This window comes from Uloborus diversus, chromosome 3 (genome assembly GCF_026930045.1).
Source record: "Uloborus diversus isolate 005 chromosome 3, Udiv.v.3.1, whole genome shotgun sequence".
NCBI classification, from domain to species: domain Eukaryota; kingdom Metazoa; phylum Arthropoda; class Arachnida; order Araneae; family Uloboridae; genus Uloborus; species Uloborus diversus.
This window is the reverse complement of record NC_072733.1, coordinates 141,354,569-141,498,747: the sequence shown is the minus strand read 5'-3', so window position 1 is coordinate 141,498,747 and position 144,179 is coordinate 141,354,569. Positions and strand designations below refer to the sequence as shown.

Genomic DNA, 144,179 nt, shown 5'->3' with positions numbered 1-144,179 from the left:
ATGCGCTGATAGTGAGAGCAAATTAATCCTTTTCAATTATTTTAAAGCATGGGATTTCAAAGTAATCTTACTGCTAAAATCCTAACTATTGGAAAATTTGATATTCAAGTTTAATTTCTAACGCTGTATGCATCTTAGGTTAGAATCTTAGGTACAACGCTAAATTTTCATAAAAAGGAATTAGTATTTCAATCTATGTTTTGAGGTTTAACCCCTTCCCATTAGGGGGAGGGGATTGAAAAACAAATAATAAATAAATAGATAAAAAAAAATCTAGGAGTCGGTGTCTGCCATTTTCCGTCCGACTCCGCAGCCCTGGTTAAATGAACCTTTTGAAAGCAATTTGTCAAAAATCGCTTTTGCAAAATGCGATTAATAACAGAATTTTTTTTTAATACTAAGCACTTTTCATAGTGCCCCTCAAAAGGACAAAATAACTATTCTGGGTCAGAAAGGACAATTTAAGTATCCATGTAGTTTTCATTTCGAGAAAAAGGCTTCAAAAACGAAGAAAAGTACGGCTCAAGTCACGTAGAAAATGTTTTATCATTATCTAGCTTTTAATGATAAATTTGAGTGTTGAAACAAGCATATTTTTCTTAATGGGAAAGTTTGTTTTGAAATGACTTGAGCGCACTTTTTTTCGTTAGTGAAGTCTTTTTCTTGGAATAATTGAAAACTACAGGAATACTTTGTCCTTTCTGATATAATTGTCCTTTCTGCTTAGTATTCTTTAAAAAATTCTGTTATATTGAAGATTTTCATTTTTAAACGAAGTCTTTATTTAGCTTTAAGTTGTATCTTACAATTAAACAAATCATTAATGAAATTTCGAAGTCTCCAAGTGGTCTAGTTGCTGAGAAGCAACAGAATGGTTCACAACATACAAGTTTTGTGATAAAGATCCTAATATGTCATTTTTACTTAAACTCGTTATCGATTATTGGCATAGATGAGGATAAAAACCCCAAAAAAGCAATGACAATGAATAAATTTCATTCCTGCTCCAGAGAAGCTTTGATTGAAAATTGACATTATGATTACTATTAATAACACTGTTGCAAGGCAACAAAATTTGTAAGAATGGGTTTTATATTCAACATTTAATGGGTATTACATGAAAATTGATTGTTTTTCATCCTAACCGAAAAAATAATTTTATTTTAGAATTTTAATTTTTCAGCGTTAAATTGTACCTTAAAATTAAGCAAATCATTAAGTGAAATCCCAAAATCTCCAAGTCGTTTAGTTGCTGAGATATAAGCGAAAGCAGACCTCAGATTTTTCTGTGACAACCAGGCCAAGTATAAAAGTGCTTAAGAAAAATAGGGGTTATTTATCCAATTTTTAATTTAAATACGCTGGAATTGGTTACTTGAAATTTGATGATGTTGCAAGAAAAATAAAAGTTTTAACGTACTGTTTTGTGTATTTCATGAAAATAATTGAACTCAGCTAGCATGACCAGTTTTAGTTTTTAGTATGGCCCTGGCCCATAACTCAGAGGCATGCATGGAGGGAGGCCATTTTTTCCAATTTTTCCCGAAAAAAAAACGGTAAAAAACTGTTTTTTTTTTAAACCACTTCAAAATTTCCGGAAATTTTACATTTCTAGACAGGTTCCAAAATTTCTGTGTATGCCTCAGCCATTACTAAACTAGAGTGACCATAACTGCTCAAACCAGTGCATTTCAATTTATGTCAGAAAAATGTATGAACCGTTGTTGAAAATTAATGTAAATTTCACAGCTATAAGACTGTAATTTCTAAGCTCTAACACTCTGATAATCAGTTTTTCCCCAAGAACCAGAACTGCAGCATCACAGTTCAAAAACAATCTAAATTTAAAAAAAACCCTAAACCATGCCCATAGTTAGTCATTTAATGTAACGCAATTCTCCTGATTTTTTCATTTTTATTTTGTCTATTATAAGTTAATAATGACCTCTCCGAAAGTGGAAGCTGGAACTGCTTTGGTGTGTGGGAGAGAGAGAGTGTTTTGTTTGAAAAAAGTTACTATATGTTTGAAAAAAAAAAAAAAAGAATGGCATTTGTGAACCCATGCATTCCACCAATTTTTGCCCTTGCGCTAAAATATAAATAAAATTATTGAGGTACAATGTAAGTGCGGCTTACTAAACGCTTGTGTTTATGAATTAATACGAGTTGTAAACTTCTGTCTGCACATTCTACAAAAAGTACAATACATTTTTTTTAAGATCATTTTTTTCTTTTTACTGAAATTTTCAAAAAAGTCAAACACAAATGAGGGACTTTTGCAGGTGTGTCCATCTCTAAATGCACAAGTATTCTCTGCTACATTCAAAAGTGAATATTTTGATCCGATCGTCTAATAACACTGAATTTATATTGAGAACTTAGAAGCATATGAGACCCATAAACGTGGTTTTTGAGATGATAATATATTTTAAAGTTAGTTAGCAAAGTCGTCAAATACGACCTCTCCCCCCCCCCCCTCCGGGTGAATTTTGTTTAAATGCACATCTGATAATGTGCATAATTATCAATTATTACATCTGTTATTCAATAAAATTTAGAAAAAATAGCTTCCAAGTTCCTGATTAATCATTCAATGAACGCTAAAAGTAGATATTTTACAAAAGCAATTATTTGCTTTTTTGTGATAAAATATTATTTATTGGTTTTGATAAAGTAGATTGTCATTTAAATTAGCATTTGATTTTTTAGTTTAAACAAATAATTAATCAAGTCATTATAATTAATTTTTCAGTCGAAAATAAACTATAAATGTTTATTATTTTCCTTAAAATTAATTAAATATTTTATTACTAAGGAGTTTTTTTTTAATTAATTGGAGGCGACGGTTTTCCCTGGAACTGGATGCTTGAGCTGAATGTTATTTCCAGTCTACTACCTTGACGGTTGCTCTCAATGAACTTGCCCCTAATTTGCATAGGCACGTGCAACCAGTTTCACCACGTGGAAATTCTTAGGAGGACCCCCCCCCCCCCCGGAATACCGAATGGTGGCTCAGTTGCTCTCTTCTCTACCACGTTGAACTTTTCAATGGCAACCACTGGCCTGAACCCCGAATGGTGCTAAAAATTGCGCCAAGCTAGGGCGCCAGATTGTTAAGCTTAGAAATTTACTCTTGAAAACAGCCTTGAATGTCTGAGCACCTAAACCCCTCCCTTCAGACCTTACGTAGAGTTGGAAGACACCGGATTGGTCAATCGTGTTTCCGGTCAGTGGGGCGGAAGCCTCCCGTGGAGAAATTTTTGAACCAAATGGGAAAACACCTATATTTCAACCCTCAATTTAAAAATCTTGGGCCCCTTTCAAACTCGGGCCCTGGTCAACAGGTGTCCCTTCTCCCCCCTGTGCACGTCCCTGGAGGAGAGAGAGGATAAGTGACAGAAAGGCAAATAATTGGATTCCATCAATAGAAAATGGCTGCCTCCGGTCCTGTTTACTTATCAAAAAAATAACATTCAAGAAAACCAACTTCGGTTAAACGAAGTTTCGTTTAAAAGAGTTTCGGCTAATCGAAGTTCTACTCTACCGTGGAATCTCGAGCTTTTACAGTTAATTGAAACGGAACATTTAATGTCTAATTCCTAACTCGTTTGCTCAAATGCTCCACATCTGCCACGGTATCCGTTTATAAAAAGCAGAAAAAAAAGGGCATCTGTTATCGACGTGTGTTGAATTATTCGAAACATTTACCAAAAGTTACCGCACCACGCGTTAGTATCACGCACTTCCTGCGAGCAGTGAAAGAGCAAAACTGGAAACTGGCTGATGGCAAAGCAAGATATCTCCGCAATGGGCTGCTGTCACCCCGACATGCCACGCTTTCTATTAATGCATGTGAAGCTCCCGTTACGCATGAAATTGCAGCGCATGCCCGCCTTAAGTTCTGTGTTACTTAATAAATCTTTCAAAAGCTCCGAACTTCGAGGCCCCCGTTTCTAGTTGCGCTTGGGGAGCTGAGCTCACATTGCGTTACAGTAGCTTGTTGTTGTACAGATTTTGAATTTGGGAGAGAAAAAAAATGCGTTAGTCACCAGCGTGAAGAATTTTCTAATGTTTAATGGTTTTGGCATTCCTGCAATTCTGAGAATTTAAATGCATAAAAAAAGGTGTGTCGATTTTTTTTTTTAAATTCAAGACTTCGAGTTGATAAAAAAAACTGGTCGTCGTCGATGAAATAAAAATAAATAAAAAAACAGACGTAATGACGACAACTGTCCGTCAAAACTTCCTTTTCCAGAAAAAGAAAAATCCAGTCTAATTGAAATACGCTTTAAAATCTGCCAAAACCACCGTAGCTAAGTGTTTAAAGTTTTAATAATTTTCGTCTGTAAAAATAATTAAAAATAGGGATTCTTCGATAGGCGCATGCATGTAATTTTCTTTTTTTTTCAAAAAATGCTATTTTTATGTAACTAAATTCGCTGTGAATAAAAATCTGTCAATTAAATACCTTTTTTCAGTACTGTTATCCACTAACAAGAAAGATAACTAATACTGTTAAGAATTGACTTATTTTATTTACCTTTTTTTTGTAAGTGTTGTCTAGTGAATCTTGCAGGCGACACTGGGACCGAGGAGGTTAACAGCCTGGGGAACTCTACGAAGCTATGACTCCGTTACCACTTTATTTGTATTAATTTATATGTAAGCTTCACTACTTGTACTCAGGGGCGTCCAGATGGAAGGCCACGGGAGGTCACTGTGACCTCCCATAAATTTCCTTATTCGGAAAATTTTGTCTGACCATTCGGCAAAATTATCATCATTCGGTGAAATTTGCAGTTCCATTCGACAAAATTATCATTTCGGCAAAATTTGGAGTTCCATTCGGCAAATCGAGAATTTCCTCCCTCCCAAAAATTAAAGCTCGGGGAGCCCCTGTTTGTACTTGCATATCTATATATAAGCTAAATTGATTGTAATAAAATTTTTTTAAGCGATTGAAATTTATTAGTTAACGTTAGTTTCTTCTTAGGACTTGTTTTATAATGCTTTTATTCTTTAATCAGGTTTCTCATTACATAGAATTTTCTTACAAACACGCAAAATGGCATCATTTGTGGACACGTACTTTGACAATTGGAAGCAATAATGCAAATATTGCCTCGATCTCTTTGCATTTTTTAAATGCAAAGAAATCGAGGCAATATTTACCATTAAACGCATCATCACACTTGAAATGTTTGACATAATTAGTGCGTTTCAAGCATCACTACTTTAAGATACCGTGTAATCCCGTTACAACGAATACCAATACGATATATCCGTTTCACCGAAATAAATTTTCAGTCCCGATTTAATTTCCGTTACATTGCTTGAATTCTATTACAAAAAAATTCCCGTTACAACGAGCAAAACCATCGGTCCCTTTAATTTCGCTGTAACGGGATTTCACTGTATACAGTGAAATCCCGTTACAACAAGTACCACTACAACAAAATATCCATTTCAACGAAATACATTTTCAGTCCCGATTTAATTTCCATTACATTGCTTGAATTGTATTACAGTCGAACTCGCTTATAACTAGCTCTGATTTAACGAGAACCCGGATTTAGTGAGGAAATTAGGAATACTTGGTTGGTACAATGTTAAGTCTTTGGGAGCATAATTCGCTTTTAACGAACAAATCCCGCTTAAGCGAGCAATATTTTTATGAATCGCAAAAATTCTATTGACTTCCAGGTCAGCTTATCCTTTATTGGTAAATTTCTTTTAACATTCCAAAGTCAACCAAATTTAGTAATAAATCATAAATCCTGAGAACAAGCGATGACAGCACTTTTTTAATCTGTGGAGTAAATATACATGTAAAAATTAAATATCTGTGTATATGTGTGTTCCTCAAAAAAATATGACAAAAGAAAGAGACATCCATACCGTTCAAAGCAAAGTAACCGACATATTGGGACTGAACAGTGATTAAAAAGAAGAAAAAAGCAATTTTGATGAATTTTTATAGTCTTTTTTCACGAATTCGCATTTTACGAGCACAAGATTATAACGAGAAAATATCGCGGTCCCTTTGAGCTCGTTATAAGCTAGTTCGACACAACGAAACTGCGTTACAACGAAAAAAAAATTGGGGTCCCTTAAAGTTCGTTGTAACGGGATTTCTCTGTAAAATAAAAGGTCCACTTTTAGGATGATTTAAGCAAGAAAAATAAAAGAAGAAAATGGAAAGTCTATAAATTTTATTATCTTGGAAACGTATTTCCTTTCTCTGATCACTTTCTCTAATAGCACGTGAGTCAAAGAGGTGTGTCTACAGCCAAACCTGACATAGCACGTGGGCGGAACAAGAATGGTTTTGACCCGGAATTGTATTTTGTTAGACGCACAATAACCCAGCTTAGGAGTTTAGGCGGGTGGCAGGAAGTCCATATAACTGCGCCCTTTTACAACCCCTCCCACCTGGACTATGAAATTGGCTGACATATGTGGCGGGAAAATCGTTGGTACGTCAGAAATAGACATTCTGTGCTTAAATGATTCACAGTAGTTCAAGAGCAATCCGATGTTCTACTGACCTCATCACGAGGGAGGAGGAATCGTTTCAAATCACCTAATCAATATAGAAACGGAATTTTCACATTCAAATAGATTTCATATTCCTATTGAGTCTGTAAGCAGAAGCTTTTTCTTTTCTCTCGTCGTATTTTACAGTTAAATAATAATAATAATTAAAAAAAAACAGCACAGAGATCCTTACGTTCAGTTAGTTTAATTTTTTAATGTGTGCTCCTATGTTTTTTTTTTTTTTTTTTTTTTCGCATTTTCCCTGAGACAGTTGTTTTGTAGTGCATTGTCTAAGTATTTAAGTATTTTAAATTAGTGAACAAACAATCAACATGTTTTTAAACTTAAAACATTTATTTTATGTCAATTTAATCTTACAATGAGGGACTTTGTGATTTTTTTGTGATTCAGTGACAATTGTTTTTCAGTGCATTGTTTAAATATTTTAAATCCGTTAACAAAGAATCAAGATGCTTCTGAACTGAAAATATTTATTTTATGTCAAATTAATCTTACAACAACAGATTCAGTGACTTTTTTCTGTTAGTTGCTTTTTATACGAGGATGGAGCCGTTTTCCATGCTTAAAAAAATTAGTCTTTACAGAAAATTCCCAGCCGAAGTAAATCAACTGATCTTCAGCGATTCGATGTTAAATTAAATATATAATGGCATCGAAAAGTATCCTATTATCAAGATTCATCCCCTGCTCCCTTGAGACTCGAGATCGTTGAAGTATTTTTCTTACATGGCAATGTAGAAGCAATCAGCTCTCAGAGTTGGGATTTGAAATGCAAATAACTCTCTAGTATGTGACTAAGTCTATCTGTGCGTTTGCAGAGCGAAAGTCATCTCCGATAACTTATATCGGGCTTCAGTAAACAGTGCTTAGTAAAATCGTGTTATACGATTTGCTTAGGCTGTCGATCTCATGTTTATTTCATGAAAGATGTTACACAACCACTTCTTTAATGGTTTCCAAAATAAACGAAAAGCGTTGGGAATACGTTCGAAAGAGAGGACAGTGAGGATACGTTCCTACAGCACGCAAATAAAATATTTTCAAACGTATGTAGCTAAGTGCTCGCTTATCAAGTTATAAGTATTGGTGGTGTGTTTTATGTACAGTATACATATATGAGTTATGATCTCTTTCAGTTGTATTTTACACTGCACTTTTTTGATCAAAGTGAATAACCAACGTAAGTAAAGTACAAATTCTCAAGAAAATGCAGCATTATACTATACAGTGCTGGCCAAATTATCAGACTAAAGAGATTTTTTTTTTGTACACTATTCGTACTAAAATAATATTTATTTTACCGTTAAAGTACAGTACATACTGTACACTGATTATTACGTTATTTTAGCATAATTTAATGTTTGCAGGTGGCAGCACTGTCTGCTTTGTTTATGTTCTTTGTTTATCTACCTACCAGGAACATAACCTCAATGAGCTTAAACAGTTCACTAGTTCTTTTTATTAGTGTGTTCTGTTATATTTAAAGTTAGTTTTAGGTAATTAGTGAGTATGTGTCTGTGAGTATATATAATAGCGAGTATAAACTATTTTTTACCTCCTTTTTTAAAACGTTAAGAAATGGTGTAAACCTTGTGAAAAGTATGCCAAAAAGACTTAAAATGCTCATCAAGAACAAGGGAATGCATACTAAATATTAGATAGTTATTTCACTGTTCGTTAATGTGTCTATAGTTATGTAATCAATAAGAATTTGTTTTTAAAACAGTCTTAGTCTAATAATTTGGCCAGCGCTGTATGCTGTATTTTCTTGAGAATTTGTGCTTTATTTACGTTGGTTTTTGACTTTAATCATCGTTCAGTACAAACCTTATTTGGTCATTTTTCCTTTAACTGCACTAATAGTTGACACTTAGACAGAAAAAAAAATAATTAAAAAGAGAAATTATAAAACTGTACAAAGACTAAATTATAAAACAGTGTCTAAATTTGCAATGCTTACCTTACAGCTTATTCTTAACTAATCTTTTGGCACCCGTGTTTCTTTTGTTAGTTGATTCGTCACTTACTTGTGAATTGTATATCGAGGTTATACTATAATATATTTTACTGCTTGTCTGAGGTTTAAATGTCTCGTTGTTGTTTTGAGTTGACGATATGTAAATAACTCTTTGTGATAGAAACTGGTTTATGTTTTAAAGAAATAAAGGGTTACCTTCTCCTGTAAATGTTGTATAAACGGAGATGACTATTTTTCTAAAATTCAGCACAATTGATGCCTTCAGTACTTACAACGCATTGAGACCCATTTTACATAGTTTGTGTTAATAACATTAATAGCCGCCTATACAGCACACTACATGTTCAGTGCATAAACGGGATAACTCACCTACCATTATTTTTGGCAACATTATTTCATTGAAATTCAGGGTATAGGGGCTATTATTAATGCATATGAGAAAACATGTGGTTAACAACACAATACCGCGCTTTCAATTGCCTCCAAAGATAAACCTAAAAACGAATATACTAACCCAATAGTGCCTAACCTACGGCCCGTGGACCTCATCCGGTCCGTGAAGCTGATCCGTGTGGCTCGCTGTTTTGTTTAGTGTTAAAAATCAAAAAGCACGATTAAGGACAATGTTACAAATTTGGCTGGAAATATTCAGAAATTGGTTTCTGAAAAATAAATGCATTTAGCAAAAGAAATTAGTAATGATAACAACAGTTATAGGTTCTAAATTTTCTTTCCTTCTCCATATTTTCCCATGTTATTTCCACAAAAAAAAATAATAATAATAATAAGTAAATAAATAAATAAATATATTTTAAAATTTTATAAGTGCTCTGACCCGGAAAATCATATTAAAATGAGGTGTGGCCCGTGAATAGAAAAAGGTTGGACACCACTGCACTAACTGAAAACAGTATAGTATATATTTTCAACTTTTGTGCTAATTGAAAATACTCATTATTTGTATCATTGACAACTGTTACTAATGTTAATGAGATATTTGCCAAAAATATGTTTTATTGTTGTTTTGCAAACCCTGCTGTACACGCATGTATTTAAGCATGAACTTGTTAGAAACTGGTGTCAGAGTATTATAAAAACATCAACTTGACATCTTTTTCATTTTTGAGGTAGACTGTGCATCGCCGGGCACGCAGCAAGTGATAGTAATAAAATTGGTGTTGGAAAAAGCTCGCAACTAAAATTTTAACTTAAAAAACGTTGTTGTTTCACTTTTCAAATTATTATGAATTAGTAACTATTCTAAAATTATACATGCAAATGTTTTTATACGAGAAAAATATTTATGTTTTTAATATCCTACGAATCTTTTCTCGTTATTTTTATATTTATTTATTTATTTTTAAGGGAACTCTAACACTTTTGCTCCCGGACAGCAAAAGTTATCCATTTTCATATTCATTAGCTAAAACTGAGCATGGAAAAAATATCTCCATTTACACGCAACTGTTTGCGGTGAATCCAGATGTTTAGCGTTTTCATTCGAACTCGAAAACAGTCTTTCCTGAAGTACTTAGTGGAAACCTAGATAGTCTGGTCTCTTGTGAGAACACCTGTCTCTTTTTAATTAAGCGGGCCACTCTCCAAGCCGAAATCCAGCCGACTGAGCCTCGAATTGTCACACGTGATAGAGTCGTTACCCGTCAGTGACAGTATATTGCCGAGTTCCATGAAATGGGTTATGCAAAGAGTAATGACTACAAATAAAACTGTGCTGCACAATTGATATACAGTGGCTCCCAAAAGTGTTCGTACACCTACGACTTTCAATGGAATAGGTCCCATGCATTGGTTAAAACTAATATTTTGGAATAGGTATTTAATTACAAGATCTATGATCTATTTTTAACAAAACTACACGAAAATTTTTAATAAAACATTAAAACTTAATTTTTAAAAAATCAAAAACCAAAAAGTGATGGAAATTTTATCTCACAAAAGTCTTCGTACAGTTTGAAAAAATGTCAAAAAATTAGTAAATAATCTAAGTTTTTAAAAAATTATTATTTAGTAGAATATCATACAGTATCAACAACAGCTTTTAAACGTCTGGGAATAGATCTAATTGTTTTTTCTTTCTTTTTTTATGCAATTTCTGAGTAAGTGTTCAGCCGCTCTTCGAGTCTTTGTTTCGTTTTTAGTTTCTATGGTGTATTTTCGTAATCTAGCTGCCAGATATCTCCAAATATGTTCCATTAAGTTTAAATCTGGCGATTGAAGAGATATTTCTAAGTTTAAGGACAATTTTTGAGGCACCAAACGCAAACGTGTACTTCTTATCGTTAAATTGATAAAAAAACAAAGTTGTTTCCGATTTCCAAATTTTGAGCTAAACGTCAAATATTAATTCAAACTACGCAGTTCGTAGTTCTAAGCAGCCATTTCCACGATATTGAATTCGATATATATCAATTCTTGATAAAACTAAATAATAATTGTGACCTGACAAGAATAACAATTAATGCTAGATAATTTAATTATATGACATTACGAATTATTATCAAAAGAAGATGAGACTTCTATGCTTTGCTTGGCTAGCACTTATTGTTTTGCATTTATAGTTGAGTTATTTCTCTCAAATTCCCGAATCGATTAATTTAAAATTTTTCTGTTTCGATGTATCTAATTTCTGAGTTATGATTTAATTATGCATGCTATGCAAATCATCAACAAAATTCTCACGGATATATGATGGTAGTTTTCTTTTCAATTTGATTTACCATTATTTCTTTTTACTTATCGAATTCTGTAATCTTTCTACCATTTTATTCCACTCATGATAAAAATTAAAAATGGTGGAATGGTATAAACATGCGGAATCTCGCCAAGAATACTTTGCTCGCACAATATTAAAACTATAACCCTAAACAAATTTGGCAAAACCTTTCAGCTGAGAATAAAAGCAATAAAGTAAATTCTTTCTCGGTTAAATATCTTTCATTTCGTTCTACGATAATTTTGCATACTGTCCATTCCAACTAAATGCTGCTGTAAAATATGGTTAGTTAAATTAATTTAAGATTGAAAAAAAAAAATCGATACTCTTAAAAAATCACACAAAACAATAAAATTTTTTACATGGTATAACGTTATCCAAGTTTGTTAATCCAGAGTTTTCTTGCTTACGCTTTCACCATTTAACACTTTTTTGAAGGAAATAAGGAAAATTAACATTATTTTGAGAAGCTCGAAAATACTACTAAGGGACGAAATAATTTCTGTAGCTGAGAGCAATCTAAGACACATTGATTGCATTAATAAATACTGAGAACAAACTGCCTGTGTTTACGTCAACAGACACACATGGAACGCAATGTGGCAATGTTATAGTTTTTTCAGCAGTTTTGTAAATCACCGCAAGGTAGCGTATTCGAGCGCTGGAGTTGCGAATAAACAAAAGAAAAAATTGTTCAAAAGAGTAATTTTAGGATTTATATCTCAGAATAAAAGATAATCTAAACTAATTTAAAATAAAATTCTAGATGGAAACGTTTTTTTAAGATTTGAACGGCAGACAAAAAATTCCCTTTTAAAACAATTATTAGAATTTAATTGCTTACCCGTATGCAAAATGGCAACAGGAAAGAAATAAAAATTCCTGACAAACGCAATGTTTACGAGATTGGTCTTATTATTTTCCTTGGAAATTTTCGAATTCATTGATATCGCGTTCGACTCTCGACTCGCAGCGATTCTCGAGAAGATCTATCTTCAGATGGACAAAAAGACAGACGGACGCGAACAGATTTTAATAGCAGGGATTATTGAGAATGATAATTCATTTTTCTCATTTTAATAGGTACAAAAAATGTCTTAACTGATCGCCACATTCTAGCTTCTCACATATTTATACAAAATAGTACAATTTGTCCCTACAATTCTTTCATTTATCGCTAAATACGTGTTATACTTTCGTAGTCTTTTTTTTTTTTTTTTTTCAATTTGTAGCAATGAAACATTATGAGCGATTAAATTTCACTCCAGTTGTTTCGTAATTAATGCTATTTTATTTTCTGTAAAATGAAGAGCAAATAAAAGATCTATTTACGCTTAAAGCTTTTCCCTTATGCTCATTAAGTATTTATATTTTGAATGAAAAAATCCATGTACCTTTCAAAGATCCTTTCATGACTAAATTCTATATTTATTATATTTTTTCTTCTCCTGCGTTACGGGGACCAATTTTTTACCTAAACGAGGATACATAATTCATAAGAGAAAATAAGTACTTCCGTGTGACACTTTCTCTTATGTCTCTCTTTTATACGTTCAACGTTTTTCTCTTTGAGTTGCTTTGTACTTTTGGATTCGTTATTATACCTGTTTCCAGTGTTTCAATGCATGTAAATGAAAGAGTAAATAAAAGTTATATTGACACTTAAAGTTTTCCACGTGTAATCCATTTTAAGACTCATTACATATTATAAAACAAAAATACCCCAAAAAGTTTTATTTAAAAGATAATTTCGTAACTAAATTCTAAACTTATTTATTTCTCTCCTCGCTCTACGTTGAACTAACTTTTTCCTAAACGATGATGCATAGTTCAAATGAAAAAATGCGAAGCACCGTTTATACGTTTCTTTTTTACACTTTTTTCTTATTATACGTTTTTAAATTGATCCTTGCAGAGTATAATACACATCAACGTATACCTATTATATGTTTTTTCATTAAGACGCTTTTTTTTATAGTCCCTTCAAAAACGTCTAAGCGGTGCTTTACTTCCGTGTGACACTTTCTCTTCATTCTCTCTTTAAAACGACCAACGTTTTAACTTTCTTTTACAAAAAAAGGAAGTATTGTATTCGCAAAAAAATTTTCACAAAAAAATCGTCCTTAATTTCCATTTTATTCACCCCCGAATGAATAACTGAGTTTTTTTCCGACTCTACCTCACGTGGATAAGTGCCTAAGAACGTATAGACACGCGAAATATCCATTTTGACAATTCCCGAGTTAATTACGAGTTATCTCGTGACGTCTGTATGTACGTATGTAAGTATGTGCGTATGTATGTCGCTTAACTCAAGAACGGTACGTCCTAGAAAGTTGAAATTTGGTACGTAGACTCCTAGTGGGGTCTAGCTGAGCACCTTCCTTTTTGATTGCATTCGGCTGTGTTTAAAGGGGTATTTTGCCCCTTTTTGAGGGGAAATCATTGTTAATTTCGATGTAAACTCAAGTGGTGTTATAATTTGGTGGACACTTGGCGACAAATTTGGCGATTTTTGTTTCTTTTAATCGAATTTCAGTTTGGCCACTGTTGGTGATAGAGTAAACTATTGAATCACATTAAAATTGCCAGTAATGGAGAAATGACATTAAATTGAAGTAAAAGGAAGTCATGTGATGCACACATCAGTTCATTTTCTCTTGATATAGCTTTCTACTGTTGCATTCGGTAGATTTCACGTTTTCAGTGTGTCAAAGCATATTGTATTATGTCATAATACGCGGTTGATTGTGCTCTTTCATTTTTACCACCCAAGCTCCAGGAAAGCAAAATAAGAAGCAATGGACGCTCTGTTATCCTTTCAATGATGTAAAAGAAAGTGAACTTCTTAAACAAAAGCGAGCACGCGTGCTGAAATAAAACCATTTTTATTTTGGTTATCAGTAAGAGGTTTCATGACAACTCCAACTCTCTTGCTGGCATTAAAATATCTTTGTTCTTTCATCCTGTCGTGCCGGATGCTTTGAAACATTTATCATCTTTCGCTGCCCCTTCTTGTTTGCTTTATATTTCAGTTTACGGCTTTGTTTGGAAAACTTTAACCAAACATTAAACTTTGGGAAGGAAGGGAAGGAAATTTTTTTTTTTTGCATTGCATTTCTAAAATGCACTTTTGCAAAGATAAACAATTTTCATTCAAACACAGATTGCTTCTTAATATTCTACATAAATTGCTTTGAAAAGCAAACAGAAAAACACGTGGCTATCTGGAAAGGAAATGTTTTCTCCTTACGTCATAACGAGAAGAACCATTAAATTTTGAGATGTAAAACGAGAGGTTTTGTGAGTTAACTTCGATATTTTTTCATGAAAATTTTGGAAATGGTTATGACATCAAAATTAGTTTTTCCTCGTTGTTTATTCCATTATCATCTCAAAATTCCTTTACGACTACAGCATTGGAATAGTTAAAATAGTTAACTACACTTACAGTGAACGCTCTAAAATGCTTACAAGCGCATCTAAGAATAGATTCGCGCTCGTTATTGCGCCTTTGTTTTTAAATCTTCATTAGTATATTTTGGACACAAACATATTCTGCTATTAACATAAGGTCTTTATGGAGAAAATAAACAGATAAACAAAGTTGTGTCCAAAGCTAAGCGGCAATTTCTTTAGATTAGCATCTATTTTGTGACTTTTATACATATACTATACACTCACTGTCCAATGAATTAGAAACCCAAGATCAACATTTTATTGGACCACTTTTTGCACGGATAACTGCTCTGATTCGTTTGGGTATCTCGTTTACTAGCTTCTAGAGTGTATTTACATCCTGAGAATACCATGTATTGGCTATAATGTTTTCAGATCTTGTAAATTAGATGGAAGAGAAGAGTGCTGTCGGATGAATCTTTCCGCCATATCCCACACATTCTCTATAAGGTTAAGATCCGGGCTATGCAGTGGTTTGGGAAAGTGTTGGAAGTCAGACTGATGCTCAGCAAATCAATTTTCAAAAGTTTTGGATCGATGTATCGTTGCATTATCACCCATGAAGTATCCGTCACCATCAGGACAAAAATCCAACATTGTAGGTTGGTATTGATCTGCCAGTATATCTAGGTATAGCTCGGCTGTTTGCTTACCCTCTAGGAACACCAGGGCACCACTTCCATGCCAGCAGAACATGCTCCATGTCATGATACTCCCTCCAGGACCCTTGCACAGTGCATGCATTCATGCAAATCTCAAAGGTTTCTAATTCATTGGCAAATGAGTGTATGTATATATAGAGAAAGAGAGATAGATATAGATTGTCAGATATCAGATTATCTATGTGTTCCTTTTCATCGGTCAAAAAAATTATTTACAAAGAAACATTCTTCTCTATTGAGTCTATCTCTCTCTCTCTTGCTTCCTTCTCATTAGTAAGGAGTAGAGTAAAACTTTATAAATTAAGTCTAGCGGGATTAGGAAAACGTCATGAGAAAGCATACTCGAAAGTTAAAACTGGCGTAAATGTATTTTTCATAAAGTAAATATTAGTTGCTTCTGCTTCCTTTATGTAGAGATAATTTTAATGCACATTTTTATGTCTAACTTTTTGTCAAGCTGAAATGTTATTTGCAATCGTATTAAGACTAGAATGAATTCAGGATTTAAACTTGGATTGAAACACGTTTTTTCTTTCCTTCCGTTGATATAGTATTTGACGGCTTGACTTGGAAGGACCTGTATGATATCGTTTTAGGGACTTCTATTTTTACTTCCTTTTACAAGAAAGGAAGTATTGTATCCGCGAAAAAAATTTAACTCAGAAATCGGCATTGATTTTCATTTTGCTCGCCCTATATTGAGTATTTTTTTCAATAATAGTTTTTGAGTATGTGAGCCCGACTACACATGGATATATGTCTAAGAACGTATAGACACCCGAAGTATCCATTTTGACAATTCCCGAGTTAATTACAACGAGTTTTTTCTTGACGTCCGTATGTATGTGCGTATGTGTGTATGTACGTATGTGCGTACATATCTCGCATAGCTCAAAAATGGTATGTCCTAGAAAGTTGAAATTTGGTACGTAGACTCCTAGAGGGATCTAGTTGTGCAGCTACCTCCTCTTTTGGTTTTATTCGGATGTAACAAAGGGGGTCTTTTACACCTTTTTGGGGTAAAATCATTGTTTGTTTCAATGCAACCTCAAGTTCCCCTATAGCACCTCAAGTGGTGCTATAATTTGGCAAACACCTGGCAATATATCGCCAAGCTTTTAGTCGCCAAGTTTTGTCGCCAACTTGGCGACAAATTTTGCGGTTTGTTTTAAAATCTGGTTTCAGTTTGGCCATATTTAAAGTATTAACCATTGAATCCCATTAAAACTGCCAATATTGGGAAAATTTATCTGTATAAAACGTTTTCTTTGCTTCGGTTCGCAACAAACTTGGGGTGAAAATATTTAAAATGTTTTTTTGCTTACTCCGAGGCACTGTTATCATTAAATTGGAGTAAAAGAAAGTTATGTGATGCACACATCAGCTCGTTTTGCTTAAAGGTATGGGTTTTAATACTTCACTCTTGAGAAAGGGGTCTGTTGGTTTGCATAATTTCTGTCTATGACGTCCGTCGGTATGGAGGAAAAACTTGATTTCAGAATTTCTGTGCTCAAGGGCAAATTTATAATTAAAAAGGTTTTTTGAAAAAAAATGAATAAATAATGGGAATGCATAGCAGCAGACGATCGGAAAAGCTATTGTAGTTTTTGCTAGATGAGGGAAAAAAAGGAGAGTACAACTATTTTAATTTAGAAAGTCGACCTATAAAAAAACAAGCAGATCAAATTCTAACCAACACTAACGTTGCGTTCTAAAATTTCAGTGTCATTGTAGCTAAGATCCCCCCCCCCCCCAAAAAAAAAGAAAAAAGAAAAACCGATTTTTTTCGGTTCTGAAATTGCGCTTAGACAATATCCCTTTTTCTGCTTTTTTTTTTTTGTAAGAGAGAAAGAAGACATTTTCCCTCCTGTTTCATCTGTCATAATTTCCATCATCTAGGGTATTAAGAGAGCTTTCATAAGTGCTTCATCATCCGTGTTTTCCCCCGTTAGTCTGTTCTTTGATAAGAACGAAAAGAATTATTCTTTTTGTTTGTCTACAAATACATAGAATGATGAACGGTGTTTTAGACTGTTGTCCACTTTCTAGCATTTTATCTACCGATGTATATCTTTGTGTTTAATTATAACCGTGCTCGAACACCAGGCTAAAATAGGTTTATTTTAAACTCGATTCTTCAGAGACTTTATCAATGATTTTAATTATTTCTTTTTGGTTACCTTGAAAATTTTATAAATGTTTTGAAAGATGTTTCGGTTGCTACATGGTACAAAACCAAAGAATTCGCTGTTCTATCGCAAAATATTTTTTGTTGCATCTTATTTCAATTTATTATTGAATTTATTCATCAGTTAGTCAGAGTTTTGACTAATTTGAGAAAAAAAGGTACTTTATTGGTTATTTCTTATGAAGAAATTAGTTTTTGACATTAGGTCTTTGTTATTAGAAAATCTGAGGTGATATCAACGCTTCGATTCATTGAGATTGTTTTTTATGTCCCGAATCTCAAAATTATATCGCATAAAAAAAAATTGTCGTGTGGCCGAAATTCGTTTACACAATGAATTTGAAGTTCACAGCGTTATTCCCTATCATTTTGCTAAAAACTAGGGTTTATCATATGGAATTTCGTAATAATTTGAATATATGTATTTTCGACGTCAACCTTAATGTTTTGGTATGTTACAATCAATGTATACATATAGTGGCTAACCTATCGCGTACTAACAAGTCCGGGATTGTCACTTTTGTATGCTTGGCCATTCCACAGAAAAACAGACATTTTTTTTTCTGTACATGACAGCTCTATATTTCCTTATAAAAACCTGTAATAATTCAAAGGTTTTTTTTTTTTTTGCGTAAGAAATAACACTTGTATGTGTGATTTCTAAAAGATTTGTATTCATTATTTTTTTTTCTGTTACATTGAAAAAAAAAAAAAAAAAAAAAATTAGAGCTTCACGTGCAGGACAAAATACCTGATTTTTTGTGGCATGACCCGCTATGTTTCGTTTTCAAACTCACACTAAAATGTAATTAGTATGAAAACAAAGCATATATTTAAAAAAAAAATTCAACAATAGATTCTAAGATTTCGCTAGAATTACGAATTCTAAATCTGATCCAAAACTGTGGCCTGCACGTGACAGGTAAATTTCATTAAAATAACAATTGAAAAAGATATTAACCCTTACCCCCCTTTAAAATGGTTACCTGGACATAGATTTTACAGTCAAATTTTTTTTAAATTCACCCCCTCCAGCGGGGGGGGGGGGTGTCCCCGTTTGTGACCACCGCCCTCCTAGAGCAGAAATTGTTTTCTGAAGTGGTTATGTTTACCTCGTATGACAATTGGAGTAATTTCAAATATTTTAAGCTCTTAAGCATTTTTACTAATTATTTCAATAATTTTTGCCATTAAGAATATTTAGAACACAAAATCCAATATTTTTACTATAAAATTTCCGAGATAAAGATGAAGTAAAATTCAAGAAAGTTCATATAGATTATATAAAATTATCTAAATAAGCAACTTAAAATGTTAAAAATATTTTTGGCACATTGTTCTTGCTTTATGTGCATTCCTTTTGTGCTGTAAAATATTAAATGAAAAAATACGACTGTAAAATACCATTTACAGAAAAAATAATATCAAAGCTGAGAATAAAAAAAAGTATACAACTGTCTGGTAGGAAAAGTAGATCTCAAATATGTGTAGTCATGGGCCTTCAAATTCACCTGTTCTTGGTCAAGAACCCAAAAATAATAAACAAAAGCCCATCGTAAACTATTCTTTTGGACCAACTTTTTTGAAATGTATCAAATTACATCTTTCACCCACAACAGTGAGATCAATGCTCTAGAAGGGCGGTGTCCACATTTGGGGACACCTGGAAAGAAACTTTGTTTATGCATTCAAAAATGAACTCGAATCTTTTGCAAAATTAATGATTGATTAGCTCAGGATTCCTGAGGGAAAATGGTTGACTAATTTAGTTTATGGTGTAAATTTTAAAATCTTGAAAAAAATATTGTATTTGAGCTTGAAAATCGAGGTATTTTAAACAAGAAAATAAGCGAACAAAAAGAGTCATATTTAATAGTGCTGCCATCTTTGTGCATTAAAGAGAAATAAAAGCAACTAATGCAGCGATTTTTGGAGTTTTAAAGAAAAAACTTTTTTTTAAAGAAATTTTTAAAATTGGTGTCCTTTTTTGTGACCACCGCGCCGGAAAGGGTTAAAGAAACAATCTTTGCTTAACAAATCACACACGTAATGTACTTTTACTAGGTTAGCAACTTTGAGCTTGAACCTTAAGAATTTGCATGGAGGATGGACGAAAGGGAAAATTTAACATATATATACTAGCTGACCCAGCCACGCGTTTGCTGTGGGGAAGAAATTAGATTAAAATAAACGTTTACTCATTATTTTGATAGAATCAAATAAATATTTTTAATCGAGCCTAAAATAGTATCGCCGATTTTAAAACATATGAGATTGATAATGGGCGTGATTCAATGTAAAAACGATTCATAAATGTTAATGGAAAATTTCTGCCAGTAACATGTCTTGCCAAAACCAGGAACGTTTTCCGATAAAATTCAATAACCTTCCTAAAATTATCTCGGAAGGCTCCTGAAAAATTCAAAGATCTTCCCGTTTGAAGCTAATCGTATTTCTGGAACTTTAGTGTAAACTTAGGTAGGGATAAAAAAAAAGCTTAGCACCTTTCTGATTTATGAAGGAACTTCTGTAAGCAGTAATGCAAACATAGCCAAAGCTTAGCCAGAATTGCAAGCAAGTATCGAGAATTTTTACTCAGTAACGTTTCTAATTTTTTTTTTTTTTTTTTTTTTTTTTTTTTTTTTGTACAGTGTAGGCTGAAGAAAGTACTTATTGAATTCAGTAAGTACTAACTAAATTTTCTATGGAAAAAGCACTATACTTACGCTTAGTAAATTTTGTAAGTATGACTTCGGCCAAAAAAAAAAAAAAAAGAATAACTTGAAAGTGATAGTAAATACCGAAACTGATTGTAAAATAACTGAATGTAAAAACTAAGCATAAACCACCATACACTTTTAGATTCTGCACTACATTTAATTCACTTCAGCTTCCTCTATAGTTTGTAATCAATAACTTCTTCACAAAATACACTAACTAAATTAAAAACATATAAAAATTAAATTTTATCAATAAAGTAGATAACATTGACATCGAACTATTGTTTCTATTATTTGAAAACTGAAAACTATCTAAGCACTAAAATGTGCATAATGTCCTTACTTAACCAGTCTTTTGCTAATACGAAAAGTATGATAACTTTCCCACTTGTGAGTAGGCGATAGATGGTTGCCCATGAGAGAAACACTTATGTTTCAAGTCCAAACCGAAAGTAGACGTTGTTTGGTTTTGAGATCTATTTATGGTCTTTGCAAAAGCTAAGCGAATCAAAAATTGAAGCCATCCAAATGTGTTTGAAAATTATGAGGCTATTAATGGATTAAGTGGCAACACAAACATTTCTCATTCAAACTTTCCCGTCAAAATTGTTGACTTTTGATGAAGAAACGTATACGGTTACGTAATTTAGGTGGGTTTAAATCGCAAAAAAGAATAAATTGCTGAGCTAATTTTCAACCGGAAATCGTGTAACCACGTTCCTGGTGTATCCAGGGTATTTAAAAGTTCAGTTGGAATGTTTACAGCTTTGTTTTCATCGACAACTGTATAGCCTTGTTCAGCATCAATGGGGAGCCTTTTTTTTCCATCCGTCAGTAATGGCTCATTATTCGTAATAATAGTAGCTAAGACAGCGTCATTGCTCTGTTGTTATACGTTGCAAATCAGTGATAACTAAGTCGGTGACCCAACTATCAAGTGACGGTATATCATAATGACTAAGTGGCAAATTTGAAATTGAAATGCAAAAACCTTCAGTTAAAACTAAAGCTTCATATTCATCTCTGGTGTAAAATCTGGATTTGGACATTTATGTGTTTGTTAATCTTTATGAAATACGTCTTCAAACGTAAAAGTTATATAGTTTCTCCACAAAAATGATGATTGTGTTGGCTATTATGTCGTCAAAATTATTTTAAACAGCTGACGAATACTGTTTCTCCTTATGTCAAACTTGCATTAGAAAGTGTCAACTCCCAATGACTTTGTGCGACCAATAAATACAATTTGCGACATGCATCGTGATATGTATTTGACAGTCGAAAATTGACGATCCACAAATATTCCTGTCTGTTCGGGAATGTTTACCGAAAACAAATGCAAAAAAAAAAAAAAAAAAAAAAATCATTTTGTTTTGGATGGAGTTTTGATCTCAATATCTTGGCTTCAATTATGCCCGAGTATGATGAATGTCGTATTCTTTGTTTACGTGGCTTCCGCGATTTTCTGATCTTATTCAACACTGTAAAATCAATTAAGAAATGCCCTGAAAAATAATGGGCAGCGAATAGGCCCTATTTCTGCCAGTAACATATCTTTTAAAAAGTAGGAACGTTTTCCACTTAAAGACAAAAACCTTCCAAAAATTATCCTGAAATCATTCTGAAGAATTCCGAAACCTCTCCGAATCGAAACAATCATTTCACTGAAACCTTCAGAGATAACCTAAGTAACATAATGCCTGCAAAGCTACGAAATCCAGAGGCTCATTCACTCTCAGTCGGAGCTTAGACACTATAGACGAAACCTACTCTATTTGAAGCCTATACACTTAATAAATATACTCAGTTAATGTTTAAACTGGGAGTTAAAAATATTTTTCACAAGAGTTAGATGTCTGCATTCATGACGTTTGTAGCAATTCAGGAAACGTTTTGACGCAAATTCTTGATTTTCAAAAGACATTGTTGAGGGCCTATGAAATCCCGATACGTTCCACGGAAATAATCAGTGACATTTCGTATTTTTTTACAGTTCATGTAAATAAGCTTGGAACATTGCTATATAGTTTTATTTCTGAGAGTCCGGCCGAACACATTAGTTTTTTGACACAATGTAAAAAAAAGTGTTTTTGGTGGTTGAATGCTCTTCGCAGAACATATCTTCGGTAAAATATACTCGTTGGTCGTTTTCGAGATTTCAATTCGTACTGCAATATGCTGGACAGAAGTGTCTCTTTCGTATATGGAGACACTAAAATATGCCAGATAGCTTCGTTGCTGCTTATATAACTTACTCATCTCTCATCGTGTTATTTCGTCATTGTTGTCCCTATTTCGTACATCAAATGCGAAGGACCTTTAATACCGTATCGGCAAAAGTACTTCATGGATTTCTTGGAACTGCAAAACTCGACATTAATATGAGACTCATACGTGTTTTAAAGCAGTGGTGAGTATGGAACCATTCGCCGCTTATCAATTTCAACATGATTTGTAGAATTTGACATTTGCGTTGAAAAATGTGGCCACTATTCTCATCTTTTCTACGACGATACAATTGTCATCAATATTCGTAACATAGTATCATTAAATTTTAATTAACTTAAGAATAAATAATTTTGAGGAAGAATTAACTTACAACGCCATCTATTAGGAATTTATAGAACTAAACAATTAATACACATTATTAATGTGTAATAAACATTTTATTTTCAATTAAAAATTATAAAAACCATTCTATCTTTTAAGTTGGACCAAATTACAGATAGGTATGAAATTTGATAAAAATCGGTTCAGTGGTTTCGGAGTTTACCCCGAACAAACATCGTGACACGAGATTATATATATATATACTAGCTGACCCAGCCACGCGTTGCTGTGGCGAAGTAGTTGGATTAAATTATTTTTTTACTAAATATTTTTATAGAGTTTAATTAATATTTTTAGTAAAGCTTAAAATAGGCTAGCCAGTTTTAAAACAAATGAGATTGATAATGTACGTGTTAGGCTGAATTAAGTAATTATTGAATTTAGAAAGTACTAACTAAATTTTCAATGGTTAAAGCACTATACTTAGGCTTAGTAAATTTTGCAAGTATGACTTCGGCCAAAAATAAAAGCAAAACAAATTGAAAGTGATAGTATATGTCGAAACTGATTGTAATATATCAGAACGTAGAAATTAAGCATAAACCAACATACACTTTTAGAATGTGCACTAAATTTTATTTATCTCAATTTATCTATAGTTTTTATGATCAATAACTCAATAACTTTTAAACAAAATACATTAACAAAATTGAAAACATATAAAAAGAAAATTTTATAAATGAGATAGATAACATTGACTTCGATCTATTATTTCTATTTGAAAATTAAAAATTATTTAAGCACTAACTTGTGCACAATATTCTTGCTTCACCTGTCTTTTGCTTACACGAATAGGTATGATAACTTTCCGACTCGTGAGTAGGCAATAGATTCAGGGTGTCCTGAAAAAGATTGACTGTTTTCAAATATTTATAACAGGAACATGGTTAATGATAAAAAAAAAAAATGCAGACAATTCATGTGGTGGGCCGTAAGTTTCGTCTCCAAAGCTCCAAAGTTTAGTTCAAAAGTTTTTCAATAGATGGCGCTGCAGATAGTAAGCCTCTAAGTCAAAAAATAATTATTGGAATTCACCGATTTTTCCTCCAATTGCGACATTTAGTTGCAGCCGGCGGCAGGAATTTTGAAAATAATGTTGTGAAATTTTATTCATTAAAAACATTTTTCGAAAAAATGAATTTTTAAAAACAGTCAGTCTTTTTCAGGACACCCTGTAGTTGCCCATAAGAGAAACATGTATGTTTCAAATCCAAACCGAAAGTAGACATTGTTTGGTCTTGAGATCTATTTAAGGTCTTTTCAAAAGCTAAACAAATCGGAAATTAAATCCTTCCAAATGTGTTTAAAAATTTTGACGCTATTAATCGCTTACGTGGCAACACAAAAATTTCTCCTTTTAACTTTTCCGTCAAAATCGTTGAAATTTTGATGAAGAAACGTGTACCATTGCATAATCTAGGTGGATTTAAACTGTGAAAAAGAATACTTGGTAAACGAATTTTCAACCGAAAATCGTCTAGTGGCATTCCTTGTATATCCAGAGAATTTAAAAAATCAGTTGGAATGTTTAGGGCTTTGTTTTCATAGACAACTGTATAGCCTTGTTCAGCATCAACGGTCAGCACAATCTGATTATGATTTTTTTTTCAGCTGTCAGTAATGGCTCATTATTCACATTAATTTTCGCTAAGACAGCGTCATTGCACTGTTTTTTCTCGTTGCAAATCAGTGTCAACTAAGTAGGTGATCAATCGATCAGGTGATATCACACCATAATGACTAAACAAAAAATTTGAAATTGAAATATATAAATCTTCAATGAACACTAAAGCTTCATTATACATGTTCGGTGTTTAATCTAGATTTGGATATCGGTGTGTTTGTTTTCTCTATGGAGTACATCTTCAAGCATAATATTTATATAACTTGCCCACAGAAATGATGATTGTGTTGGATATTATGTCGCAAAATTAACTTAAACAAATGTCGAATACTGTTTCTCGTTATGCAAAACCTGCATTAGAAAATTCAACTTCCAGTGATTGCGTGCTACCAATAATTACAATTCGCGAAATGCATCGTGATATGTGTTAAACACTCGACAATTAACGGTCTGCTAATGTTCCCTCTGTTCGGGAATGTTTAACGAAAACAAATGCAAAAACAACATTCACTTTTTTTTGGATCCACAGTTTTGTTTTGGATGGAATTTTCGTCCCAATGTCTTGGCTTTAATTTTTAATTATGCCGGAGATGGATGAATGTTGTGTTCTTTGTTTGTGTGGCTTCCATGATTTTTTTTTATTTTATTCAACACTGTAAAAACAATTAAAAAACGTCCTGAAAAATAATGGGCAGCGAATACGCTCAATTTCTGCCAGTAACATATCTTAGAAAAAAAATAGGAGCGTATCCCACTAAAAGTCAGAAAGCGTCCTAGAATTATCCTGAAGTCTTTCTGAAGAATTCCGAAATCTCTCCGATTCGAGACAATCATTTCTCTGAAACCTTTAGAGAGAGCCGAACTAAGATTAAAAATAATAGCTTGGCACATTTTTGGACTCATCAAGAAAGTACCCCAAGCATTATCGCAACCATAGGCACTGCTAAGAAGGACTTTCAAGCACGCACAAAGAAATCTACTTGCTTGTTACTCTTGGAAAAATACGGAATCCAGAGATTCACTTCCTTCCAACCACAGCCAGGATTAGGAGTTATGTCAATCTGTAGGGACCACGACGATGGTAATAAAGTCAGTTCATCACTAAAATGCATTAATATTCCTGAAATTATCTTGGAATCTTTGAAGAATTCAGTACTATCTCAACCTAAAAGCCAGTCGTGTCGCTGGAATTTCAGAAAAGGATTAGGTGAGTTGAAAAGAAAGCTTGACACCTCTCTACTTCCCAACCAAGCTCGAACTATAATGCTGCAAGCATGGTGAAAGGTAAGACAGACTTGTAAGCAAGTATCATGGTCCTATTCGTCTGCGATTCCTGCAAAGCTACGGAATCCTAAAGCTCATTCTTTCTCATTGAGCATTTAGTCAAAGAAGACTGATCATAATCAAACTGAAGCCGATACACTTAATAAATACGCTCAGTTAACCTTTAAACTGGAAATTGAAATAGTTTTTGCAACAGTGAGAAGTCTGCATTCGTAACGTTTGCAGCAATTCAGGAAACGTTTTGAAACAGGTACTTGATTTCCAAATAAAATTGTTGAGGACCTGTGAAATCCCAACGTGTTCCACGGAAATAATTAATGACATTTCGGATTTGTTTACAAAGCATGTAAAATAGCGTGGAACATTGGTAAATAATTTTATATCTGAGAATTGGGCCAAACACATTAGGGTTCTGACAATGTAAAAAAAAAAAAAATCAGGGTCGTTTTTGGTGGTTCAAGTGCTCTCTGTATAAAATATCTTCGGTAAAATATAGGGTCTGGTGGGGGAAAGTGGTCAATGGGGTAAAGTGATCATACATCAAATAAATGGCTATAGCTTGGAAATAAATGTTTGAATGAATTTGAAAATTTTATTTTAGAGTAAGGCAGTTAGAAACTACATTTTGAATATAAAATTTTACAACTGGCAAAATTTTATTCGGTAAAAAAAATATTTCACGTGAACATGAAAAATTTTGATATTTAAACACCTATTTTAACATTCTTGGGAAATTTTGTTTGTTAGAATTAGGAACAGATTGACTATACAAGAAGCTTCCTACATGTCTCAAGAACTCTTACTCATTAGCAGTTAGCTGGATCTATTTTAGATAATTTTTTAGAACAATTTAAGCTAGATGGGGTAAAGTGGTCATAATATTAGGCTTAACGAATATTGTTCCTCTAATGTCACTTAATCTTTAGGTATAAGGCAGATACAAATTAAATATTAATTTTACTTAATATGTATTGTTTTTACAGTAAACGGGGTTAAATATACGAGCATATGCGTATATATACGCATATATGCTCATGTAGACATGTCCATAGACGTATTCACATAAATGCACCAATAAATACGTATATGGGTATCTGCAAGTATTTTTTATCTATACAGCTATACATTCTACTATACACGTATATGCTCGCTTATACTTGTATATATAAGAACACTTATATATACGCGTACGTACTCGAGTAGACACTTACATACAAGCATATGATATAAAAGTATACAGAGTGAGTTTACATTCCTGAGCAGATTATTAAAAGGTATTAGAGGAGAGAATAAGAAGTAAGAATCAACAAGGAACATATGGTCACAAATACAATGCTGACGCGCTACATGCACGCAAAGTGAGAAATTGATGGATGCAAAAAAAGTCACAAATTTATATATATATATATATATATATATATATATATATATATATATATATATATATATATATATATATATATATATATATATATATATTACACAAATACAATTTTACACAACATTTTAGGACTTAAGTAAGTTTTAAAGCGATTGATGAAATTTGCGGCCTTTAGCTGTAATACATGCGTTGCATTCACAGATCCCTCTCTGTTGCAATAACGAGACTTTTGAAACACTTTCATCAGCCGCTGCGCCTTTGTTGCGATGCGTGTATTAGAGCTGCTACAGACCGTAACTTTCAACAACTGCTCTAAATATTTCTTAAAAACTAAAATGTTAGGTAAAATCATCTTTGTGCAACAAATTTCTGCCTTGCTTTGCATCCATCAGTTTCTGTCTTTGTGTGCATATAGCGCGTCAGTGATTATAACTTTCTTATGATTCTTTGCTTCTTATCCTCCCCTCTCACACCCCTTTGATTTTTGCCCAAGAGCTTAGATTCACTCTGTAGGCCGACATGTATATAAGCGTATATTATCGTGTATACATACATGTACTGGTGTATACATGTAAATGTACGTATATACGTCTATACAGGTATATAATCGTGTTTACACGCATACATGCATATATACTCGTGCTTCCATATTATATATACGCGAGTAGACATGTACAAAGACGCACTGGATGTATCCACGAATTAACTCGTGTATACTCGTATATGTATGTATGTACACTTATATGCGTATATACGTCTACTATATACATATATACTCAAGTATGCACGTGTTTTCTCGAGATACAAGTATATACGTGCATATGATGTTCGTTTATACGCGTATATACTCGTATATACACGTGACACGTGCATATACGAGACACGTATATACATGTGACACGTATGTACTCATGTAGACACGTATACACTCCTGTAGGTAATCACGTATACATGCTTATATACTCGTATATACACTTATATACTTGAGTAGGAACGTGCATGCATGTATCTGATGTATACATGTATCTACTCATATAGGAACGTGTTTACTCGTGTATAACACGTGTATACACGCATGTACTCGTGAATATACTTGTAGCTATAAAAACAACTGAAATATACAAGTATTACGGTTCTTTATAATGGTTTTGCATCTATTTTTATCTATGACCACTTTACCCCATGCTATGACCACTTTCCCCCACCCCATGGGGTAAAGTGGTCATAAAAACATAGGGAAAAGAAAGTTCTATAAAACTACTAAAATCAATATTTTTCTTCCTAAAATTCAATGTACTGTGTTCTTTAATAATGCAATGTAAATTAACAACAAAAAAAGTTAAAGTGTTTAAAGAATTTGTTGCATTTATTATAAACCTAAGTTGGAAACCTACGATTTTATGACCACTTTACCCCACCAGACCCTACTCGTTTACCGTTTTCAAGATGTACTGCAAGATGCTGTACAGAAAGTTCTCTTTCGTATGGGGAAGCCAGATATCTTCGTCGCTGTTTTTATATCCACTCATCGCGTTTTTTCGACAATTTTGTCTCTATCTCTTACATCAAATTCAACCTAATAAAAATCTTTATTAACGTATTTGACGACGTATTTAAACGATATTACGGAACTACAAAACTCGACATTTATATGAGCCTCATACGGTTTTAAAAGCAGTGGTGAGTATGGAATTTCCCGCTGCTTATCAATTTCAACTTGATTTGTAGAATTCGACATTTAGACTGAAAAGTGTGGCCTATATACTCCTCCTTTCTGCAGCGATATTGTTGATAATCATCAATATCCGTAACATAGCATCATTTGTAAATTTTAATTGACTTAAGAATAAAATTTTTGAGGATGAATCAACTTACAGAGCCATCTAGTAAGAATTTACAGAACCAAACAATCAATACACATTGTTAATGTATAATAAACATTTCGTTTGCAATAAGAAATTATGAAAACTATCCTATCTTTTAGGTTGGACCAAATTACAGATACGTATGAAATTTGATAAAAATCGGTTCAGTAGTTTCGGAGTTTACCCCGAACAAACATCGTGACACGAGATTTATATATCTATATATCTATATATATATATATATATATACTTACAGGATAGTTTCGCACACAGCAGCGACAGAAAAATTATCAGTAGGTTGAAACAGCGTTTTCCTAGTGGGAGGTGTGTGTTCACCAGAAATACTTATGTTCATTGGCCACTCATATTCTCATATTATAGCAATTGAGGTTTTCTTCTAGAGTCTAGAGCTTTGTTGAGCCCAAGATCTATGCTATTAAGCCACTAATAAGTCCTGAACTGAAAACAAAAACTCAATGCGTTTCCACTGAAATGCGACGAACTTATTTGAAGAAATTTCTTATATATTTTATTATTATCTGCTATAAATGTCAACCTGTTTATTTTATAAATCAACTGAGTTAATTCAATTGAGTAATGATTCAATTTGAAAGAGACCAAGATCGACGCTAGTATGCTACTAACAATGTCTGAACTTAAGCCAGAATCCAACTCTTTATTACTGACATAGGATCAACTGATTTCGAGAAAGTCTTGATTTATTAATCAGCATTTTTTATATGTAATTAATATCAACATGTCTAATTTATAAATCAACTAAAGTAATTCATTTGAATCATAATTCACTGTATTTCATTTCTAACCGAATCCAGCGTGCCTGATCCACCAGCAATTATTTTCAAAATAACACTTAAATAGGAAATTTTGAACACCACATTTTAAAGGGATGTGTAGCATTAATCTAAAAGTTTCATGCGAAGAAATGAAATGAATTTGAGAGAATCTAAGTTTCTCCACCGGTTCCTTTTATTCTAATTGGCGAGCAAAGCTGTTAGCATTGATTTCCAATATCAATTATTCTGGAGCTGCCTGAATAAACCTGGGAAAAAAGACTTTTTGAGTATAACGGTTTCCTAAAGTGCAGTTCTTAAAACTATTTTTAAAGTCCATTACAGCAAAAGGTCTCTTGCTGGGATTTCCCGGAGGCAAACTTTTCTTGAACGCCTTCCGTTTTCATTCTAAAGCGAAGAAAATGTACTGCTCTTTTAAGATCCCGTATAAAATAGAAACTAGGTCTCATTAAATGAGCATGACCTTTAAGTAAGAACAGTTTTATTTGTTTTTGCTTCGAAAATTAAAAGAGCGCATTGACTAGAATGTGTGTTTGGTGAATTAGTAGCTTTACATTTAAAATCACTCGTTTATATTTCAATAGCAATCATGCGAGCTTTTGAATTAAATACAATCAATCATGCGAGTAATTTTCTTAATTTTCTGGAGGTGTAAAAGTACAAGTTGCTTCCAGCTTCCAGAGTCTTTATATAAGGACAGCCAAAATAATCGAATTGATCATTAACATCCAAATAGAAATACATGCGTTAATTATCTTTGAAGCACATAGATTTGTTTTTATGATTGTTAAAAAAAGTATATGTTTCTCAGAACAATCATAATCTGTTATCGAACAAGTCTACAAATATTTAACCAACATTATAGCTCAGCTAACGTCTTTCAGTTTTAACATGTACGACGCTTTTCAATTTTTAAGCATAAATACTTATGAAACTCAGTGATATTTTCTACCCTTGCATCTAATAACTCAAATATATTGCAAGGAAAGTAGTTTCCCACCAGTACTTATCATTTCTACACAATTCTAGCTAAAACAAACGAGGTAGCTCCCCCTCCCATCCCGTTGAGAGGTTGAGGTTTCCTTGTCCGATGCGTCACGTACCCCTCTAACAGCATCTCATTCAGGAATCCTTAGATATGTCTAATTACTGTTTGCAACAATTTATTGTTAAATTTATTTCTAACTACTGCTTTTGTGTGATTTTCACACAAGTATGTACAAATGTACGTATACACACAGTGGCGTAGCCAGAAAAAAAAATCAGAGGGGGATAGGGTAAGTTTTACTGCTTTTTCTATGGTCCAAAAAGGAAAATTTCTGAGTTTCGAGGGGCTACATTCTTAAGTTCCTCTCCCCTTTGACTACGATCCTGCATACTCACAAAAAAAAAAAAAAAAAAAAAAAAAAAAAAAAAAAACGGGAAAAATAATGAAAGAAAGCGGAGACATAAAGGAAAAAACATGACTGAGGTTTTCTCAACAATTTTGATAGGGAAATTATGAATACAGATGGATCGGTACAATAAACGGAATCTAAGGTGTTCTTTGTGTCTTTAGTCGATAAATGGACTCCAGGAAGTAACGTCCTCAAACCTAATGTCATCAGGTGTTTCAGATATTGAATTTCTTCCGGCAGAAAATCGGTATGCATTTGCTTCTGTCGTAACTAAGGCATTCACTTTAAACGATTTTTCATAGCGAATTGAGTCCTGAAATTTCAAGTCAATGAATTCTTTACTAACAATCTATTAAAAAGCACTTTCAAGGTTAAATGAGGGTTAATGATTTTCACCAGAACATTAGTGTTTTATTATTGATTGACAAATGGTCAATACTCTCATCACTTTTGTTTGAAATGAGAACAAAAAAAAAATCAAATTGTTTGATTATGAAACGTCATAGAGTCATTCCGCAGTATTTAGCTGTCCCTTCCGTATCGCTAAATTTCGAAACATTTATTTATTTATTTTTTTCATTGTAAAAGTATAAATGAGAGTTAAAATAACAAAAAACTTCATTATCTATATTTTTACTGTGAAAAAAATATAAATGTTTTGAGATTTAGAGTTTTGTACGAAACTTTTCCTAGTCAAATACTGCGGAATGACCCCTAAGTCAATCGCCTTTAGGCTGAGTGTTTAATGAGCCAAAATGTTGGTGTAAAGAAGCTGCTTCGGGTCAAGGTTAATTTACCTGTCACACATACATTTTATTTTTAAATATCTGTATTATCTATCCCAACGAAGAAATTGCACGGTAATCCTCTAATATGTCATTAAAAGACCGAATTTTAATGTTCTTTTTATTTCGTTACAATTTAAATTTGCTCTCTAGCTTTTGCGTTTTAAAAATACTGAAACAATGTACAATTTTTATATTAAAAAAAAAGTTTAGCAATAAATTTAACACAAAATAGTGTGTTTGAGGATAAAGTATAACACAAGTAAGAGCACTAAGACTCTTCAACATTAACAAGAGTCACATGACTAGTGGCTAGCATCTTACAGTTTTTAAATCCCCACTTTAATGAATAGTAAATCAATTTTATAGTGATGTAAACATACAATAAAATTGTTCAGGGAGAAAAGTAATCAGAAACTTCAAATCAAATTTGTCTGCAGAATTAAATAATGGCGATTTCAGCTCAGGAAAAGTTACGACTTATGAGTGTTTAATAACCTTCATAGCTCTTATTACCATGTAGGGCAAAGGTGAAATAGTTAAGATTACTTACCTTTTTCAAAACGAATAAATTGACATTTTTTTTTTGAAAATTTAGGTACATGAATAAAGAACAATGTATTTTATTAAAAAACTTGCATTGAAATATTATTTTTTATTTTTGGCAGTCAATTTGCACCTTCAAAAAAAAAAAAAAAAAAAAATAAATAAAAATTTTTGTTCTTAGTTTTCATGGGGCAAAGTGAAAAGTGAAATATTTTCTATATCATTGTTAAAAATATTTTTGATCAAATTAATGAGTACATAAAAGAATGAACGAATAAGAGAAACAACAAATAAACAATAAATTAACTAATTAGTATATGAGGAAAATGAAAGAGTGAATAAAATAATGAATGAAAAGAAAATAAGTGCATGAATGCATAGATAAATGACTTATTAAATGAAGTAATGTACGGGAATTAATTAATAAATGAATACGTAAGTGATTGTATAAATGATCGAATAAGTAAAGGCAATTAACTATTTCACTTTGCATCATCCACTTTGCCCCGCATGCACTTAACTAGTTGTACAAACCATTTAAAATAAAGAGCTTAATATTAAATAAATAAATACTGCACCAAATACTAGTATGCCTTATATGATATTTTAAATGTTAAAAACAAGAACTTAATCATTTTATAGTAATAAAAATAATTTTTTACTTACAACAAAATATTACAATATGAATATCAATTTTTGAAAATTGCCAATATTATCATATGCTTTAATCTTTAAAGGTAACCTTTTCTTGACAGGAATAGACTACATGTGCTACTACATAATTAAAATATTACCAGATAGGTAGCGCTGAAAAACAGTAAATATTTCACCATTTCACTTTGCCCCACACTCCTCTACTTTGATAAAGCTACCGTGTTTTCAGAAAAAGTTCCTTAATATTAAGCGAATTAAAGGCTAAATACAACAATTGAAGCCTGGTAAAAAAATGTATATATTCTTTAATGCTGTCCTAACTTTCTTTATGAATAATACAGGAAATTTATGTTTATAAATTAATATTTCAGTAAAAACAAACTTGGTAACGCGTTATAAATGCACTGGCTGTAATTTCAAAACAAAAACAATAAATGCTGTTCTTACTTACTTAAACCAAAGTTGACATGTTTGTATGTTAGAAAATGTGGTCTTGTACTGTAAGCAGTTTGATGAATGTGATAGCGTCATTTGGTAAACGGTAATGAAAACAAACTTCCGCTCCTTGGTAATGATAATAACCTACTGAGACAAATCTCAAAGGAAAATAAGTGATTTGTGCGGAACCCACAAATTACAGCACACAACGTTGTTAACACGCTATTTTATTTACTTTGCACGTTCACAGCAAATCACAAAAGAATTACAGAAATCGTTGAACTCAATTAAAATCTTTCGTTACCATAACAACGATATACTCCTGTTCAGTCATCGCAGACAATAAATTTAAATGCAGTGCAGACGATAAATTATTAATTTTGAAGGTTAAATTTAAGAGCAATAAATGAAATCTCTCAAGTATATGTGTCAATTTCCAAATGCAGTTAAAGTATGGAAATGACATACTTGCTTGTCTAAGTTCTTAAAGCTTTCGAATTCCTAAAACAAAGATTAAAATAATACTATCTAAAGCAAGTCTTGGTAATAGGATTATAGTTTAAAAGATTTTACTTGTTATCAAATATTGAAATTTTATTTTTTTTCACATTTAAGCTGTTGGATAATGCACTGCTGGAGCACCTGCATAGAATATTTATTTTTTGATGATTGCTTCGTGTATAATGGTAGAGCTTTTAAAGTATTACGATTCGTTAGTAGTTATTTTTTGCATGATATTTAGAATGAATAAATTATCTAAAAAGAAAGACAAACATTTCTGAAAAATTTATAAGTTTCATAAACTCAGGTACCCAGAGTAATCACCTGGCTACGGTCCTTGGTTGCGAAAACTTTAATTTATCAGAAATAACTTCATTTTTTCAAAGCATATAACTTCAAATTCCTTTTCCTTTAGCTCAAGCAGTAGCGTCGAAAATAGTCCGTGAATTAAAAGACAAAAACTCTTCATCTTTGTCGTGAAAAAATGTAGACCGTTAAACAAGTAACAAAAAAGTTAGGGCATAAATTAAACATATGTGCTAGAAAGTGTTTTTCCACGCTGTTTTTTCCTTGAAAAAGGAGCCTAAGCTATAAAAATATGCCCTTTTTTACCGTGCACGCTATTTCCAGTTAAAGTTCGTCAGTTAAAGAACGTTTTGTGATCTGACATAGAATTTTGCCTAGCTTAAGCTTGAACATATACGAAATAAAAATATTATGAAATTAATTTATTCTATAAATTAAAAAATGATTTTAGTAAAAATATAAATATCAACGATAAAAAAATAAGCACAGATTTAGCAGAAAATCTCAGCCACGTATTTTGGGGTTACACATCCGACAATTTGTGGGATTTGTCATTTTTATCAGCAAGTTCATTTCTGTGCATTCAAAGGGAAGATCCTTGCAACCACGAACCCGTCTCTACAATTTTTTTGCAAATTTTGTGGGTTTTTTAGTTTTGTGGTTTCTAGTTTTACTTTTTAGTACTACTATTTTTGTTTGTCAATTAGGTTTTTTTTTTCTTTTGTGTAGTTCCAAGATTCAGATTTTGCACATCACGCTGTTTGCAATGTTTATCTTTTAAGCAACAGCTTCTCTCTGTATTTTCTTTATGCGCAAAACAGATTGTGCTGAATTATTACGAAAACTAATTATATATATTTTTTTAATTCCATATTGTCCTTTTTACTATTTGTATGTTTACTGCATACCTTCCTTTTCTATGAAAATCACGTAGCAAATTATCCGTCCATTCAACAGCTTATGTATTATTCTGTTTAATCCCATTATACGAGTAAATAGATCATTCTCAAAAATATATAGGATGTGACAATAGTGAGCTAAATAATCGAATAAACAGAATAGAATAAATGTACAAAGTAAAGAGTTATTTGTCCACTTATTGTACCTGTCCATTAGGGTGGTTCAAAAATACATGTAAAACAAAAGTTTCTCCTACATAACGGGTCACCCCTCAATATTTTAGACTTGCAGACAATAATATACTGGAAGAGTTTTAGCTTCCGATTTCAACAAAAAGAGAGTGCTCAACCCCCCTCCCTCACACTTCATACGTATGGGTGGGGGGGGGGGGTTAAATACATTGAACTGAAAAAACAATGCTACGTATTATATATTACTAGTACTATGCATATACAATGCAATAAAATAATTATTTAAAAAAAAAACAGCTGGGGAAATTAAATGTTTCTAAGCTTGTGGCATTTTCAATACTACGACTAAGTAAGTGGTCATTGAGCACCCTTTTAAAATTTGAGTAAGAAGCTAAAACTTTTGCAGCATAATACTATTAGTAAGTCTTTAAAAAAAAGAAAAAAAAGGGGGGGGGGGGGTGGCCTGGACTTTAGCTCGAAAAAAAGATTTTTGAACCATCCTACTGTCCATTCTGTTACCATAGTTAAGTAACAGAGCAGACAAATGTTAATGAATACAATTGTTGAATCTCGTTGAAACGAACTCCAAGGGACCATTAAAATTAATTCGTCTTAACCGTAGTTCACCTTATACAACAAACAGTAAGACGGATATCGGAAATGCAGTTCGTCTTTGCAGTAATTCGTTTTAAACGTGCTCGAATAAACGAAGTTCGACAATAGTGTGAAAATTATTAGACATTTAGTAATAATCATTAACTGCTTTGTACGAAAATGTGTTTCAAAAAATTAAATAATGAAATGTAACAGAGTAAATATTGTCCTTTTTAATAAGCAATCAATTAAATTTAGTTATTTACTACATAAAAAGTGTATAAGTGTTAATGAATTCAATTAATAAAAATAGTTTTTCAGTAGAAATAATTAAAAAAGAGAAGAAAAACGGGCATTTATTTTAAAAAATATCGCTTAAAAATGTTTGAGAATGACCCATGTTCTTAAAACGTTTCCGTTCAATTTGTTTTTTTAATAAGGGAAAATGTGCCATTCCACTGTATTCAGTGCTACGTGCGGGCAATATTTCGCGACCAAATTTTGATATGATTGATGTCCCCCCCCCCCTATGAAATTACAAATAAGAGTTACAAATAACAAAGTTTTAACTACTTTTGCTTTCACAGTGAAAAAACAGAAATATTTCGAAACTTGGCCGTGAAATGTCCCGTACGTGACACTGAATACTGTGGAATGACACTAACGTGCTGAAAAAAGGAAAGAAAATGTTTGTTTTTTTAAAATTTTTTAAAGAAAAAATGCCGTTTATAGTTCAGCTTTATTTTTCTATTTCAGTTATTATGCATTTAATTTATAAAACAAACTATCCCTTTAAATAGCAGCTACTTTGTTGCTTCGGAAAGGTATTTTATGGTACCGAAGAGCACGTGCCTTCCATGTTCCCATGGTAACACACTCGACCGATCAGCCATTGCAAAAACTGCCGTCTCATTAATAGAAAGACGCATTGAGCCATATTTGGCACAAATGCACACTCCGTGTTTGAAAAATGATGCAAGATCGCCAACGAGAGAAAGAGAGAGAGAGCGCTAATTCAAAACTGATCTGTGAATGAAATAAATTCGATTATATTGTTCTATGTTACGATGAAAATAACCCACGTACACAATAGATTTTAGAGTAATTACAATAATAGTCGTAATATCAGTACGATTATGACTACATAGAATCGAGGCCCGACTAACTAAAAGTGAGGCCCTAGCCCCTCAATAATTTGGAGGCCTCCCTGAAGACTATATAGCAGATTGCAGTAGTTGATTTACAGGTTTGGGCATGCCAGAAACCATTTTTGTCTATCACAGAACTATGTAAATCATTTATCATGTTCATTTATGAATCCTCTTGGGGGGTCCTCATAGTTCTTGGTAAATTCACTACTGGCTGAATGAAAAAAAGTTTTCCTTTAAAGAAGTTTTTTTTCAATTAACAAGTCATTAGCTTTTTATTATTATTATTTAAAAAATACATGTACTTATCGTATAGTTGTAATACTATGCATGATTCTTTAAGCAATTTGGGACCACTCACGAAGATGGGGTCTCAGGCCCAGGTCTAGTCGACTTGTGTGGTAGTCAGGCCATACATAGAATAGAATATCTTTGACTTAGACTGCAAACTAACTAACTCCCATTATTGTCAAAATAAAAGGGTTTTTTTTTTCGTAACTTGGGGATTATTTTAAGCTGCATCAGTACACAAAATCAGTAACTCCGAATGTGGAGAAAAATTAAGAAATTCGTTCTACTAAAACCCGCTAACTACGTAACGTGCTATAGACCTCTAATATGATTTTATTACCTCCTGTAACGTAACCTATCACGCAGTTAGCTGGTTTAGTCAAAGTCATGGAGTACGTTCAGTAAATTACCGTCCCATTAGCCAGGACTAAAGCAGAAATACATGAAATACACCGCCAGCTCAGTCATTTCCAGCCGAGGACTGCAGTTTCGTGCTTATTAGCACTCATCAGCCCGGCATAGGAAAGTGACTGAGTTGGAGATGGAAAACCTCTTAAGGAAGCCAAAAGTGCCAAACAAACTGGTAGCTAATATAGAATTAGCACTGACCAGACGAGTGACTGAAACAATGATTGGCTTCCTTAAGAGGTTTTCCATTTCCAGCTCAGTCACTTTCCTATGCCGGTCTGATGAGTGCTAATGAGCCCAAAGTGCAGTCCTCGGCTGGAAATGACTGAGCTGGCGGTGTATTTCATGCATTCATGGAGAACGGTTATAGTTTCTCAACATAGTAATTGATAGTTTAAGATTACAGACTAAATGATTTGTCAATCATGATTACTCATTGATTCTTCTTTTTCTTTCTTTTTAGAAATCAAAAGTGTACTGTTTTTACGTGTATAACTTGGAGTAAAATGACATTTTTAAGCAATAAGCTCGTCTAATACTAAACGAGTCTACTTTACTGTTTACTAACATCCATTATTTAATCACAAGCTTTCACTCTGTGTTACATGCTTTGTTCTGCAGTCCAACAGGACCCCCAGAGGCCAAGACGGGCCTCTTGTCAGTTTAGTTAACCTCACCCTATAAAACTTGTCAAATTTATACTACTACAATTCGGAATCCCCCCTCCCCTCAAGAGACAAACCTCTAGTTTCTGAGTAGGCTGACATGGCCTCTCATCGACTCTGTAGCTTAATACGATTACATAGTATATAATGTTATTCTTGTCTTTGTACATAGTAACTGATAGCTTACAATTATAGTCACATTGATGGTTTTTCAATTTTGATTACGATTAACATAGTCTCATAAACTACACTGTAAAAAAAATTCGGAAACGTTTCTGAGTATATCGTGCAGCTGCGGTTCATGAAATTTTTAAAAACGTTTCTGAGTATTTCGGAATCCTCTTTCCATAATTTCTAGAAATGTTTCTGAGTATTCTGTGCAGCTGTGGTTCATGAAAGTTTCGAAAACGTTTCCGAGTATTTCAGAATCCTTTTTCCGTGATTTTTTCTAAAATATAATTCTTTACTATAGTATTGCATACCATATCAGTTTCAGTTCTTTCATTTCTAACAGCAATGAAACAAGCAATTTTAGAATCATTCGTGGATTTTTTTTTTTTTTTTTGCTGAATTTCCAATGACAAATAGCATGGTTAACAGCATAACATATGCACATTTATAAATTTTTGAAAATTTATGAAATAATATAGTAATTTCATTCGTAATCACAAAATCGTCAGGGGAGGGGAGGGGGGGGGGGGGTACTTTCTCAAAAGTGGGATTGTTTGTTAAACAATCTTAAACTTCAGTTTTTCTCTCAATATTTTCAAGACAAAATTATCAACATATTGTATTTTTAATGCAGAACTTAGAAACATATCTTGTATCAAACTTGATAGCTTTTACTTTCGGATAATATTTGACAGAACTTACCTTCCCTTCGCGTCAAGTCTATTTCTCTGACGAACAAAGTGAACCGAAAAGTGCGACAGAGAAATTGGTGAATTTAAATATGACACCAAGTCCTCCTGTTGGAACCATTCGGGTTGATTCTTCTGTTCTTGCCCTTTTCCAATTCATCACAAATATAAATACTTAATCAAAATAGGTTACTGATTTTATTTTTACAATTTGCGCAAAATGCATTATATATTTTATTTATTAAAACATTGAATTCTATTGCATGATTACTCCATTTCATATATACGAGATTCCCCCCCCCCCACACCATAAGAGTGATGGTGAACCCATAAAATGCTATAAAGCGCCCCCCTTTTTTAAAAAAGCAATCCCTGAAAATGTCAATGGCAGTCTGCGTGGTGAACGCCCCTCGTCTTCTCCCATATGTACTTTGTATATTAATAACATAGTATTTAAAAAATGATCACTTTTAAAACAATGACATGAAATAATATTTCTTTTTATTTCGGCTTGTAAATGCAACTGTTCCATTTTTGCCACTGACTCATTCCTCCTGACTATCCTATATTAAACTAGTATATCCACGAAGGAAATATTACTTAGCGAACAACTAATGTCAAGGAATTTTTTATTGTCAACCAACATTTAACAAAATGAATAGGCACATGAATTAATTGCATAACTATGTTGCTTACTAATAGATAACTGGGCCATTTTCTAATGGTATAAATATTTTTAAATAAATGAATAAATTATAATAAAAAAAGATAAATAATACTGGCACATTTTTTGTGAAGCATATTACAATACTAGAAAACATTTGCATTACCATATTTTTAATGAATTAAACAATTGATTTTTTTTTTTTTTTTGAACCAATGTATGTATGTCCAAGTATTTCGAAATAACTTTTCTGTGATTGCTTTTCAAATATAAATCTTATTTCTTTTGCGTAATTAATCAGTTTCAATTGGTTACAACAAATAGTACACTGCGCACATAGGTATGTAGAATAACTTTAAATTAATTCGATAAACCCAAAAACAGTTACAATTGGAGCCTCATCAAATGCAAATCAACAAAAATATAAATGTATATAGCAACATGCTTTAAAATATTCATTAATACTTACAAGTGAACATGAGAGGAAGAAAATCTAAGTACCTCCATTACAACTGGATAAGTAATCCAAAGGGTTTCGTTTCATTAAGTATAAAAACGGCTGTTGAAACTATTCACGCTTGAACACACAATATATATGAAATCATGGTCGCACCGGAAATTGTAAAAAAGCAAATCGTTATTAACTAACTTAAAGGTTGCGTACATCGTCTAAAAAATAAAGGGCAGCCGAAAATGCAAAAGCGTAAAATTAGTTTCGACACAATTTGCTACTCTCTAGACATGAAATAACAAGTAATTCAATACTAAACAGTTGCTGACTGCAGCAACCATAGATAAGGAAAAAAAATAAGCTCTCGTTATTTCCGACTCACTGGCGCCAATGTTGGAAGGATAAAATACGTTTCGAAGCATTGCGCCTCACTTCCGCTTCTAGATTTTTTGAAATAACAGAAAGCTTTCTGAATAATGAGGAGTTCGCTATCGGATGAAGGATTCTTATTATTTCGGAAACGTTTCCGATATACCCAGAAACGTTTCCGAAATTTGTTACAGTGTATATGTCTGGTGATTTGCTGAGAAAATCGGTCGCGGTCTTTAGTTAACCCTTTTCGCTACCAGGAAAGCTACATACTTATTAAAACAAAACTCTGTTCCCAATAGTTAGCAGTAGTAGATGGTTCTTTCTTGCTACTATCTCCTCTTCTGCTGATTAGTTTGGTTATTTTAGATATAAATTGCATTTCTCGGGACAAATATTGTTTAATAAAAGATGATTTACTGCTTTGTGACATTTTGAATATAAAATTCGGCAAAAGAAGAAAATAGTTTTCATCAGTTTCCAAAAACTTTTGGTTCCCGTGAGAATTGGATCTTCGCTATAATATGTTTGTAAAATGTTCAAATTTCTTCGTAGTTCAACATTGTAACATCAAAATAAGCTCCCTTAATTTTTTATATCACTATACTCACTACATTAAGAAAGGACAAGCGTGAATTTTAATACTGGGAATAGGGAATGCTCAAGCATTGAAATTAATGAAAATAATTTAAAATGAGCGTATTTATCCAACCACCATACGTAAATTTAAGATATCACTGCACTACGATTTATGCTGTAAATGGTAAAAATTAACGCTTATAAACATTTTAATTGCATTGAATTTTTATTCCTTTTCATTAGTTTATTTATTTACAATCTTATTTATTTATTAAAGCGAAAAATCGACTAAAGCTATTTTTGGAAGGGAAAAGCACAGCATGAGTCTGACTCTACTATAGAAATACAGTGAAGCACCGTTTATACGTTTTTGAAGGGACTGCATGAAAAAGCGAATAAATGTAAAAACATATAATACACTCCTGTTTGTGAAAATTGCAACACCACGAAGGACTTACGCGAGTAAGCTGAACATTGCAGGAAATGTAACGTAGGGCACGATATGAAAATGATTAGAATTGCAGACCGGTAGCGCATGCGTATGCTGAGCAGCGCCCTCTGAACGGCGGATCAAACCGAATATAAATAGACGGCTGTAACGAGGCGTGTATGATTATCGGTGGTTATATGCTAGAGAAAACGTTAACTGAATCTTTACTATGCCTCTTCGACGAAAGAAAGCGAAATTTGAGCAAATTTCGGAGTTTGAACGGGGCAGAATCGTCGGCCTTCGTGAAGCTGGATTGTCTTATCGTGCAGTAGCCGCTCGTGTGCAGCGAAACGCCAGCAAAATCATGCGTGTTTGGAAGAAGTGGACGGACAAGGGTCAGACAGCTCGGAAATCCGGGAGTGGACCCCGAAATGTGACGTCAGCTCGCGATGAGAGACATCTGGTGCGTATGATGCTGACGGACCGCACAGCTTCTTCTAGACAATTGACAGCACAGTGGTCAACAGCTACAGGTGTTTCATTGTGTTCTTCATCAATTCGGAGCCGTCTGCTGCAGCGTGGGCTGCGCGCGAGGATTCTTTTATACAGGATTCCTCTCACGCAAAACCATCGCCGCCTGCCGCTACAATGGGCCAATGTGCATAGGAGCTGGCGTGCTGATTGGCAGCAGGTCGTCTTTTCTGACGAATACCGCTTCAATTTGTGGCACCATTATGGCCGACTTCGCGGCAGGCGCTATGTCGGTGAACGGCACATTCCGGAGTGCATTATCGAACGCTACAGTAGACGAACACCCGGAGTTATGGTCTGGGGTGCCATAGCATATCATGGACGATCACAATTGCTACGCATTGTGAGCGATTTGAACAGTACCCGATACATAAACGAAATTTTACAGCCCCAAACTATTCCTTTCCTGCCAGGATTGCCAGGGGCTGTATTCCAACAGGAAAATGCCCGTCCACGTGTCGCCAGGACTGTCAAGTCCTACCTTGATTTGCAGCAGGTACAGCTTCTTCCTTGGCCTGCATATTCCCCGGAAATGTCACCGACTGAACATGTGTGGGATTTCGTTGGGTGGCGTCTCGCTCGTGATCCTCGTCCTGTTGCTTCGACAGACGAACTTTGGTTGCTCATACGAACAATATGGAATACTCTTCCGCAGGCAGATATTGAAACTTTGTTTCACTCCATGCCGAGTCGTGTAGCAGCTCTTATTGTGGCTCGAGGTGGCCACACAAAATACTAATTTTTATCTCTTTGTATTGTTTGTTTGGTTTGAAAATGTAATCATTTATTTGTACCATTACCACTCAACTGTATATTAAATTTCATTCAACTATGATGCTTCCTTCGTGGTGTTGCAATTTTCACAAACAAGAGTGTAGGTATATGTTAATTATGTGTTGGACTTTGCGGGGGACCAATTCATAAAAACGTATAAATGATTTAAAAAAAAGTGTAAAAGAAAAACGTATAAACGGTGCTTCACTGTAATTTGATTCTTTTAAAAGAATGAAAACTTGAATTTCGTTCAAGTCTGCTGAAACTTGCTTATGTTTCAAAATTTGGTTCCAAATTTCGCAATTGAACGCTCTCATAGTTTTGCTCATTCTATGAAGCACTGATTTTTTGATTTTTTTTTCCTGGATAATTCCGCAAAACTATGTGCTACTCCAAGTACACTCAAAAGAATGTCCCAAGGAAAAACATTCTTTTAAAAATTTCTGACTTAAAAATTATAAGAAAGGATTTCACAAACATTATATTTTTTAAAAAAAAACAAGGTTTTTTTTTCCCTCAAACCCGCCGTTAAAAATATTTCTCTCTTCTAAATGTTCTAAGCTGCGAATAATTCAAGAATAGATGGGAAAATTCCGAATAGTAGTTTTTTTAGAAATGGATTTACTATTGTTCTATTTTTTCTTCCCTTTCTCTTCATTTTCTTATCACTATAGAATCACATTTAGTTATAGCAGTGTTTTCTTCCTCTTGTTCAGTACAGTTTTGCTTTTAAGAAGCTATTGCGGTTGGTTCAGTACCCTGGGTGTTATTTCCTCTCTTTGTGTATGTGTTGCCTTTTTCGTAAATAAATGAAATCCAACCTCTCGAGGCAATCGCACCAAATCCTCCCACAGTGTTTGTAAATTATGGACACGTCAACAACAACAAACAAAATAAAATTCGTTTAAATCGCTTTCTTTTTCTAATGGAGTTGTGTTAAACCTGTGTTCACACCCTAGCTTTTGCAGATATAGAGTGATTCCGGCATAGCATCCATTCTTTCACGTAGCACCTATCGGCGGATGGCATTACCACGAAACTTGTGACGCCTAGTTTTCCCAGCAGACGGAGGCACTAGTGTTCAATTTGATGCGAAACTGCACTAGAAATTTAATTTTGTCCACCGTACTCTCAGGCAAACGAGTACTCGAGGGAACTTTTACGTATCACATAATCATACATGAACACTGTCAATTTTCTGTATCTTGAAAATCCATCGCCAGGAATCAGGATCTGCGCTTTTGGGAGTAAGAGACCAGTATCAAACCACTACAACACTGTCCTCTGTCGTCCGTTTAAATCGTAAAAAAATAGTTATACAGGGCGTCCGAAAAGTCCTTGAAACATTTAAAGAATTCGTAGAAAACCAACAAATTGTCGTATGAATTTGCGGTTTGCACCATAATACTTCACAGGTTCAAGAGTTTTTATGACATCGAAAAAAAAAAAAAAAAAAAAAAATCAAAACGGGGGAAAAAAAGGAAGAAGAAAAAAGGCATTTCGCAGCCAGGGTGTCAGTATATGCTATGCTTGTAATTCTTCGTTTAGTAATTTTCATTCCTTTTTGCGTTTTCTCATGTCAACAAAAACAATTTAAAAGTAACTTTTAAATCGTCAGCCTAAAACTTTCATCTTTGTACACTTCAAATTCAATCCAGCACCTAATGCTGTTATGATCATTATCTCCAAAATGATCCCCTAAACGCAACCCTTGAACAGAACTTCCTACGTCACAGGAAACTAGATCCAAAATCGCCTCCTCTCGAGTCCCCTGAGTTACAACTTGATGTAAGAAACAGTCACTAATTACTTTTAAAAATTCCTCTTCTCTGCCATTACTAGGATAAAAATTATTCCAATCGATACTCGGAAAATTGAAATCCCCCATTACGATGACGGATCCCTTACTGGACATGTCCCAAATAATACGAAACATCTGTTCGTCTTGTACCTGGTTTGAATTAGGTGGCCGATAAATGTTTCCAAAGCGCAATTTTTTGCCCTTATTGCTCATCAACTCCAGCCAAACCATATTAATATCAGTAGGTTTATCATGTATGACCAATTCATTGCAAATTAAATTGTCTCTAATGTAAAATAAAACCCCACCACCTCTTTTGCCTACTCCATCTTCTCTAAACAAATTATAACCAGCAATATGTAATAAATCTACATCAAATTCGGTAGCCCATGTCTCTGTAATTCCAATAACATCCAACTTCTCATCTATAATTATGCTTTTCAATTCTTCCATCTTGTTCCTATTACTGCGAGCATTGGTATTTAAGGTATATACCAATGCCAAATTACCAATATTGGTAATTTGGCAATATTGGTATACTGTTACCAATATTGGTATATTGTTACCAATATTGGTAACTTTAAGCATGCCCCAAATTGATTTTATTTAAATGAAGAACATTAAATAATTGAAATTTCGAAACTTTACTATTGTTTTTGTGCTTGTGTTATTGTGTTACACATGATGGTTTTTGTTCTTTTGGGAGTGGAGTAGATGCTAGGGGGGTTATTGTGGCGCATATGTACTTAGTTTGTTTTTTGATCACGTGCGCGAACTTTCGCTTTTGGTGGCACTGTGTTAATGCTATGGTTTTCCACACCACATCCCCTATTCAAACTTAGTTTTTTGACTCCGAAGACCCTGTAATCAAACCACTAACCATTTTGACCCTCTGTAGAGCTTAGATGCAGGCCATCCCTACAATCCAATCCCGTTTACAATGACTCCATATATCAATGAACCTGATACTACGCTTTTCGCAAATCGATTAAACTAATTTCATTTACTTTAAACAAAAAATTGTGATGAATAGATTTATCAGCTATAAATGAATATAATTTTCTACCACACGAGTATAATGTGCGGTAGGAAAGTGCACTGACTAAAAACAAAACAAAACAAATAATATAAAAACTGCGCAAAACTGAATGAAATATTAAAAAATAATCCTCACAGCTGACATTCACATAACATCATTCAGGAAATTTAGATTCCAATATTGTTACAATGTAATCTAAAAGCTTGAGTGTTTTAGTGTTTTCATGACGTAATCTATTTCGTGCATGTTCATATAAGACTATACATACTTAAATGTATCACAATAATAATATGCTTGTATATTTCCTCCTATGCTAATTGATCTTTCACTTGATTTTATTATTTCACTTACCGTTTGATTTTTTAACTTTATTTTTTGCATAGATATGCACATACTGTTAATGTTGCAACATGTTTCGTGTGTTAATACTTTTCTATACGCGCTACCTCTAGCAAAATGCTATTAGGTTAGGGGAGAGTGTTGTACCTTGGGACACTGCTAATTTCTAAGAATCTATTTTTACCAGCCATGTTTTTGAAATCTCTAATAGTAACCTTCACCACTAAAAGGTGCCATAGTAACAATCAGCTTCAAATGAGTAAAATTGACGATTTTGTGAGAGAAAGAAAATTTCATGACTCCAAAGTAAATAATTTCTTCATTTTTATTTCATTTTCTGTCTCAGTATTTGCAAAAAAATTAACTGAATTTTATTTTGTAATAAAAGACAAGTACTTTAAATATTTGGGTTATGAGAAAATTATAATAGGGCATCTAGATTGACCACCATTTAGGTTTTTATTAATCCGCGTGGTGATTGTACCTTGGGACAGTCAAACATATTGTACCTTAGGACACGTTTCATGGTACAACATATGCGTGGTTCTTAATAATTAAGATATATTTAGTAGCATGGAAAAATTTTCTAATATTATGTAGTCTTTTAAACACATTTAATGTTAGATAATGATTCATTAATTCATAATTCATCGTTCATTATTCATGATTTAATGCATTACCATGTTTTTTTTTTGGTGCAAAAAGTGTTCAAGTATATAACTGTTTCCTGAATCATGAAGATTTTCCTATGGTACAACAGGATGTGCCCCGAGGTACAATAAGGATGTTGTACCTTGGAACAACTTGAAACTCTTACTTTAAATGGCTGGCAATATTTCCTTTTCAAACTGTCAGAATTAAAAAAAATATATTGCATAGAAATGTGTTGGGGTATTTATTTTAATGTGACTTAGATTTTAAATTTGGTTTAAATATTTCAGGTTAAAAATTTTAATATGCAAATTTTTCCAAGGTACAACACTCTCCCTTACCTTAGAATTGTCATAAAGAATAAAAATCCCGGATGAAGAGGCAACTAATAATAAAAATAATAGCTTCTAACATAAAAGTAGCAGCTACGCACAGACTGCAAACTAAATGTTTGAATTTTCATGTCTAGTTAATATAACGTGCCTCTATTAGCAATAGAATGAAAACTGGCTCACAAAAATTGAAGGAACATTATTTTGAAAAAAAAAAAAAGTATGCAAATAGAGAAAAATAAATCATCACTCAAAAAGTAACTCTTTGTAAAGTTGAAACTGTAGAGAAAGAAGTAATAAACCATGGTGGAAGAATTGTAGCATTGAAAATCCACCACGGATCATTAATCGTCTCTGTCTCTTAATCAGCCAATTTGCTTATTAGTGCATTCCTGCTGTAAATACTTTCGTCCTCCCTCAGATTCATTCATTGATCATTCTAGAAGTTTCTCAATGGAGTTTCTATGCTCTTAATCCAAAGCCGAAAGATATTCTACCCCATGAGATTATTCGACAATCAGTAACCATACCGCCATTTTATTGTCATGGTCAAAGAATCCTTACTGGCCATCAAAGACTCGGATCGAATTCCGAATAAAATTATTATCATAATGAAATGTTCTCCTGCCACGCCACTGTAATAAGAATCGTAATCTGTTTTACTATTGTCATTGAAGGTTGTAGTACTTAGTTTTTTTCTAAACGAAGTATGTTTTTCTGTTGAGCAAAATAAATGCCAGAACTGCTATGTGTTGAATCGCATCATTTTTCATTTTTCACGGATATGCCACTGACAATCGATTTATCTTTGAAATTCTTATAAATATGACTGAAAGTTTTGCGTTGTCGGTGAAAAATAGCTTAAAGCTTACTTGCTTCGCTTTTGTTTTCGTGTCCTTTCAGAAATCTCTGAAAGTTCTTGACAGCTTCACTCTAAGAAATAATTTCGAATTTGGATTACATTCAAAACATTTTGTTTTCAAATATATTGAAGTATTATCCCAATTTTTCAAGTTTCCCAAGTTTACTTCCTGAACTTGCAGTCTTAAAGAACAGAATCACCAGAAGGTCACAATTGATAACCCATGAGGTTGGGGTCATTTTTGCCTTCAGTGTTCGGGAATCATTCGGAAAAGAAGACTTCACCTAGAAGTATCGAATCAGTAGAGTTGAAGATGGACCATATTCTGACATCCCTTATCTTCCTCATCAAATTATTTAGATATATTTTTGAGTCTGAATTCAATTCAATATATTTAGTATATTATTATTAAGACTACAAAATCACCTATCAAGGTATGACGGGTGAAAATTGCTTCTCCATTTGAGTGAAGCAACTACATGTTTGGGGATAGATCGTTGAAATTTCGGATGCATAACTTTGAGCAATTGTTCCTTCCTGGCAAAATCAGCCTGGTCGAAGTACATTAACTCTTTTTTAGAGAAAAAAAAAATCAACAGTTGAAAAAGAAAATATCGAGAATATCAGCTATTTTCTCGTAAAGATACATACAAAATTCAATAAACATTCTTAATTGTAAAGTAATTCATTTCAAAAATAACTTCATTGTTGGTGACGTCAGAGCGTTAGTCAATCAGTAATTTTGGCTATTATATAAATGAGGATTTTATGAAAACCTTCTCACGGAAATTAGCAAGGTGAAGTTATCGTTGTCTTGCATTAAGTTGGACGTGGTAAATTATTCGTGGATATGAAATTAGCATATTATTGGTGGTAAGAACAACTAAGCATCATAAAATTAGACTGCGCGAAAGATCGTTGGTACCTATAATCACCTGTGAAAAAGCATAAATGATGTAAATATATGGATAAACAAAACAATAAAATCATACGAGTATTAATACGTAGAAATCCATTCCCTTGTCACAAAAGAGCTTAATGTAAATAAAGGTAGTGTAAGAGCTATTGCTGCAAGGTATGGAATAAATAAATAACTCACTCTTCGATCGTAATAAGAAATTCAAGAGAGTCGAAAGCTCTTGAATTATTTCAAAGGCGTGATGAAGTATGAAGTGAAAAGGAGGGGGGGGGGGCGCTTGAAACTAGCGCGAGCACTGAGACTTCAGATCTATTGTACTATACCCGCTTACACCACTAAAGGAGCCCAGTAACAGAAATAAATTTCAGCAGTTGCCTAACCGAAATTCTAGGCAGTTCCCAGGGATCTACATAGTGGTATCTCAAGTGCTCAAATCTTTGCGCTGAGTAGAAGTCATATTCACATAGCACATGAATTGAGCTTTCATCAGCCATATGACATCCTCTACACGAAGGATTGTCGTCAACACCCATCAGATTAAGATGCCTATTAAGAGAGCAGTGTCCAGTTAGTAACACAACAGACTTCTTGATCTCATTCCTACTCAAATTAAGCAGTTCCTTGGATCTAAGCCAGGGGGGCTGCTGGTTCAGTCTTGGCTTGTCTTTCAGAGTCGGACTGAAGCCACAGGCCATATGATTCATCCAAAAAGGCGTGATACAAAAGGAACAAGTTTGGTTTTCAGGTTTTTCATACAAAACTATAAGGTACGTGAGCCAAAGGTGGCCATAGCTAAGCTTAGATGATTTTTCATAACTTTCTGGTTAAGTATATTTGGCTGAATTTTTTTATGTTGAATTTTGCACTTACGTGTAACACATATCAAGTGCAATTTTTCGTAAGATAAAAAATAACTATTTTTTACAATACATTTTCAAAATTCTAGCTTATGGATCACCTTCGAAGCATAGTGCTACAAAGGTGGCACATATATTGAAGTCACTTTTAAAATGTGAGAAAAAATTATCGGCAAACTCTTTTGACTTCTAGAAGAGTAATACAATGTTCAGTTAATATTTAAAAATATATAAAGATAATTAATAGGGAAAAAATCACAATAAACGTCTTTTCTATCTTGCGTTCGATCACTTTATCAAGAAAAAATATTTTTGAAAAATTGATAACAGAACTGATTGAACAGACTGATTGTAGTAATGTTAAAAAATAATACAATACAGTAGAGCACTGAAAATTACCTTACTACATTAGTTTACACATTTTTTTCGTAAGCTGGCTCCCTCGGGAACACGCATATGGCCACCATTTGCACTATTTAAAATTATTATTTTTAAAAAATTTGTTAGAGTGAAAGTGAATGAAAATGAATGTCATTAAGGGGAGAAAATAATCTTTTAAAAGACGTATCTTAACTGGAAGTTCTAAAAAATGAAAAACATGTAAATAAATATACATTCTTACCTGTAAATTATAACTACTCCTCCTCAAAAGTGAAATCACAACATTTAATGGCAACCGATCAGATGATCTTTTAAATCGGGCCTTTTGCACTGCAGATACATGTTTTACAATGAAGTAAGGGAATGTGGGGCAAAGTGAAATGATGAAATATTTACTCTTTTTTGCGTCACCTATCCGGTAATATTTGAACTATGTAGTAATATTTTTAGTCTATGATAGACAGGAAAAAGTTACCCCTGAAGATAAAAGGATATGATAACACAAGCAATTTTCAAAAAACGATACTATCACTGTGACATTTTGTTGTAAGTTAAAAATTATTTTTGTAATTTTAAGGTGATATGGTTCTTGTTATTAGCGTTTTATATTAATTGAGATCTACTAACATTTGGTGCGGTGTTTATTTATTTAATATTAAATTTATTTTTATTTTAAATGTTTTATACAATCAGTCAAGTGCATGTGATTTAAAGTGGATTGGGTAAAATGTAATATTTCGTTTACTTAATCATTCATTTACTAAATCACTTAAGTATTCATTTATTATCTAATTCATTTATTCTTTCATAGTTCACATATTTTATTCCTTCCTTCAGTATATTTATTCAGTATTTTATTCACTAGTTTATTTTTTCTCATACATTATATAAGTAATTTATTGATTCTTTTATTGTTTCATTATATATTAGTTTATTCATCCATTCCTTTATTTACTCATTCATCTGATCAAAAATATTTTTAATAATCAAATATAAAATATTTCATTAGGAAAACCTTTTTTTTTCTTTTTTGCCCTACGGGGGGGGGGGAATTAAACATTTTCACCTTTTTTTTTTTTTTTTTTTTGAAAGTACAAATTTACTGACAAAACATAAAATAATATTTCAATGCAAGTTTTATAACAAAATAGATTTTTCTTTCCTTATGAAGCAGCATAATAAGTTTTTTTAGGCTCTATATTGTTCATGTATTGAGGTAGTGAAACCTGTGTAAGTTGACCACTTGCGGTGCACTACTTTCGTGGTCAACTTAAACAGGTGGTCAACTTACAAAGGTTGATTTATATGATAAGGGCTAATTCCACGCCTGAAAAAAAACGGTTAACTTAGACAGGTGGTCAACTTATAAGGGTGGTCAACTTCACAGGTTTTACGTATTTACTTTTATGCACTGCACTTTATGTGCCAGATGAATTAAATATTGGTAATAATAATTTTGTACTTTTTACATTTTTAACGAAGAAAATCTCTATATTAGAAGCATGAACACAATCACAATCCGTAACTTACAAATTCTCTTCATGAAAAACCAGGAAAAGGAAATTTGTCTTCCTACAAGTAATTGACTGTTCAATCTTTGACTGAACTGACATTACCACAAATTTGCTCCCACCAAAAATGGATCGAGAAACTAATCGTATAAAGTTTTTTTTTTTTTTTAATTTTATGTGTATTCATTAAGGTAGAATGAATAGAAAACAGATGCAAAAAATAGGCAATACTTAATAAGCCTTACATACAAGTAATACACTTCGTCACTTATCATTCAATTTTAAAAATCCTACCTAGGGTTTCTAATCCCGAAATCCCGATTATTCGAATAAGATATCGAATCCCGCGTGATCCCGCATGATATTTAACGGGATTAATCCCGCGGGATTTTCAATCCCGCAATTTTTTTCCATGCAAGAGTTTTCCAACTTTCCTGCTCATAAAATGACAATTTTCACAAGCATCGTCTGAAGTTTGAAGAACTTTCCTCTTATATCTGCAAGAAGAGCAAGAAAAACTTTGTGTCTCATATGATGAACGGTGGATTTACCATAGAACACAATAAGAAGTTGAATTTATTTTTCTGAGATTGAATTGGTATTCTCATTTGAGGATTTAGTTTTCTCACGTTCAGCAATTGAGAAAATGAGTATAATTTAAAAACATTTTCGAAAACTATCACTAAAATTTAAATTCCAGAAAATTACGCTTTAGAAAAAATTGAGAGATTGCAAAACCCGCTGGGGGGTAGCATCAATGCAATATTGGAGAAGCTTAAGGTTATGTAAGCTTAAGGAATGCACTCAATACCTTTAACTTAAAGGGCACAATATTTTTCTACAAAGAAGAAAGCAATGTAAAACCTACCATAACTTATATATTCGGCACGACTCGAAAAGAGGCGACAGAAACTTGGATGAAACATAGGATGACTCGCATGACAGTGTAGTAAGTTAAGCTGTTCAAGTTTTTGAATGTCTCTTTAAAGTGAGAGGTAAAATTAGTGAAATTATCCAAAAACTTTTACTGAGCCGACGACTTTGTGAAACCAAGTAGCACTCACCCCTTGCAGTAATGAACCAAATTTACTGATTCAATGACCAACGTTTATGAAACAACAATGGCATTCTTAATGCAAGTTAAACTGGATACAGCAAAACATACATCGCCATCGTTTTTATCCGAAATTTTCAGTTCTTGGAGAAAAAACCATTCATAAGAGTAGAAAAATCTATTTCGGAAGATGAAGATAACTGGGTTTTTTTGCAAAAGTGGAGCCCCAGTGGAGCCGCAGCACGTGTTTTCTTCAAGCGCATTATTTTTTGAGCAAAAATCCTTTCTCATCATGGACTAGCGATGCTTTGCTAGATGCATTGGACCTTTTTGGGGCACACATTTTTGCGTACCAAACAATAATATCTAATTGGAATACGACTTTGTAGTGCTCTTCAATTGGTGTACGGAACTTAAAAAAAACCTACTAGTTCAAGTAACATTCTTTCCTAAAAAGCACGACGTTTTCTATTTTAAGAAGAATCAAGTTAATCCCACGGGATCCCGCGGGACTAGCTCTTTACAATCCCGAAACTCCACGGGACTGAAATCGGCGTGGGATTGGAAACCCTAATCCTATCCCTCCTTTAAGTTAAGGATTTCATGGATCTTTTTATTGCCATTTGGATTATTTTTAAAACTAATAAGCTAATAATTATTTCTTACACTCTTTGAATAGTGTTGAAATGTTTTTTTTTTTTTTCCAAAACTTAAAATGATGTATCAGTAGGAGCTAATATATAAGAAGAAGTTTTTTAAAAATGTCCCATCCAACTGTACTTTCCCTATTTATCTATTTATCTGTCTGTTTCTCTGTCTGTCTGTGTATTATTTTGGGACAGTGCTCGAACCCAGACACTTCTCACGAAAAAGCTTCCTCTCTCTTCCTTCAAAAATAGTTTAAAAATCGTGCTTAGGACTTAAGCTTTGAAAGTTTTCCGGGAAAGACCTTTTCCTACGCTTTTCTCTCACCTAACGTCGTCAAAATAGCTTAAAAATTCGATTCTCAAATTTCAACCTCGAACAATTTCCTGAACTCTTGATCCCTTCATTTCAAATGACAGCCAAAAAAACTGAATTGAAAAAGATATCGGACAGAATTCCAACCCATCCGCCACACCTTTCTCCTATCGTTAGCAAACAGTCTAAAATTGCGTTTTTAGGACGTCAGTATCGAAAAATTTCCAAAAGAAACGTTTGACTGAACTTTTGGTGACGTAAAGACTTCTCTCTAACATCACCAAAGATATCTTCCATTCCTGGTTTAAAAGTTCATGTTGAAAAGGTTTCAGACAGGAAACCTGAACCTTCCCCAGTCCCTTAAATGTCACCAACGATAGTTTAAAATTGAGTTTTCAGAAATTTCCGTGAGAGATCTCCCAATCCCTTCCTAAAGATAGCCTAAAATTGATTTCAGTTTCAGAAAAAGGAAAGAAAAAAAATCTTCACAATTTCGGGAGAAAGGTGTCTGCCATTTTTTCTATCGTTACCTAACATAATTAAATATTAAGTTTCAAGACTTCAGTGTCGAAAACTTGTTGAAATGCTAGATGTGCTAACTTCAGAAACGATTTTCTAAAATTGGATAATAGACCTAAGTTAGTATTAATGTCAAAGTCAACAAATTTTTCCCTACTTTTATACAGCTACATTCAAAAAAGAAGTTTGGTAGAGGCAGAAGAGGTGAAACTTCTTCCGCAATAAACTACTCCCCGTACAAAAAACATTTAGAGGATCAACTAGGAGAAAAGAATGAAGAAAGGACCAGAAGCTCCAGGAAAAAAAAAGGGGGGGGGGGGGAACCGAATGTTCAAAGTTTCCAACGAGTTAATTCCATATTGCTTATTAACTTCAATTCGCAACTTTGTTAATAATTATCTTTATAAAAAAATTAATGAATAAATAATTAGTAGTTCTTTTTGCAATTGGCAGCTGATCACGCTTAGTTGTAGTATGTACTTTTGGCAAGAGCGGGTTCAGGGGATGTTCAAAGAGTCAACTGACCCCCTCCCCCCCCCCCTGTGATGAGAAACACATTTTTAAAGGAGTACAAGCTCGCATAAGAAGGTGAAACTTGCTGTTTAAATGCATGCCTCCATAAGTTATCATATTTTTGCATTGTAAAACTCACTCCGAAACGCTTATCTGAAATATTGTGCACATTTGTACTTCTCTTACCGTTGTTGTAGAAAAATTTAATCAAACAACGTTGTGCGCATTTCTTGTTTTCATTGAAAACATTTAATTAAAAAAAATATAACTTCATTATTTGAAATTTTTTATAATTTAAATATAACCGCATTATATACAATTATTAAAAAGTGTTATTTATATTCTTCACAATAATTTTTGTTTTTTGTTTTGTAATAAATGTTTTTGTTAGAATACTTACATAGGAAAGTCAAAAAAATATTAATTTACATGCAATATATCCTATACTTGGAAGAAGGTTCACATTATGCTTTGTTTTTCTTCCACTTTACTTACTGTTGAAACTTGACTCTCTACACGAAAATTTCTGGATCAACCCCTGACTTCCGGTGATTTTTTCCAAAAACCAGTTATTTATTGAAATGTAAATCGTTTTTCATAACACCCTCCTCTCATGTGCATTGACATTATTATTTTAACTTGCAGAATACAGTCGGAAAACGAATGATGACGAATGTTCGCGTATGTGAGAGAACCTCTTTGTACAAAAGGAGAGGAGATAGAACTAAGTAAATTTAATTAAATTAAATGAACAAAACACACCTCTTTTGGGGGAAAAAACCATTCCGAATTCTCAAAACCCAAATTTCACCAACCCTTCAATAGGTTGATCTATCTAGTGAATCCGATTGCGACTCACGCCATGCCTCGCGCTCGATGTCGCGTTCGTACGAAGTGTACGAATAGAAATGCATTTATAGAAATGTAAATCGTTTTTCATAACACCCTCCTCTCATGTGCATTGATATTATTGTTTAAACTTGCGGAATACAATTTGAAAATGAATGATGACCAATGTTCGTGTATGCGAAAGAAAATCTTTGTATAAAAGGAGAGGAGAAAGAACTAAGTAAATTTAATTCATTTTAATTATATGAACAAAACACACCTCTTTTGGGGGAAAGAACCAATTCGGAATCCAAAAAAACCCAATTTCACCAACCCTTCAATAGGTTGATCTGTTTAGTGAATCCGACTCGCGCCATGCCACGCGCTCGATGTCGCGTTCGTACGAAGTGTACGCAAGAATGCTTGATGAATGAACGAATGAATGGGAGTGAGAGGGTCCATCCCGACGTAGGGCGAGAGGAAAAGTGTAAACACCGATCCCATCAATCTCGATAAAGGAACTCCGGGAGGGGACATCTGCAGTGCTGCTGCGGATACAGATTTCCTGGTTCGCGGAGAGATTTCAGAAATGCCGAAAGAGCGCAACACTGGAAGCTGGCTCGCCGATTACGGCAACCCTAGACCGGCTTCCCCGTAGGACAGCGACATCCTCCATTCGAAGCTGGAGAGCGGCCGATTCCCCTCCCTCGCATAAAAAAGGATTAGCTACCATTGCGGATTCCTCTCCGAACATGTCGAGGTAAGAGTCTGTGCTTTCTTCTCTCTTTTCCCTCATTTGCCGGAATATCGGAGTCTCTTCATTACTTGCACATAGGACACGCTCGCCCCGCGTCCGCCATGCTGAAACAATCGCCGGATAACCAGCACGAAAAATGTACCGGAATTTTTTGATGCTTTTCGGACAAGGCGACTCTTGCCGCCGTACGGTACTTGCGTGGAATTGACGGATTTCGGGAGTTTGGCCGGAAAATCGATGCTCGGATAATAATGTTTTTTTTTCTCCTAATTGGGATTCGGAGAGGTGTTATACGCACGGTGAGGGTTGTAAGATTGAATATGCAACACGGAGAAGAAAAATAATTCGGACTTCTCAGGGAACTATCACTAAAAAAGGGATATCGAAGAACGTGACGATTCTCTACATCATTTAAATCAGATGGATGCATATTTAAGACAAAATATTACTTGAGAGAGAGGGGAATGTTTCTGGTATTTTTAAAAAAATGTTTTGAAAATGCTTGCAAGGGTCTTGAATTATAAAATTGATTTTTCAGAGAAAAACGAAAAATTATACTTGGGCAGTTAAAAGAGGTGCTTTGAGAAATATGCAGGTTTTGTTTGTAGTTTTCTGAATCTGGCTGCGTTTGTTTGTTTATCTGCTTATTCATTAAGTTAAAAACAAAGACCGAGTGCTGTAAGCCACGACTGATATTAAATTGCGATAAACACTTTCCCTTTTACACCTCAGTTGGAGAACAAAAAAATAAGCAGGCAATATTCTTTACACATTGTGAGTGTGTGTGTGGGGGGGGGGGTCTTATTACAGATACATTTCAGACTCCACTGTCAGCGATTGCAAACGAACTATACCCTCCCATATTTTGGATGGTGAGAATTTGTAAGAAGAGGAAAAAAAATAATAATAATAATTCGAGCCTCTAATGAAACTAATATGTCAAAGAAGTGTTGATGCAATCGAACAACATAACATGATTTAATTCAAATTGATGCATATTTAAAGCATAATTTTACTTCAGAAAAAGGTAGTACTTTTGAAAAATGTTCTAAAAATGCTTCCATAGGTCTTGAAATATGAAATTGATTACTAGAGGAAAAGAAAACATTGCACTTTTGATATTTTGTTGTTAAAAGAGGTGTTATCAGAAATATGCAAACTTTTGTTTGTAGTTTACGTAACTGGTTACATTTGTTTACTTATTTATTTATTCATTACATTAAAAACAAAGGCCTTGCGTCACTAATGATAATAAACTTCGGTAAACACACACACACCTCTATTAGAGAGAATTCTCTTTTCAAACACGTAACCATCTTTTCACATTACTAATTGGGGAGGAGGGAATCTTATAACTGACACATTTCAGACTTCAATGTTACTGATTATAAAATACACAATCTCACTCGGTGGAAAAATCGGAACACTGCGAAAAATAATAAAAAAATTTCAAAGGTAGCTTAAATATATTTAAAATAATAATAATAATGATTTAATAATGAGCTGTGGCAATTGACATTTATTCAGAGATTTTCCCCGCATCTAACGTAATTTAAAGCACCCACATCGCTTACGATCCCAGTTACTCATTATTCACTTTTAAAACTAAAATTTATTTCAAACTACAATTTTAATTCACTTGTTTGCAAGTCATTGTTCCGCCAGTCACAACTCTAAAATTCATCACTTGTGATTATTATTTAAAACTTACTCTCTTTATATGAGAAAATAAATTTTAGTCATTTTGAATGCGATTAGTGATTATTATATCAGCGGTGCAGTTCAGGGAAAACGAGTAGAGCGCCACTTATAGAAGAGAACATAGAGTTCCTGAAATTAAAAAGCGGGAGCGCTTGAGGTTAAAGAAATGAGGGGGTGGGGGAGAAGAATGACTGCACAATCGTGTTTGTGTGTTTTTAGTTAATGGGTTCATAACTATAGAATGGCAAAAACAAGCTTAATTTTCTTGTCCAATAGTTATAATTCGTTGTCAAATTTTATGAAAACGCCAATTTAAAAATAATATTTAAAAGTTACATTTTTAAATGTTATTGTGCATGTTTATGAGAGACCGTGCTGATTATATCATCGGCATGAAAATAATAATATCGATGAGTGTGAGCAACGAATGAGTTATTTAATTTATTCGTTTCACTTTTTTAATCAAAAATTTTTAATTTTGGAACGCAAGTTTAACCGTTTTTGTAACATTCAATTTTGCATAAAGTTTGAGAGATAGCTGCCTTTAATCAAAATAATTTTGTCTTTTTGAATCGTCTTTTCATAACGTACCAACAGTTTTTCGTTAATTTTCCTTAATCGCACAATATAAAATTTCACAAAACATAAAATTAAAATAAGGGAGCACGGAGCAACATGTATGTACCTTGCAGTAATTTGTGTTCCTTGTTGGAATGTACCTTGAAATAATTCACAGAATATTCCTCCCGTTTTTTCTGTCTGTTTTTAAACAAAAGTAAACTATAAGAAGGGAGCACGAAGCAATTTGTTTGTAACTTGAAGTGGTTCGTATTCCTTTTTGGAATGTTCCTAGAAGTAATACATATATGATTCCACACTTATTTTTCTGTCTGTTTTTACACAAAATATAAAATTAAAAGGAAAGAGCTCGGAGCAATATGTATGTAGTGTATCTTGAAGTACAGTGGCCGCCGCTTATATGTGAATTACCTTTGCTCTAAGCAGTTTTAATTCATTAAAGCGGCTGATTCAATAAAGCGGCAAGTTCAATAAAGCTAGATTCTGTTCTGTTTTTGTCGATTTGATTCATTAAAGCGGCTGATTCAATTAACCACTGATTCAATTAACCGGCGTCCACTGTATTTCGTATTCCTTGTTGGAAGTTCCTTGAAGTAATTCATAGAAGACTTCTTGCTTTTCCTCCCATAAACTTTATAACTCTGAATCTATGTCTGGAAGTATCTCCTAAAATTCAGATAAATTACGTATTTATTCTACCAATTCTTGAATCTCTTATTAAATACGAAAGCATCTGTCATTAACAAGTTCCCGTAAAAAGTCACAAATGTTTTTTACTACTTTTACAAAATGTAAATAACTGTCACTTTGACAACTTGACTCATAATGCCTTAGAACATGGATGATTTTTATGATGCTTCTTCAAACACCAGGTTTCAGTTTCGATACTTTCATATCATTAGTCCAATAAGTCCCGATATAAGCACACTTAATGAAATATAAACAACCTCAAAACTTGAGTGTCTCCTTTCCCGTAGAAGTTACAAAACGAGATTTTTTTTCCCCTGGACAGGGTTACTAAAGATGAATAATTTTCGCAGACAGAGAGATAGAATGGGAAATAAGTAGACATAGATAAATATATACGGAGTTACTGATAATGAAAAATGGAAAAGCAGCGTAAATAAAGCAGAAATTATCAAGAACATTTGGTGCAGATTTTTCTTGACAATTTGTGCTTCATTTACTTTTTTTTTTTTTTTTTCATTTTAGCATGCTTCAGCACAAAACCATTTTTAATTTAATAACTACAGATAGCTTGCAAGAAATGGATAGAGACAGAAAAAAATATACAAGGAGCGAGACATAGAGTTAACGAAATAGATAGACACAGATAGAAGAAAGAGATAGAAATTGAGAAGGATGGGCAGAGATACATAAATATAGACAGATATAGATGAAAAAATATGGATTTGGGCTTTCGATTATTTCTATTTTAAGACTTAAGAGCCATTGTCTGTAGGGATCAGGCAGGTTGTGATTGTTGGGATTTTTAATTTTCTTTATTTTCACATATGTTGTTCCTTATCATGAATGTAATGTAAATCCGAAATTTGAGCTTTGTCTAACTTACCATTTTTGAGAAAATATTTTTTTTTAGTTTAGGGGGCGTGGCGCATTTTTGCTGGATTTTCAAATTTGCAGTTTTTTATGTGCTTGTTGCCTGAAGCGCCCTTATAATGACATGGATTTTTTAATTCCATATTATTATATAGTCTTGTTAGATACTGTTACATTTGTCAAATCGGTGACACTACGAGGTCGACGTGCACAAACTCCGTTTAAAAATGACCGAAAATGAATTTTTTTTTCTATATTCAAGGCCAATTTTCTCAAAGCGCCTTCATGATGACACCAACGTTTTTAGATCATTTTCTAGCCACACTTACATACATCAAAAATATGTAATAAAATCGGTGTCACTATAAGGGCGCCAGAAGATATTGGAACTTTTATTTGATAAATTTCACAAAAACACAAATATTTAAAATCTAACTGCAACTGTCGCCCTCATAGCAGAGATCTGATACTAAATAAGATTGATAACCAACATGTTTGTCTAACATTTGCCCAAAAAAAAAATCGGTGTCACTCCTATTATTTTTGGAAACATAATCATCCGAAGTTAGTACGTTAAGGCGTTTTTTTATTTATTTATTTAATCTTTTCACACCCAGATAGTTTTTTGAATATATTTATTTTAAATTTAATACAAAGAAGTGTACCTTTTAACATAAACAGCTTTGGGCAGTAAGAGCGTCTTTTTCTTGAATAGAAAATGACCGTTTTGATATAAGTAAAGGCGGATCTATTGTGCATAGTATGTCTAGATTATCATACCAATGCTCGTCTTGTTTTTTCGACTAAACAAATTTACTTATTCGAATTATTCTTGACATATATTTGACCTTAACTTACAAATAGATTGTGTACGAAAGATGCGCAGTGAGAAGCTCTTACAAACATCTTATATAAATGCTTCAAATTGTTCAACTCTAATACATACCCCTGCATTGCCACAAGTTCAATTTAATGAAATTGGACGGGTCCTATCTTTACGAGCTCAATTCAAGTTCACTTCAAAGCAGAAAAAGTATTTATAAGACCAATTTATGATTGGTAAATATACTGGGAAAAAACAACATCGAAGTCAAGTTGCCCACTTAATGAGAAATGCAGTTCGTAACGGGAAAAAACTGTTCGCTATTTCAGAGTATTGTACTATGAACCAAATCCCATCCCTTTTTTCTCGATGGAAGAAACAGAAAAACAAAGGCATTCTCAAATACATCAAATGAGAATATTGAAGAAAGCGAGCATTCAGAGTCTGAAATGGAACTTGAGGATAACATAGACCAAAACGAAGAAAACATTAAGAATCAAATCAACCAGTTACAGAAAGACGGTCATAACTTATTGAAAACTGGTAATTTTGTAGTACTAAAGCATGGGAAAACATGGCATCCCGGAAAAATAGTAGAAGTTGACCATTTGCAAGTTAAGGTCAAATGCATGTCAAGAACAATTCGAATAAATAAATTTGTTTGGCCGAAAAAACAAGATGAGCATTGGTATGATAATCTAGACATATTATGCACAATAGAGCTGCCTGTACCTTAATCAAAAGGGGCATTTTCTATTCAAGAAAAAGATGCTCTTACTGCCCAAAGTTGTCTATGTTAAAAGGTACACTTTTTTTGTATTAAATTAAAAATAAATACGTTCAAAAAACTATCTGGGTGTGAAAAGATTAAATAAATAAATATAAAAAAAAACGCCATAACGTACTAACTTCGGATGATTATATTTCCAAAAATAATAGGAGTGACACCGATTTTTTTTTGTGTGCAAATGTTAGACAAACATGCTGGTTATGAACCTGATTTAGTATCAGATCTCTGCTATGAGGGCGACAGTTGTAGTTAGATTTTAAATATTTGTGTTTTTGTGAAATTTATCGAATAAAAGTTCCAATATCTTCTGACGCCTTTATAGTGACGCCGATTTTATTACATATTTTTGATGTATGTAAGTGCGGCTAGAAAATGATCTAAAAACGTTGGTGTCATCATGAAGGCGCTTTGAGAAATTTGGTCTTGAATATAGAAAAAAATTTCATTTTCGGTTATTTTTAAACGGAGTTAGTGCACGTCGCCCTCGTAGTGTCATCGATTTGACAGCTGTAACAGTATCTAACAAGACCATATAACAATATGGGATTAAAAAAATCCATGTCATTATAAGGGCGCTTCAGGCAACAAGCACATAAAAAACTGCAAATTTGAAAAAACAGCAAAAATATGCCACGCCCCCTAAAAGAAAAAAATTATTTTCTCAAAAACGGTAAGTCAGACAAAGCTCAAACATATGTGACAATAAAGAAAATTAAAAATGTCAACAATCACAAATGCCTTAAACTGCCTGATTCTTACAGACAGTGGCTCTTAAGAATGCGTTTTTAACTAGCAATTTAATGTAATAAATTTTTAACATTTTATGAGAGAAGTTATTAATTTCATTGTCTTCTCTCTATCTCGTAGGCTACGCGCATCATGAGTTTCTCTTTATCTGATTATTTTTCGATCTTCGCACTGAAAGTGTTCAGGTTATTTCTATCATTTAAATTCACTCTGGTTAGCTATTTATGAAAAGCTATAAGTTATCAGTATTATAATGCAATGTTTATTGTGATTCAGTTGTTATTAAAACATGTTGGAAAATTATTTTAAATTTCAATTTTGATCATTGATGTTATTTAACGAAGTCATATGTATAAGAATATCAAACATTTTATTGTTTTGAAAAATAGTTTATATCCCTGTGGCATCAGGAATTTATTTCCCTTGCTGTTTCTTGATTCTAAAAATACAAACGAAAACAAACTAGATGCACATATCTATTTTTATTATTTAAGCTCATCGACCATTTGTATTCTCATATTTTATAACGGTAAGGGATCTCCAGAAAAATTATGTTTTGTGACTTATTAAATGAATCGCGACGAAGAAAAGAGAAGGAAAAGACGATCAATGGAATCTTTTACTCCTCGCCGGCTCCGAAAGTAACAGTTTGAATTGCACCTTGTGTGCCTGATGAACACACCTGAGTAAAGAAACCGAGACTTGGGAAGCAGCGGACTTTTGCCGCCATCTAGCGTCGATGATTTTAACAAATCAATTTGCTCTGAAAATTGAATGTTTTCAAGCATTTCAGTAGGAGAAATTACTAGCAGTAGTGACAAAGGGGGGGGGGATTTACATTGGTACAGCAACAAAAAAAATAAATAAATAAAAAAAACGAACAAAAAATAGATTCTTTTTTTTGTTTCTACGGGTCCTATATATCTCTTAATATAATACATACAGAGGTGCCCACCTGAGAGGGGGGTGGGGGGTCATGGCAGGCTGCGCCATTAAAATTTTTAGGGGGGATGTTTTTAGGGGTATTTTTCTCTTTTTAAGAGGGGCTCTTGTATTTGGAGGGGGTCTTCACCATAAGAAGAAGGTGCGCCCTTGCTCTTAGGGGAGAGGCACCCCTGTTATACCTATCAACCTATTTATATCTATCCGTCTACATACTTATATCCATCTATCAATTTTTATCTAGTCGTATCTTGCTTATAATATATTTATCTATTCATATAACTATGTATTTATCTCAAAAAATCAGTAATCCAACGTCATAAAGCACAAAAATTGCAAAATATTGCAGACACGTGTTTCGGTGTTACAAGGAACACCTTTTTCAATGCAAAGAAGTGTGAGCTTCTGGATGAAAAGTCATCCGAGAAAAGCAACACGGTGGAACAAGAGATAGTATAAATATCAAAAAATAGAAATTAAACAAAACAAAAAATATAAAATGACACCTGGAGGCAAAATTTATTGTATAATTCCATCAGGAAAAAACTGTTAAGTTATAAGTTTTCCAAGAAAACCCATTAACAATGTAAAAAGTCCAAAAATTTATTTCTCTATCTCACTCTGTTTACTTATATATTTATCTATGTAAATATATCTTTATATCTATATTTATTTCTCTATGTTATTATATGTTACTCTATGTCTTCTCTGTTTATCTATATATTTATCTAATATCTATCTATGTATATCCATCTGTTTTTATTTACCAATTTATTTCTATACATCTATCTCTTTATTGTCTAACTGTGTAAAAATAAATGAAAATCCTCTCCATGAAATTTTTTTCACTACGCCAAGGACTAGCAGTAAACATGCGGAAAAGAGAAAGGTCTCTTCCACTTCTTATTAAATTATTTAAAAGAAACAAAAAATAATTTGCCCCAAAATTTTGTTGAATAACCATGAAGAAAATAATAGATAGTGATTTTACTTTTGATTTATTATTTTTTATTTCACAACTAACCAGAAACTGTTTAAATTTAGTACACTATTAATGCAATTGCTTAACTAAAGCAAAAATTGTAAAAGATAAGAACGGTGACATTTTCCAAACCTTCATAATTCAGGTGTTTCTTTTTAAGACAGGTTTCCATTTCGACATAGACTTATTCACTTGTGTTGAACATACGTTCAGCGTAGAATTGACACGCTCTGTACGAATTCCGACTGGTTTAGACAGGCAGAGAAGGGGTCAAGGGGGTCATGACTTGCTTTTAAATGACCAAAAATTGCCTAAAGCTGCCCAAAAATGACACTTGTGACCGCCCCCCTTCGGGAAATGAACGCCCTCCAAAACCAGAAACTGGATTTAGGGCATCATGAGCTTTGCCAAAATATAAAGGGCAAACTAACGAAACGCTTAAGTCAACAAAAATATTTTCCTCTACCTTTATAACATACACAATTCAGAGAAAGGAAGGAGATGTTTCGTTTCGTAACGGAAATCTTATCTCACTGTTAATTGATACTTCCTCTAAATCACCGCAAAGATACAAATTTATCAGAGTCAAAGCTCACTTTAAAACAAAATGTAATCTAAACGTGTTTGTTGTTAACATGAGAGGGGAAAACAAATGGACAGGTTAGCATGATAGTGATGATAATTTTTGATGATGAATAATGATGATAATTTTTCTGAATCGTCTGACAAAATTTGTCGAATATGGAAATTTTTGGAAGATCACAGTGACCTTCCGTGACACTCCATCCCCCTGAGTACAGTCAATGGAATGGAATCAATCCTTAGAATTTGATTTCGCAATCAATTTTCAAATCAAAAAAGCGCATTTTAAGAGCCTAACAACAATGATTTTAGCTCTTTGTTTTCCATTGCCTTACCAACCAATTACTAATAACTCAAATATTTAATCGGTTCAATACAGGTATTCTCTATACGCAACAGCGAAGGAGGTAATTACTCATTTGTATTTCGAAAGCAAATGCAACCGTGCGTTCCATAGGACCCCAGAAAATTTTACCAAGTAAAAAATATCTTCGAGTATAAATATTCCCTAACTTTTAAAAATGTTTTACAAAAACACATTTTTTTCTTCGTACGAGATTTATTTTCGAAATAGATAAATAATGCATTGTGACGTATTTTGGTTATTATTAACACAATATTAATAAGTTCCTTTCAAAATAAAATCGCTCTCATACAGTTTCACGGTGTTTTAAATATAGAATCCGCTGGTATGTTGAATAGTAATACATCAGCGAAAAACACGACTCCAGACAAGCAGCAAATTACCAACAGTGCTATTACTTTGAATGGAGTATTGATGGGCTGCTACTAAATATTCCTATTTCTCTCATGTTATCGATTTCATAACTATATTTTTGTACTCTTTAATCATTTTTCCAATATGCAACATGCATTTGATCAACTACATGTAAATATTTATGTAATAGATGAATAATGATGTATGTAACTATTTTTTGGCTTGTAAAATATCACTTTAATTGGAATTTTATAGGCAAAAGGAAGAGTGAAAATACACTAGATTAGATAAAAATATATTCGTATTCAACTTTTTTCTCCTCAACATGAATGAAGTAATCGTCAAGGTAAATTTCTTAGTCATCCGGGATTTTTGGAACATTATATATATATATATATATATATATATATATATATATATATATATATATATATATATATATATATATATATATATATATATGGTGTTTCCGAATGTCGTGTGCAAAGTTGGGGACGAGATAGAGAACACGATAAACAGTAATAGTTATACTGGAACATATGGCCCACAAAACCAAAAACTGAGGAATGTGAAAGAGGTTACAAATTTATTTCACTAAGAGGATTTCAAAGTGTAATTTAGTTTTAAAGAAAAGTTTAAAGCTGTTGTTAAAATTTTGCGGTCTGCGGTTATAGTACACGCGTCACATATCAACGCTGCAATCGATAAAACTTGTGAAAATGGCTGGTCATTACGACAATTCGTGCGTTGTCATTGCGACGCATGTAATATAGCTGCAGGCCTTAAATGTAAGCAACGGTTTCAAATCTTTCTTAAAATCTAAAATGCTGCGTAAAAACGTCTTTGTGTAACAAATTTGTAACCTGTTTCGTATCAGTTCGTTTCTAGCTTCGCGTGCATGTAACGCGTCAGCCTTGCATTTGCGGCCAAATGTCCCTGTATAATTTTTGCTTGTCATCCTGTTCTCTACTTCCCCTCCAAGTTTGTACACGACATTCGGGGACACCCTTTAAAATATCTAAAATTATTATATAACTGCATCTCATGAAAATTTTTATTGTTAATCTTACTGATTTGTAAGCCAGATACTTTTTACTGACCATTTTTCTTTGAGAAAATTTAGCGACTGAATGAAAAAGTAGCTCCTAATTAAGGCCACTTAACGTGTTTTGCTTGTCAGAAATGCAAGGGGCTTAAAGGTTGTGCAGGATATATAAATTTGTACCAGGCTTGATTTTAATTGGAGCTTTTGGGAGCTTAGCTCCCGTACTTCTTCTCAATCTTACGCAACGTTTCTCATTATTTGCGGAATTAAAACTTTTACACATAAACATACAAGTTCTTAAGACTATAAAGCTCCCACACTTATTTTGCTGTAAATTCAACCCTATATATATATATATATATATATATATATATATATATATATATATATATATATATATATATATATATATATATATATATATATATTATATATATATATATATATATATATATATATATATATATATATATATATATATATATTATATATATATATATATATATATATATATATATATATATATATATATATATATTTTATATATATATATATATATATATTTATATATATATATTTTATATATATATATATATATATATATATATATATTTATTTATTTATTTATATATATATTTTATATATATATATATATATATATATTTATTTATTTATATATATATATTTTATATATATTGAGAGAGAGAGAGTTGGTGGATACGTAATAGCTTTTAAAATTAGGTTATGTTTAGGACTGTAATTTGAAATTTCTTCTATTTTACTTCATGGCACTTAGAACCAGGTAAAGTAAGTCTTCTTCCCCATTTGGAAGAATTGTTGCTTTAACAAATATTCATTTTCATTACGTCACATTTCTAACCAATTTTTCATTGGAACATGCGTTAAAAACTAATCAATAAGACATTAAGCAAATTTTTGTTGGATGCTTTCATAAATGTTCTGAAATTTCCTATCACTTGATAAAATCTGAAGATGAAATAAATTTCCACCATTAAAAGAATCTTTCTGTTTTCTGTTTGATATTTTATGTAGCTTGCTGTAAAAGACACGACTGCTAATAACTCGCTATTAACATTTTTTTTAACTTTGCTAATCTGTCAAATGACATTTTGTCGCAAAAATATTTTCTGCAAATTGGAAAAAATTCCCATTAAGTCCATCAGTTCTCCTAAAGATATCCGGCGAAGCAAAAATCTCGCCAACTTCGCCTGAAACTCACATTGGAAGCTTGCCAAATGTAAAACAACCAAGCGCAATTGCTGCAGTTCCTCTCTTTGAATGAAACAGGAGACAATATATCTGTTTGTTTATTTGTTTTTGTTTATGTATCTATTTAATTTTATTTCAATTTTATTTTGATGTTCTAAACGTGATGTGGATAGTTATTTAGATTGCAATAAAAAGTAGCTATTTTCCAGTTTAAAAAAATGTATTTTTAAGCAGAAATGTCGAAACAAAGCACATTTGTGTCTATAGAGAGTACTAGTTTACTGGTTAACTCTTAAAAATGCTTTTTTAGTAGATTTAACAAAGCTCATTACATTGAAAAATTTGTCTTTTGCCACACAGAGCTAAAAAATTACTTTTTATTTCATTTACTTCTTTTTTTTTTTTTTTTTTGAAATTTTATTTTTTTCGGTTAGAACAGTAAATCAAAGTTATTTGCTAAGAGAAGAAAAACATTTGCTGCATATGAAGCTTATAGTTTCTTCGTATTGAGTCACTGAAACAGTTTTAAAAATAATTAAAAGGTTCTTCTGACATCACTGAATGCAATTTCAAAGATAAAAAATACTTCCGATAAGCTTTGTGACATGCATATATTTGCATTAAATTTAACTACAGGTCAACGTTTCAATCTACTTACAAGTAATTTACTTTTTTTTATTGAAATGCTATTTGATATCTGTGACTCTGAAAAGCAAGCTTTTTTCAGTCCAAAATACTACCAATATTATTGAGCAGCTTAAGCATTTGGATCTAAAATTGTTGGTTAGTAAAAAGTTTCGTTGAGAGAGATTGGAAAAAATATGTAAAATGGTCTTTCAAAAGTTTTGTTAATTTTAGTTTATCTTCTTAAAACTATATTTATTGTGTGCTTAACAATGGTGATCTCCTATTTGTGGAAATGTAGCTGCGTAATTTTACTTGAAATCTTTAGAAACATTCCACTTAATTACGTAATAGGTTTTCAGCGAATAACAGATTATGTTCTATATGTGAGTTATATGGTTGAAAATCGCTTGTTTTTATGTTTTAAAAATCTGAAACATTAAAAATCCTACATTAATTGCAAAGATACATAATGCTAATATGCATAAGTGGATTAACCGACGTTATAGACTGCATGTGCGCCTGAATGAATTAGCGGCGAAAGTTTTATAGCACACATTTTAAAGAAATAATTATTAAACTTTTTAAAAATCATTGATGTTTTGAATTGATAAATAATATGCATGGAAATGTGAATTAGCTTGTGTATGTATGTCACAGTATTAAAAGACCTCCACATTGCTCTTAGAATTAATTAAATTACAGATGTTCAAATTTAGGAATGCTTTTTTTTTCTATTTCCAATAAAAATACCAAAATTAATTCTTTTGAAATTGTTTAGCTCATTAAATACAGTACATTTTGAATGTTTAAATAACCAAAAACATCTTAGATCACAATTTTTTAATGTGCTTTTGTTCGTTTCACTCCACAAAATGTCCTGTATTTAAACATTTTCAGGATGATAAAAATTAAAGCAAGTTAAGTCCTGAATCTAAATTAAGTCAATGATTTATCATCAGGTACAAATAGTATGAAGATATTGAAAGTTGATTCAAAAAATGTCCTTTAAGCTATAAAATACAATTTTTCATAAAAAGTTTCTAAACTTATAAGTTTTACTAGTATCATATACAATCATTTTCTTTATTGAAAGTGCTTTGTCTGAAATTGAGTTCAGCTCCAGGAAAAATACTTAACTACCTCCGACAAAAAAAAGTTTCTAATTTTTTAAACTTTAAAGGATCGTCTACAAATGATGTCAGGCTTTGAGTTGGGAGTTCTTGAAGTCGCAAGTTTGATGGGGGGAGGGAGGGAGTAACAAGAAGTGTTTAAAGACACATTTTTTAGAGCATTATATTTATTTGTGTAACAAGTAACCGAGAAGTTCTAGATATCATTCGGGGGAGGGAAGAAGTGGATGAGTTATTTATGTAACAAGCGTGACGTGTGACAAAAGGGGGGAGAGGGTCAGGTGAAGTGTGAAACTTTGTGACAAAGGGGGGAGAGAGAGGGAACGAATATGTATAAAAACCTGTGACATTTAAAGACAGCTCCAATATAAATCTTCACGGGTCAGCTTTCAAGAGTTTTATTTTTAACATCCGGACCAACAGAATAAACAGATGCTTTTTGCTTTGGAACCCACTAGTTGATCACTAATTTTTAAAATGTCATAAAAATAGAGCTTGCCTGTCATTACAACATCACATTTTTGGATTTCCATTACTTTTGAAACTAAATCATAATCGCTACTACGTATCATTGTTAATGTGCAATCTACATTTAATAGATAGAATTTAGTAAAAATGACCCACTGTGGAACTGTGAAAGATCCATTTATAATTCAAATGATTCAGCTGAAAATAAATTCTCTAGTTAATAATTTCTCCTCCAAAGATCTCCCGACATTTGGATACGTTAAAGCGAGTATCTTTATGAGATGTGCTTGCTTCACATCGTAGTAAATTGATTTTTTTGAAGCCTGAAATGTTATGACTAATCACAATACTACAGAGCTAAAGCCTTTACTAGAGTCTTAGGTCTGTTCATTTAAATTGGCTAGACCGACTAATGAATGAACAGTTTAATTTTTTTTTCTTTTAATAAGGTTTCAAAAGATTTTTCGTAGATGAATTGGTTGTAATATCTTCTTTACATTTCGAAAAAGGAAATGGTTGGAATAAGCTGTGTCTTGTTCACCGGTTGAGGGCGTTCAGTCATGGAATTAGTGAACGTTTTTCATTTCAACCCCTAAAAAACCCGACGCAGAACTGGAAAGGTTCTCCCAGTCTTTTTAAAAATAATTACATACATCAATTGAAGTGTTTTTTCTCTCATGAGCCTAAGGCTCTAGTTTTTAACAATGTTATGAATTGCGTTTAAGTGTTCATACACTGGTCAGGTATAAAGTAAAAATAATTGGTATAGGTATATCCCCAGGAAGGCAGTTTTATGTATAAAGTTATCGTAGTGGTGACTTTTTGCACAAATACAGGAAAGGGTTTTACGTTATAACTAGGATCGCGCCGATTAGCAAATTGACCGATTAATGATCATAATTATTATTTTTGATACGTAGTATTTCTCTATCTTTTTTTTTTTCTTTTATAATTTCGACTTTATAAATCGTTAATAGTTGATTTCTGACAGAGGATTTATTTTTCTCCACTTTCCTAATTTTCCCAACATAATTTCAGCATTTGTTTTGCTTTTATTCTGTGTATTATTATACTACAAGTTATAGCAATGTTTGCTGAAAATTAAATTTATTTTTTGTTAATAAATGTATTCATCATAGTTTCTTGTTGCAGGAACAATTAAAAAAAATATTTTGGAAAATATATTTTTCTTCCGACTAACGTGAATGAATGAAATGTACGTCGTTTATATTAGTCAATTATGTCCCCGAAAAGCAAAAGAAATTCTGTTTTCTGTGTCTCCCTCTTGGCTGCTACAGCCGACATTGAATTGTAAGTCTTAGAGAAGAGGAACTTCCTGAATGAGAGACCGTTTATGTGTCGCTTTACTGCCGTAGCTAACCTTCGGCAGAAAAGCTTAATTTCGGTGTTTTATGGGATACTAGATAGGTATGGATCGCAATTCCGTATGCGTTTCAGAGGGACATTTAAATGCGGTGAATTTATAGTTAGAAGTAATGTAAACGTGGTTGAAAGAAAAACTAGTTTTTATTTAATACTGTATGCTTTTACGTAGAAATATTGAATTTTTTAAGTTGGTCTAACACTTTTCAAATAACTGACAAAATAAAATTCAAATCTTAGAGCAGAAGAACTTCATGAATGAGTAATCTTTTATATGAAGCTTTACTGCTGTAGCTAACCTTCGGCAGAAAAGCTTAGTTTCGGTGCTTCATGGGATACTGGATAACTATGGATCGCAATTCTAAATTCGATTCAGAAGGATATTTAGATGCGGTGAATTAGTAATAGAAGCAATGTAAACGTGGTTTAAAAAAAAAATTACCACGATAGTTTTTTAATGACCATGACAATAACCATGATAGTTTTTTTTAACCACGATAGTTTTTAATGACCATGACAATAACCATGATAGTTATTTTTTTAACCACGTTTGACTGCCAATTTATAATTTTGGTAGAATGCCTAAGATTGATGTATTTCCCCTCCATCATTTATTTTCACCTCAAAAACAATGACATCCATAAAGTCTGTCACGGAGGTGAGGAATTTTCCAATAATATAGGTCTAATGGATTCATTTTTCAAGGAAATAATTTTCTTCTCCCTTGCTACAATCTGCACACATTAAGCATATGAAAACATGTTCACTTTTTTTTTACATAAATTTACATCCCTGAAATTTAAGTTCACGGAGGTGAGAAGTCACAATAACCACACTTAGTGTTAAAACAAAATTTATCTTCTTGTTTTTCGAAAAAAATCTCAAAACATCTTTAGAGCTGAAAATAAACAAGGTTTGTTGTAACCCTTGTATCATGGAAAATAATATTTGATGTCATTACTGCCACGTGTTAATGAGGAATGACATTTTGTGTTTAGGTAACGGAGGTGAGAATTTATTGTGTGACATGACTTCCTATCCTACTAAAACGAACTAAAACACAATATTAAAAAATTAAATGTATTTAAACAATTAGTATTTGAGACACTTGTGAAAGAAGTACTAAATAAATAAGTATATACTTTTAATTAAACAAGTTATTAAGCAACATAAACAGTCACACAGGTGATATGCCACGGAGGTGAGAATTCACATGTTGTGAACCAAAAATATACTGAAATAAAAATTGTTATTAAAAAATTGTTGGTAGGTTTAAATAGATATATTTTTCGTGAAATTAAAAAGCACTGTTAAATGAATTGTTCCTTAAAGTTTTTACTGTGAAAGGAGTGTGACAGAAAATTTACGCTTTTTGAAAAGTAACCCATATATGGTTTTTATTTACAAAACCTTATACGCTCACACAAAAGTCTTAGGTTGGTTTTTGAACTGTTACTCTCTAAAAACAAAACTTTTAAAAATGACAAATAATTTTTCAAATTTGAACATATCGCCGAGTCAAAATGGCTCCGACTATGTGGTATTCAAACTTGAAACATTCAAATACTCATCAAAAACTCAAATCAACATGTGCTCATTTTCGAGGTATTTGTGCTCATTTTTGAATAAGTAATAATTTCCAAATTGAGTATTAACCGAGTTATGTACTCATTTTTGAGTATGAAATAATTCAGCACACTATTTGAAAACATAACTACTCATATTTGAAACAAAAGGTTTCAAAGAAATTTGAAAGCATGAATATACTCATTTTTAGACTTCGTTTTTATCAGTGTATACTTTTATTATAATAGTTTAGTTTCTCAACCTATGAAATGAATGCCTTTTTATGCACATTTTCACTGCTGTTAAAAAAAATAATAAAAACTTATCATTTTAAATTTCATTTTGTTGTCGAGACCAAAGGCATCGATTTCATTTTCTGGCCTGCTCGTTCTTCCTCAACTCATTTTTCAAGAGGAAGTAAGAACAGATAGCTGATCTCCCATCCCCCATAACCATCCATTTTCTTACATCAAATGAAAATCCCTCTTCTTACTGAAATCTTACAGTCGACTGTTAAAGACATCCGGAAAAGAAAAATCGTTTTACATTAGAAATGGAAGAAAGCGTGGAAACAGAACAACGGGCCTGAGCAAGAAAAATCATTTAAAGAGAAAAATAAATTGCGTTGTTAAAAAAAAAAGAAAAAGCGAAAAGGGGAATAGTGAATACTAATACATTAATGCTCGGAAACTGTCCTATTTAAACGTGTTTGAAATACGTCTAAAAATAAAGAGAGATAGAAAAAAAAAGATAAATTTAGTTTGGATTTTTTCTAGAACGATACTTAGGTACCGCATCTTATATAAATTCAGCAAAAATGAAAGCGTGATATGCAAATGCAATTACATGAAAAATATTTATTTGCTGCTTTTCAATATGTAGGTAACTTTATGTGTATAAAAGTATGTAACAAGAATCGACGAAGATTCAACGAGATTTGTTTCGTATTAATAGAGATTTAAAATTTTAGGTTTATTGCAGTTTTATATTCTTGGAGAAAGTAACACGTTTTTCACAACAAACTGCGCCGCGTTTGATTTCATTTTCTCTTAATTTTATTTTGATAAGTTTTCCACCAACTCGATGAGAAAAAAAATTGTAATGTCATTTTACGCTGTCTTAAACTTACATATATTTTTTTTTGTTTTTACTTAGTTACTTTTTCGTATTTTTTCCTATAGGTTATTATTGTTATTATAGCTATTATAGTTACTATTTATATTATTATTGCTATTATTATTATTATTATTATTATTATTATTATTATTATTATTGCTGTTATTATTATTACTATTTCCTTTTTTTTTTTGCTGTTATTATTATCGCTTATATGATTGCTGTTCAAAATAATTAGTGACATTTAATGCTCCAGTAAACTATTTTTCGCAATTTAGCTTCATGATATTCTAGAAGTTTAATGAAAAAAAAATGTACACTATACTTCTGAAAACTCGGGGATATGTTTTAACATGATAGAAATTATAAGCTTAAAAAAGAGTCAAATGTTTTAGCATTAATAAAAGTCTTCGGATTCAAGTCTCAAAAATTAATTAAGTCATCACATTTCGATGATTTGCATAAAATCTCATTTTATACATCAAAAGAATGATTAATCATTCATGTTAAAAGAATATGGTTGGTCAGTCAGTTCCAAAAGAAATGTTTTTTAAGTACTTTGAAAAATTCAACCGCAGTTGATACTCGAAGCAAGTAATATTTGTTGTTTTTATGACTATTTTAACCTTTACGTTTATTTTTAGAAATGAAAATGTTCGAGCCCTTATAAACAGTTTTGTTTCAAAAGCAAAGACTTTATGTATAATGGAATGCTGAGGAAATTTAGTTACGTAGTTGTTCAGTAAACTTTTTTCAAAAGCATTTTTAGCTTTAAATCCGTGTAAAGCTGAAACTATGTTTATCTATATGCATAAGATGAAAATTAGGGGACTTTGCATGAATAATCTAGCAAAAAGTTTGCAGTGTAAAAGATTTTTAAAACAGAAGTAGGATTTCGTAAACTGAGCATATATATGACCTGACATTCGGCCTTCAGAAATCCGGCAGGACCCAAAATTCCTAAATAAAAAAAATCCAATTTAAAAGTTGCAATAACCAAAGCTTCAAAAGAGGCATTTGTGTTTTTCGTTTTTAAATAATAATTATTCCGTGTAGCAGGTAAAACTTTAGGAAGTTAAGAGAACAATTGAGAATGTTTTATTGAATTTTTGGGAAATATGAAAGCTTTAGCAGAAGGAAAATGAAGTAAACATGTTTCAAAAATGATAGGACTTAAACAGTTTCCTTAATCGTGTAAGAAAAGTTTCGTTTTTTCGATCGTGATCGTTTTACAGCAGGAAGCTTTCGTGAAACTCCGCTCACAAATATCCCTTTCTGGGAGAATTTCGTAGTTTTGCTGAAATTCGGCAGATATTTTCTTCGTTAGTTTGTTCGAGAGAAGGTAGTAAAATTCGGGAATTTCCAGAACGAATCGGGAGAATTGGTAGCTATGTGTATGCGTTCTATTCTAGAATTAAAATTTTCTTTTGTAGATTATTGTAGTAATTTGACATTTCATTTAAGCTAACGAGGTTTTAACTTCTAAATCTTCTTCATATTGATAGCAAAACTGCTGTACGGAGCAAAAACTTCAGCAAAATGCTATGTCTATCATGAAACAATCGAAATTTATTCTTTAAAACTTGATCTATGCGCCAGTATTAGAGTCTAGTCACCCAATATAACGGTACTTCTGAATAAGGGGTAACTGCGTTTTTTTTTTTTTCCGACAACTGCGGAGAATCTTGGAATTATTTGTATAAGAGTTGTTTCTTCGTTTTGTAACCAGAAACTGTGGTCTGAGGTGCATTTGCGGAGGTTACAGGGTTCAGTGCTACAGTAATAAGGTTGCACCGTTCTTATACGTTGAACATTATAAGCAAATTGCTTATAAAACTTTACAAGCAATTATTTCTACCATATTAACATTAAGGCTTGTGCTTTTTCAGTATTTATTTGATTTTAAGCAAAATTAATGCATGTGATCAGAAATCAAAATCAGGTTGGAGAAGCGTACAATCTGGGGAAGGGGGGAATATTGAGTGAAATACGCAACATGGGCAAAAGCTAGTTTCTTTTTCATCAGAAAAAAAAATACTGGAGATGTGGTAAAGATGAAAATTGTACCGTGTATGTGATTTTGGCAGGCTCATTTTCAAATTATTGGGGGAATGTACAGTGGGTTTATTTCCCTTGTCAAAGACAATTGGAAGAAAATTGTACCGTGTGTGTGATTTTGGCAGGCTCATTTTCAAATGATTAGGGAATGTACAGTGGGTTTATTTCCCTTGTCAAAGACGCCTAAAGGAAATTCATATAGACATTGCTGCTAATCGAAAAAAGAGTAGATTTTTGTTTGAAGTGCAAATTATTGATTTGTGAAATTGCGATCAGCTGTTTTCTAGATTTTTTTTGTGGAACCCCAAAATGAGAGCCATTCCGTGTAACAAAACTTGTTTTCTGATTTTCGAAAAAATTAAATTTGTAAGTAACGTTTTAGGTTTAAGTTTTTAAACTCAAATGGCCCTTATCCCAGATTCCTGAATTTCATTTTATGATCAATGTAATTTCTTTTCTTAATAATTTTAGTTGTAAGAGTCAAAAACAAAAGGCACCCCACAGTCTTGGCTTTTGGCTTCTACCCTACTTTGCTCAAGCTAGAAACAAGGTACATAAATGTTGTTTCATGGTTTTAAGTACACGGAAAAAAATGAATAAAAGTTATGCAAATGTGCATCAAAAGAAAATCCACTCCACTTTTACTTTCATTCTAGAAATTGACGATGTGCAACTTTCCCACTTTCATCGTAATCAAACGTTTCAGCGCCACGAATCTGGCTTAGGAGTGTGTCTTCATTTACCACTCCTAACATCCATGAATCAATGCTGGCCCTGATTATGATGGATTTGGATTTTATTCATAGGCAACTTTGGTTGTCAGTGAGATCCTTATTTAAAATTCATTTTTGCTGTAGGAATTATATTAAGAAATCTCTTTCAAAGTATCCTGTATCTTCCCTGCGGTCTACCTCCGAAGAAAAGAAATCCATCCAGCATTTTTCATTTCGAGGGCTGACGGGATATTTATATTTCATGTCGAGAAAAGAGATTTTCTTCTCGCCTTGATAAATAATACATGAAGGCTTCCGGAAAAGAATCAAACATCGGGGCCAATTCTTGTATGCTAGTCTCATTTCGCTCTTTGCTTCTCCGAACCAGCTTTGCGCGTACATCGGATCGGCCCTCCCTAATACCACTGAAAAAGAAAGTCGGAGCGTTAATACATTTTCCAATCACTCGGCTTTCTTTCCTCTCAAACGAGCCTTAACCTTAAAAAATGTCTCCGAACCTTTCTTTAACAAGTATGATTTCATCGATTTTGCCGGTTCTTATGTTTTCGAGACGTTTGACAGGATTCAGCGAGTGCTTGCGAAATACTCTCTCGAAAACAAGTTAAGTATGAAAATACATTTATTTTTGATCCCATCTGCTTGTTGTGTATAAAAGATTGAACGTTATTGCATAGAAAACATCGCTTCTATGCATTTCGGGCAGTTTCTTTTTTAACCCTTCAGACGTACCTCGTTTTCTTTTTCTTTTTCTTTTTTTTTTTTTTTTTTTGTTATGATCATTCGTCTGAAACTTGATCTTTTACATTTTTTGCATACTTGCTTTTTAGATTTTTTCGTAATTTTGTTTGTGGTAACACAAAACAAATAAAATAAATGCAGGTATTTTTAAATTTATAAATAGACATTATGCTTTAAGTGTTCAGACTGACTAAACGTTTACGCTGCAGAGAGAAAATGACCGGCTCCAATTCCAGAAATTTTAGAACCTTCGACTCTGACACCTTTACCCTAAAATCAGTCCGACTCAAACTCTTCGACTACGACTCCGCGGCCCTGTAAGAAACTGATGCTCCATCTAAAGGTTTAAGATAGGTAACCCAGGGGAAAATTTTTTAACAAAATTTCTATTGAATTAGATATTTGAGCTATTTCAGAGTAAAGTAGGCATTCTAATTTCAAAACTGCAGTTAGTTTTCCTTTACCATGTCAGGATTTTTTCTCTACACCTTATGAGTACAGTCGAGTTCCGACTTACGCGAGGGATACGTTCTAAGACCCCTCGCGTAAGTCGAAATTTCGCGTTGTGAAAAAGAGTATAAAAAAGACTTTTTGAGAAACATAAACAATTATTTTAGACACTTGTAAATACCCTTTTGACTGCTTAAAACCATTCCTTAAGTATATGTCAATATTTTCCACATAAAGAACTGAATTTATACTGCATTAAAAAAAAAGCTACTTAATATAAAATACAGTTATGATGAACAAAATCAATGATCAGTGGAAGAGTGAGACAAAGTGCAATATTGTATGTACAGTATACAATAATATTAATAACAACGAAATGCAACCCTATTACACTACTCTACAGTATATATGGTAATAATAATTACTATAACTAAAAAACTGAATATTATGATGGGTGCTGATGTGAAGTTCATCCGATTGATATCTATATTCTCCTGCATATCGAAGATCTTCACTTTTTCCTTACTTTTAAGAAACATTCTCTACCCTAGCTTAAGCTGAAGCAGAATGCTTAGAAAAGTATACTATGTGAAATTAACTTTTGCATTTAGAGTGGAAAATACGGAGTAGTTATTTGTATACACCAACAAAGCAATGATTCGACTAGTACGTTGTTAAATCTTCAGCTTTTCAGTCATGCGAAAGGGATGAAGTCGTTTCGAGAAATCGATATTTAGTAGCCACTATCGAAGATGATACGTACGCCCAGCGATTCCTTGACGAAAACTTTCGCGTTCCGGGCGAGAAATTCGCGTTAGCTAAAATTCGCTACTCTCGAAAAACTCGCGTTATAGCAGTTTCGCGTAAGTCGAATCGCGTTGTAACCCGAGTCGACTGTATGTCACTACTTTTCGCGGGAAAAATCGAATCACAGGAAGGTCTATTGCTTTCCGATTGGCTAAAACAAACCATTTTTAAATTGAAATAAGTGTTTATTTTCCAAAACATTATTATTAGTTTTGACAAATTTTAACTAACTTAACTGTCATCGAAAAGAAAAATCATTAAGGAATGTAATATAATTCGTCAATAACACAAAAAGGCAGTTCTTTGCATTGTGTATGCCATGTATGTAATTGTTGCTGGCCGATTTTTTCTTTTGTCTTTTTAAGAAATGTTCTTCTGAGCCTTATGTAGCTTAAAAGCTTGAAGCGATATACTAAAAGTGAGATCATTTTTGGATTCAAAGACTAAAAATAATCCGAAACGTCAGTGATTGCTTACGGGTAACGTTTCGTGGTTTCAAGGGTTTACACCAGGTTCCGATGAAATAAAAAACTTTTTTGCAAAACTGTTTCCTGAATCGCAACAAGTTCCACGAACGCCGATTTTACACTGTAGTGAAAAATTAGAGTAACTATAGCATCAAAATACTTCGAACTCATTATTATTGTACGAAAGCAGGAGGAGGACGTGGAAATTAGGTTTGAAAAACACTGATCTAGTCGAAAGTAATGAGTACATTAAGAAATCAACTTTATAAACGAGAATTGAGGCAGTGAGAAGCAAAGGGATGTAAAGGGCAAAATTAAAAATTTGGAAATAAGCAGTACACAAATGGTAGGTATGCCTCTCGTTTGTCTTGGAGCAAGAGATTGTCCTGGTAGTCCTGGTAAGTGCTGCTGTACAGCATTATTTAGAAAAACTTTTCAATGAAAGCCTACCTAGGACCGCAACTTTAAACTCGTTTTACTCAAAACTTAAAAATGTCCAATTAATCCCTTTGCTTCTCACTGCTTCAATTGTGTTACAAGGGCAGTTTTTCACTGCTCTTAAATGTTACAATATCTGGTACTAATGGTTTTATTTGTTGTATAGGTAAACGGTAAAGACATCTCGAAGTCGAAACGTGAAGAAGTTTTGGAAGCTTTCCGTCCAACTAAAGAGCCCATCGTCATTGAAATCAGCCATCGACAAAACCCACAACCTATTTCAGGCCCATCCCCAAAAGCGAGCATGGAATCAGAATCAGCAACTTCTCCGTCGTCATCTTTCGTGTACTGTGACAGCTGCACCCAGACCGAGTGGACAGGAGGCTGGGAATCGCCCCCTATAGGGTTGTTTCCTTTCAGTCAAAACAATCTCATCCAATCATCGGGTATATTGTTTGGACACGACGACGATGTTGAGCATCACTATGAAACCCTGGAGGAAGCGTTTGGTCAGGAAGATGATGATGAAGTCGGGTGTGAGCTCGAATACGAAGTAAGTAGACTAATAAAATGTGTTGAGAGAGTTTGATCCAAATAGGCATAGATATACTAAAATACAAAAGGAAAGAGAAAAAAATATATCGTCGCCTCAGAGCAAAAGTAAGATATCTAATACCAAAAACAACACTAAGTTATTTTACTGTTGCTCTGAGGCGACGATATGTACTATATATTGATGCTTTTTAGAAACTTAATTTATTTATTGTATGATCATTAATCCCTAATGCTATGCAAATGAATAAATAATAATAATAATAATAATAAAATCCCCTCCGATTTCGACAATTGAGAGGGGTTTTTTCGTCACTTCGTCTTTTTACATTTTTGTGGATGCAAATGTCACACTCGTTGCAACAAGAAATTTTTGACAAATTAATTTAATTACTGATAGCTGTTATTGAACTAGTGATTATTATTTGTTAAAAGACGAGCAATAATTTATTTGCTACTACCTATTCATTTATCTACATTAGACAAAATATAAGCTTCCTGTCATATATAGTATATGTATATATATATATTATTCGTTATATTTTTTGACACGATGAGAAAAATATTTTCTTAAAACATATCGGTTATTCAAGTCATAATTGGCATTATTAAGTTATTCCTGCATTTGTTGCAAATCAACATTCTGAGCTGTTGAACGTGAAGTATGATGTAACTACAAATCAAGAAGAAAAAACATGAAATAAAGCTCTTAGAGTTTGTAATTAAGTTTTTTTTTTCTTTTCAAGAGTTTATATTTTAGTCAAAATGCCGTGACATTCTTTTGAAACAGCACATCTTAAAAGAAATTTTACAAAAAAAAAAAAAAAAAAAAAAAGTCCCAAATAAACTTCATCACAAGTGAAAATCCGTGATGAAGTACATGAACGTTGTTCAAAAAAGATTCCCTCTCGTTTTCGGTAATGTTGTAAACGATCAATGCTTAAGAAAAAGAAATGGGTCTGCTACAGGGAATGAGTTTGTGGCTTAAGGAATAGTTCTCATAAGCTTCGCTCATAGTGTCCGTTATGTTTTCTTTCATTTTTCCCCTCTCTCACTTGAAATGTTGTGTTCGCTTCATAATTTTAAAGTGGACGTTAAAAATGAACAAAGCGATGATGGTTTCCTTGCTACTTGTTCCATCCTGAAAACACCTTGGGGAACACATTATTTTTTCTTTGTAATTACATTTTCTGAACCAACCCCTAATGTTTCCAAAAAGTACATATATTAAGTTTCATACTTTATTTATTTTTATTTAAATACTTTAATAAGTGTATCAAAGCATTATGACCAAACATATATGCTACCTGATTGGACACAGAATTCATAATAAATTAAGATTAAGCGAAAAATGTGCAATTAATAATCAAAGTGTGTCTTTTGAAGCATTTAAAATGCTAGCATTATTTCCTGCAATTACCATTTATTAACTCATTAAATTGTACAGAGGAAAAAAATGCAGCTTGCATTTCCCAAATTAGCCGGCTTTTCAAGAAGCATGATGCTTACGATAGTGGTCACCCTTTGCATAGATTGATTGTGAATGTACTGGTCAACTTGAATTGGATGATAATTATATTTTCAAAAAATCAAATGCCACCTATAAAACTTTGAGAAGTGAGGGGGGGGGGTGACCTATATTTGCCAAGTAACGCTAGCAACTACAGTGGCAGATTAAAAAAAAAACATCGAAGCAAATCAAGGTTTTTTGCAGTCCAGTAACCTCTCGTTGTATGTTCCTTCCCCTTTATATCGCTCATCCTAATGTATCGCGCTTTTCCTCTGTCTTCCGAAATTGTATATGTAATAAAACTCAACTTTAAATTCGAAATCGCTTACCAGTAACAACATTGTAGCTCCTAGGAACTTCATTGTTCTTCCCTTTTTATCCAGTAAATAATGCAACTAGCATGTATTCAATTCGATAAAATTAGCTGTTTTTATTTCTTGCTTTACTAAAAAATAACTGACAGTTTTTAAATTAATATTTTGCTTGAAAATAACAACTGGTAAGATAGTTTCCCTTTGTTGTTTTTATTCAGAAATTTGTCCAAATATAAAGGGGAAAAATAACTTTATTGCATTTGTACATATCAGTTGCTTGAATGTTTGCTAACTCGTTATTTTAATGACCTCGTTTACATCGTGATTTTGTAATTTCTCTTGAAAATCATGATATAACCATTACTTTTTCCTAATTTATTCTCAAATACTACAATGTGTGCAAAGCATTTTTAATGTTATGCTTACTGGTTGGTTTTTGCAGTCTACTTTAATAGTATATAGTCAAAGTTTAAATCCCTCCCCCCACCCATGAAATTGTTATGATATGTCACTATTGTTTGAATCCTTTTTACACTATCACGGAACAGATATGCAAACTAATTTACTGCAGGTTTTGTGACAAGAAAGGGCATTTAATGTACGAGTAGATTTCAAATCAATGATCATTATAATTATTCAAATATTTGAGATTTGCTGCTAGTATCGCCGATGGGCGATAAGCTGGTTAACGTATTGCTTTTCTTCACTATCAGTTTCTTATTTACAGGAAGTAACACTTCATCGTAACCACTGCGACGAAAAGTTGGGATTGACCCTTTGCTACGCTTCACCTGATGATGCTGAAACTAATATATTCATCAGTGAAGTATGTTTTAGAGTAAATGCTTTGAACATCATTTCATTTTTTACCTGTAATAGTCACACGTATGCATTTCTATTGACATGAATCTGAGTTTAGATATGTTTAATGTACATTCCTGTTTGTGAAAATTGCAACACGACGAAAGACTTGCGCGAGTGAGCTGAAAATTGCAGGAAATGTAAAGTAGGGCACGATATGCAAATGATTAGAATTGCAGACCGGTAGCGCATGCATATGCTGAGCAGCGCCCTCTGAACGGCGAATCGAACCGAATATAAATAGACGGCTGTAGCGAGGCGTGTATGATTATCGGTGGTTATATGCTAGAGAAAACGTTAACTGAATCTTTACTATGCCTCTTCGACGAAAGAAAGCGAAATTTGAGCAAATTACGGAGTTTGAACGGGGCAGAATCGTCGGCCTTCGTGAAGCTGGATTGTCTTATCGTGCAGTAGCCGCTCGTTTGCAGCGTAACAGCAGCACAATCATGCGTGTTTGGAAGCAGCGGACGGACGAGGGTCGGACAGCTCGGAAATCCGGGAGTGGACCCCGAAATGTGACGTCAGCTCGCGATGACAGACACCTGGTGGCATATAAACAACCTTTACTCAGCTAGGGATCTTGTAATAATTTTGGGACTCTTGATTGGCCAGCAGACGAAACCCCGGAGTTACGGTCTGGGGTGCCATAGCATATCATGGACGATCAAAATTACTACGAATTGTGGGAAGTTTGAACAGTACCCGATACATAAACGAAGTTTTACAGCCCCAAGCTATTTTTTTCCTGCAAGGATTGCCAGGGGCTGTATTCCAGCGGGATAATGCCCGTCCACATGTCGCCAGGACTGTCAAATCCTACCTTGATTCGCAGCAGGTACAAATTCTTCCTTGGCCTGCATATTCCCCGGATATGTCACCGATTGAACATGTGTACGATTTCGTCGGGCGGCGTCTCGTTCGTGATCCTCGTCCCGTTGCTTCGACAGACGAACTTTGGTTCGTCTGTCGAAGTTGTTTCACTCCATGCCGAGTCGTGTAGCAGCTCTTATTGCGGCGCGTGGTGGCCCACAAAATACCAATTTCTATCTCTTTTTATTGTTTGTTTGGTTTCAAAATGTAATCATTAATTTGTACCATTACCACTCAACTGTGTATTAAATTTCATTCAACTATGATGCTTCCTTCATGGTGTTGCAATTTTCACAAACAGGAGTGTAGTAAAGTGCTGAATAGGGGAAAACGAAGAAGGTTGATACATTTTATTTTGAAAGAAGAACAAGTTAATTTAAAGCATTTTTCACTGTTATGAGAATATAAAATGTTGATTGTGAAAAAAAAAATTCGCGCCGTAAATTATATTTTTTATAAAACTATTTAGTGTTTTGAAGTTAAAATTCCTCTCTGTGCTGAACTTTTATTTAAATACGGAGCTGTGTTTGAAGAGAAACTGCATTTTATGATTTTTAAATTATTTAAGGAAAATTTAAATGTTGGAACTTTTATAATGAAAGTTGACAATCCTCAAAGAAGCTATTCTTTTCCCCCGAAGTTAATGAAACTTTAAAAGTTGAACTTTTAAAATGGATAATAAATTCGGAGCTATAGATCACACATAATAAAAATTATAAAAAAAAAATGTAACGTTTCCAAAAAAAAATGTTTTGACTAAAATTAGATTATTGATAAAAAGGGTGAACACTTGAAGGTAAAGAGATCGGGAATATCAGACTAAACTTTTATCTTTAAATTTTACGAAAATAGTAGTCAGCGTTTATTGAAGTGAATTGACTCAACACATATCAAACTTGCGTTAGACTCATGGAGAAGAGATAAAATTGAGGGAGTGAAGACTTTCATTCATGAAACCAAAACTCCAAGTCACGTGATAGATTTTTAAAGCAAAGCATTGGAAGAAATCAGGTTTCTTACGCTTTTTTCACGCAGAACGTGCCAACCATTCGTCGTTATTGAGTCACGTGACTTGGGGTCTTGCGTTCAGCTTTTGATAAACCGATGATTGGACTTGCTCCCTCCATTTTAATTCCTGCTCTAAGGTTAGACTACGTAAAAACCAGCGCTGCAGAGTCGAAGAGTCAGCGTCAAACTGATTTTGGGGTAAAGAAGTCGGAAACGGGAGTCGAAAAATTGAAATGTCAAGAATCGGAGTCTGTCTTTTTCCCTGAAAGTCCGCAACTCTGCCAGTGCTCGTGGAGTCGGAGTCGATGTCTCTAAAATTCCGTCTTCGGAATCTGTCATTTTTTCCTCCGACTCCGCAGTCCTGGTAAAAACGACCTCTCATTGTACCATGATATATACTGACAAAATTATAAGCATCTCGGAATCATTTGTTTAGCCTTCCTCAAAGTATTTACTAACGTATGTTAATTTCAAGTGCTGTTAGCGCTACGAATAGTTAGCGCTTCTACTGGTTTCTCAAAACCTTCTTTTCACCATTTTTTTCTATTCACAAAATCCAGTTTCACGAAGGATAGTAAAAGTAAAATTCGGTTTTTTAGTATTTCCTGGTTTTATTCTGTTTTTTTTTGCTTTGTTTATGCAAGAAATCTTCTGAACAAAACTAAACCTAGTAGCGCAAAAGTTGGGGTGGAAATAATTGCAGTTTATGACTAGTCTGAAGACATTAAATAAATGTTCCGATAGGAAATACCTAAATCAGTTCTTAGAATAAAACTATCAAATAGCAAAACCAGATTTTACCGGTCTATCCTAAATGAATCTGAATCTATCGGATGGAAAAACGGCGAATATTGAGAAACATGAAGATTTTTTTTTTTTTTTAAGTCATTTAATTATAGCTATAACGAGAATTCACAGTATTTGCAAAAACAATCAAGCTTGGATGAAAGAGAATAAAAGGTTAAATTGTTAACTGCATGTGTTCGATTGTGGAAAATCTGGAACGATTCTCAGATCAATATCATACTTTTATAATTAAGCAGAATAAACAAGAAAAGAATCACTGTAACTGCAACAGCTTGAAAAAATACTTAATTTTAATAATCTTAACTGTTGTTTAAATTTTAAAAGCTTACTTAGCTTATTTTATGCAGAAAGATAAACTGACACAATTGATCTACTAAATATAAAAGCAATTTGAGTGATGAATATAGTAGAAACGTATAACTTATAAAAAAATATAAAGGAAATTGTATACACGTGTTTTAGAATTGCAAATAGCTCTTTTATTCAGAAAAAGAAGATTTATTGCGTGTTTAAAATAACGTTGTTTATTTCCTTTATTGCTGATAATTTTGAGAAGTTGTTGAATTTTTTTTTCTCATGTCATACATAAGGGGATATTTATTAATTGAGAAATCAGTAATGTACGATTAAGTGATACTCAGAATTATTTTATTACTTTATTCCATTTTTAAAAATATTTAAACAGTTTACGAATTTATGGAGTCTAATTAAAAATGTATAAATAAAACCAGCATTACTTAAATAAAACTCACGACAATATTGCATACTTGCGTATGTGGATTCGAGAAAATTGCTTTATTTATTAATACATGAGGGAATAATGATAAATTCATAAGGATTTTATATTTCACTCTGAAGCTCAAAAAAAAAAAAAAAAAAAAAACATTTTCTAAAATTTTGATTGCCACAGTTTTTTGAAAATAATAATGTATAAAATAATGTATGTATGAACTGACTGGCAGAAAACGGCGTCCACTTTTTCTGGAATTGACAGATTCTTTCGAATGAGTTTTATTCTGAAAGATTACATGCACACATAAAACTTCACGTAGTGTTTTTTATTTATTTATTTATTCTTTATTTTTTTATCATTTTCCAGATTGAGGTGAACAGTTTAGCTTCGAAGGATGGTAGAATCATGGAAGGTGATCAACTGCTCCAGGTAACTGTTTCATACATGTCTACAATAATAAGATTGTTGGAAAATTTATTTCAAAAATAGCTTCAATTTTTCTTACTCGATAGCAAAGAGCTTGATATTTTTATAGCTACAATGATCCATGCTTGTTAATGTTTGAGTATGCACCGAAAATTCGAAAATACGGATAATCGAATATTGACCCTGAAAACTGAATAATAGAATCCCCCCCCCCCCTCCGCCCTCGAGATATTCTATGGATTTAAAAGCTGACTTAGGAGTCCTCTACTGACTCTACTTTCATTAAGGCAAAAAGGGGTCTGCTGTCCGAACATGTCCCCCGCCTTCTAGCCAACCACGGATCCAGGAGGTCATGGGGCATGACCCCTTCTAAAGTTACCAAAGAGAGCCGAAAACCGCATTTTGCGGACTTCAACTTCAAGAAATTGTCAATGTCTACCCCTGACCACCTATTTATGCCCAAATATTTCACTTGACACTTGACCCCGTATATCCTTTCGGTTTGTATGCTACCATTCCAATACTGACCCCTCTAAAATCAGACTCAGGATCCCCCTCCCCTAACGGTTCCCCTATGGAATGAAAATACGATCCTTAATAAGAAAAACAGATACGATTGAAGTCACTTTTTCTTAAATACTCCCAAGGAAATTCAACTCACTTTTTATGTGAGAAGTAAGGGCACTATATCACAAAAACAAATTCTCCAAAAATGTGTTTAAGGGTCTTTTTTGTGATCATTTGTTTTCTAGATTCTCCTTTATGGAGTGATCTCCCTTATAGTACCTGAAACATGTCAAATACCATTTTGTACATTTTGTTTAAAAAAATTTTAAAAAAAATGAACGAGATCGCTATTTCCGAGAATAAAATTTCCTATAAAATGAAACCAGAATCAAGTTTCTACGATGAATAGTTTTAGTTTCACAAAGGAAAAACTACAATTTTCCCTTAAAATCGCTGTTTTTTCGTAATTTGAGCCTTTTCGGGCACGTATTAATCGTTAACACACTGCTCGACATTGAACATGCAACACCAAGAAGGATTGGTCAGAAAGTGATGAAAAAAAAGACAGAGGCAGCAAGGAATACTAAATGATCTTAATTTCAAAATGAGAGGCAGAATACAGAGCGAGAATGGCGTCGGCTCAGTAGGATGTAGGACCACCGCGGACAGCGATACACGAAGAAATGCGTCTAGAGTCAATAAGGGTGCGGATGGTGTCCAGAGGGATGGTTCTCCATTCCCTTTCAACCATTTGCTACAGTTCGTCTTCTGAACGAGGCAGGGACAGAGTCTGCAAACGGCGTCCAATCACATCCCACACACGTTCGATTGGTGACAGGTCAGGAGAGTATGGTGGCCAGGGAAGTATCTGTGTGCCTTGGAGAGCATGTTGGCGGATGCGAGCACTGTGTGGTCGGGCGCTATCCTGCTGAAAAATTGCATTAGGTAGCCCTTGAGGGTAAGGGATTGCCACCGGCCGCAGCACATTATCCAAGTATCGTTGGGCCGTCATAGTGCCCTGAATACGAACTAGAGGTGATATGGAATTGTATGCAATTGCGCCCCAAACCATTATGCCACGTTGTCGTGCGGTGGGACGTTCCACAGTTACTGTCGGATTAGATGTCTCCACGTCGACGACACACACGTATGCGGCGATTATCACTGGATAAACAGAAGCGGGATTCATCTGAGAACACGACATTTCGCCATTCTGTCATCCACGTCGCTCTAGTCCGGCACCATACTAAACGTTGCTGTTTATGTTGTGGGATCAATGGCAGTCTTCTTAGCTGACGCCGTGATTGCAGACCACGTGCGACCAAACGACGGGAAATGGTTCATTCAGGGTATCTTGCACCTGCTGCAGAATCGAGGAACAAGTGACTTGTGGGTCTTCTACAGCTTGTCGGTGGATGCGTCGATCCACGCGTTCTGACGTCACTTTGGCTGCCCCTGTACTCCTCAATCTTGCCACATTTCATTGTTCCAACCATCATCGGCACAGCCGATGCACCGTGCTCGCATCGTTATCAGCTGCTATTTGACGTACGGACAAACCTCCCGATCGATCACCATACCCCTCGTAAAATCGTCTATTTGCTGGAAGTGCCTTCGTTGACGGCGGCCTGGCATCCTCTCGTGTTACACGTATCCTCCAAGACAAAAACAAAATTTCTTCGGTAATTCTCCAGTCAGAAATAACGACACGAATATTGCCCATTCTACAAGTTCCTTCCCTTATATCTTACTTCACGTGCGTCGGAGAGCTGCGCTTTTCACATCATTTACATAACTCATTGATGTACGGCTACTCTAAAATTTGCATAAATTTTTGAAAATTCCTTCTTGGTGTTGCATGTTCAATGTCAAGCAGTGTAGTTGTCGGATTAAGCTGAAACTTAGCAAATCATATTTTTAGCCCATTTGGCACATTTTAGGTCTGTGATGACCACCCTAATGTATCCTATAATGTTTGAAAAGTCGCCAAACCATGTGAAGTTAGGCAATTTCTCGCAAAATTCGATTCGAAAATTCGCCAAAAATAATACTAACTTAGCGATTTAGCCTCAATTTTTCGCCAGACCTTTCGACTTAGAGCAGATATGACGTCATCACTATGTGAACGTGAATAGACCTCGAATTCCGCCTCCATAGGCTCTAGCATAATACCTAAAATACAGGCGGGCGCCATGTCAGTTTTAACGCCAAGTACCCGCTCCTCCCTTCCCCATGACCTTAACTTCTCCAGTCTACGCTACTCCAATTCGAAACCGAACCCCTCCACAAGCCAAGCCCTAGTTTCCGACTTGGCAGACATATCCTCCCTACGCCTGTTTTTTTTTTTGACTAATAGTGAATGCTTTTTACAATAAAAAATCAATTATGTGTTATACAGGTATTTCGATTGTCTGTAATTATTTAATAGTAAACAAAGAACATTTATTAACTAACTGCACTAGTTAATTACTGTGAAAAAAATCTTTTTTTTTTTTTTCTGAATGTTATATTCTATTTTATCTTACTCAAAAACGTTTGAATCACTTCAGATTTTAGGAAAAATCTTTAAAACCAACATAAGTTCACTAATTGACTGCTTTGGTCAATTTGTAGCACTGATAGCATTTTAAACAACTAGTAGTTGATCACCCTTTAATCCTAACATTTTTGGTTAGCTATTAACGGATTTTTTTTTATTTACTAAAAGCAAGCATGTATGATCTGCATATAATAATAAATATAAACCTGTAAAATTAAATTTTACCTCTAGCAGCTCGATTAAACATTTCATCTGATCACGCCTTTTACTATAGTAATAAAGTGACTTTCTTGAATCTTTCTAGGTGGCTTTGTAAGTACCCTTCCAATCAAAACTTTAGCTACAACTATAAATTATAACAATAAAGCATATCATGGGATTTTTTCAGCAAGTGCTAATTCAATATTAGCTACCAGTTTGTTTGACTTCCTTAAGAGGTTTTCCACCTCCAACTCGGTCACTTCCTTGCCGGACTGATGAGTGCTAATAAGCATGAAACTACAGTCCTCGGCTAGAATGACTGAGCTGGCCGTGTATTTCATGGGGATGCTAAAAATTTGTTCTAGCAATCATATACAGCATATCTACTTATTTATTTATTTATTTTTTTGTACATTTTTGTACTCTAGTGGTCAATTATTAGCAGTTCTCACAAAATACAAGATTTACCAAAAAACATCATATTTTCTATATTTCATGTTCGCTTCATTTTTTTAATTGCATTATTTTTTAATTTTAGGTAAACGGGATTGATGTCCATAACCGGGAGCAAGCGGTTTCTCTTTTCTCCAGCAAAGAACCAGACATCACGTTACTGCTTTCTCGGCCTCAAATTCAGGTAAATATTTATATTTTAATTGACACTCTTCTTATATATTCTTCCCAAATCGACATGAAGGTGACTCATTTGGGGTAGAATCGTTAGGATACGTCGTAATGTTCCAAAAACACGGAAGTAACGTCACGAGAAATAGCGCTCTCATGTTTTGAAGAAGGCCTAAACGTATATGCTATAGAAATGCTGCTTTAGAGATAATACAATATATATATATATATATATATATATATATATATATATATATATATATATATATATATATATATATATATATATATATATATATATATATATATATAATAAAGTAGCCATTTTCTACAAAATTTTCCACTGACTCTTAAGTGGTGACAGCAGTTCATAAGTGCAACCTATTTGAGGGTCGATTCTCGCACATATCGTCGCCTCAAAGCAAGAGTAAGACATGTGCAAAAAGAGAGTTTCTAGTAAAATTGATTTGAAAGTTTGATGTTTTTTTCAATGCTGTATATCTGAGGTTGTAATTCATTGATTTTGAAAAAAAAAAATGGGATCTCCCCTAGCTTTTGAGTGCCTTTTAATGGGTGTACTGAAATACTCAATTAATCTTGTACGAAAATAATTAAATTCACTTGTCCTACTGTTGCTCTTAATGTTTCTGAAGAAAACTAGGATGTAAAAGCGGATAGCAACATATCCTAGTGTTTTACCTAAAATAAATCATTTTCAATTAAAACACTGCTAAGATCAGGGCTGCGGGGTCGGAGAGAAAAGGATCAACTCCAACTCCGGGAATTTTAGAGCCTTCGACTCCTACTCCGACAGCACTGGTAGAATTGCGGACTTTGAGGGAAAATGACCGGCTCCGAATCTTTGAATTTAATCCCTTCAACTCCTTTATCACAATGAGCCCGACTTCGATTCATTTACCACAAAATGAGCCTGACTCCGACTCCACAGCCCTGACTAAGTTAAATGTAGAGTTGTTAATTTGCTGCTTCCAACTCATCCGTAATGTTGATTGAAAATAAGCGGTTGTGTGGTTATGTTTAGAAATTTAAAAAAGTTTTATGCTATTAAACATTTTTATTCGAAGTACACCCGAACTAGATATTATTCGGAATCACAATTATTATCATTGTCATTAGTCGTGAACCCTTTTAGAGACGTAAAGAAGTATTGTTTCTTTGGAATCATATTTTGTTCGCGCACGGAAATCAGATCATTCTTTTTGATTGGAATGGATGGTTTTTCTGTATAAACTGGATTTTGTAGAACTTGTTCTCTTTTTGCGTGAGTTTTTCTTTTTACGTCAATTATACGAGCATTATACTCTTTTTCAGGAAGAGAAGTCTTGTAAAATATTGAATTCGGGAGTCTCTTCTGATGAGGATTAGTTCTAAAAAAAACTTTTTCAGACTAAAAAAACTTCGAAAATCACGTTAACAGATTTTCATTAAAAAAATCATCAAATTTTAAACAATCCCCCCCCCCCCCCCAAAAAAGAGCCATTCGAATTCAGATAATATTTCCCCAAAATCCCGATTAGAATAAGAACAGCAGTTCCGTAAAATCCTTATAAATAGAGCTAACAGTCCTTATGAAAATTAGAACAAGGACTACGATCATCGTAAAAGTCTTCAATAAAGTTAAAACCAATTTGTCGTCTGCCTACTTCAGAAAAAGCATTGAATCACGAAAAAAAGAGAAAAAAGAATGATAAGGGAAAATGAAGAATGAAAGGAAAACTGACATTATAGCATAGATTACGCATATAAAAATAGCCAGGAAAGTGTTCCAGACTTTTTTTACTAAACAATATCATTTTGAACATTTTAAATAAAATATTCACTAAACAGACACACACAAAAATCAATGAAAATCCCTATATAAAACAAAATATTACTTTTTTTTCTATCATTGAAAGAATACATTTCGATAAAATTGTGAATAGAATTAATTCTGTTGAAAACTTTTCCAAACATTTTTTTTCTATAATATAGTTCTATAGAAAACTTTTCTAAAAAACTTTCGCTTAGAAAAGTATAGATTTTTATACTGTCGTGGCAAGGTAAAGCAGATCATCTGCAAAAACGAGGTTTTTGAGATATTTGAAGAAACATGTTTTTTTGAACTCCATACTAACAATAGGGAAATGTTGGAATTCGACGTTTTTTTCGTGCTTTATTTTAGTGGAAACAAAATCAGCAAGCTTGTAAAATAAAGCTAAAGAACAATAAATGACAAATATGAAAAAAAAAGGAAATTTGCAGATACTGCTCTTCACCTTCCCACGGCAGTGTAGAACTCTATAATAATGCTATAATTGAACTAAATATTCACCTTTTGATAATGGTGTCACCATCTGCGCATTTTTTTCACTCTTATTTTTAGAACGCAACAGAAGTTGTAAATAGAGAATAAACTTCAAATATACTTTACTTTAAAATGTGACAGTATTTCGATCAAATAGAATTTTTTCTGCTGAAGATTGGCATTAACTACTATCATGTCTAACAGAGGAACAATACTGAAAAGCTTCGAACGGCTTTTAAGAACGTTTTATAGTTGAAAATAAAATTATCACCTGCCTGCTGCAAAAAAAAAAAAAAACTATTAAATCATGAAAAAAAGAAACTAAAGTTAGTGAGCGGTAATATGTTAGAGCAACATTAGCAAATTTAATATTTTGGTGCTCATATTTTAGTGAAACAGAAGGATATCTGATTTAACCTAGTGTTGCCCTAAACTAAGATCAATTTTGGAACTTCTGCAACACCAAGTTATTGCACACAAAAGATTTGAATATATAAAAAGTTTTCGAACACTCCATTAAATAAAGGCACATTTGTGTGTGTGTGTGTGTGTGGTAATATTAACAAAACCGTAAACTCATTTTTTCTTTTTTTTTTTTTTTTTTTGAAGATGTCTTACTGTTGCTCTGAGGTGACGATTCAATCTTCTTTCTCGATCTACTTTAAGAAATAAAATTAATAAGAAAAAAGCCTTCAATTCCATCTGGATTATATTACACTATTCATTATTTTATTGTGCTCAAGACATGAAGAGACAGTATTGTATTTAAAATTAAAAAATTCAAAATAGAGCAAGGAAAAACTAAAAACATACTTTACAAACATAGAAGTAAGACATGTAACACTTGACTCCCTGTGCAGCTGCAGTGTGCCCATTTTCATCCCGAGGACTGATTACTTGCATGCACATTGTTATGAAGCTCCAAACCTATTACTAGTCACATTAATATGTCGCTTACAATGAAATAATAGGTTATTGGGGGCATAGGCGTCGGAAGCGGGGGAGCTGGGGGAGCTTGAGCTCCCTCTATAATATTTCAGACCGGCTCAGCTCCCCCGGAAAAATTCTAACCGTATAGCTTTTTGCAGTACATTGTCTATCTCAAACCTGATTTCAAAAATGAAATCTACCTTTTTTAGGAATTTCCACATAATAACCAACAAAGAAAGGGGAGAGATGGAGTGGTCAATACGGTCAGTACATTTGTGTTTCCCTGTTTTCGAACCTCTCGATTCCCGGAAGGAAAAGAAAAGTATTAAAGACAAGTTATCTACATAGGGGTGTTTTCCGCCCTCTCCACATTGAGCTCGTCTTTTGCAAGTGTATTACACATTACACTGTAGCTCAATTTAATGTTCTTAGTTTTGCATGTCATTTGTATCTCACACTTCCACTAAAAAGGGATAATCGTGAGCCAGTTTTGTATTTAAATATGAAGGTGCTCCAGACACGTATCAAAAAGAAGGTTTCTAAGGTAAACAACATCTGACCTTCCGGACGCTATCTAAAGAATCTCCAGTGAATCCTTTTAAATTCTTTGATTAAAACAAACTTGCAAAATATGAAACGAAAGTTAAATTAAAATACTGAGTGGTCATATAATATTTTTGTTTATTGCAATTATCAAAAAAAAAAAAGAAAGAAAGAAAAGAAAAGAAAGAAAGAAAAAAAAAACAATGCAGAGGAAGAAAAGAAAAAAAGTCCAATTTACAAACAAATTTATTTAGCATTTTTATCTATCGTTTCTTTCTCTTTTTTATTTTTTTCATTTCTTCATAAAAAGTTCAGCCTCAATCAAAGAAAATTCTTTAGCGAGTTCTCAAAAGTTAAGCAATGTAGTTATAGAACAAAAAATAGTTCTAAACTAATTTTCGAGGGATTATGATCGTATGTTTCGGGTATTAAATTCCACGTTTCGATCAAAAGTTACGATCAGATTGCGAAAATATCATTATTCGATGGTCTATCGAAACCAAAAGTGATCTTCTGTCAGGGGACATAGACTAAAAGCCTGATATACATATTCTTAGAACAAATTTTTAAAATTCTATAAAAGTTATATTTATTATTTTTGATTGAAAATATTGTCAGAAGAAACAACCTAAATCAGTAACATACCCAGAAATTACTTTTGCGGATACATATCATTGCTGTGAAAAAATAATATAAAAAAATATTTTTTTCCAGAGCTATCCCATGGTAGAAACTAAAAAAAAACTTTTTATCCATTATTTTGTTATATTTAAACCGTGAGGGATTGATTTTTTTCATGAAGTTAAAAATTTGCAAAGATAAATATAATTTAAAGAATTCTGAGGTACTACAACACAGAAACAAAAGTTCTCAGCAATCAAAATCGGTAGTGAGATCTCCATTAGAGAATATTTATAAAAAAAAAAAAAAAAACTTTAATAATTGTAAACATTGTTACGATGTTAAAAACTGCGAGTTTATTGAAAACAAATTTTTTTTTGAACATTTAGATTTTATGAAGTTATATTTATTCTTCTTTTTTTGTTTTCTCAAAATTAAGGGTTTTTTTTTTTGTCACAGATATGTTTTCATGCTAAAAAAAATGCATGTGGAAGTGAGCACTTGAGCTTCCCTCAAAATGTTTGAGGTTCTGGGAAACTTTTCATATCCATTTTCACGATTAAAAATGTTCCCTTTCACTCATTAGTGTTAGAAAAAGCACCAACAATATTTCATAGTTTCTCTGAAGTACTTTTACTAACATTTATCTGAACTATACAACGAACGTTTTATTTAAACACATTTCAGGTGCACTGTTTCTCTTCTCCTCTGTTTCTAGTTCTCATAAAAGAAAGTCTTCTAAATGCTACGCTGCAGAAGCCCTCCCCTACCTCCTAAATTATTAAAAAGCGTTGCAATGTTCGTTTTTAGAGAGAGATTTCCTGAAAATTCGCGGAAGAGAACCCATGACTGAACACCTTGCCCTCCACAATATGATAGATTATATAATATTCCGTTCAATTTCAAAACATTGCTATGCCTCTAACATTAACAAATATGATCTATCTCGAATAATTTTCGGAGAGCGACACCCGAAAATCCTCTCTGATATCAAAAAAGAAGGATGAAAATTCAGTTTTTAAAACTACAATTTCTAAAACTTTAAGGGGAAGGAATCTTTTCCAATAACCTGATTGAGGAACGCTCTCTAAGACTTCAAATTCTAAAAAAATCCAGAGAGCCCTAGAACCTCCCCCTTTCCCTGACATCATTGAAGACTCTTCAATTGCGTTTTTGGAACTTCAATTTTGAAATATTGGGAAAGTGATGTAAATCGATCGAGGACAATCCTTGAGTCATATCATTTTCCCTAACGTCATAAATATGGTCTGAATTCGGGCTTTAAAGACATAAATTCCGAAAAATTTCCAGGGAGGGCATTCGAACATTTTCTCTCCTTAACATTACCAAAGACCGTCTAAACTACGTTTTTAGAACTAAGATTTCGGAAATTTTCCGGGGCTGACGCCCCAGGACCCCCCCCCTATTGATCTGTGCTCATCTTAGAGAACTGACCGACCCCCTTCCAAAAAAACCAGAAGTTTTATCACCTCATTCTCTCCATATACTATTGAGGCGGTGAGAAGCAAGAGGATGCAAGTAGCAAAATTAAAAATTTGGAGATAACCAGTACAAATAGTAGAGGAACCTTTCCTCTGTCTTGGGGTGAGAGATAATACTAGTAGCGCTGGTTGGTGCTGCTGTACAGCATGATTTAGAAAAAATACCAATAAAGGCTTACCTGAGACGTTATCTTTAAACGCGTTTTACTCAAAATTTAAAGCTATCCACTTACATCCCTTTGTTTCTCACTGCCTCAATTTATATATTGGATACTAGCTGTACCCGACGCGCGTTGCTACGCCAACAAAAAAATACATCATTATACTGATTTTCATGACAATCGGTTGTACGGGGCAGAAGTTGCTACTCTGCAGTGCCACCTGGTGGCGAGTGGCTTCAATGAGCATATTATGCACCTTCTCCGTGGAAAAATACATATATATAGCAATTTTCATAATAATCGGTCCAAGTATCAAGTGAAGCCGTGACTATACTCAAATTTTGTACTCACGCAGTTTGCAAGATCAATCAATCGCTAAAAATATCAAACAGAAAAAGTTTTAAATCCCCCCGTTGCATGAAAAGCCATAAAACAATAAAGAAAGAATTTATTTGTTCAACTCAAGAAAAATGGCAATAGCTAACTTCTTATCAATGAGATCTTTCACGCGAATTAATTTCTGCACCCGATAATTTTATTCGTATTTATCCAATGGATTGTGACTTAAATTGGAATAAAAAAGGAACTATTGATCGGATTTTTTTTTCGAACTGGTCTATAAACATTCCCAGTACCAAAAATAACAAACGGTGTAAGTTTCAGTCAAATCTGCCGGGTAGTTTTTGAGTTCATGGATGACATACAGACAAACATTCATTTTTATACATATAGATGATTGAAAACATTACTGGGAAAGGGAGAGGAAGACGAAAGGATCGACAATCATTTCAAATAAGAAATTTTTTTTCAAGTGCTCCCCCCCCCTCTTCCCCGCCCCAAAAAAAAATCTGGTGGAGCTACTGCTTCTGTCCCTTGGATCCCTATCATAAGCCCCAGCTCCCCCTACGTTTATATACTTCCTACGCCTCTGATTGGGGCCTAGTGTTTCTGACTCGGGATCAGCGGAACCGGGTTCGATGCCCGTGGTTTATAAAAGGCGTATTAAGTATTTGTAGGGTGCGTGTGAGATTAATTTATGTGCCTGAAAGTCCTTGTGATCGGTTGCAATCAGTCAATCTCGATGATTAATCCAGTAATATACGTTTTGTCTAAGGAACAATGATGGCTGCATTTTAAAAAATGGCCATTCTTTTGTGCATTAAAACGAGCGAACGCCAGAAAGGCAAATGCCGCGTTGAGGAAAACAAAAGATTTAAACAAAAAATGAAAAAATAATGTTTGATATTAAAGAGGGGGACTATGAAGAAGCATGAAGCTCACATTATTATATTATTCTTTTGTATAACACTGCCTCATATCAGTTTCTGCTAAGCGGTTCAGTAAATATTCATCATGACATCGAACGGAATTCAATTCATTCAGCAAAAGATTTATTTATTGAAATTTTCAGAATCAGAGTCGAATATTTTGCAACACCTATAGCATTCTTTAGGCGAAGGAAGCAATCCTTAAAATGTATTTAATAATTGCTGATTTAAAAATATTTTGCTAGATTTTTATCGAGGGAGCACGGGGTTATGGAAATGTATAAGAAACTTTCTGAGATATCATGCGCGCAAAACGAGAAAACTGAAGAAACCGGTACCTGAGAAAAAGAGGCTTAAACAGCTGCTATTAACATAAATCTCTATGAGGAAAGTTTACGCATTTTTACGATAACTTGAAAAGTTTTTGGCGTATGGTAAAAAATAAGGTATCAAATTGTTCAGAATCAAATTATGCATAACATATATTTTTTCCAGAAAGTCGAAAATTTTGAAGGTTAAGGGTCTTTAGACCCCTTAACAAGGAGGAACAAGCGAAGTCTTAATTACATCGTATGCAATACTTCACACTTCACTAGGGCATTTTGCGTAGAGGGTCAAGTCCACCGAGAAGTTAATCGGGTCAACGGAAGAACATGAACCAACGGGACCCCACCTTACCCTAGCCTTGTCAAATAGAAACGCAGCTAAAAGGGAGCTAAGAAAATACGAACCTGTACAGCGAAATAAATGCGGTGTGCTGATCTTCTGACAACAAGCTTTAGCTATAAACCATCTGAATTCTATTTAACGTGTAAAAAAATCACCTAATAAAATAAGTACAGTTTTTAACTTCTGAGAATTCCTATGCAAACTAAGCTCTGACACGGTACATCTTGTGGCTGCATAAAGTTTAAAAATTTCATACGACTTATTCATAAAAATGTATCGAAATTTATTTTGGATTTTTTTTTTTTAAAATGTTGAAAACTCTCATAACTGTCTCTATGGTGAAAGTCACTGGTTATTCTTTGTGCGGACTCGTCTCCAGGTTAGAGATGCTTTAAATGCAGTTTTACCTACACGGGTATGTACTAATTTGTGAGGTTTATTTTATTATTTTTTTTTAACTTTTAAATTACTCAAAAAATCATATATGTTTCTACAACCAACTCTCTTTAGAATACGCAACCAGCTTCGAAGAAGGCGATGCAAAATGATGGTAACAATAAGCGATTTTTTTTTTAAATTAGACATCTTTCATTACTTTTCATCACTGAACGAGTATCACTCATTAACATGTTACCGACCTTTGTTAATTTTTTTTTTTTTTTTTTTTTTTTTTTTTTTTTTTTGCACAATCTAAAACACTTTCACTTTTATTAGAACCTGTTGAATTTGTCAAAGTGAAGTTTCAGTACGAGTTCTCTCGAGTACATTTCTGGACGAAAATAGTTTTAAACATGAGTTCTTAATTGTTTAAATCCAGGTATAACTATTTTGAATAGTTTCATACGGCGAAATGGATCAAGCTTATTCTCTTCCTACTTAATCATGGAAAATTATTGAACTTTATCGAATATCGGAGCAACTTGCACGCTTAATAAGGGGACCCACTAATGATTTTTGGAATACTGCTGAATTATGCTAGCCGCTGATACTTTTTAGGAAACTCTGTAAAGATACATTTACCGGGCTTCCCCCCTTTCCCATCTCTCTTCTTATTAGTTCTCTCTTCTCTTCTTTTCCTCCGAAAACACCAATCACTACCCCATCACCCCCAGAGGCACGGAAGAAAAAGCTATGTCCGTAAGGTTAGTTCCCCCTCCCCCCCCCCCCCCCGGAGATCATCAGTGAAATTGTTAATGAGGTCTAAGGATATCAATGGTGCAATACTATAATAAGGTTTAAGGCGAGCTGAACGATGGTTTTTCTTGATCGTTGGCGGTCTACGATGAATTTCCCCTACTGAATGGAAAACTGGTACTCTGCCCCGCATAAACGAAAACCGTGAGTTCCAAGAAATATTATTCGATTAAGCGGGGAAATTTTATTTATTTTTCCTGATTGACAACGTTTGTCTTAAAACGTTATAAGAAATCAATATCTAAGTAATAGAAGAAACATGTTTTTTATTAAAAAGCGTTTTAAATAAGCTAAGTAAATAAAAGTACGTATGAAAATTATATGTCACTTACAACTGTGGGTAGTGAATCTTTGTTTCGACACCTTTTTTCAGTTAATATCTTTTGGAGACAGTCCATAATAGTGAATTCCTTGCTCAAGGTATTTTGAGAACACCTTTCTAACTTCAATTACCGTGTTTTACGCAATTAATATCTATCAATTTCTTATCTTCTGCAATGTTTATATTTCGTTGTGTTTTTTAATTTAATTATCAACTGTCTGTTGGTAATGGCAACGATAAAAGAAAATAAATAGAATGCTTAGAATAATAAATAGGATAGCTTTGATAGATTATGAATGTTTTTCCCCCGCCGGTTGTTTGCCGAAAAATACAATTTTTAATTTTTACGTCAGTAATTGCTCTTAATTAATTTTTAATGTATACAAAAATTTTCTCAGCTAAAACATATGCGAAAGCTGATCACTATTATTCGATTAACCGGGGAAATTGTTCGATTAAGCGGGATCCCTAACATTGCGAAATGTCTAACATTGGGAAATATTCTATTCCTGGAGATTTTATTCGTATAAGCAGGGTTTTCGTTACAAGATTAAGCGGGGCTGACAACATTGTGTTTCCATTGCAAACCAAGTGCGCAGAACAAAAATTGACTTATTTTGTAAACAAACAAATAACAGAATTTTTTAAAAAATACCAAGAACTTTTCATAATGAACTCAAAAGTACGAAATAATTTTTCTGAGTCACAAAGGACAATTTAAGAATTCCTGTAGTTTTCGAAAATGATATCACAAACGAAGAAAAGTGCGGCTCACGTCATGAAGAGGATTTATTATTATCTAGCTTTCAATCATAACTTTGAGTGTTGAAACATGCATATTTTTCTTATTGGGAAAGTTTGGTTTGAAATGACTAGAATCGCACTTTTCTTCGTGTGTGGTGTCATTTTCTTAGAATTTTCGAAAAAATACAAGAATTCTTAAATTGCCCTTTCTGATCTAGAAAAGTTATTTTGTCCTTTTGAGTGCATTATGAAAAGTGCTTGGTATTTTTAAAAACATTCTGTTCTTTTATTCTTTTTAGTGTAAATGTATTTCAGAAATAGAATAATTTTACCCTCACGTTTTTAATATAAATGCTCCCCACTAAAAGGGAAAAAACCTATGTACGTGTATAAAACTTTAAGCAGTAGGCACTAAAATTTAATCCTTGTTCCTCTGTAGGATTTATGTTTGCTAATTTCATGCTTGCTTCAGAGGAGCTTTGATTCAAAATTTTCATTATGATTGCTTTTAACATTAGTGTTGAAAGGCAACGAAATTTGTAACAATGGGTTTTATATTTAAACATTTAATGCGGAAATTACATGAAACTTGCTGTTTTCCATCTTAACTGAAATAATTATTTTATTTTAGAATTTTATTTTTTCAGCGCTAAGTTGTACCTTAAGATTAAGCAAATCATTTAGTGAAATCCCGAAGTCTCTAAGTGGTCTAATAGAAGAGATATAAGCAAAACCAAGCCTCAGATTTCTCCGAGACAATCAGGCCAAGTATAATAAAAGCGCTTAAATAACAGATTTTTTTTTAAATACTAAGCACTTTTCATAACGCACTCAAAAGGACAAAATAACCTTTCTGGGTCAGAAAGGACAATTTAAGCATTTCAGTAGTTTTCAAAAATTCCAAAAAAAAAAATGACACCACAAACGAAGAAAAGTGCGGCTCAAATCATGAAGAGAATTTCTTATCATTATCTAGCTTTCAATCATAACTTTGAGTGTTCAAACATGCATATTTTTCTTATTGGGGAAACGCTTTTTGTGTTCTCAAGAAGCATTATAATATTGGATGCAAAATAAACCTAATATTTACTCTTTGTTAGGATTTAGTAGTTCAAAAAAAAAAAAAAAAACTCTTAAATACAGAACGTCATGTAACACTTTTATCTCTGTACTTTTTTGAAAAACCTTCTTCATATAAAAACGCTGTCCGAAAAGGTGATTTTCAGGAAAAAGTTATAAAGGTCACTATATATGTGTCGTGGAAAAGATGTGCGGACTGATTTCTAGTTGATAAGGATACAATGCGAACATTTATCGCTTGAAATCTGAAGACTTTTATTGTCCTAAAGTTAAAATTGCGGAATAAAACGCAAATGCGTATATTGACAAGGAACGATAAAATTAAAAATTTTAAAAACCCCCGATTGAGTCGCAACTGCAGAATCAAGAGGGAAAATTGAAAATCCTTTTAAAAGTCTTATATTATTAAAAATCAAAGTCAAGTATTTTTTTTTTTTTTTTGCTATTAAATAGAAACTGGCAACAGATAAAAACTTTGAATAACTGCTTTTAATTTCCTTGTTGGCCAACAATGAATGGGGTCGTTTCCAAAATTTTAAAAGTATTTTTTTCTGAAAGAGCATGCTTAAAAACACAGGATCTGACCATTTTTTAAATAATTTGTTTAAGTTTAATATTTTAAAAAAAATGCTAAAATCTGCGCGTTTTCATTGTTTACATTTCCTCCCTATGACATCACAAATGATGAAATGCCATTCTGTGTTGCCATTCACAGAGCAAAATATTTAATTCGCATCTTTACTCACGTGTATTGGCAACGATATGGTTAATAGCAAGCGCAGAGCGCAATTTTAATTCGCTTCTTGATTATCATAACGTGGAAACGCGGTACAAAGATGCGTCAAAGAGCATCCTTTGTGACGTCACCAAGACCACGCCTTGTTTGAAAAATCGGACATATTAAAAAATTAATTAAAAAATAACTGTTAGGAAAATGAAAGAATTTTCTGGGTTATGTTATTTATTTATTTATTTATTTATTTATTTTTTGCTTATTCTATCAATTTTAGTGACTAAAAGTACTATTTTTGACTGAAGGAAACAACCCCATTCGGTTTTCAATCGCGTGAATAAAGGCTTAGCCGTTATTAAAAATCTGCTTTAAAAAACGTCATAATTCGAATTTTATGAAAGATAGAAGCTCCAAACAGACGCGGAAATTTTTTTTCTTTATTTTGGTATTAAATTTTGAAATTTTTAACTATTTTCTCACTGAAAAAATCGCGAAAAACATTTTAGAGGTTTTTAATTAATATCTTCGTTAATTAATGTCATCCAAAGACGCAACCTAACTAAAAACACTCTTGATCAACTCTCCTTTCGATTTTTTTTTTTTTTTTTTTTTTTTTTTTTTAAAATAAAGCTGTCCATCCATTTTGGCGCTAGAGTGCGACAGACAGATACACACGCGGGTATCTGTCTGTCGCACTCAACATAACGGGACGACACATAACGGGAGCTCAGATTTTAAGAAAATGCATATGTACTTGAATTATTGCAAATTGCCTATCTCTACTATATCAGTGATATAATTGATTCACGTGCTTTAAGAATTACTGCGGAACTTAGAATTGGATAGGGAGAATGTCCATCCGTCTCAATTTTTCAGGCTGGCCAAATTGATTTGAGAAGGTAATTCAATAAATGATTTTTTTTTTTTTGGAAGATCTTCTAACAGTTGTTTTACAACAACATAAGGGGTATTTAGCACGTTTGGGAACAAATGACAGACGTGTTTAGCGTTTATCAAAAGTCTAGAACATTGTGACTGCAAAAATCCACAGTGAAAAGCACACGAACACAATGAAAAAGTATGCTTTGGTTTTTCCAGTAACTAAAATAAAATATTTAGATTTCGGATGTTTAGTTCTGATGTAAATTAGTATGCTAATTAATTAATATGTTGAAGTTTGCTGATCGTTTATTTAGTACTTTTGATATAAAGTTATCTTACCAACCCACTAGTACTCTCTTTTTAGAATTAAGAGAGGGGGGGATATGTAAGAGGTAAAAATGTCGCGTAAAAATTAATAAGTGAAAGGGGGGGAGTTCACAAGCGGTTTCTTTATAATATCTGATATCCACAGGGTCCACCGACTGATGACAGGCCCTGGTGTTAAGCATAATTGTGATTTAAAAAAAGGACAAAAGGAAAAAAAATTGGAAGCGAAAAACAACGCATGTTTTCTTTTTTCCTGCAAAATTAATTTATTTTAAGGATTCAAAATTTTTACTCGTTTCATACTTTTGAGCCATTCTAATTTCGCCTGCAATGACTTTTTTACTACCCTTTAGCAATGAACCATCGTACAAATGAGGCTTAATTACCTCCCTTTCAGCTCTTTCGCAGAGGGGAGAGAACAGAGAAAACATCTTCACCTCCGGATTCGCATTGCTAATGCAGCGACATCAGCATTGGCAATTTAGTGCCTTTTCGATCATTCAAGCACGCATTTTCCCAAACTTGTCTCGCCAACCTGTTCCTGAATGTCGGCTTTTTGGTCGAACCACTATTCCGTCAGGGGTCGAAAGGAAGGTTACATACGTTTCTACCGAAGTGGGACATCTTGGCGTGTGAAATATCTTTGGCATTACTCTCCGCTAGGATCTTATTCGACATTCCTTCACTAACAAGTACTTATGTTGATGAATGAACTGCATGAGATTTGTATTTGTAGGAATTATTGACATATTTTACTCCAACTTTTAAGACAAAATTTTTTCCTCTACATCTACGGTCAATTTGTCTTCTATAGTTGAATCTGTAGAAGATGTTTTGTGCAAATATTAACAGCAGTCATTTGTAACGTTCAAAGTCATGTTTTTGAACATTTTTAGTTTATTCTAAAGCAAGTTTTCAGTTCATATATATATATATATATATATATATATATATATATATATATATATATATATATATATATATATATATATATATATATATATATATATATTTATATATATATATATATATATATATATATATATATATATATATATATATATATATATATAGCGCTAGTATAAATGCCCCGATATGCCTTCTTCAATACATTTAGCTAGCTATACTCGTTACATCACTTCCACAGATGAGTGAAAACAAAAATTGTTCTGAGATATTACACGTTTTCCTTCGTGACAGGGAGATGAAGATGAAGACGAAGAAGAAGATGATCGCCTGAAGCTGGAAGACATTTCCAAGGAAATTTACATGGTTTTGTATATTATTTGATTTAACTTTGGTTTTCAATTTTATGTGGTTGCATTAAAATATTACCTGTATATACTTTTCGTCTTTGATATTTTCTTTTGATGTTGTTTCTATAAAAGAAAAAAACACAAAAAACAAAAGCTCTTGGCTATGAAATACTATGTCATAAATTTAAGTTTGAACTTGATTTTCTGTTTTGCTAAGTGTGATGTGAAAATTTCTCCGACAAAGGTGCTTAACTTTCTGCAGCGTAAACCTTGCTGCATTTAAAGCTAATAATTATTAACTAAATGACAACTCAAAAAAGGAATAAATCGTACTTTAATGAGCCTATCATATGGAAAAACATTCAAACCATTTTTATTTTACTTGGGTATTGTTTGGCACTTTCTCTTAAAGTTACTGCATTGCCCAGACTAGATTCTCGTATGACCTATGAAAACTACTTTAATAGATCATTTGGAGTGAAATTTAAGAACATATTTTATTCGCTTTCTGTCGAAGTTTCAAGGAATCGCAATTCTCACATTAATTAAGTCGAGATCTTGTATGAGATTTTACAAGAAAAAGCATTCATTGACCACAGTTATTCTGATTGGTTGACACTCATTTTTTAGGAACAGTTGGTCAAATTCGAGCAAGTCGTTGAGCCTTACCCATTCTTTTTCAAGTTTTTATATCGAGTCTCAACGAAAAAAAAAAACAGAAATAAGGTGAATTTGCCACCCTCAGAGGTTGCGCCTGGGGAAGGTGTCCCGAGTCCCGACTTGTTCTTTCTAGATCCGGCACTGCGCCCATAAGATAATGTGTGATAATTTGCCAAAAGGTCAAGACGTTGAGAAAGAACCAAAGACTCTGAAAAACAAAGGGGGCTTTTATGTTCAAACTTCGACCGTAAAACTAAGCATTGGATTTCACTCCACCAGTACGAAAAGCGAAGAACTTCATCTGAAGCCTTTATTTTAGGGTCTTGGCGATAATTTCCACTTGGTAATTAAACTTCCTAACTTTCCATAAAGCTTGCTATACAGACGTGTCTTGTTCCCACTCAATGCACGAAAGAATGACTTACATGATTATTGACTTATATAACCATTATGAATGATATATTAGATCTATTCCCAAAAGAGATGAGAATTTTACAGTAACAATATTTGATAAAATTATACATAATCGACGAGACATGCGCGTCTTGCGCTCGTTGTTTTAACGTTGTGACTGAATGTAAATGGTGGCCATATTTAAACGCTACTTTAAAGTTGTTTAGCCTCGAATTACTGATCAGAAATCGAAATTTTCTGCATAACATAACGAAGAGATTGGAATTTGTATGAGCGATTAAACACATATATATAGTTCAAAATTTAATTTTTAATGAAATACATTACTTCACGATCATCCATGTGACTTTTAGCTCTGGAAGCATTTGAAACATCTCGTAAACTGTGATAATTTTAGAACAGTCCCCGATCTTAAGTGCAGCATATCATGACATTTTCGTAGGATTTCCCAAAGCACAGTGCGGTCAACTGTAGAACACGCTATATCGCGATTCCAATAGGTTGACAAAAATGGTAGCTGTCATGTTGAACATGTTTTCTTTCAAGATTTTTTTATTTTTTTTTAACCATCGTAAATGTATAGTAAGTGTGTAACTCGATTTAAAGTGCCATTTGGTAGCGAAATTTTGAATTATTTTTTATTAGCTCAAATATTTTCTTACCCCTTCATTATGATGTACATAAAATTTCGTTCATATCTGAGAAATAATTTCGCCGCTAGACAAATTTAAAGTAGAGTTGTTCAATTATGATCACTTTGTATTTCACATATTGAAAACGTTTGGATAAACTGAGTATTTTGTATTACTGGCGGGAGTATTAATGAGACGGTATTATTTTTGTACCTATTAGCTTAAAGTTTATTAGCTTTAAATGCTATTCCTTTTTAAGTCAAAATTTAAATTAGTGATTTGCTTTCGTTGTTTTACTGTTTTCAAATATTTGTTTATGTCTATATATCCTGCAATATTGTGAGTCAATTTTCATTACTCAAAAATAATTTTAGATGCAGTAGAACCTCTGGGGGATTCGAATTATAAAATGGTAGCGATTACAGAACATATTATACTTTTCATATGTTCTATACATTACAGCTGTAACGTGGTTAAAATGGAACATGAAAGTTACAAAAAAGGAGAATTGCTTTGCAGTGTTAAATATTGCTTATTTAATTAATAGTAAACATATTATATCTTAGTATCAACAGAAATAAAATAGAAAAAATATATGAATAAACATACAGTACAGTATAATATTGTACAACTGTGCATACGTGCTAATTAATCAAATATTAATAATTTAAAAATGTCACTCATTTTCTTCTGAACCAAGGATGAAGGTCGTTTTTTGGCGGCTAAGTCTCGAACTTCGTACACTTTTTCATCTGGAAGGTGTTCCATTTAGTGGACCCTTGCATTAAAGGAGTTCGGTTTAAAGATCTTCCACGGGGGAAGCTAAAATTGAAAAAAGATAAAAACTTAAAAATAAGAGAAAGGGTTTGGTTCTGTTTGTACAATATATTAATCTTAATCGTTAAAAGGTAGAAAAGGAAATAAAAGAACAATGAGGACAAACATTATTAGAAAAATAATGGTCACACATTTGAAAAACAGGATATTCTAGTTGTAAACCTGCCAGTCCGTATTTATTTCCTCAATTTGTAACGGCAAACTCCAAAATTAACCATCCAGTCATTCTGAAACATCGGTAACTCTTTCTTTGAACGCATTTGGCATGTAATGCGAGCCGAGTGTGCGATTAACACACTCAATACCAACATCTGAAGAAAAATAACAGCGTAGGAATATAAAATTATAATAAGCCGATAGTCAACACGCCTGTCCGTCTGGAGTTCTTGGAGTTTTTCTTTGGCCATCCAGTATCTGTCACTTAAATTTCCAGATACTTCAGGACATTCTTTGTGATGCGATGTTTCCCTCCTTCATAATACGCAATGGCTTACTGTAATACAGTGGTGGACATAATTATAAACTCAAAACAAAAATTTTTTTGGCTTAGTTATAGCTTAATTCAATTTAACTTTTTTTCACTAAAGTAAAGACGAATGGTTAAAAAAATAGTTCTAAAACTAGTACAACTCATCAGTTAAATAAAAATGTTAATGTAGTTAGAGAATTTGAAAATTTAATATCATTAGGTAATTTTATCATTACGTGAAACCTGGACAAAAGTAAAAACTCAAAAGTAAAAAATCCAGGATTACAATAAAATGTTCTTCGAAAACGTTGATTTAAAGCTATCGAATGAATAAATGTTGCCATCAGTGATTGCTAAATATTTTGTTTCTGAAAATTAATGAGAAACATTTAAATGAACTGCTGGACAAAATTATAAGCTCAAGACCTTTTTCATTTTTTTAATCATAATTTAACCCAGTTTAATTTTGTTTTTTATTTAATAAAACAAATAACGCAAGTTAAATGTTCAACTTTAATATATAAATAAACTTTAAGGGCTCTTGTGTATTATATTCTAAGTTTTGGATTTTCTCATCATTAACTTCTTTTCTGAAGAATAAAATAAAAACATTCTTGTCATTAGCTACTGCATATTTTCTTTATCATCATGTCAAACGAAAAAAAATGCCACTGAAGAAAAATAATAAAAACATTTATTTCATTTGAGACGATATTTTCTCCTCAGTTTAATTTTTCTTAATTATTCAAGTAAAACCTTTTATCGTCTGGTTTTCATGTTCAGAATGATTTGAGGTTTTTTTAGTGAAAGTTTTCATTCTGTCGAGTTGTTCAGTTCTTCGTGCTTTGGTACTCATTGAGTTTTGAAATGCCTCAAGGTTTAAAATTTAGAGAGCAACAAGTAGGAAAAACTGTGGCCTACAGAGGTGCTGGTAAAACCCAGCGCCAAATTGCCTATTTAGTTAAATGCTCCCCAGGGGAAGTAAAAAACGTACTGAAGGATCGCCCAAGTTATGGAAAAATAAAAAGGACGGGGAGGCATTTGAAACTAACTGAGAGAAATTGAAGATATATTTTACGCACAGCATCAAACACTGGAGCTTCTTCCAGCAAAATTCTGAAGATTTTAAAACTCAAGGTGAGCTCTAAGACAGTTAGAAGAGTTCTACTACAACAAGCTCAGATATGAAGTGGAGAAAAATGAAAACACAGCCAAAACTGGAGGTTCAGCATATTGCTGAAAGACTTCAGTTTGCACAGAGACATATGCCTTGGAAAAAAAATGTGGAATATAGTTGTTTGGTCCGATGAAAAAAAGTTCAACTTGGATAGTCCGGATGGTTTAAGATACTATTGGCATGACATTACAAAAAAAGAGCAACATATATTTAGCCGAAACTTTGGAGGTTCTGTAATGGTTAGGACTGGTATCTCTCAGCATGGTAAAGCAGGATTGAAGTTTCTTAATGGAAAGTAGAACGCTGAAGATTATCAATAATTCCTGGAAGATCATCTCTTATTTTTTGCTAATCTGATTCCTGGAGATAACTGGTTATTTCAGCAAAATTACACGAGTGTACACACAGCGAAAAGTACAAAAGAATGGTTCAAGCGCTGGGGTATCAAAGTTATCAAATGGCCAGTTCGTAGTCCGGATCTTAATCCTATTGAAAATCTTTGGGGGACCATGGTTTGCAAAGTTTTTCATGATGGGCACCAGTACCAAACCACAGAGGAATTAAAAAGGGCAATACTTTCAGCATGGAACCATATGCCACAGCAACTGTTGGAAACTCTTGTGAAATCTATACCCAGCCGTATATTCGAAGTAATTCAGAAAAATGGTGGTCCAACTCCTTTTTAAAAGTTAGTACATAGCTTACACTAATGGCTAGATTTAATGCAGTATTGATTTTTTTTTTTTTTCAGTTTATTCATGTTAATAGCAAAATTACATTTTCATAAATCTATGCTTGTGTTTTACTAAAGTAGTTGCAAATGTAACTTAATTAAACTTAAAAAATTTAAATTATATCAGCTTTTAATTGTGTTTATGCAGTATCGTAAGTTTGTAATTTTGTAATTCAGCATTGGTTCATTTTTGGATATTAAATAATTAAGTATTTAGACAAAATTCTACCAAACTTCAGAGTTTCTTACTTTTGAGTTAATACTTTTGTCCAGATTTCATGTGTTATTAAGGTATTAAAGTTGAGAATTTTTCAAATTAAATTATTTATTTTATATTTTTTATGAGTCATACTGAACTTAGGACTATTTAGTCAGTTATTTATCTTTACTGGAACAAAAAAATTTAACTGAGTTAAATTATGATTGAAAAAAAGAAAAAAAAATGAGTTTATAATTTTGTCCAGCGGTGCATTTATATGGTTCTCATTAATTTCCAAAAACAAAACTTTTAGCAATCACTGATGGCAACATTTATTTATTCTATGGCGTTAAATTAACATTTTCGGACAAAACTTTCTCGTGATCCTGGATTTTTTACCTTTGAGTTTATACTTTTGTCCAGGTTCCACGTAATGATAAAATATTAAATTAGCAAATTTTCTAATTTCATGAACTTTTTAATTTAATTGATAAGATGTACTAATTTTAGAACTATTTCTTCAACAATTCATCTTAACTTCAATGAAAATAATTTAAACTGAGTCATGTTATAATTGATACAAAAAAAAAAAAAAATGAGTCTATAATTTTGTCCACCACTGTATAAACAAGCTTAAGTATATTTAAAATGCAGTCTCGGAAATGTAGTCTTATATTAGAACTTTTATGTTGAGATAGGGTCCAGTCTGAAAAAGTAATGGTATAATCAGACTTTATTTTAGAGAAGACTCTGAAAACAGTACGTATTGAATTTCAATAGATTAAAATAAAGCAGAACCATTCAAGTTTATTAGATTGTTTACCCTGTGATACATTTTAGGGCATGTTCTGATACCCCATTTTACCCTATAGTAAATGTGTATCTTTATTTTGTTTAAAGATACAAATGAATAAAAAATAGTTTTTAAACATTATTTAATAATGTTTAAAAACTATTTTTTATTCATGAAATAATGTCAACAGCTATCGTCCGTTGATTATTAATCAATTGGAAAATACTAGACAATTCTAAAAAAATTCAGAGATAAATGCGAAAAGTCGTAAAATGTTGCCAAGCTTGGAAACGTTATCCAATTTTTGCCAAAAGTAAGTTGCCAAAATAGATGCCAACTTGGCGATAGCTCGTCAATTTCTCGCAAACGCAATGCTGACGTACTACATGCGCACTAATAAGTTAGAGACTGAAGGACGCGAAACAAGTAAAAAATTACGATACATTTTTACACAAAGACGCTTTTACGCAAAATTTTAGTTTTAATTAAAGTTTTTTTTTCTTCAATTGTAGAAATTTACGGCTTTCAGCTGTATTACCAGAGTTGAAAGAGCAACGCGACAAGCTTTCTGCAATCGCTGTGTTGTCATCGTGATGCGGGTGTTAAAGCTACAGATCGAAACTTTAAACTACCGCTATAATTTTTTCTTAAAATCTAATGTGTTATGTAAAATTGTCTTTGTGTAATAAATTTGTGACCTGTTTCACATCCGTCAGTTTCAGGCTTTGTGTGCATGAAGCGCGTCAGCATTGCGTTTGCGATCATGTTTCTTGTTTGTTGTCATGTGCCAACCCAAATCTACAGATTATTGAGCAATATCTCTGAGTCCCTCCCCCCATATGTATATAAAATATATAAATGTATGTATAATTTTTTATATCTGTAGATAAAGCAGCATCGAAATAATGCCGAAGACCAAGACTTTAAAGATGAGCACATAAAGGATAAAGCAACGGAGAGTAACTTTTCTAAAGATTGGAGTTTTGTCGGCAGCCGAATTCTTGTTCCCCAAAGTGCAGTTCCTAATTTTGAGAAAAATTTTGAGCTGTCAGTAAAAGAAGGTGAATTAGTTGAAAAATGTGTTAGTACAAGCACTACGAGTCTCGCTGATGTTAGTCCCGACCACTTTTCCGGAAAAGCTAATACATTAGATACCGGACAACAGCAGTCAGAAGAAGATTCCAAGTTCGTAAACACAACTTAAATTTTTATATATTTATTTTCATCTTTTGTATAAATTTATCAGAGTTTAGAACTATAGCTGGCTTCTGAATCCTCTAAACACTTTAACACTTTTCGCTTTAAAGAAAAACTTTCATATATGTACAATTCTCGTGCTATTTTTATTTTGCATTTCATTCTTTGACTTACTGCCTACACTATTAGTAAGGTGGATTAATAAAATATGTTTACATTAATCCAATGTCAGAAAAATATTGACTAAATCAAATACTTATAACATATACAAATGTGTCGATACTCTGAAACTTACATTATTTCAAACCACATGCATCTTAAACATGATTGATTAACATTGCTTTTCATTATTAACTGCGCTGTTTTTCATAGTACCTTTTAGCACGATAACTGTTAGAGCGGCTCTTAAGTTGTTAAGCCTTTAACTTTTAGAATAGCAACGAGCAGATGTTGCGCACTTAAAACGTTTAGTTTTTGAATTTCAGCCTTTTTTTAATATTATTTAATGGTAATTGAAAGAATGAATATAAATGTTCCGATGAAAATAAATTTAATTGAAACACATTTAGCTTAAAATTTTCAAAGGGTCTTTTCTTTATGAAAAAAACTTTTCAAGGAAGATATCTCAAAACAAGCCCCATTTTAAGCTGCATGATGAAAGTATTGTTTAAATGTTTTAAGTGAAATGACTTATTAGTTTGCTGATGATTTTATTCAATATTTTTAGGTCAATTTTTCGAGTGCAGTCTGATACAAGTTTAGACAAAGAAATGGCTGCTTTGAACAAAGAAATGCAAAGTATACAAATAGAGTGTGAATCGTTAGTTAGTCGTCATATCAGAGAACAGTGGTTTCGCTGTCGTGCTGGACATCAATACGTAGCATTTGGTGATTTAAGAACTACGACCATGGAGCATCTCGGTTCTGTGACGATCTCAAATTGTGTAAGCAATGAAACTAAAGGAACGACAGTCCCAACTGCTGACACTTCGCTGCCTTCATTGCCAATAGAAAGTAACCTTTTAAAACATAAAAAAGAGAGCGTTGCTCAGTGGGTAAAGAGTGTAGCTTTTGAAAGCAAACACAGACCGAAAAAACAGAATAATGAATCGTTAATTTCTTCCTGCTTCACTAGTGAAAGTTCCATTCGCAGCACTCCTCTCACTCTAGATTTGTCCTCGATCCCGGATTACAGTAGCACAAAAGTAAATGAATATCAAGAACATTTAAAAGCTTACGCAAATCCACCCACACTTGTTGACAAAAGTACTCAACTTTGTGAAAGTGATGTCGCTAGTGTTGTCAGTTGTGATACATGCCGTTATTGTCAAGTTCTTGTTCACCAAAAATCTATATCTAGGACTTCAGAGCAAGAAACGCGCTACCTTCCGAACTTTGAATACACTAATCCACAGCCTCAACAAAAATTTCAGTGGTATGGTGCCTCACGACCAATGAACAGGACAACCAGCAGCGATCCTTTCGTAACAGAACCGAGTAAAATGCCGTTAAAAGCGGCAAGTGTTACTGGAAGGGATTTCGTTGACCGTCAAATAGAAAAAAATAAAAACTATGTAACCTTTTACCCATGTGCGACTATGTACACTAACCAGGAAAACTTGCAACATACTATATGGCTTCAACAGCAGCTATTCAGACAAGCTTTAGCACAAAAACATTACAAGAAAGCTAGTACTATTCCAACTTGTGCTCCACTAAACATCAAGCAATGGAACCCAAAGTATCCATCATCATCTTTAGACAGTTTACCCCCTACAAAGAATCAAGTCCACACCCCTTTTATTCCTACAACAACTCTTCTTAGCACCCAACCTCTGGAAGCTACTAAGATGAAAAGTCCTGGTTAGTAGATGGTAGTTTTGATAAATATAAACGCCTTGTCTATAATGCAAGTAATTGCCGTTAAAAACGAATTTAGAATCAGAAATAACAGAAAGTTTGAATTTGGAAATCGTTGTTTAAACATTTTCAGATAATTCAAAAAGAGATTTGTTAAAACAGTCTAGCCTTAGTAGTTTTCATATGTAGGTGAGATAGAATAAATGAATGTCTCAAGTGCACTAAAGGGACGCGGGGGGTGGCAGCTGCGCGTGCAATATGAAAAGTTCGAGTACATCATTTGATTCAACCATCAAGGGATCTGAAGCCATCTTGTATTGATTCAGGGATAATCGTAGTTTCATTGTCCAATATTTTTTATTGAGGCTACAGAAGGATTTTTTCACTCAGCGCTTGATATTTAGTTTGCTCCTGAGTATCCAAATTCTGATGAGCCTATATGAATAGTGCCAGTGGAACATGAAGATTTGTCACATTGCCCTGAATTTTACTTCTCCCCTTCCTCCCATTGTAATATGTTCTTATGACGAAGCATGACTTCAACAAAATCTAGCTAACATTTTTTTGGTGAAAATAAAAACTTCAGGTTAAAAGATACGTCCAAAAAATGGTAATCTAATGTTTTATTCATCGGTAAAAAGAAATAATCGTTATAAACGCGGTCTCCTATAAAGAACTACCTTGAAGGATTGTGAAATTGACCATAATATTTCATTACCCACTCGGACAGCCCCAAATTAAAGAATTTTAAGATAAAATTTTCTGTGATAAATCATCTTCTTACGGTTAACGTAATAAGCAAATTTGAAAGATTATAGTTTTTTTTTTTTTTTATTTTAAATTTTTTGTTCGTATGAGTGTACTTATAACTTGTAGGAAGAAGTAAAAACGAAAAAAAAAAAAAAGAAATCGCAGAACTAAGCAGGCATTTTGTTAGAAAGTTTGCACTTTTTTTTTTTTCAAATTTAAGAAACTTAAGGCAGCAGTAATCAAGCTGCCGTCGTATTATTTTTAAGATACATCTTTTCCGGAGCTCTGGAAGTTTCATTGCAAGCTCTTTTGTAAATTTCTAATTGTGTTTCAAAATGTACGGGGCCGTTTTACCACACAATGTGTTGCTTCATTTGGATTAGTTTCATTCAGCACTAAGGATTTTTTTTTTCTTCATGAATGTAGCAAATTGCTCACTTAACATTTTCGTCTCCTAGTTATTATTTTGATGGCGATTGCTTAAAATCAAATTATTAATTATTCTTCATTTATACGTTTACATATGCTACTATTTACATGCAGCTGTGTACAATCTTCTGTAACGATTAAGGGTGAGTCAAAAGTTTTGCAATAAATTACTTTATTTCTTTAAAAATACACTGGATGACTTTGAAAAATCATCACCAAGAAGAGGTGGTCGTAAAGTGTTGAATCTCTGCAAACGGAGAGAGACTGCTACGAACTATTAGCGATCTTTATTTCTAAATGATATTCATAATGCAGAGCAAGAATAGAGAGAGAGAGTGTGTCGGCATGATCATTACGATGTTAATCATAACCATCCCATTAGTTAATATTAATTTTATAACAACCATATTTTTGTAGTGCTGTGGTTCACAGAACCCTCACCTTTATCGGGACATTTATTTCGCGTTGCCTCGTCTGTGTTACGGCGTAACTCGAATTCATAAAGCAAAAGTTATCTAAGTTAGTTTGATTTGAATGCTCATTTTTAATACATCCAGCTCATATACCTCGCATCAGAACTCAATGGTATTGTATGTTACCTTCTGCACTAGCGCACTCGTTAACAGTACGTGGCAAAAATTCTGTCCGAATATTGCAAAACTTTTGACTCACCCTTATAGATTAAAATTTAAGGAGTGTGCCTGTCAAAGCAAATTTTGATTATTATGTAGTTAAAAGCTGCAAGAGAATAATTCCAACTGCAATTATGTTCCAAACGTTGATCATTCAAAATAATATAAGTTATATTTTGCTCAAAGTGCAAACTCTTCGTCAGTGCAAGGAAATAATTTTATTTCCTTTCATTGAATGAAGAATAACACACCTCAGAAACTCGTGTATGCAAATATTATTGAAAACGTTCACCAAACTGCCTTCTTTTCATTACATTGCCGTTGCTATGGTAAGTATTTAATTCTATGATAGTTACTGGTAGTAAACCAATTACATTGGCGCTCGTATTACAATTCGTGTCTTGAATTCTCGATAAGTAGTTTCAACTAAATATTGCATTTTCCTTTTTTAAGACAAACTTCTTTGCCTTAAGAAATCCCTCTTTAAACGGGCTACGTTTTATATAAAAAAGAAGAGAAATGTTATCCTCTTTTCAGAATCATCGACTCTCACTCTAATCTTTCGTAAGTGGACGGCGTATTAACGCCAAGCTTATTCACTTGTTTAAAAGCGAATACATAATCTCTTTGAGAAATTAACACCATCCGCTAAATAAAATAGAAGTGACGATCATTTTTCATATCAAAATGATCGTGACGATGAACAGGAAAGGGTAATATTTAGTAGTGAGAACAATTAATCTAATGACAATGCCTTGGTTTGTAGGTTTCCGAAGAGTCAGTTTAGTGTTAAAAATAACCTAATTTAGCCTAGAATTTTAACCTAACATTTCAAAGTCATACTTCTGAATTCCGGTTTCGTCTAGGAATTGTTATTAAGTGTCATAGATACATCTTATAAGAGTCATAAGAGTGCCCCATACATATAAAGATACTAAATTGTATCACTTCGCGGCAAAAAAATAAAAATATAATAAATTAAAAGTAAATTAAATTCATCTGAACTCATTCTTGCTGATTCTTATTTGAAATGAATCCCTAGATCCAAATATGATTCCCGTTTTCTCCCAATCACTCACCACTTTTTGGAGATAGCTCTCTCCTTTTTTTTTTTTTTTTAGTTTTCGACAGTTTCACTGTCATTTTTTTTTATTTGGAGTGGAAGAGAGCATTACATTAACCTTTTAACTTCTTCTGAAGTGCTACAGAGATGAAAACGTCAAAAATATGATCATTTGTCGCAAGAAAAGAGACTTAATTGGTACTCCCCCTAAAGTACATATAAGTCATCATAAACGGCATTTTTTCCACAATTTTTTTACTTATATTTCGGTGCAAAATCAGAGTATCGGGATCATTCTTTTGAGCCCCATATCCGAAACAATTTTCACGCTGTAAAAATGTGGAAATTTTTTTTTGGAGAGCGTCACACGTTGTATACCAGTCGCATTCCAGATATTTCATATTGTAGGTAGGAATAACCCCGAATCTTCCCTCTTGCTAGAAATGTTCATGCTTTTGAATTTTTCACCTCTCTAGCCCTTCTGAAGAATGTTAAAGGTTAATACAATGCTCTCTTCCCCTCCAAATCAAATTAATGGCTGTGAAACTAGAAAACTGATTTTTTTAAAAAAAGCAGAGAGCTTTATTCAAGAAATGGTGGGTGATCGGCAGGAATAGTGTCCGAAGTGTATTTTATGCCACGCAGCGTAATTTCATGGAACGTAAGTACTTTTTTTTTTCACGCTGTAAAACACCGCCAATTTATTTTACCCAAGAATTTATTCATTTTTTAAAAAGTTATGAAACAAATGCTATGCCTGCTATGTCTTATACATTACAGAATATTCCTGAAATTGCTTTAGGTAGGAATTGCCCCAATATTTTACCCTCAATATTTTATCTATTTAATAAAAGAGCTCTATTAACATTTTCCGAAACTCTTCTCTGGATGCTTAGCTCTGTATTGCGCCATTTCAGTTATTACAAATCATTGTACTGCCGTGCAAAGGTAAAGAGCAGTACCTGCGGAAATGAGATTTTAGGTACAGTTGAGGAAATGCGTTTTGGATTCCGTACTAGCAGTGGGGAAATGTTTAAAATTGACATTTTTTCGTTCTTAATTTTCAGCGGAAACCAAACAAGCAAGCTTGGGTAATAAAGCTAAAGTACAATAGATGAAGGAAAGGCAAAAAAAAAAAAAGGACAGTTTTGCAGATACTGCCCTTTACCTTTCCACGGCAGTGTATAACTCTAGCACAGATTTATTAACTTTTTTTTTTCTGCGAAAAAACTATTTCTGTTGATCTTATGCTCTTTCGTAAGCATGAAATTTCTAAATAGGTCGGTTGATAAACCTTGTAAAGCTTGATCACGGAGAGAGAGCGGATGGCCTTGAAGCGGAAACATCACTTGTATCCTTTGGTACAATCAGCCAGATAGCGTCACCGAATAGTAAGAGGAGCGTTCTCGCTGATCCTATTCATTACAAAATAATTACAAACAACCTATTAAAAATGATACAAATGATTTTTCCGCTTCAGTGTCATCCGCTATCTCTCCGTGGTCCGTTTACTAACCTAAAATTGTTTTAATACATGCGCGAGACTGATTTCCTGTACTTAGACCAATAAATTATACATTTGTTTTTCAGTTATTACACCAACTGAAGAACCTAGCGACGAAGCGAAGATGGAATGGAAAGTGAAAAGACGACCAGATGGCACTAGATACATAACTCGGCGGCCAATGCGGAATAAAATTTTGAAAGAAAGAGCAATGCAAATAATGGAAGAACGTTGTGGCATAACAACTGATGACGACGCTGCGAGTGAACTAAAAATCGGAAAATACTGGTCTCGAGAAGAACGCAAAAGACATTTAGAGAAAGCACGTGACCGAAAACAACGAAAGGAGATTTTGATGAAATCAATTAAAATTACAGATGTAGTACATAAAAACGAAGATGATGATTCCAGTCAAGGGAAACGTGATGCTTTTGTTAGCACTGTCTTGATGAAGAAAAGATCTTGTTACAGTAGCAGTCGAAGAAAACTAAGAATTCCATCTACGCCATCTTCTACTGTCCTTGATGATTGTCCGGCTGCTGGTCACAGTGGCACATTTGGTATACTTTCAGTGACTACTGTATAGTGACAGCAATATTCATGTTCAACATGAAAATGTTAAAGTTCAGATTGTTACTTGTTATGTAACACGCATGGCATCATTTTCAGACAATTTCATGGTATGGCTGAGCGTAACCTTCTGTTTCAGTTATTGTTCCTATTTTCCGAACTACACGTACAACGAGTTCCACATGTGTCCACACATTGTAAAAAAGAAAAAAACCCAACGAATTATGAACACTCTTGTATCATATCATGAGGGTTTCCTCTTTTCCATGACTAATTACACTATTTGCGAATAATTTTCAAAAATAAATCTCCCGTCCTCAATATCCTGCAATTTTTCCCTGCAGGGATGAATTTAACGTCCACGCTTCACCTAAAACATCTCTCCGATCCGAAACAAACAGAAAAACCCTATTTAAAAGATGTATAGAAAACTTCCTTCTTTTTTTCCCCCTTCGCTCATGTCAAGCAATTTAATTTTCCAAAAACTTCAGCAATTAGTAAGTTAAGTAAGCAACGTTTAGTTTTTTTTCTTTCTTAAATTTTGCTTTCATTCTGCGAGATGAGTTGATACAGGGTTACGACCTTACTGCCTTAGCTTGACTACGAAGAGATGGCGGTGGAATTGAAAGCGGAAACATCAACATTTGTAACAGGTAGAATCAGCGAGAACGTGCCAACCAGTAAGAGGAGCGCTCTCGCTGATCATATCTATTGCAAACGAATAACATACAACCTATTGGAAATAATAAAAATGATGTTTCTGCTTCCAGTTCATCCGCCATCTCTCCGTGGTCAAGCTTTAAAAATGATGCATTCGAAACGCTATATATCCAAATGTATTGCACGTACAGCGGGGAGGAATATAGTCACCTCAAAGCAACAGTGGGTATGAAATTAACCACATCTTCATCAAGATTTGGAATTTTGCTAACTAGGTGGCACTACGAGTGCAGCACATTTTAAATGACGACGAAACAAGAAATACGGTCTTTTGAGTGTGTTTACGTCCTGGTAGCGTCCAGCATCTCTTGGTAAAGGTCATCACTGCAGCATGGATGCTATTCCCCTGAGTGCTTCTAACGCTTTTTGCAGAGGGGTACATAACAAAAGAAGGTTATTAATGTGCCCACGAAGCACTACAAGAACAGAAGAACATCACACATACTGTAACACCTAAAGAAAACCGTTTTTCTTGTTTTATCTCCATTTTGAAATTGCTGCACTCGTATCAAACCTCGATGAGTTTGTGGTCATTTTCATATATTACTCATTGTTGGCATTTTGGATATATCGTCGGCATCATGCTAAACTAACGAATGTGAAAATTGGCACTTTTTAGGAGAGCCAAAACACTGAATAAGATTTTTTCCCCCACCTGACGCGTTTAGTTATTTTCAATGTTTTAATTTTTATAGATCACTTACGGAGTAAAAAAACTGACCAGTAACCCTTTTTGAATATTACGGCAAACATCGAATTTGAAAAACGCAATTTTTCACATTCTTTAGTTTTAGCATGGTACCGACGATATAATGTTTCGAAAACGAATTATTCATTTGTATTAACCCTGTATTCTAATTACACATGATATTTTAGCTTGCTAACGAATAATTTTGAGTCTGAATTTGAAGATTGTTTAACTTGCCGAAACATCCAAACATTTTAAAGCGGTAAAAAAAATTGATATCATTACTCTAGGTTTGCAGGTATTTCATTTTCGCCCAAGTTTAAAAAAAAAATTTACTAATGAAAAGGTATTTTCTCGTTGTAAATTATTTTTCCCCCTGTATCTAATATAAAACTCTGCTAACCCTCATTCTGGATTTTTCTTTCTTTTCCGAAACTAGAAATAAAAATGCAAGTGTTTGAAGTTGAGCATCACTATTTATTCTTCCAATCATTTCATCCAACCTGCGAATTTTACTCATTGATACTTTTTTTTTTTTTTTGTTGAAGTCAGCTTTGGTAATAAAACAAATAAACTACTATTGAAAGCTCAGAGCTAAAATGGATAGCTTATAAAAACTAATTACTGTGAGCTTAACCCAAAAAAAAAAAGTATCTGCTCCTAATTTTGAATTTTTTTGCCCATTTAAAAAACTGCATGTAAATCGTTCGACATCTTTGTATTATTTTTACGAGGTATTTTTATTTTACTTTTCATTTCACATCATCCTACTTCATTTTATACATTTTCTTAACTTCATGGTTTAATGATTCTGCAATCTCATTCATTGAATTCTATTGATAGTTCACCAAAATTAATTTGATAATTTGTTGTAAATTCAAGATCACACACAGTATATCAAAGATTTTTTTTTAACTGATAAAAAAAAACCTACCTGCCAATCTATGAATGGACACTACTTAACAATCAACAGTGAAATATATTTTTACAGTTAATTATTCTTCATAGTTCTTTATTTTACAAATTATCTGATTGTTATTTTGCAAAATAAAAAAGAAAAGACATTCAAAAAATATTTCAATACAAAATAGCAAATCTTCTACAAGGTTAATATTTTTTACTCTGTTAATCTCTGACAATGTTTTCCTTTATTATGTATATCAAATGTATGTATATATGTGTATATGCTATGTAGATTTAAATTACTCTCATACACGCATTACATGCGCACTGAGCATTATCAGAAAACTAAACAACAAATAGCAAATTTTGAAAAGTTAATATAATGTAAAATTTATAAATTTTAACACTGTTAAAACGCTCTGCGCATTTATCTGAAGTTAGATTGCTGTTACGTTATGTAGTTTAACCAGCACCAGTGGTGTTATTATACAGAGTGGTCGTAATTAAACGAGTGGTTTTCAGAGTGAAAAAGCGATGATAATATTATGGAGTGCCTCGTTACTCAAAATCTTTTTAATGGGTCAAAACCTACATAAATCTCTACAAAATGCAATGCTAAATTCATTGTTCTATTCTTTCCTCTTTTCTTTGTAGTTTTAGATTTTTTTTTCCAAATATTTTAAGTAAACTACTATAAAAGGTTTAAAATATTTTCTTCACCTAAGTTGCTAGCATTTTTTGTAATTACGTATTAAAAATAATAGAAGTGAAAACAAAGGACCAAATTTTGATTCCCCCCGCTCCCTGAAGTCAATGAAAAATAAAGGGTTTTCATGCTAAAATGACCTTTGAATCCGTAGATTTGACATAAATGTAACCCCTTTTGAAAATATGTGTGCCGTACGATTAACAGAACGGGGAGTTCTGGTCTCCTCCCATTCGAATGGAACAACCGTTTGGGGCACCCACGGTTCGGTTCGAGGGTGCCCACCCCCCTTCGAACAAAGGCGCACCCCCCTAAAAATTTCAGAGCCCCCCTTCCAAACGCAAGGACCCCATTAAAAAGAGAAAAATACCTCTCAAAACACACTCGCCCCCCTAAAAATTTCAATGACGCAGTCTGCGCCATGACCTCCCCCCCCCCTAGGTGGGCACCCCTGCTTCATTCATTATCAAGCAAATTTGCAGAGATAATTATGAACAACCAAAGTAGTACGTAGTATTTGTCATATGAACTATTTAGATAAGACAAAAAATAGTAAAATGAGAAATTCACTCGCATTCATACAAATAAGTATTAAAGTCTCTCTGTAATGATGAGAGCACACAGTTAACAACTTTTTCGTCAGAATTGGGAATGCACAGTGGTAGGTTTAATAAATGTATCTCAGAAAAAAAACTTTGGGTAGTCAAGCAAAGTATAAGTTCTAATATGTTAGAAATTGAGAGTAAACGAACACTATCTCTTAAAAAAAAGCATCGGTTGCGAAAAATTTCCTTGATCAAAAAATTGAATTGTCTGAAGACCAGTATTCTGTAGTTCGTTTGTTCTTAATAGCAATGCATCTTCTTCTGATGAGCTGGTCTCGTGTTTCTTCAAATTATTTCTAAGCTTCGTGGTCACAGGGTCCGACGGGATCAATAAGATATGTATTATGTCTTCTAACTTTTTTTTTCTTTTTTTTTTTGTCGAGAAAAATGTTCTTGAAAATAGTTTTCCGATGTTTTTTCTTGACATTTTTATTTCAAGCCTCTTGTGCTACATCAGAAAGCTGTCCTTATTGGTTGAATGGGATATTTAACTATCTGTGGTCCATGAATTAATTATATAGGCACACTAGTTAGCATATAATAATTATGGTTGAACGTGCAATTTTGTTAAACGAAAGGATTTTTTCCCCTTCAAATGCGTCATCATCAAATTACTTGCTCATTGGAAATGAGTTTTAAAATGATTGAAAAACGTTTTATAAGTTCAACGTCTAATTCCGTTGCGTCTAACTATACGGTCAAATTAGTGAAACATCTTCGAGAGATGTTCCCATCATTAGTTGCTCCGGTAATTTGTCACGACGCTTCTGATTGAAAAGTTTTATATTATTATTATTATTTTTACAGGTATTTGAAGCAGAAGAAGAAAAGCTTCTCAGTTTGTCATTTGAATGCCTACAAAAACTCTTGACAATATTCCCAACACTTATTTTACTATCGCCCTTCAAATCCCATAATTTAATAGTTTATAGTCACAAATTTGGTACACCATTCGAATTTTGATCCACACGCAAAATATCAATGTGTGTTTTTTTTTTCTTTTACTAAACTATGGGTTTAGCATAAAATGTACACATAATGATGTAAGACAAACATATTGATGTCACTTAGACAAGCCATTACTCTATACACTGCATCTACAAGGTTTACTATACTAATATATAAAAAAAAAATTCAGAGAACAAAATCTAAATTTGCAATTAAATTGAATAGTAGTCGATGTTGAAAAGAAAAAAAAAACTAAATAAAGCGAGAAAAACTAAATAAGGTGCGATAATTCCCGGGTATAGCTAAGAATGATTTTTTTAACTCTTTTTATTTCAATATACCCAGTGCGTAAAAATATAACTTGGGGAGAACGGGGGCTTGTGGAGAAATTTTTACTGCTCAAATAACTTTTAGTGAAATGGTATAAAATCCTTATATTTTTCATTCGGTACCGAAAGTTTGTTGAAACTAGCTTTAATATAAGAAAGTTAAAAATAATACTAACCGTGGACAACACGATGATAATATAAAATTTTAAATAAAATAGACAACAAACAGTACAAGTCATGTGTCTCTCTTCTAGTAAATCGCAACATAAAAATGCCTACTCATTACTAGTAAAAATTCCAAGTACCAACCATGTGAATTCGACATGGTTAGGCTTAGTAGGTATTTCAATCGTAAAAAAAAAAAGGGGGAGGAGGTCCCAAAAATTAAAATATTGACGTATTTTTACTTCCTTTTACAAAAAAGGAAGTATTGTATTCGCGAAAAAATTTTTACTCAAAAGTCGGCCTTAATTTCTATTTTGCTCACCCCTGAATGAATGTTGAATTTATTTTTCAACCCGACCGCACGTGGATATATGCCTAGGAACGTACAGACACCAGAAATATCCATATTGACGATCCCCGAGTTTATTGCAACGAGTTTTCTCGTGACGTCTGTATGTATGTACCTATGTATGTGCGTATGTGTGTGTGTGTGTATGTCGCATAACTCAAGAACGGAATGTCCTAGAAAGTTGAAATTTGGTACTTAGACTCCTAGTGGGGTCTAGTTGTGCACCTCCCTTTTTGGTTGCATTCAGATGCTCCAAAGGGGATCTTTTGCCCCTTTTTGGGGGGAAATCCTTGTTCATTTCGATGTAAACTCAAGTGGTGTTATAATTTGGCGGACACTTGGCGATATATCGCCAGTCTTTTAGTCGCCAAGTTTTTTCGCCATTTTGGCGACAAATTTAGTGATTTTTTTTTTTTTTAAATCTGATTTCAGTTTGGTCACTGTTGGTGATACTTAGAGTAAACTATTGAATCACATTAAAATTGCCAGTAATGGAGAAAATGACATCAAATTGGAGTAAAAGGAAGTCATGTGATGCACACATCAGCTCGTTTATTTTATGCTACTAGATCATTAGATTGAACACTGTGGGGAGAGGGATTATCTATTCTAGCATTTCACATATCATTTGAGGATCCATTTTTCAGCAGTTTCTGGCAATGATTTCCAGATGAATCCGATTACCACTTGTTTAAGCTTAGCCAACCTGTATTGTACTCTTTCTGAAAGAAAACGGCGTTTCCGTTCAATTCGAGGACAAATATGCAATGAACGCGGGATTAGAAATACAATAATGTTACTTGGATTTCATGTTTCTATTGTCCAAAAACGTAGTTTTTTACCTTGATGTGTTAAATGACTCTATATATTTGTTAATATGACTGCCGTATATTTGTTAGCGATTTTTGTTAAAATGGCTGCCTAATTGATGTACAAAATAAATTGCTGTTTTTAAAATATGAGTACTGGGTGAATAAAAGTGAAATGTTTTTAACAGTTGAACTGTGAAATTAAAAGTTCTTTTCTTACACCAAATATATTGAAAATTAAATAATTAAAAAATATAATGGAAATTAAACATATGTTAATATGTTAAAAACTAAATAATTAAATAAATGAATTTAAAAATTAAACCTGAAAAATGATATTTATATTTGAAGCTTCATCTTTTTTTAATTACATCTGCATAGCTTGTAGATAAAAATGTGTACTACTCGTACTTTCAAGAATACTGTTGTACTATTGTTAAGGAAAATGCACACGAAGAAGTAAAAAAAAAAAAAGTCTCAAAAACATAAAGACAACTAAGAACATGAATAAAAATGGGGTTTATATATATATATATATATATATATATATATATATATATATATATATATATATATATATATATATATATATATATATATATATATATATATAGTCAGGTATTTCCGAGTTACACGAAAAAGTCTTTTTTCTGTGCGAAAATAAAAAATGAGGTATGGATGAAAGATATCCGACGAAAATTCTCAAGTTGATATTTTTAAATAATTACCTTCATTTGATGATAATGTGTCTGGCAATTTTTCTAATGTGCTCCTTCAACCCTTCTTCTTAAATAAACGCTTAAAAGTGCAATGATGATTTTGATGAGCTAGTAAATATCTTTTTCTAAATTGATTGCTTCCGTTGAAAAGGCGAGTTTCAAATTTAGTGCTTTAGTTTCCACTCAATCCCTCGTGATCCGATGTTGACCTCAATTTGTAAACTTCAAAAAATGATTTTGCCAATGCAGATGCTGATTGTTTTCAAGGTTATTCATTTCTAATTCTGACTTGTTAACCAGGGCCCGACAAATTTGTAGGGACTCCCTTGAGTAATATAATCGAAGAAAATGTTGTAGCTCTGCAAGTGCACATATTTCGTACTATTGCATATGCTACAGTAAGGGTACTCTGTGGGGGGAGGCAGGTCCCGATTAAGATATTAGGGGATCCTAGGCCAAACACATTTTCAGGGGGCCCTGTAGTCAAAACTTAAACACAAATATTCATTGCGAGCCAAATATGCGGGCCCTGCCCCAATTGATCAGTAATCAGGCCTTGGGGGAGAGGGATAAACTGCCTAAACGAGAATGCCAGTTTTTATGTCAAAAGCCGCATTGTACTGAGGTGACAAAAGTAATGGTTTAGTTTTATGAAGATATACAGATGGAAAAAAAGCGTCACGTACAAATTGCGTATATTGAAAGCTCATTAATAGGGATTTCATTTTGGGTAGTCAAGTGTTTGAACTCAGATTTGTAGTTGGATTTAGAAGTGTATGATGTTTCATTTGGGAATTCGTTGAGGAACTCAACATTCAGAGATTCTCAGTGTTAAGAGAGTGCCGAAAATACCCAGAAATATAATTCAGGCATAACCTTCCACCATAGACAACGCAGTGGTCTACCACCAACATTTAATGGCCAAAACGACGTGTGAGTAGAATTGTGAGTTAATAAATAAGCCACGTTGCTTAAAATAGCCACTGGAATTAATGTGTGACATACGACGGGCATGTCCGTTAGAACAGAGCAACAAAATTCGGCATTAATGGGCTATGGCAGCAGAAAACCAATTCGAGTGCCTTCAAAGCCAGCATAGCATCTCCTGTATTGCTCCTCCTAGGCGCGTGACCATATCGAATGGAGGGTAAACGAAAGGAAAAATACTTGCTCAATGGAGTTATGGTTTCAGTTGATAAGACTTGATGGAAGAGTGAGTATGACGCAGAGCCCACGAAGCCATGAGCAGAAATTATCAGCAAGGCACTGTGCTACTTGGTGTTGATTCTATAAAGGTGTGGGCTGTTTTTACATGGTTTGGACTAGCTCCTCTGCTAAACAAATGCCTCTGACTGGCTGAAAATTGTTATCTCAGCTAGTTTAAAACCACTAGCAGCCATTTATGAACTTCAGCTACCCAAAGAATGATGGAATTTTTAGGGAGGGCAATGCGCCGTGTCCCCCGGCTACAAACAGTCCCAACTGGCTAGAAAAATATTCTGGATAGCTACAACTAATTATTTTTCTCCCCTATGTCACCCAATATGAATTCCATTCATCATTTAAGGGACATAATTGAGAGATCAGTTAGGGAAAAAAATTCTGTCACGATAACCCTTTCTCAATTATGGACGCCTATAGCAAACAGCGTGACTCAATATTTCTGTTGGGATCTTTTAACAACTTGTTGAGTCCTTGCAACGTCAATTTGTTGCATTTCTCCTAGCAAAATGAGATCCGACACGATATGATAGAAGCTATCCGATGACTTTTGTCACCTCACTCGCTCTCGATTATAAACATCATAATGAACAAATATAAATCCTATTATGGTATGATATTTTATAAGTTCTATAATTTTGAATCCTAAGATTGGGAGGCCTATTCATGGCCTATTAGTAAATCAGGCTCTGCTGATTGCTAACAAAGCTGACGAAAATGGTAAAATTGCTGTTCTTAACATCATTTTACGTATGGTCGTAAAACTAAAGACATGATCAGTGGCGGATCCACAGGGGGGGGGGGGCGATTGGGGCGATCCCCTCCAAAAAGGTTGTAAATCCGAATAAATTGCGGGAGAAGGTCACCAAACTCTCCGCCCCTCCCCCTCCCCCCAACGCATTACAAAAAATCACCTACAACGTATTTTTACGACTTTAAATCCAAAATATTTCCAGGGAAGAGTACCTGAACTCATTCTTGCCAATGTCATCGAAGATCATCAAAAATTTTGAATTTTTGGAGCTTCAATTTCGAAAAAATCGCTGAGGAAGATTTTTCTGAATCCCATACGTTTTTAAGACTCCAATTCCAAAAAACTTCCGGAGGAGGACAACAAAACCTCATCTCTTCCTAACATCACTAAAAAATTTTGAACTAAGTTTTTGAAAATTGAATATCAACATATTTCGGGGAGGGGCGCATCCAAAAAACTGTTCTAGAAGGGCTTTTTGAAATCGAAAAATATATTTTTCTTTGTTTCATCTCCATTTAATAATGCGAAAATATTTTTCAATTCATTAAACAAATAGTTTCTGAGGCTTAATATTTATTCATTTATTTCATTTATTCTAAAATAACCAACTCGCATATTGATATCACAATTACTATGAAACGAAGAAAAGGGGGGATGCATGAACATGCGCAATACAGTTTTAATTACCTTTATTTTAATCTTATATTCATTTTTCGTGAGGTCATTCAAGAAATCATCTTTTTATAGATCAATGTCTTTATGAATGTCAAATGCTAGCTAATAACAGTTTCGATCTTTCAATGAGAATTTGGAGGGAGCCACAGAAAATAAAGTGTGGTAGGCTTCCTCTCTCTACGAAAAAATTTCTCTAAAAAGGATTTCTGCAGCGCCAGAAGTGCTGATGAGCATAATTTCTTTTTGTGCTGTATTAGGACCATTTTAACAATCTTATAAAAGTAGGGGCTCATAACGAAAAATTACTTGTGTATTTTAGAATTGGAAAGTGATATGTGACAATTTTCCGATCAATAAGCAGTAAAATATTTCGTTCAAATCTACCTTGAATAGAAAATTTTAAGTACTGTTTTCCCCACCTTGATTTTGGGGGGGGGGGGGGGATGAATGAATGTTTTGTAGTTCTGGGAGGGGTTTTAACCCCAAACCCCTCCCGTAGCTGCGCCACTGTTTCCAAGAGAGTTTTAAACCTCATCCTTAATGCCTTCAATTACGTTTTCAGAACTTCAATTTCGAAAAAATCCGGGGGAGAACCCCCGAGCCTTGCCCTAACATCAATGAAAAACCACTAACATTGCGTTTTTTGAAGCTTCAATATCGAAAAGTTGAGGGACAGCTCCTGACCCCATCCCTTCCCTTAAGGCTACCAAAGATGGCCAACCAACACATTTTTAAGGCTCCTATTTCGAATAATTTCCAAAGGAAAGTTCCAAACTATGTATCTTCCCCCAACGTCATAAAAGATGGCTTATAATTGCGTTTTCAGGACTTCAATTTCGAAAAATTTCCGGAGAGGAATCCCCATGCCGCTCTTTCTTCATATTTCAACATCATTCAAAGATCAATTTAAAATTGCGTTTTTGGAACTTTTTCATCGAAACATATCTGGGGAAAAGTTATGAACCCCATGTCTTCTGTTACATCATCAAAGGTGGTAGGTGGCCTATACAATTGCGTTTTTAAGACTTCAATTTCGGAACTTTTTTCCGGGGGAAAGTCCCCGAGGCCCCTGGTTTTTAGCATGACTAAAGATATCTAAAATTACGTTTTCGAAACTCTAATATCAAAACACGACTGGGGAAAATTCTTCAAACACTTTGAATATTCAAAAAAAAAAAAACCGCTTCATGTTTCAATTTCGTTTTAGAAATTTTATTTTCATTAGTACCCTCCCCCCCCCCCTCCTGTAATGCATTACTTAATCGCCCCTCCCAACAGGATTGTCTAGAACCGCCACTGGACATGATATGTGTGTCAGAACCACGTCATTTACACATTTTCATAGTTAGTACGGATTTGAAAGTTTAGGTGACTTCACTGCAAGCTTCTAGGGTTCCTTATAATTATTTGTTTGTGAAATCCCAGCTTAAATAATCATGAATGATTCAACATTTTACAATCAAATTCACACACACACATACATAACATGGGTGGCTGGTACACCAAAAAAGTGGGGAGGGGGGAACAAAAGAGTGTGACGGTTTAGGGGGCATGTCCCTGAAGTTGTTCTTTTGCTTCTTCTGTAGAATGGGGTTGTACATTAAAGACTTTTAACATTTATGATTCTATGACTTCCAAAAAATGTGGAACATGGCCTCAAAAATCGGGACGGATGACCACCGCAGACTTCCAATTCAAAGTTCCATTTTTATGAAATAAGACGAGACAAGTTCATTTATTTGGAATTTTTAGTTGTTACTTTGTTGGAAAAATTCAATACACCCAGTAAAAAAAATTTTTATTAGAACTTGTTTGTTTACCTTAATTTCATAACTGTCAGTACATCAACCAAAAGATTGTTGGTGTTGGTGAATGCTATAAGATGAAGTTCCTGTTGAAGTGGAAATTATTCTTTAAAAAATCAGTGTTCACAGTAGAATTGAATTAAAAATAAAATCTTAGAAGGTTTTGTTACAAATAAGTCAATATTACTAGAATTGTTAGAATTTCCAGTTGGATATCTTGAATATAATCTAGTCTTAATGTAGTAAGGAGAATGACTTTAAACAGAATAATAATAATATTAAAGCCCTACATACCAAACGCGAAATTTCTGTTATGGAAGACAGTGGGTTAACCAATATCGAAAACCCACAGCAATTTCTGTTACAAAGATATTGAACGTCAAAGTATCCTGTTAGCAGGGCCGCGCCAAGCATGATTTGCGCCGTCGTGCAAATGTCTTTCGTGCTCCTTTATGCTCTGGCGTTCGAGAAAAATATAGTTCACACCTGGAGAGAGGTTTTGTAGACAAATATAAAATGAAAAAAAAAAGGCATTTAATTTATACAAAAAATAATGTGTGAATATTTAATTTCGCAATATGGTGTACGTTTTGACTTCATATTTCGAAATTATTCCGAGCTGAGCAGCTCCTCTGATGTGCTAATATAATGCCTTTTGGAAGAAGAAAATATTTTAACATCTATGTGTTCACACTATCTATCCAATCTCTAAGTGATGAACAATTAATAAAACTTTTATGCTTGTCAAAACATGACAACAGGAGCAGTGGCGCAACTAGAAAATAGTTTTAGGGGGGCACAAATTGAAAAAAAAATCTCTTTTAATAAGAGGGCTACGAGGGTTCTCCCCGGAAAAATTAACGGTCAATTTTAAACGGTCTTTGGTGATGTTATGGGGGAAAAGGATACAAGGGATTCCGCGAAAATATATAGAAGTTGAAGCCTGAAAACGTGATTATAGGCCATATTTATTGACGTTAGAATATGGGATGGAATGGAACTCTGCGATTCTACCAAATCGTTTTTTTTTTTTTTTTTTTTGTGAAGATTAGATATAAATCAATTCCTTTTCTCCCCTCCAATTTTTCGAAATTGAACTTCCAAAAACGCAATTGTAGACGACTTTGAAGATTTTTACGCTAATGAAATTCTGGAGATCCCTCCTAGAAAATTTTTCAAAATTAACGTCCTAAAAACCCAAGCAGTATTCTATGATATTAGGAAAAGTGGTTCGGAGGCTATTCTAACTTAAATTTTTCGTAAGTCATGTTTGAAAAACCTAACTTTTGATGATATTTAAGGAAGGAGGTTCGGAGGCCCTTGCCCGAATATTTTCTGAAATTGAACTCTTAAATACGTGATTGTATGACCATATTTAGTAACATTAGGGCCGGCAAATCTTTCAAAATTGAAGCTCTAAAAACACAATTTTAAGTGATTTTCGAACGGAGTTTCAAGCGATGTTATTTCGTATTTGGGAGTTTTCGTGAAATTTTGCGGAGCTAAAGATCTGGAAACGAAATTTGAGTCTTTTGGCGGGGGGGGGATTCGGCGGGGTGGCGTTTTGAAAACTTTTTGATTTTTAGGCGAACTAGAAAAAAGAAAAATAATAAGGAAAAGAAAAAAGAAATAGGACGGAAATGGATTAGCTGACTAATTAGCTGAAACCAGTGAGAATTTTTAACTCAGAGATTTATTTTTAAAAGAAATTAAAGTTTTACCCCAACATCATTACTTTTTCCTTATTGAAATCACTTTGTTTTCCAAAGACAAGTTTTTTCACCCTTCAATAGTAAATATTTTTGAAAAACATTCAACTAAGCAGGGGAGGGGAACGGGGCGGTGCAAACAGAGGGGTGCCCTATGTATCCCTACCCCCTTCTGGTTGCGCCACGGAATAGTAGGGTATTGATTATATTTCTAAATTGAAGGATAATATTGTAGAGAATATTCCACTTTAAAATCTGAAACTGAAACTTGCCGGTAAAACAAATAATTCTGAAGTACGAATCGTTAAAAAGGCATTTAATTTAATATCTAAAACAAACACATTGTCCAAAGCTCATTTTTAAATGTAATACACAAATAGTTGAAGAAAAGGGGGTAGAGGAATTGAGTAATTATGGTCAAGTCGTAACTTTTCGGAACTAAAAAGGTTATCTAAATTATTGTCTACAATATATGCATTTTACGCACTAAGTAAATAATATGCAAATGTGCTTACCGTATTCTTTAATGTATGATAATATGATGCAGTGGATTTACCACGAACCACGAACAATAGTTAAAAATCTCAAAAAGACATATTGCATGAATTATAGTATGTCATATTCACCGCAAGAACCAAATTGGGGAATAGCAAATTTCTTGCGCTATGCTCAACCTTGTGAAATTATTGACATACCGAAATAACATTTATGGCTCCACACAGGCCCGTGTCCAGATTTTCATAAAGGGAGGGGTTTTAATCTTACCAGTAGCGGGGGGGGGAGAATTCAACCCCCTTACAACTTTTATTTTTACGACAAATTGCCGATCCCAGTATGGCGTTTATTCACATGTAAGGACTGCTGTATTCTTGAAGGATACCTCTAGCTGTACAAGTTACCAAAGTATTCCTTCGTTTCACAGATTCGCTTTAATCAAACTTTGCTTGCTTCTTTTTAATTAAATCTGTTTACTATGTAGTATACAAGGACGTAGCCAAGGGGTGGGTCCATGGGGTCCGGACCCCCCCCCCCCTTCCCGAAAGACCCCTCTCCTTTTTTCTCAGTTGTTCCATCTCGCATCAACAAAATTTTTCCGAAAGGTAATGAGTTTATAAAAAGCAGCATTCTCTCTCCTTAAATATTCCCAGTAATCGGCAATTTTCTCAGCGCTTGAGTCAATTCAGAACACGAGAACCTCGTGCAACATCCGCAGGTTCCCAATTTTCGTCTGCTTTTTGCTGTCACCTACTCCGTCCGAAACGGGGAAATGTCCCTTTCGACTTTCAAACCAGCTGGGTCCTGTGACCTTGAAATTCAGCCCCTCTCTTTGGTCCATCAAATTGCCATTGGCAAAGTAAAAACAAGCATTTATTGCCACTTCCGCCGTATCCCACAGTCTCATATTGGCGTGGTTTTCTTTATTTCTTTCTCTTTTCTTTTTGGATTTTCGTGGATTTCGTAGACGCATGTTGTACGAAAGACAGCCTGAGTGAGGTGCGTTCCTGGTGAATCAGTAATTGAATTCCGATTCTTTTCTGTTTTAACACGCAGTTTTTATCTATGTCATACTTATATATCTTAAACAAAATTGTATGCAAAAGAAAATTAAGTTCCCCAGTAGCACAACAATTTTGGCCAATATCGGTCGAGTATTGGCCAAACCTGGCATGCGTCGCCGTATGTCGGACGATTTTACCCGATTTTGGCCAATACTGGGCAGTATTGGCATCCCGATACTGAAAAAGTGAAAAGGCTTTATAAAACGTTTTTTAAAAGGAAATTTTGTGTTTAACATAAAGGTAGAACTGTTCTAAGACTTTTTCCAGTAAATTTGGTATTTGAAACTTCTGATTAAAGAAACTGACAGACCTCGCTATTGGCCGATCTAGTCCAATACTGTATAGGCTTGGCCAACTGATACTGGTCAAATCAGAAAAACTTAATCAGCGGTTACTTTTCAGAACATTTCGAAATTTCCTCCCAAAAGAATAGCATGAATAACAGACATTTTGACGAAATTTAGCACTGCAAAAGTATATTTGGAAATTTACGCTTCCTGTCTAATGTCCAATGCTGTCCGATACTCAGCAACATTGGCCACCTCAATTATTTAAGTGCATTCAAAACAGTTTTCTTGCAAAGCATTTTGAAATTTAATGCGTGGGTACAATTGGGAGAAGTTATTTTCCAATAACTTCGGAACCTATCATCCAGATAAAGTAATCTACGGTTTTCGCTTCATCCAACATTTGCCGATCTTATCCGATTCTATGCAATATTGGCATTCTGAATTAAAATATTACTTTTAAAATAGTTTTTTTAGTGAATATTTTGTTCTGTAATGTGTTGATAATAATGTGAAAAATGATACTGAAATAATTTAGGAATCTATTATCCACAAAAACGAAACGTAAGGAGGTTCGGTTCTGCCGACATTGGCCGAGCGCATCCGATGCTGCGCTGTATTGGTATTCTGAATTAGAAAATTACGTTTAAAACATATTTTTTGCAAGACATTATAAATTTTTATACGTAGGTACAATGAAAAAAAGTCATTTTACAATAATTTATCGATCTATAATACACGATACCAAAGTGTACAGCGTTTATCTTCTGCCGACATTATCCGATCGCATCCGATACTGTGCTGTATTGACAGTCTGAATTAGAAAATTACTTTTAAAACATATTTGTTGAAAGGCATTTTGAATTTTAATGTGTAGGTTCAATCAAAAAAAGTCATTTTACAATAATTTATCGACTTATATAATCCACGATACAATGTACGGCGTTACACTTCTGTCGACATTGGCCGATCGTATCCAATACTATGCTGTATTGACATTCTGAATTAGAAAATTACTTTTAAAACAGACTTTTTGCAAGACATTTTGAATTTTAATACGTAGGTACGATAAAAAAAAGTCATTTTACAATAATTTATCGATCTATAATACACGATACTGAAATGTACGGCGTTTTTATCTTCTGCCGACATTAGCCGATCGCATCCGATACTGTGCTGTATTGGTATTCTGAATTAGAGAATTACATTCAAAATAGTTTTCCTATGTTTGCTGCTTCTAATAAGTGGATAAAATTGAGAAAAATTATTCTGAAATAATTTAGGAAACTATTGTCCCCGTTAAAGAAATGTATGGAATTTCGCTTTTGCCGACATTAGCCGATTCCATTCGATATTGTGCTGTACAGCCAGCGCTCTCTGATGACGCATGCGCAGAGCCGGGAGTTCTCTCGCTTCGCTCCGTCGAAGGACGCCATTGCTGTTATTTGCTTAACTCGTTCTGTGGGTAAGTTTGAAATCGTTTTGTATATTGATATTGAATATAATTGCAAATTTCTTTAAACTAGAATTTGAAATGTGTTATACTTTTTGCATCCACTCTTTGTTCAATACACATAGTGTTCTGAATACCCGAAAAAGCTTCCAAATTTGCTTGTGCTGAGTTTGTGATTGTTTTATGATGTCAATAGCGTGGGGGGAGGCATTTCAATTAAAACTTTTTAGCATGTGCTATCCTTTATTATAAGTCGTTCCGTTTCACGTTTTGAGAATCGAGCAATATTAACGTTATCGCTAACACTTACAAAAAAAAAAAAAAAAAAGACGCCCGAAGTTTTGCTTTGTTTTATCTTCTTATCTTGCAGAGAATTCATATAGTATAGGGAAATTGCATTTTAGGCTGTTTTCAGGCATCGAGCAAGATAAAAACATATAAATATTCTTTTTTTTTTCCCTTAAAAATTCTTCCCGTGCTCTTGAAAAAATAAGTTAGAATAATTGTCATTTACTGTCGAGTATAACGCTTTTTTGGTAGGCAATATAAGTAATTAATTTATGTCAACAACCAGTTAATATATTTAACAATTCAGTTTTGAATCAGATATGTACAATTTCTGAACATTTTGAGGCTGCGAGGAAAAAAGATGGAAACTTTGATTCTTTACTAACATTTTTTTTTTAAACAGTGATGTTTTGATGAAAATAATTTCATGAATTCACAAATATTTTCAATATTAGTAGGGGAATAATGAGAGTTCTGCAACAGGAGGCGGTGGCGCTAGTATGCATCTACAATCCGCCTCCCCCTCCCACTCTTCCTCCCACCGCCTCCTCCGCTTCCTCCCCACCCCCTCCCGACCTTGGGGTTGACCCTCCCCACGACCGGGGCCGCCGCGAGAACCCGTAGAAGGTGACGAGGGTTTTTCCCGCGTTTTAGATATTTTTCCCGCGTTTTCGGACTTAGAATATTTTGAACTTGTTGTCATGGTATCCACAAAGTTTTTACTTTTTGGATGGCGAGTTTCGGTTTTGGAATGGCAACACTTGTTGTCATGACAACCAGAGTTTTTAGTTTTCGGTTGGCAACACCTGTTGCTATGCTTTAACTTATGCTATGTTTAACGTCGGTGGCGCCATCTATTGAGATATTTCCGGACTTTGAATAATTTCGACGAATGGTTGTCAAGACAACCAAAGTTTCGCGAATTTAATTATTTTTATTTTTACAGAGTGTCGCTGCTGGGAATCGAACACACGATCTCCAAAAGGTCTTAGTAGCTGTCAGATTTAGACACGCGCAAACTGACCAAGCTACTAAGACCTGAGTGTAAGCACGTTAATTATCATCTCAATATAATTTTCACATGAGGTAAATGCACATGGCGCCATCTATCGTGACTTTGAGTATTTTTTTCTGGACTTTGAATAATTTCGACGAATGGTTGTCAAGACAACCAAAGTTTCGCGAATTTAATTATTTTTTGATTATTTCAATGCTTTATGAACTTGGATTATTTTTTCATGAATTTGATTATTCATTTTAGAGTTCGAATATTTTTTAACATTCAGATCTTAGACTAATTCGACGTCTTTCGTTCTTTTGATTATTTTCGAGCGTTTTCAAACTTTAAATATTTTTCACAAAACTTTTTTTTTTTTCATGCATTTTTGGACTAGAAATTTTTTCACATCCATACATTTAGGATTTCGATTATTTTTTCTAGTTAGGTCTTTGACTATTTTAAAGCTCTTTTGTCTATTTTTAGCAATTTGTAGACTTAGTTTATTTTTATACCTTTTGATTTCTAATTACTTTTTCATCTTTTATTCATTTACAAGTGTAATCGACTTTATCATTTTTCCAACTTAAACTATTTTTTTCATCATTTAGGAGTTCAATTGTATTTTCATACATATTTACACTTAAAATATTTTTCGAATTTTGATTTTCTTTTTCATGCATTTCAAACTTTATCATTTTTACAACTTTGGTTCTTTGCACGAATTTCAAAACTTGCAATCAATTTACTCTTAGTAGTAATTAACACTTATCATTAACAAATTTTCACGAATTTTAAAAATCAACTTAATTAATTTTTTCCAGTAAGCAAATTTCGCACTCAAGTTACATTTCATCACTACATATGCTTTTCAAGAGATTCATTTAATTTATCACATTTTATTTAATCAACTCCAATAATTATTTTTTGATTAGTATTTAACTTAGTCATTTCATCGCATAGTATTTTACTTTATTATTTTTTTTCATACAAGCACTCTTGTTAGAATAAAACAAAATTTTCATGAATTTGAATCACTTTGACTATTTCATTTTCCCAATAATATTTTATTTTACTTTAACATATTCTCACGCGTTTTACTATTTATCATTCATTTACCAAAGTGATGAAAAATGTTCCCGCTATTATATTCAAAATACAACTCTTTCAATATAGTTATTTTCCAAGACGAAAGTTAACAAGTTTTTCTAAATTATTACTTTACAGCCAACTAATTTCATTAACAGAGTTTTCAATACAATTTATAAATTTCAGTTTTATTTATTAATTTTTCATTCGCATGCAAATAAATTCAAAGTCGCAAATTTCATTCAAGTCGGCTTCAATTTTGTATAACTGAAGAAGCTTCCAACAAAACACTCCCACATCACAACCAAGACTTACAAAAGATATTTTTACAAAATTTCAAATCATTTCAAGAATATACACACTCATAGAAAATCCCCAACAAAATAAAATAAAAAGTTGGCTTAACACAATTTTAGACCTATCATAAGTACTATATTTGCTCCTTTTAAAGAATTTTCATTAAACTTCGAATTAATTTAATGCTAGTTCATGATCAACATAAACAGATAGGAACAGACACACAATCTTCGTGAAAAAAAAAAAAAACCCCGGAAACAATAGTAAATTTATCATACGAAGAAAAAAATATTTTAAAGTCAAAAATCCAACCTTTGTAGGAAAAGACTCCTCCAATACTTATGCATTGATGCATTATTGAAGATAATGAATAATATTACAAAATATGCGTCGATTTTAAATTTAACAACGGCATAAAATGTAATATTATCCAAACTTCATTTCCATGCCTTCCTAGAATGTTCTGACTGCAACCAACACTCTCTTCGCTAAGCGTCCATCCACATCGAAAGCACAATGGATAATGAAAGATGAAACATAGGCTTATCTCAGATTTTATCTTATCATAGTGAGTCATGGAATTCACGTGGTAAGATTTCAACTCAATACTAACGGCTGTAAACACATGTGACCTCTTATATCGCTGATAAATGTTAGATATCACAACAAAACCATTTGTAATAATCTTATCGCCCAAAAACTTAATTAAAGAAGATACATCGATTTAAATCTTTATTTGAAACTAATTTCCTAATTAATTTCAAAACCACTGTCGACGATTTATTTATTTTTTATTTTTTCCCGAACTTGAACTGTCTACAAAGTTATTCTATTCTATTCGTTTCTCATGCACACACACACACACACACACACACACACACACACACACACACACACACACACACTTAAAGACTGAATTTTTTCTATTCGCAATCATTCCACCATAACATTTTACATTTTCAAAAAGACCATAGTTATTACTTTTTTAAACTGAGTTGTTTTCCAATGATTATTTCACTGTGGAGATTATTTTCAGTGCGTTCTTATTCTTTTAATAGTTTTCACCAATTAAGCATTACAATTATTTATTCTTCCAAAAACATAGCGATTTTCACATTTCCAAAAAATATTTCTAGTGATTTTATTTTTACAACAGCGAATTCAATTTCCTTAGAAATTTTCGAATGTATTTTGTCATATTAAAACGAATGCATTATTCAAGTTATACATATGTACATGGTGTAGCAATCAACCTTGAATGAATAATTGCAGGTCTTAACATATAAAAAAAATTTCAACTTGTAAGAATATTTCTTTTTTTTTTTTGTTTCAAAACAATATTTTTTCAAACTTGTAATATTTTTCTACTTAGAAAATGAAATCAAATATTTTTTTTTCTTCAATTATATAAAATGTTTTTAAGAATTAATTTCTCAAACTTGTAATGTATTTCCACTAATTAAAAAAAATCAATTTTTTTTTTCAATCATATAAAAATAAATTTTTAATCTTACAAAAATAATTTTTTCCGCAAAAATATTTTTTTCAAAACAAAAAATAATATTTTTATAACATATTATTTTTTTTTCTTTTCAACCTTTTTTCACAAAACTATTTTTTTTTTTTTTTTCATTTTTTTTTTTTCAAATTTACAAAAATAAATTTAATCAACTGAATCTTTAAACAGAATGATTTAATTAATTTTAAAACTAGCAATCACTTTACTTTTTGTATTAATAACAACTATTGTTAATCCATTTACTCTTTGCACTCTCAGTATTAATTAGCACACATGCATTACAAATAATAGTAATGTTTAAGATACTTATAAATCATTCACTCAAGCTTTCAAATATCCAATTATCATGTTATTGTTCAATCATGTGAGGGAACTTGTAATGAAACTTTACTCATCAATCGAAATTATAAGCGAAAATATCACATTTTTAGCAATTAATATAATCATACAATTAACTTTGAATTTAAGAAAATTAAAAACTCTTATACACTTAGTAACACATCGGTCGAAATGGTTTACGATCAGGTGAGTGTCTTTTATCAATTGAGAGAACAACATAGTTGAGAAAGAGCGCTCACATTTCATATTAGAATTTATAAGTCTTTAAGGTATTTCTCCAATATTGAATGCAGTATTAATACGTATGAATTTCAACATGTGAATGTGACTGTATATTATTTTTCAACACATTAACTTGTTTAAGGTTCACTATCATAATTTTCAACTTTTTCTTAACATATGTTGAAATATTTTATGTGTGTCAATCTATTGAAATATCACAAAAATCATATTCTCACTCAAACTTTATTACAATACCATACAGTGAAACAAACAAAATACAGCCATTCTAAAGCTTGCTTACAAGAAAACGCATGTAGAAATATATGAAAGATTAATTTCAAAGCACAAATCATCAACTATATACAACGCAAAGCAATAAAACAAGTTTAACTGCCTTAAAGGATAACAGATACATTTTGAAGGATAGAGGTAATTCATTTATAAAACTTATTAATTTACTACTTAGCTAAAGGTGCGTATTTCGCAGTCTGAACTTCCACATTGACAATATGATCCAACGCCCACCCAGATCCAAGTTGTATAAACACCTCTAAGGCGTTTTCAACCTGACCAATAGCATCATTCAAATGTTCTAAGATAGTGTCCTTAACAAGTTCTATTCGCATTACACTTCTAAAATAAGAAGTAATCAAATTATCATCATCATCATTATCATTATCACCAACATGACGACTCAGCACTGCCTTCATTACTATGCACCATTTAATGCTTCGTTTTTCATCTATTTCATCCTCCAATATTTGAATAATTTGGGGTCTTAACTCATCAAAACACATTTTTATGTCTTGAGAATTTTGAGGAGCAGGTGTTACAAACTCCGTAGCAAAAACACCGAATGTAGTTTGTCGAGTAGGTTTTAATCTCTTTGGGACATGAGTTTTCACTGTAACTTGCTTCACTGCACTATGCATAACACGAACGTGATGCAAAAGGGTAGATTTACTAGCAAGCACTTTTTCCGCACTGATCACATGTATAGCTTCGTCCATGTATCAGGATATGCCTTTTCAAACTATCCTCTCGTTTAAACTTTCTGTCACATTTCGAACATGCAAAGGTGGTAGTAGAATTATGAATCTTCAAATGACGATTCAAAGCAGATTTCCACTTGAATGACTTTCCACATTCTTGACATATGAATGAGGGACCATGCTCCTTAATATGTAGATTCAAATGCTTTCTTTCATCGAATAGCATGTCGCACTTTTCACATCTATAAGACTTCTTTCTAGAATGTATCTTTTGATGACTTCTCAAAGTAGACTCACGCCCAAAGGAAGCATTACATTTCATACAACAAAATGGTTTCATTCCTGAATGAGTCTTAAGATGTTGATTCAAATTTGAATTTGAACTAAATTGCTTCCCACATGAAGCACATACCTGTAAAAGATATAAAGGAAAAATAAATCAAAAATTATCAGAAACTTTTTTTATTTAAGTCAATTCTATCATTGAAAATAGCATTTAAAACACTAGCACATATGAAGTTTCGTGCTATATACTTTCTCAACATCATTTCATCATCTAAATTTAAACTCAAATGAAATGTAAATAAATACATAAAACGTGAAAACAAAACTCCTGTTTACATCATATTCAATTCTTTTAATAACACAAGAATCCGAAAGTTGAAATTTTATAAAAGTTCATTTAAAAATACAGCACACAATATCGTTTACTGTTCCGCTACCAAAATTCAGCATGTACAATTTTTCCACTAAACTAACAAGCTTCTTTAGAATATTAAAGTAAGATGCTTATCAAATAAGCGCAAACCTTCAAGTAAGCACATTCTATGAAAATATTAATCAATTTTCATGAAATGAATATTTCGTACTCACACTTTTGAAATAGAAAAATTGATGAAATCTTTACCCAAAATCATTTATTATATTATTTTCATACTGCTTGAGCCCTCAAATATTTCAACAAAAGAATTATCACATAACACACTCAAAAATAAATACTTACATGTGATGATAAAACATCTTCACGACTCACACCACCATCAACAATATTCGAGTTTTCCCTATGATTTTCCATTAGAAAAGCTCTAAAGAAATTCGAAACACCAAGTTAAAATTTTCAGCTGTTCGAAAAAGTTTTTCGATAGAAGTTAACTCCAGCACAGAAAACCTCCCGTCACGATCGGAATGGAATCCAAACCACCAAATGATCTTTCGAAGTAACCACATCAAATTTATACTTTCGAAGGATGCGTTAAACAAAAAGGTGAAATTATCAACCAATGAGAATGCTAAATGAAATGGATGAGAGAACCAATGAGCTTAATGCATCCTTCGAAAGTATAAATTTGATGTGGTTACTTCGAAAGATCATTTGGTGGTTTGGATTCCATTCCGATCGTGACGGGAGGTTTTCTGTGCTGGAGTTAACTTCTATCGAAAAACTTTTTCGAACAGCTGAAAATTTTAACTTGGTGTTTCGAATTTCTTTAGAGCTTTTCTAATGGAAAATCATAGGGAAAACTCGAATATTGTTGATGGTGGTGTGAGTCGTGAAGATGTTTTATCATCACATGTAAGTATTTATTTTTGAGTGTGTTATGTGATAATTCTTTTGTTGAAATATTTGAGGGCTCAAGCAGTATGAAAATAATATAATAAATGATTTTGGGTAAAGATTTCATCAATTTTTCTATTTCAAAAGTGTGAGTACGAAATATTCATTTCATGAAAATTGATTAATATTTTCATAGAATGTGCTTACTTGAAGGTTTGCGCTTATTTGATAAGCATCTTACTTTAATATTCTAAAGAAGCTTGTTAGTTTAGTGGAAAAATTGTACATGCTGAATTTTGGTAGCGGAACAGTAAACGATATTGTGTGCTGTATTTTTAAATGAACTTTTATAAAATTTCAACTTTCGGATTCTTGTGTTATTAAAAGAATTGAATATGATGTAAACAGGAGTTTTGTTTTCACGTTTTATGTATTTATTTACATTTCATTTGAGTTTAAATTTAGATGATGAAATGATGTTGAGAAAGTATATAGCACGAAACTTCATATGTGCTAGTGTTTTAAATGCTATTTTCAATGATAGAATTGACTTAAATAAAAAAAGTTTCTGATAATTTTTGATTTATTTTTCCTTTATATCTTTTACAGGTATGTGCTTCATGTGGGAAGCAATTTAGTTCAAATTCAAATTTGAATCAACATCTTAAGACTCATTCAGGAATGAAACCATTTTGTTGTATGAAA

At 33.2% G+C, this 144,179-nt stretch overlaps 1 protein-coding gene across 1 annotated transcript; it reads left to right on the top strand.

The window, feature by feature from the left end:
• Nucleotides 1-56,585: 56,585 nt before the first annotated feature.
• Nucleotides 56,586-119,788, top strand: LOC129218965 (E3 ubiquitin-protein ligase PDZRN3-like). The gene is made up of 9 exons (XM_054853285.1): nt 56,586-56,683; nt 80,528-80,914; nt 83,465-83,563; nt 87,386-87,448; nt 91,231-91,329; nt 105,798-105,869; nt 112,654-112,952; nt 113,692-114,827; nt 119,289-119,788. The coding sequence occupies exons 2-9, from the start codon at nt 80,666-80,668 to the stop codon at nt 119,786-119,788; spliced, it is 2,517 nt and encodes an 838-aa protein (XP_054709260.1). The 5' UTR covers nt 56,586-56,683; nt 80,528-80,665.
• Nucleotides 119,789-144,179: the final 24,391 nt, after the last annotated feature.

Bases quoted from the DNA above. Each gene is read 5' to 3' on its own strand.
- LOC129218965 (XM_054853285.1), top strand. From the start codon at position 80,666: ATGGAATCAGAATCAGCAACTTCTCCGTCGTCATCTTTCGTGTACTGT. The intron at 91,330-105,797 runs GTAAATATTTAT...CCTTCGTGACAG, and splicing joins TTTCTCGGCCTCAAATTCAG to GGAGATGAAGATGAAGACGA. The intron at 112,953-113,691 runs GTTCGTAAACAC...CAATATTTTTAG, and splicing joins CAGTCAGAAGAAGATTCCAA to GTCAATTTTTCGAGTGCAGT.